Source organism: Pongo abelii, chromosome 13, assembly GCF_028885655.2.
Source record: "Pongo abelii isolate AG06213 chromosome 13, NHGRI_mPonAbe1-v2.0_pri, whole genome shotgun sequence".
Taxonomy (NCBI): domain Eukaryota; kingdom Metazoa; phylum Chordata; class Mammalia; order Primates; family Hominidae; genus Pongo; species Pongo abelii.
In genome coordinates this window covers 98,421,433-98,556,839 of record NC_071998.2, presented here as the reverse complement: position 1 = coordinate 98,556,839, position 135,407 = coordinate 98,421,433, and the positions used below count along the sequence as shown (strand labels likewise).

Sequence of the window (135,407 nt, the reverse complement as noted above, 5' to 3'; positions counted from 1 at the left end):
TCACAGGCGGCGCGCTTTTCTTTTTAATTTATTTTTGTAGAGAGAGGGTCTCCCTTTATTGCCCAGGTTGGTCTCAAATTCCTGGCCTCAACCAAGCCTCCCACTTCAGTTTCTGAAAGTGCTAGAATTACAGGAGTGAGCCACGACTCTCAGGGTCCTTTTTCCTGAAACACATAGTAGGTCCTCAGTGCAAGTCTCGCCCACCCACAGCAGCTAGCCCATCTAGGGTGCCTTTTGCAGCCCTGTCTGTGACCAGGAAGCCTGGGCTGTGGGAGGTTTTAACTGTTGGGATTCTTCTTCCTTCTCTCCCCTTGACACCCCTTCCACAAATGCCTGGGATCCTTTCTGGAAATTGGTGATGTTAGAAATAATAACACACAGTCCTGAGACATAGTACAATGGAATGCACAGTCAGAGGACCTGACTGTCAAGGGCAGCCCTGCTAGTTAGTTTCTGGCTATCTTTCTCCTGCAACCTCTCTGAACTCCAGTACCCTTACCTTTCTTTTCTTTTCTTTTCCTTTTTTTTTTTTTTGAGACAGAGTCTCACTCTGTCACCCAGGCTGGAGGGCAGTGGCATGATCCTGGCTCACTGCAACCTCTGCCTCCTAGGTTCAAGTGACTCTCCTGCCTCAGCCTTCTGAGTAGCTGGGACTACAGGCGCCCACCACCATGCCTGGCTAATTTTTGTATTTTTAGTTGAGAAGAGGTTTCACCATGTTGGCCAGGCTGGTCTCAAACTCCTGACCTCAGGTGATCCGCCTGCTTCAGCCTGCTAAAGTGCTGGGATTACAGGCGTGAGCCACTGCACCCAGCCCGGTAACCTTATCTTTCTTTTTCTTTTTCTTTTCTTTCTTTTTTTTTTTTTTTTTTTTGGAGACGGAGTCTCACTCTGTCGCCCAGGCTGGAGTGCAGTGCAGTGGTGTGATCTTGGCTCACTGCAACCTCCCGCTCCCGGGTCACTAGGATTACAGGCACCCACCACTATGCTAAACTAATTTTTTTGAATTCGTGGTAGAGACGGGGTTTCACCATGTTGGCCAGGCTGGTCTCGAACTCCTGACCTCAGGTGATCCGCCTGCCTTGGCCTCCCAAAGTGCTGGGATTACAGGTGTGAGCCACTGCTCCCAGCCGTAATACAATATTTTATGCCAGCAATCCAAATTTTGGGACTGTGTGATAAGGCACCAGCAACTTTGAGGTCCCATCCCGGTAACTTCTCAAGCTCTCCAATATGATGAACTTTAAGTGGGAAAAAAAAATACAGAAAACCAGTGTTCAATATTTACATGGCCTCACCAGTCACAGTGCACTTCTGTGTACATTATATCCATTTAATTGTCCGTTAGCCCATTTTCCAGATGAACCTCAAAGAAGTAGAGCAGCTTTGGACACAGTGCTCATCTCTACAACATAGAGTCTTCTCTCAATTCAGCCTTATCTCTATGCTGTTGGACAAAGATGCTGGGTTGGGTGCAGTGGCTCATGCCTGTAATCCCAGCATTTTGAGAGGCTGAAGCAAAAGAATCACTTGAGCCCAGGAGTTCATGACCAGTCTGGGCAAAATAGCAAGACCCCATCTCTATTTATTTATTTTTTAATTTTAATTTTTTTTTTTTTTTGATACAGAGTCTCACTCTCTCGCCCAGGCTGGAGTGCAGTGGCACGATCTCGGCTCACTGCCACCTCCACTTCCCGGGTTCAAGCGATTCTTCCGCCTCTGCCTCCTGAGTAGCTGGGACTACAGGCACATGATGCCACCACACCCAGCTAATTTTTACATTTTTAGTAGAGACAGGGTTTCATCACATTGGCCAGGATGGTCTTGATCTCCTGAACTCATGATCTACCCATCTTGGCCTCCCAAAGTGCTGGGATTATAGGCAAGAGCCACCAAGCTCGGCCTATTTATTTAAAAATAAAATTAAAAAAAGATGCTGCTTTCCTAGGTTTGACAAAGTGGGACTTTTCACCGGCCATCTGAGCAAGCGTTCTTTGAGACTCTTTGGAAATGATAGGACACAAACTTTATTAATACAGAACATTGAACAAATTAGAGAGCGTTTACATATTATGACAAGGCATGCAGCAGGCTGTTACTTTACCAAAACTATTCATTATGGGGCCGTTTGTTTAAAGGTTGCCCTGGTGGCTTGGAGACAGTGCCTTTTGCTCTCTGACTCACAGGAAGCAAAAATAAGTTACTATCAGGTGATGAGCATACTTAGAAGCCAAACTAAAAATGAGAGGGTTTATCATCCTCTGGTGTAAAGCAGTCGGCTCCACTTTCAAACTGGTAAATGCCAGGCAGTTGAAAATGTAATATTTTATTTGTGTGATACATGTTGTGTGTGTGTGTGTGTGTGTGTGTCTATTTTTTGTTTGTTTTTAAGATGGAGTCTCATTCTGTTGCCCAGGCTGGAGTGTAGTGGCATGATCTCGGCTCACTGTAACCTCTGCCTCCCGGGTTCAAACAATTCTCTGCCTCAGCCTCCTGAGTAGCAGGGATTATAGGTGTCCACCACCACACCTGGCTAACTTTTGTTTTTTTTTTTAGTAGAGACCGGGTTTCACCATCTTGGCCAGGCTGGTCTTGAACTCCTGACCTCATGATCCACCTGCCTTGGCCGCCCAAAGTGCTGGGATTACAGGCGTGAGCCACAGTGCCCAGCCTGCGCGTGTTTTTTAAAAAGCTCTTTACTAAGAATTTGCTAACTACAGTATGCTAATTTCTGTGTTTGGAAACACGCAAAGGGATATGATATAATCTCTGTCACCAAAAGGTCTGCAATCTGATAGGAGAGACACCTATATAAATGTGTCTAGTAGTCGCCTCATTTGTAAAGTGGGAACAACCATAGGACCCCTTTGTGGGGAGCTTCTGAGGACAAGCCATGAAAAGCATGGGTGAGAAACAGTTGTTTGGAAGCCTGAGCCAAAATAGGCTCTTACATAGGTAGGGCTTGCATTAGCCCCTTTTTCACATGAAGAAACTGAGGCTCTGAGAGGGGAAGAGATTTGCTGATTCACAGCACAGCCAGCATTCAAATTTAGATCTGATCCTTCTCTTCCCAGCACATTACATTCAAAGTTTATGTTGACCAGGCTGGTCTTGAACTCCTGAGCTCAAGTGATCCTCCCACCTCCCAAAGTGCTGAGATTACAGGCATGAGCCACCTCGCACAGCCCAATAAACAGTTTTGTTTTTTGTTTTTTGCTTTATTAGCTTTATTGAGATATGTGTACATTTAGATTGTATATTTAATGTATACAACTTGATGAGTTTAGATATACCCATGATTTCATTACCACAATCAAAATAATAAACATATCCATCTCTCAAAAAGTTTTCTTGTATCCCTTGCTGTGTGTGTAGTTTGTGGACTTAACATGAAATCTTAACATGAGATCTTAACAAATTTTTAAGTGCACAATGCCATATTGTTAACTGCAGGCGCTATGTTATACAACAGTTCTCTAGAACTTACTCATCTTGCGTAACAAAAATTTTATACCCATTAAGCAACAATTCCCCAATTCTTTCTTCCCCCAACCCCTTACAACCACCATTTTACTCTATGCTTTTATGAGTTTTACTATTTTAGATACCTCATATAATTGAGATCATGTAAAATGTGCCTTTCTGTGGCTGGTTTATTTCACTTGCATAAGTGAAATTAGCTCTTTATCAGACAAATAGTTTTCTTTTCTTTTCTTTTTCCTTGTGCCTCAGCATTTCTACTTTCTTATGATTTCTGTCTTTTGGTTGATTTTTTTCATTTTAGTTATGTATTGCTTTCATGGTATTATTTAGTGTTCTATCTATGTTCTCTTGCAGCTCGCTGAGCTGCTTTAAGATGATTATTTTGAGCCAGACGTGGTGGCTTACACCTGTAATCCCAGCACTTCTGGAGGCCAAGGCAGGTGGATCACTTGAGGTCAGGAGTTCGAGACCAGCCTGGCCAACATGGTGAAACTTTGTCTCTACTAAAAATACAAAAATTAGCTGGACGTGGTGGCACATGCCTGTAATCCCAGCTACTCGGGAAGCTGAAGCAGGAGAATTGCTTGAACCCAGGAGGCAGAGGTTGCAGTGAGCTGAGATCCTGTCACTGCACTCCAGCCTGGGTGACAAAGCCAGACTCCGTATCAAAAACAAAAAAAATTATTTTGAATATTTGTCAGACAATACACAGATCTCCATTTCTTTAGGGTTGGTTGCTGGAGATTTATATCATTCCTTTGGTGATGTCATATTTCCCTGATTCTTTGTGTTCCTTGTAGTTTTGCATTCCTGTCTGCACATTTGAAGAAGTAACCACCTCTTTCAGTCTCTGTACATTAGGCAGGGATAGACCTTCACCAATCAATCCAGTTAGAGATTCTGGGAATCTCTCAGATCTTTTCTGTGTGTGTGTGCCTACTTTACTCCTCTCTCTCTGTCTCCTGCTGGAGAAGTCTCAGGATTGTGTGCCTTCTCCTGATCCTGCAGTGCTCTGCCAGGTGCTGAGAGCTGTCCAATTTTTTTCCCTGGGGTTATGCACACAGATGCTGGTTGTTGGGTGCAAGCTCTCCTCCTGAAAGAGAAGTCTCAGGACTGTGTGCTTTCTCCCAGTCCCACAGAGCTGAGCTGGCTGCTGAGATCCACTCTGGCTGTAGATATCTGTGCTGGCTGCTAATATTCATATCAGCTGCTGAGACCCACAGGCCAGTTGCTGAGATTTGTGAGCTGGCTGTTGAGATTTACATGTAGGCTTCTGAGAGTCCCACCCCTTTTCTTTGTTCTTAGCTGCCCAAGACATTCTAACTATGTTGATTCCCTCAGACTCTGGGTGAGATAAGACAGAACTGGGTCTTCAGCTCTATGGGGCATTGACCCAGAGACTCTACTCTGCCAATTAGCAAGTAGTGCTTAAACCAGCAAGGTGGCTTTGAAGTTTGTTTAGATAACAGAGCTATTATGACTTTATTTACAACATGCATCCTGAAGTCTGTAAATATGTGATGTCATAACTTATCACATATCATCTGCTTGCTTTGGTGACAGAATAAGAAAATGGCAGACTTGGGTCAAATCTCTGCTCAGTCACAGATTTGTTGAACTCACTGAACCTTTTTTTTTTGTTGTTAGATGAAGTCTTACTCTTGCCCAGGTTGGAGTGCAATGGCACAATCTCAGCTTACTGCAGCCTCTACCTCCCAGGTTCAAGCAATTCTCCCAACTCAGTCTCCCGAGTAGCTGGGATTACAGGTGCACGCCACCACGTCTGGCTAATTTTTTTTAGTAGAGACAGGGTTTCATCATGTTGGCCAGGCTGCTCTCAAACTCCTGGCCTCAGGTGATCTGCCCTCCTCAGCTTCCCAAAGTGCTGTGATTACAGGCATAAGCCACTGTGCCCAGCTTGAACCACTTTGAACCTTATGTTTACCCTTTTTTAAATGGGCAGTTGGAAGGACACAAGGAAGCAACCAATGGGAAGTGTCTCTGCACACTTACATGTTGTGAATATGAGTTTTGATATACATTTGAGAAGCCCTACTTGACCCTTTCCAGCTCTTCCCAAACACTGGCCTCCAAAGATCCATGGTGCTTAGTCCCCTCTTCATGGTGCTGTGGTTAAATAAATTTGAAACTGGAAGCCTAGACTCAAGTGGAGGTAAAGCCAAGGTTAAGGGTGAGACTTTGGTTTAGGTTATGTAGCCTAGCAAGCCTGAGTTTCATCATCTGTAAAATGAAGACAATAGGGCTTGTTGAAGGTGAGATCGTTAATAAGAATTAAATGGGATACTGCTTATAAGTGTTAAAACAGTGTCTGCCTCATAGCAAGCATTTCATAAACACTAGCTATTTTTATCATTATTATTAACTAGGTCACATTTCCAGGGTATTGGGAGAAGAAGTACAAGCCAAGGTACGGTTCCTAAATAATGCTGATAACGCCATCTCTAAGAAGAGATTGTTGGAGTGAAGTTCCTAGGGCCTCTGATGCTTGATGATTTCGAGCTTTAGCTCATCTACTCACTGGCCCATAGTCTTAGATTCTAAGGCAAGTCCCTTCCTCTGTTTACAGCTTAACTCCCCCATTCCTTCACTAGTCATTTAAAAGAATTGATCTAGGTCTTTAAGAGCACTAAGCATGCTCTTTGCTATAACTTGGGGGACCTCAAAAAATTTGTCATTATACTTCTATTCTATTTCAATTCCTTGCCCTGAAAGTAGAAGAGAATCCATATTAATTTCACTCCCCATGGCTGCAAGTTGAAAGTTGCAAGGGACCACATCTGGCACGTTAAGATGAGTTCCAGACAGTCAAAACTTAATATGAATTGACTGACAAATTTGGAATATGGATGGTACATAAGACAAAAGTCCCATATCAATGTAAATGTATGAAATGGTAAGTGAAGTTGAATGAAGTTTGATATTCCTATCTTTTGCAAATGCACACTGAAGTATTTAGGGGTGAAAGGCCATGATGCCTGTAACTTACCCTCAAACAGAGTACAATCTTAGGAATAAGTGAATCTGGGTAAAGGATATATGTGGTGACTTATACTATTTATGCTTTTGCAAGTTAAAAATTGTTTCCAAATAAAAATTTAAAAATAAAAACCTAGGAGCAGTGTGAAGAAGAAGAGGCGAGAACAACCCCTGGACCGACCAAAGCCCTAAGCCCTTGCATCCCGCGTCCAGCACCCACATCCTGCTGCCATCGTCACCACCATGCCCAAGAGAAAGGGTGAAGGGGATGCTAAAGGAGATAAAGCCAAGGTTAAGGACGAACCGAAGAGAAAATCCACGAGGTTGTCTGCTAAACCTGCTCCTCCAAAGCCAGAGCCCAAGCTTAAAAAGGCCACTGCAAAGAAGGGAGAGAAGGTGCCCAAAGGATAAAGGGAAAAGCTGATGCTGGCAAGGAGGGGAATAAGCCTGCAGAAAATGGAGTTGCCAAATCAGACCAGACACAGAAAACTGAAGGTGCTGGAGACGCCAAGTGTAGTGTCTGCATTTGTGATAACTTGTGTACTTCTGCTGACTGTACAGTTTGAAATACTATTTTTTTTTCTTGAGATGGAGTCTTGCTCTGTCGCCCAGGCTGCAGTGCAATGGCACGATCTTGGCTCACTGCAACCTCCACCTCCTGGGTTCAAGCCATTCTCCTGCCTCAGCCTCCCGAGTAGCTGGGACTACAGGTGCCCACCACCATGCCTGGCTAATTTTTTTGTATTTTTAGTAGAGACGGGGTTTCACCATATTAGCCAGGATGGTCTTGATCTCCTGACCTCATGATTCACCCGCCTCAGCCTCCCAAAGTGCTGGGATTACAGGCGTGAGCCACCACACCTGGCCCTTTGAAATACTATTTTTATCAAGTTTTATAAAAATGCAGAATTTTGTTTTCCTTTTTTTTCCTTCTTTTTTGAGACAGAGACTCACTCTGTCGCCTGGCTGGAGTGCAGTGGCATGATCTCGGCTCACTGCAGCCTCCGCCTCCCAGGTTCAAGCGATTCTCCTGCCTCAGCCTCGCAAGTGGCTGGGATTACAGGTGCCCGCCACTACGTTCAGCTAATTTTTTGTATTTTTAGTAGGGGTGGGGTTTCACCATGTTGACCAGGCTGGTCTCAAACCCCTGACCTTGTGGTTCACCCGCCTTGGCCTCCCAAAGTGCTGGGATTACAGGCGTGAGCCACTGCTCCCAGCCAACCTTACTTTTTTTTTTTTTTTTTTTTTTTGAGACAGAGTCTCGCTCTGTCACCCAGGTTGGAGTGCAATGGTGCAATCTCGGCTCACTGCAACCTCCGCCTCCGCTTCCCGGGTTCAAGTGATTCTCCTGCCTCGGCCTCCCGAATAGTTGGGATTATAGGTGCCCACTACCTCACCCAGCTAAGTTTTTTGTATTTTCAATAGAGACGGGGGTTTCACCAGGTTACCCAGGCTGGTCTTGAACTCCTGACCTCAGGTGATCCACCCGCCTCAGCCTCCCAAAGTGCTGAGATTACAGGCGTGAGCCACCACACCCGGCCTTTTTTTTTTTTAAGCTATGCTGTGAGCACATGGAACACTTCATTGTTATTTTTGGGGGACGGGGCATATGTCACTAATAGAATGTCTCTGAAGCTGGATTGATGTGGGGAAAACACGTTTCCCTTCTAGTTTTGAGAGACTTCCTCTTGGCTCCCAGGAGGAGGGACTCCCTGACTTGGACACACTTGGCCACCTTGGCACAAAGCCTTGTGGTATGAAAAAACAAATTCGTTTTTATGTCCTCTTCTTCCTATCCATCTTTCAGCATAGACTTAACTCCCTTAAGCCCAGACATCTGTTGGGACCTGACCCCCAGTCATTGGTTGCCAGTGTGTCAGGCAATCTGGACTTTCCAGTGATGCCGTTGAGATGGCAACCCTCAAAAGAGCCGTGGTTCCATCTCTAGATTGTGGATCTTCAGATAAATTCTGCCATTTTCATTTCACTTCCTGAAAGTCAGGGTTGGCTTGTGAAAAGTTGTTAAACAACATGCTAAATGTGAAATGTCAATCCTCATTCTAAACTTTCCCTGTTCAGAGCATCAGATGAAGACTTTATTGGGCTTTATAGTGGCTTCCTGATTTTTGGTAGTCCATTGAAGAAAGGAGTTTGAAGGTTGTTGTATACTGTTAACGATTGTCCACCCATGTCCTGTCTGAAATACCATGATTGTTTATAGAAAGCATCTGTAATAAAGCTGGATACAGTCTGAAAGCATAACAAAACAAAACAAAAAACAAACAAAAACCTAGTAAGGGACAAGGAAGTCATGACTTTCTTGTTAATCCTTCCTCAACTAACATGAGCACTATAAAGCAAATAGATGAGGTTCTGGAGCAAAAGTTCCCAAGCAAATACTTCACTATAAAACACTAAGTTCCGAGGAGCATGCAAATCCTATTCAGGCCGCCAATCACTTGACAGGCTTTTATGCCATATCTTTCATTTCAGCCATGAATAGTTACTAGATAAGGTTTAATTAACCTCTAGGGGCTCACACATTAAATAGCTTGCTCAAGGTTGCCCAGCCAGTATACGTCAGAGCCAGGCTTTGAGTCTAGAGACACCTGTCTTCAAACCCTGTGCTCTTTTCTCCCCTACCTGCAACCCTGTGCCAACATGGGCCCTGCCCTGGGGGAATTTACAGTTTACAGGGGACAGTACATACCTATATAAAAAGAGACGCCAGCACTTGCGTGTAATCATGTATGGGGATGTAGAAGCAGCTGTAAAAATAATGGCATCATTACAGAAGATTAAAACGAAATCAATTTCAGCCACAGTACAGGCTTTGTGTGCTTTCAGCATGGACTCCACAGACTGTATCTGCAGTTAAAAGGAAACCCCCAGGTGTTTTTATTAACAATGTGTTTCAAAATCATATAAACATAAGGAAAGAAATATGCTGGCATTTATTACCACATTTACCTTTTTATATCGTTTCTTTCTTTCTTCCCCTTTTTTTTTTTGAGACAGAGTCTCGCTCTGTCGCCAGGTAGGAGTGCAGTGGCACGATCTCGGCTCACCGCAACCTCTGCCTCCCGGGTTCAAGCGATTCTCTTGCCTCAGCCTCCCGAGTAGCTGGGACTACAGATGCGCACCACCACACCCGGCTAATTTTTGTATTTTTAGCAGAGACGGGGTTTCACCATGTTGGCCAGAATGGTCTCGATCTCTTGACCTCATGATCTGCCCGCCTCAGCCTCCCAAAGTGCTGGGATGATAGGCGTGAGCCACTACGCCTGGGTGATTTTACATCTTTTCTCCCCAAATATTGTTATATTGCCACATCTTATATGGTTTTGTCTCCTCCTAGGTTTCCTGCAACCTCACTGGGCATTTTCGGAATGATCTGTACAAGTGTTGACTGAATGATTGATTCCAAGTTCCCCCTTCCTAGGATTTCAGACCTCCTGTTGACAAGTGATGAATGGGCCATCTTAATCTTGATTGGATCAGAAAGGACCATACAACTGAGGTAAGAGGGGAGCTGGTTTCTTGAGTGTGACAGAGACAACACCCTGTCCATTCAGGTCCCCTCACCAAAAGCTTTTTTTTTTTTTTTTTTGAGATGGAGTTTCACTCTGTTGCCCAGGATGGAGTGCGGTGGCACCATCTCTGCTCACGGCAACCTCCACCTCCCAGGTTCAAGCAATTCTCTTGCCTCAGCCTCCCGAGTAGCTGGGACTACAGGCATGCTCCACCATGCCCAGCTGATTTTTGTATTTTTTAGTAGACATGGGATTTCACCATGTTGGCCAGGCTGCTCTCAAACTCCTGGCCTCAAGTGGTCACCTGCCTCAGCCTCCCAAAGTGCTGGGATTTTAGGTGTGAGCCACAATGCCCAGCCACCAGAGTTTTTATTTTTTATTTATGTATTTTTTTGAGATGGAGTTTTGCTCTTGTTGCCCAGGCTAGAGCGCAGTGGTGCAATCTTCACTCACGGCAATCTCCATCTCCCAGATTCAAGCGATTCTCCTGCCTCAGCCTCCCAAGTAACTGGGATTACAGGTTTGTGCCACCACATCTGGCTAATTTTGTATTTTTTGTAGAGACGGGGTTTTACCATGTTGCCCAGGCTGGTCTCGAACTCCTGAGCTCAGGTGATCTGCCTGCCTTGGCCTCCTCTCATTGTATTTTGTGTACACAATACTCCCTACAAGGTCTGGAACTGCCCATGACTTCCTCAGATGAGCAGCCTGAACCAAGAACAATTGTCTTTCTGAAACAGCCTTCACGTGGTGGTGACTGCAGCTCAGAGCAGCAATCTCCTTCCCATTCCTCATTGTTTCCCAACCAGTGAAAACTGATAACATAACATTGCCCAATTATATGCCCATAATGTGTTTATATCGTGTGCTCATATGTGCACTTGTATAAAGCCAGGTGTTCATGGGGCCAGACATGCATTATATGCCCATATTGGTGTTTATATATGTACAATTGTATAATATGTAGATTATAGGCACATAGATATTATGAAAGAATGGCACGAACACAAGTAGAAACTGAAGTTTAAATGCTTTTCTCCAGCCCTACAGTAGGTCAGGCAAACCTCTTGAGGGACCACTGCTCCAAACTAGTGATGTACAGTGTGGCAGGCAGGATCACCAGCACTCAGATTGCCTGAAGGCAATATTAAAAATGCACATTCATAACTACCTCCCTCATCCCATCAGAACCTCTGCAGAGAGCCAGAAATCAGTATTTAAAAGATGCCCCCAGGTGATTCATAAACTTAGACATTTTAGTAGGTTTTCAAGACCTTAGGTCTAAACCTGGCATATATATCCCTGGCCACTTAACTTCTCTGAGCCTCAATGTGTTCATTTGTAAATGAAGATAACAAGACCCATTCTCAAGGGAGATTTATGTAAAGGTGCCTGTCATGCACTGTTTTTCAAACGTTAGAAAAATGTGGCCTATAGTAAGAAATACATTTTATATCACCACTAGTATAAACATATATCTGTCCATGTATATATAACTGCAATAAATCCTAGAAAGAAATACTCTCAAGCCATGGCTCCTGCCTGTAATCCCAGCACTTTTGGGAGGCTGAGGCGGGCGCATCACGAGGTCAGGAGTTTGAGACCAGCCTGGTCAGCATGGTGAAACCCTGTATCTACTAAAAATACAAAAATTAGCTGGACGTGGTGGCACATGCCTGTAATCCCAGCTACTCGGGAAGCTGAGACAGGAGAATTGCTTGAACCTGGGAGGCGAAGGTTGCAGTGAGCTGAGATCATGCCACTGCACTCCAGCCTGGGCGACAGAGTGAGACTCCGTATCAGAAACAAACAAACAAACAAACAAACAAACAAACCCAGAAACAATACTCTCACCCTTTCTATTGGCAGTGCCCCCTGAGAATTTCTGATTTATTCTATTCTGATTCATTTAAGGAAAAAACACTGCTAGGGATCCTGGGTGACTTTTCTGAGTAACAGCTGGCCTTTATAAAGTTCTTGTGCATACGTGACTTCACTGTAGTTTGGATCTTCACAATAACCCAGTGAGGTGAGAGGTAAAAACTGGAAGTTCAGAGGGGAAAGAGGGATCTATGGATCTGAGAGTGGGATCTATTTTGTTTTTTTGAGACGCAGTCTCACTGTTGCCCAGGCTGGCGTGCAGTGGTGAGATGACTCACTGCCACCTCTGCCTCCTGGGTTCAAGCAATTCTCCTGCCTCAGCCTCCTGAGCAGCTGTGATTACAGGCATGCACCACTATGCCCAGCTAATATTTATATTTTTAATAGAGTTGTTGTTTCATCATGCTGGCCAGGCTGATCTCGAACTCCTCACCTCTAGTGATCCATCTGCCTTGACCTACCAAAGTGCTGGTATTACAGGCATGAGACACTGTGCCCAGCTGGGACTGAGGTCTTAACCTGGGCCTATATTGCTCTATGCTGTCCCCCAGTGTCACCCCAGCCATGCCTCCCAAACTGGTCCTACAGGGCTTCTTGAAGACTGAGTGAGACTGGGGCCATTTTCATTTTTGAGGGCCCTGTTTTGTTTTTTTTTTAATGGAGGTAGTGCCAAAAGGGGGAGAACTATTATAATATATTTCACAAATTAATGTCCTGAACATACAAACACATCAACTGCAATGACTACACATGTACTCTCATTTGGAGATGATGTCAGAAGCCTAGGTTTAAGACCATTCGTGATGTGGGACCCTGTCTCAATAAGCCTCGTGTGTCCCTCTCCCTTGATTGTTGAGGGGTCCTCATGGCCAAACTTGTTTCACATAAATTTAGCTGAATGGAGGTTGTAGGTGAACATGCTGGAGTGGGTTCCCTGGAGGGTGAGGATGGAAGCCAGCCATCTATGATCCATGGTAGAAGAGAAGATAAAGAAGGAGAGTGAATGAGTATAAAAATGCTTTCCCAAAGCATGGCTCTGAAAGGCAGGTGGAACCAGGGTTAGTAAATAGCATGGGTTGCTTAAAGGAGTACTGAGATAAGACAAGATTGAGCATGTAGGAAATGATAAGATGATCTATCTAATAGACAAAGCTGAATTTAAAGACACAGAAGAAATTAAAGTGTGGAAAGATGGGAAAACATGAAGACACAGACTATGAGATATCAGTGTCTTATATAAAAAGGCACTTTCTTTTTCTCCAGAATCAAATGTAATAGGTGAACTGTATCACTGAGCCACCAAATGAGGGAAAATGTCTCCTTATAAGATTTTCATAAGGTCAATCTGCAGAGGACTTTAAGAAAAATATAAAATATATGGATCATGTCCTCCGGGTTTATCTATGTTGTTGCAAATGGCAGGCTCTCCTTTTAAAAGGCTGAGTAGTATTCCATTGTGTGTATATGTGTGTATAGATGTGTGTGTGTGTGTGTGTGTGTGTATATATAAAACAATTTCTTTTTCTTTTTTTTTTTCTGAGATGGAGTTTCACCCAGGCTGGAGTGCAATGGTGTCATCTTGGCTCACTGCAACTTCTGCCTCCCCGGTTCAAGCAATTCTACTGCCTCAGCCTCCCAAGTAACGGGGATTATAGGCATGTGCCACACCCACCACGCCCCCCACACCCTGGCTAATTTTTGTATTTTTAGTAGAGATGGGATTTCACCATGTTGGTCAGGCTGGTCTCAAACTCCTGACCTCAGATGATCCACCCACCTCAGCCTCCCAAAGTGCTAGGATTACAGGTGTGAGCCACCACCATCGCTCCCAGCAGATCACAATTTCTTTATTCATTCATCCATCACTGGACACATAGGTTGTTTCTATATCTTGGCTATTGTGAATAATGTTGCAATGAACATGGGAGTACAGATATCTCTATGAGGTGCTGATTTCATTCCCTTTGGTATATATCCAACAGAGGGATTGCTACACAGGTAAACCTGGAGGACATTACGCTAAGTGAAACAAGACAGGCTGCATAACAAAAGACTGCATGATCTCATGTATAAGTAAATCTTTTAAAAAGTCAAATACATGCAAGCTGGGCGTGGTGGTGCATGCCTATAATCCCAGCTACTCGGGAGGCTGAGGCAGCAGAATTGCTTGAACCTGGGAGGCAGAGGTTGCAGTGAGCCGAGATCACACCACTGCACTCCAGCCTGGGCAATAAGAGGGAAACTCCATCAAAAAAAAAAAAAAAAAAAAAAAAGTCAAATGCAGGCCAGGCTAGGTGGCTCACGCCCGTAATCCCAGCACTTTGGGAGGCCGAGGCGGGTGGATCACTTGAGGTCAGGAGTTCCAGACCAGCCTGGCCAATATGGTGAAAACCCATCTCTACTAAAAACACAAACATTAGCCAGGCGTGATGGTGCATGCCTGTGACAGAGTGAGACTCCATCTCAAAAAAAAAAAAAAGAGTCAAATACATAAAAACAGAGTAGAACATGGTGGTTACCAGGAGCAGGGAGGGGAAGAAAAGGGGAGAAGTGGGTCAAATGGTATGAACTTGCAGTTATGTACTAAGTATAGAGTACTAATACACTTCATGAGAACTATAGTTAATAATATCGTATTGTAGGCCAAGCGTGGTGGCTCATTCTTGTAATCTCAGTACTTTGGGAGGCTGAGGTGGGTGGATCACTTGAGGTCAGGAGTTCGAGACGAGCCTGGCCAACATGGCGAAATCCTATCTCTACTAAAAATACTACAAATTAGTTGGGCGTGGTGGCATGTGCCTGTAATTCCAGTTACTCAAGAGGCTAAGACAGAATTGCTCGAACCTGGGAGGTGGAGGTTGCAGTGAGCCGAGATTGCACCACTGCACTCCAGCCTGGGCAACAGCGCAAGACTCCGTCTCAAAATAAATAAATAAATAAATAAAACTGTATTATATATTGAAAATTTGCTAAAAAGTAAATTTTAGGTGCTCCTACCACACGCACATGCACGCAACACACCTACACACACACACTCACAAAGATAACTATGAAAGATGATAGATAGTGCTCGGCGAGGTGGCTCACACCTGTAATCCCAGCACTCTGGGAGGCCGAGGTGGGAGATCACAAAGTCAAGAGATCGAGATCATCCTGGCCAACGTGGTGAAACCCCATCTCTACTAAAAATATAAAAATCAGCTGGGCGTGGGGGCACACACCTGTAGTCCCATCTACTGGGAGGCTGAGGCAGGAGAATCGCTTGAATCTAGGAGGCGGAGGTTGCAGTGAGCCAGGATCACCCCACTGCACTCCAGCCTGGTGACAGAGCAAGACTCCATCTCAAAAAAAAAAAAAAAAAAAAGAAAGATGATGGATAGGATATTTTCTTGACAGTAGTAATTAGTTCACATTTATATGTGTATCATATATATGATATATCATATATATCATCATATTATACACTTTATTTATATCTTTTTACATTTTTTTGAGACGGGTCTCGCTCTGTCACCCAGGCTGGAGTGCAGTGGTGCAATCTCAGCTCATTGCAGGTTCCACCTCCTTGGCTCAAGAGATTCTCATGCTTCAGCCTCACGAGTAGCTGGGATTACAGGTGCCCGCCACCATGCCTGGCTAATTTTTGTATTTTTAGTAGAGATGGGGTTTCGCCATGTGGGCCAGGCTGGTCTCGAACTCCTGGCCTCAGGTGATCCACCTGCCTGAGCCTCCCAAAGTGCTAGAATTACAGGTGTGATCCACCATGCCCAGCCTACGTAATATACTTTAAATATATAGTTTTAATAATAAAATCAATAGATTAAGTAGACTTAAGAGACATATCAAATCTTTTAAAAAAGAAAAATTATTATTATGTTTAGAGATGCCTAACTGGATGATGAATGCAAGAAAGTGAGTGTTGTAGAAGTGAGAACCTAGCTGGGCATGGTGGCATGTGTCTGCGGTCACAGCTACATGGGAGGCTGAGACAGGAGGACTGCTTGAGCCCAGGAAGTTGAGGCTGCAGTGAATCGTGATTGTACCACCACACTCCAGCCTGGCTTAGAGGGTGAGACCCTGTCTCAAAACATAAAATAAAATGACAAAATAAATAAAAGTGAGAACCACAGTTACTTTTTGAGGAGGATTGGAGGCATGATTGGGATGGGATTGGTAGATGGTTACTGGGATGACTAGCAAATTCCCTCCCTCCCTCCCTTCCTTCCCTCCCTCCCTTCCTTTCTAAATTAGAGATGGGTCTAGCTACCTTGCCCAGGCTGGTCTCAAACACGAGGCCTCAGGCGATCCTTCTGCCTCAACCTTTCAAAGTACTGGGATTACAGGCATTAGCCACTGCGCCTGGCCAAAGTTCTATTTCTTGATTGGAGTGGTGATTAAAAAGAGATGTACCTCATAATAATTCACTAAGCTAGATTTGTGTGGTTTTGTTTCTCAGCTTTAGATGAGACTAAAAATATCAAAATTAGCACCCTGCAATTTTATGTGCATATGGCTTGAAGCTCTGACACCAACACAACAGGTAAGGAGCCAATGACTATGGTACTTCAAACCCTAGCACATTTGCAGCTGTCTTTCCTCCTCACAATACCATCAGGGAGGAGAATCTGTAGCCTGACATAAGAGAAATAACAAAGGACTTGGAATCAGGTAGTCCTGGACTAAAGTCAGCTGTCTACACTTTTGACTGGTTGCCTTCTGTTTAATAGCTGTGCAATGTTGTGCAAGTTGGCCAATCCCACAGAGCTTCAATTTCCTCATGTATCAAATAGGGATAATGAATTGTGTGGATTAGATAAGTGTGTGCGATGTACACAGTAGATGCTCAAGTGATGCTATTGCCATAATTGTTTTTATGAGTCAAAGAACAGGTTGACCAGGTTCTAGGACCTGGAAACTGTGTGTGAATCTGCTGCCATGTGGGCTCATTGTCCTGATTATTCCCATAGTTGCTCTAAACTCCAAACAAGGGTCTGTTCTCCTGCTGCTGGCTGCCTTCCCACGAAAGACAGGCCCAAGCAGGGAAGCAATGGGTCATGCTTTTGAGTGCTGGAAGCATGTGACCCTCTTTGAGATGTCTTTCCTTGCACATCAAATGATACAGTCAATAGTCAATGAATGTTAGGGAATCAATGAGTCACACTTTCAGTGATAAAGACAGTGATAAAAACTTCTTCATTGACTATTCCTTTCCCATCTGGGGTTCTGAAATTGGGTGGCACTGGTTCATCTGCTGGAAGCCTTCTGCTCTCTTAGGTCCAGCTTCAGCCAACACGGCCGACACCACCAGCACTCACTCTACTTCTCTAAAGACAAGTCTGGGTGTCATCCTCCTCCTCCTCCAGGGGCATTTGGCAATGTCTGGAGACATTTTTGGTTGTCATAGCTTGGAGGATGCTACTGGCATGTAATAGGTAGAGATTAGGGATGCTGCTAAACACGCTACATCACACAAGACAGCTCCCCACAGCAAGGAATTATCTGGCCTCAAATGTCAATAGGGCCAAGGTTGAGAAATCCTGATCTAGAGGGAAGTGGGCAAAGAGACTTGGAGCCCACAACCTCCAGGTCCCAACCAGGTGCCTTGGTATGCGTCCAGTTCACAGACAGCATACTTGAGGCCACAGGAGGTCATATGACTTGCCCACAGTCATGTAGGTGTCAGGGTGATGGTTTTCTGACTCAAAGCCTCGTTCTAGATTAGAAATCTGCCTCCTCAAGACTTCCTGATAATTGAGGTCTAGACCTTCAAAGTACAGCCTGAGCCACAGGAAAGAAGTCCTGGCTTTCTCTGGCCTTGTGACCTGCTCATAGTACAGCCTTTCAGTGGCTGTCTCTCCATAACTCTGAGATGATCCAGCCTGAGTCAGGCATGCAATCCCTTCCAAGTTCAGGTCCTGTTCAGTCCCCTGTCCTCACATCCCAGTTCCCTTTTGCTCTTTTTTTTTTTTTTTTTCTTTTTTTTTGAGACGGAGTCTTGCTCTGTCGCCCAGGCTGGAGTGCAGAGGCACAATTTTGGCTCACTGCAACCTCCGCCTCCTAAGTTCAAGTGATTCTCCTGCCTCAGCCTCCCTAGTAGCTGGGATTACAGGCGCCCGCCACCATGCCCAGCTAATTTTTTTTTTTTGTATTTTCAGTAGAGACAGGGTTTCGCCATGTTGGCCAAGCTGGTCTCAAACTCCTGACCCCAGGTGATCTGCCCGCCTCGGCCTCCCAAACTGCTGGGATTACAGGCGTGAGCCACCACTCCTGCCCACCCTCTTTCCCTTTCCCGCCACTTTCTCAACGGCCCCATCACCCCCACACTCTTACTCATCGCTGTGCCTTTGTGTACAGATTCCCAAATGTGGTACCCATTCTACCTGGATATACCAGAGGATTTTGTGGGAATAAAAGGATGACTGTTTTTTCACTTGAATAATTAGTTATCTATCTATTTATTTATTTATTTATTTATTTTTGAGATGGCGTTTCGCTCTTGTCGCCCAGGCTGGAGTGCAATGGTGCAATCTCGGCTCACTGCAAACTCCGCCTCCCGGGTTCGAGCTATTCTCCTGCCTCAGCCTCCTAAGTAGCTGGGATTTCAGGCGCCCGCCACCACGCTTGGCTAATTTTGTATTTTTAGTAGAGATGGGCTTTCTCCATGTTGGTCAGGCTGGTCTCAAACTACTGACCTCAGGTGATCCTCCTGCCTCGGCCTCCCAAAGTGCTAGGATTACAGGAGTGAGCCACCGTGCCCAGCTAGGTATTTATTTTAATGTATATTAGAAAAAAGCAGCAAGCAAACCCATGATGTGCTATGTGGTTTTTTTGTTGTTTGTTTTTGTTTTTTTCTTTTGAGACAATGTTTTGCTCTTGTCGCCCAGGCTGGAATACAGTGGCGTGATCTCGGCTCACAGCAACCTCCGCCTCCTGGGTTCAAGCAATTCTCCTGCCTCAGACTCCTGAGGATTGCAGATGCCCGCCACCACACCTGGCTTTAGTAGAGACGGGGTTTCACCATGTTGGTTAGGCTGGTCTTGAACTCCCAACCTCAGGTGATCCATCACCTCGGCCTCCCAAAGTGTTAGGATTACAGGAGTGAGCCACCATGCCCGGCCTACTATGTCTTTTTTATTTAATTATATTTAAATTTTAAATATAGTCCAATACTAATATTACATAAATATTGTACAGGTGGCAATCTTATGGAGTAAAAATCATGAAGGTGGATGCGTAGACATGAAGTCTATCTTCACTTAAGCTCTTTCTCTAGGTTAATGTCCTTCTCCCTGCCTGACCTCTGTGTGTCCTCACTCACTGTACCCCATGCCTGGCTAATGGCCACTCATCCTTGAAGACTCAGCTCAGGCTTTCATTCCTCTAGAAGCTTCTGTCACCAATACCCAGCACTCCTACCCCAGACTGGGTCAGGTGTCTCCTCTGCGAATCGTTGGAGGAAGGACACATAGCTAAGTTAATTCAGAAGTAAGGCTGCCTACCATAAAGCCAAATTGAGTGGAGGCTCTGAAGAGCTACAGTTGTTGAACTTGCAAGACATGGAGCACTGCTTTCTTTCTTTTTCTTTTTTTTTTTTTTTCAGATGGAGTCTAGCTCTGTCGTCTGGGCTGGAGTGCAGTGGCGCGATCTCAGCTTACTGCAACCTCTGCCTCCTGGGTTCAAGTGATTCTCCTGCCTCAGCCTCCTGAGTAGCTGGGATTACAGGCACCCGCCACTACACCTGGCTAATTTATTGTATTTTTAGTAGAGACAGGGTTTCACCATGTTGACCGGGCTAGTTTTGAACTCCTGACCTCGTGATTCACCCACCTCAGCCTCCCAAAGTGCTGGGATTACAGGCATGAGCCACCGTGCCCGGCCAGAGCACTGCTTTTCTACTGTGAAGTTTTAGTTTCCCATTGTGTTCAGCCTGAGAAACAAGCTTCTGACCCCAGTCTTAGTAACAAGCCAGGGCGTAAGAGCAATGCAACTTCATCCCTGGACAGAAACCAAGCACCATGTAGCCTCCTATACCAACCCGTCACTATGTGCCAGGAAGTCTCTGACTCTGGGACTGTAAGACCTGGAGCTGTTTGAGTTTGGCCAAAATAGTTTCCCTCCCTGAGCTTCGGTTTCCATACTTGTAAAATGAAAGGAATGTGCCCTACTCACCTCCTAAGGTGGCCGTGAGTTTTGAGGTGAGTGAATGGACGTGGAAGCACTTTGGAAATCACGAAGCACTTTTGAGTGAATGGAAGGGGTTGTTGTTTTTAAGCACTTAAATCAGAACAGCCTGATACTGTGGGGTTTTCAGTGCGATGCTGTGTAACCAGAATAACCAGAGTGCGTGTTTGTGCATCTTTACCCACATGCATATACACACCCTGACTACAGAATGTGGCTTTAGGCCTCTTTGAGATGCTGCAAGGTACAGCACACACAGGCAGCTCATGGAGGATATTAGGGCTTTGGGGTTTCGAAGGGCAAAGCCTGAGAGGAGATGTATGATCAAAATCGAGAAACAATTTCTTCCCTTCAGAGATTCAACAGCTCCTGCTTGAGCAGCACCTATGTGCCAGGCTCTGGCAACATTGGAGATTAAGGATGTGTCTCTGTCCTCAACAAAGATGGATTCCAGCAGGGAGAACCTACATGTGAATAAGTCACTCCATGCAAGGTGTAGCTGGGATTACAGGTGTGTGCCAGCACTGAGCAAAACACGGTGCTGCAGAAACCCTAAGATTTAACCCCAAGTTCTGGAGAAGAGCTCACTGCAAGACAGATGAGAAAGAGGTTGTTTTAAGATGAAAAAAATGAATGATAACTTGATTCATCATCTTATACATGATTCACAAGAAAAATATAACGTCTTTATTTTTCAGAGGGTTTTTTAAAATTAAGAGATGGGATCTTGCTACATTGCCCAGGCTGTAGTGCTGTGGCTATTCACAGGCATGGTCATAGCTCACTACAGCCTTGAACTCCTGGGCTCAAGCCATCCTCTTACCTCAGCCTCCCATGTAGCAGGAACTACAGGTGCCTGTCACCACATCTAGCTTTCCAGTGGGTTTTGAAATGACCTAAGTGTTTGAGGAGAGGAATAGGCTGGCACTGAGAGGCATGACTAAATTGTAAGCCCTCCTTGAGGACTGCAACTATGTCTTATATTCCCAGTATAAGGCCCAGTGTGAAGCAGCACACTTTGCATAGTGGTCAAAGCTGCTGATAAATATAAGGTCAATATCAGGACACTCTGACAGCACCACACAGCCAACAAACACTGACTTGCCAAGTCCTGTGCAGGGCACTGGGGTTGGGAGGGGATGGGAGGATGCACACTGCTAGAAATCAAGAAGTCACACTGCAAACAGTTGCTTGATAGCGGGTTGGTGGAGGTGTAACTGTGATGGTGCCTCCACCTGGGCAGAGAGCAAGAGGGGGCCCTGCACAGAAGACAGCATCTGCCAGTGATGAAACCAGCTCCACCCCTGCCAAACATGGCCTCCTCTACAGCACATCCCTGTGGCCACCATCCGAGGCCCAGAGGAGCCAGGAGCTGATTCCATGGCTTCGCTCTACTTGGTATTTCTGGGTTCCTACATTTCACACCCTGTCCCAACACTTTGAGCTCCTCTAGAGCAAGGACGAATTCTTTATCTCCAAATCTCTGGAACAGAGAGGAACTGAGAATGGGTGCTGAATGAAAGATTGAAACAGTATTACATATCTAATAGAATTGCTCCAGTGACCTTGTTGTATTCTCAAGAGTTACAAGGGGGCCGAGCACGGTGGTTCATGCCTGTAATCCCAGCACTTGGGAGGCTGAGGAGGGCAGATCACTTGAGGTCAGGAGTTCAAGACCACTCTGACCAATATGATGAAACCTCGTCTCTACTAAAAATACAAACATTAGCTGGGCATGGTAGCACACACCTGTAATCCCAGCTACTGGGGAGGCTGAGGCAGGAGAATTGCTTGAATCCAGGGAGTGGAGGATGCAGTGAAACGAGATCGTGCCACTGCACTCCAGCCTGGGCAACAGAGTGAGACTCCGTCTCAAAAAAAATAAAGTTACAAGGGGCTGTAATCTAGATCTCACTCACTTAATCTATTTGAGCATTTCTACTAGACTCCTCTACATTAAAAAAAAAATTTTTGGCTGGGCATGGTGTAATCCAAGCACTTCGGGAGGATGAGGTGGGAGGATCACTTGAGGCTAGGAGTTCGAGACCAACCTAGGTAACATGGCAAGACACTGTCTCTATTTAAAATTTTAAAAAATAAAAAATAAAATTAAAATAAATAAATTAATATTAGGCAATATATATATAATGCATACAAAAGTTACATGTACTACATATGTAAGTTAAGTATATATGTTTTTAGACAAAAATTATACAAATTATATCATATATTTTTATATAATAAAAAATGAATACATACAAACCACCACCCAAGTTAAGGATTAGAACATTCCTAGTGCTATTGCATCCACTGCGGTGAGTCCTTCCTAGCTCATCCCTAGAAGACCACCCCAGACTACCCGCCATGGCCACTATCCTGTGTTTGCATTCCCTTTATTTTATAATGGGTTTACTCCAAATGTATTTGTAAGAAAACAATCTATTATTTTATTTATTATTTTGCTTTTTTTTTTTTTGGAGACAGAGTCTCGCTCTGTCGTCCAGGCTGGAATGCAGTGGCGTGGTCTTGGCTCACTGCAACCTCCACCTCCCAGGTTCAAGGGATTCTCCTGCCTCAGCCTCCTGGGTAGTTGGGACTACAGGCATGGGCCACTATGCCCGGATAATTTTTGTATTTTTAGTAGAGATGGGGTTTTGTCATGTTGGCTAGGCTGGTCTTGAATTCCCCACCTCAGGTGATCTGCCTGCCTTGGCCTCCAAAAGTGCTGGGATTACAGGTGTGAGCCACTGTGCCCGGCCTTTTTTGCTTGTTTTGAGCTTTATAAAAAGGCATTATATTCTAATGTTTTAAAGTTTTATTGAGGTATAATCGATATATCAAAAATTGCACATATTTAATGTGTACATCTGTGTGAGTTTGGACATATGCATATACCCGTGATACCATCACCACAACTAAGGTTCTGAACATATCCAACACTTCCAAATACTTCCTTGTATTCTTTTTTTCCTTTTTGTGTGTAGTAAGAACACTTAAACATGAAATCTCTCCTCCTAACATAAAGTGCACAACACCATATTGTTAACTTTTCGTGCTGTGTTGTACGACAGATCTCTAGAACTTATTCATCTGGCATAACCAAAACTTTATACCCATTGAGCAAAAATTCTCTATTTCCCCTTACCCTAGCCCCTGGCAACCACTGTTCTATTCTCTGCTTCTATGAGTTTGACTATTTTAGATGCCTCATATAAGTGAGACTATGCAGTATTTTTTTCTCCCTCCCTTCCTTCCTTTCTTTCTTTCTTGACAAGGTTTCACTCCCATCACCCAGGGTGGAGTGCAATGGCGCAATCTTCACTCACTGTAGCCTCTGCCTCCCAGGCTTAAGCAATTTTCCTGCCTCAGCCTCCCGAGTGGCTGGGACAGTATTTGTCTTTCTATAGCTGGCTTATTTCACTTAGCATAAAGTCCTCCAACATAATGTCATCTACTTTGTCACAAATCATAGAATTTCCTTCTCTTTAAGGCTGAATAATACTTCACTGTGTGCAGCTTGTTTTCTTTACTTATTATTTCCATATTATTGAATGTGGCTTTAATTCATTCATGTTCACTTCTGTGTAGTATTCCATTGTGTGAATAGACAAAAAAAATCTTTTTTTTTTTTTTTTTTTTCCCTGAGATGGATTCTCCCTCTATCGCTCAGGCTGGAGTGCAATGGCGCAATCTCAGCTCACTGCAACTTCTGCCTCCTGGGTTCAAGTGATTCTCCTGCCTCAGCCTCTCAAGTAGCTGGGAATACAGGCACCCACCATCATGCTTGGCTAATTTTTGTATTTTTGTGGAGAGCAGTTTCTCCATGTTAGCCAGGCTGATCTTGAACTCCTAACTTCAGGTGATCCACCCACCTCAGCCTCCCAAAGTGTTGGGATTACAGGCGTGAGCCACCGCACCCAGCCAAAAAAATCTTATTTATTTGTTGGTAGACATTAGGCTTATTTGTAGTTTTTTTTTAACCATTATTTACAATTCTGCTATGAACATTCTTATGTATATCTCCTGGTGCACAGGAGCAGGGCTTTATCTAGGGTATAGATCTCAAGAAGTTTATTGCTGGGTGGTAAGATCTGTGAATGTTCAGATGGTGATGTATATTCTTGGCCTGGCATTCAGAGGTGTCTGTGACCTGGCCTAGGATACGGTCCTGCCTGGCTCCCACATCCCCAGCCAAGCCCACTCCCCTGTGTGCCATTTCCGGAACTCTGATTCACCCTGCACTTTCATGTCTCTAGGACTTTAACCATGCTCTAGTCTCCTGCCTGGACTGCCTTCCTGCCCCTCTTCCCTCTCCTTTCCTCTTTTAAAGTCTGGCTCAAAACCCCTCCTCCCTGCCTGATAGTCTCTTCTGTGCCTTTGCACAATTTGTTTGTGTTTGGGGAGGAAAGATCCAATGCTAAGCCCCGGCTTTATTATCTCCTGGCATTGTGACTCTAGAGAGCTTTGTTTAATGTCTCTGAACCTCAGGTCCACATGCCACATGTAGAAGGGAAATGCTACAACTTATTATACTGAGGCTGGGCTTATTTTTTTTTTTTTTTTTTTTTTACAAGCATCCCTCAATTAATAAAATGAGGTGTCACACTGTGGTTAAGATCATATGCTTTGGGATTAGATCATCCTGGGCTTGAGAATTAAATGAGACAATGTATATAAATGATTTAGCACGACGCCTAGCCCACAGAAAATTTCCAGTAATTTCTGGCTGTTATTCATACTCATACCCTTCTACAGGAGTCACTATTTTTTTTTTTTTTTTTTTTTTTTTGAGATGGAGTCTTGCTCTGATGCCTAGGGTAGAGTGCAATGGCGTGATCTCGGCTTACTGCAAACTCCACCTGCCGGGTTCAAGCGATTCTCCTGACTCAGCCTCCAGAGTAGCTGGGATTACAGGCCCCCGCCACCGTGCCCGGCTAATTTTTGTATTTTTTAGTAGAGATGGGGTTTCACCGTCTTGGCCAGGCTGGTCTTGAACTCCTGACCTCATGATCCACCCGCCTCGGCCTCCCAAAGTGCTGGGATTACAGGCGTGAGCCACCCAGCCCAGCCAGGAGTCACTATTTTTATCCCAAATTTACTGACAAGAAAACTGAGGCACAGAGCAATTGTATAGCCTGTCCATCTGTCCACGGCATATAAAAGCTAGGATATGAACCTGGGTTCCTTGACAAGCCCAAGCCCCTAACTACTTCTCATAATCACAGTTTGAAGATAAAAGGCCAAAAGGAAAGTATGAAAGGAAGTATCTTCTCCTTTTCTGTCTTCCGGATATTTGGCCAAACCACTGTGACCTGTGCCTAGGTCTATATTTTATCTCATTGCAAATAAAAACTCCCAGATAGAAAAGCCTGGCCATGTATGCATGTGGCATCTAGTGCTTTCTTGGTATAGTGGGGGACAAAGGATGTATTTAAACGACCAAAATGGCTCACTTAGGGGAAATCTTCTAAGAGCCGTTGCCTTTCTCTGTCCCTCTCTCTCTGTGTTTTTTTTTTTTTTTTGAGACAGAGTCTTGCTCTGTTGCCCAGGCTGGAGTGCAGTGGCACAATCTCTGCTCACTGCAACTTTGTCTCCCAGGTTTAAGTGGTTCTCCTGCCTCAGCCTCCCAAGTAGCCAGGATTATAGGCATGTGCCACTACGCCCAGCTAATTTTTGTGTTTTTAGTAGAGACGGGGTTTTGCCATGTTGCCCAGGCTGGTCTCGAACTCCTGACCTCAGATGATCTGCCTGCCTCAGCCTCCTGAAGTGCTGGGATTACACAAAGTGCTGGGCCATTGTACCTGGCCTCTGACCCCTCTCTTGTCTAAAATATAAGCTTATAAAGTAGTAAACCAATACTAAACATGTTTTCTGATCACTATCAGCTGTCTGGTGAATCATGCAGCTCCTTGAAATGAAGTATAAACACGGAATATCTTGACAGTGAAAAGATTAGGTTAGTTTCGGTTTTCAAGCGGTAAACTGGCAAACACAGGCCTTTGGACCACTTAGGTCTTTTGAAGAATAAACACCCTGCCCTATGCCTCTTTGGCCTTTTCATCCAGGTACCCCCAAGCACTTTTCAACAGGATTTGGCATTCATCCCTGGGTGTTTCAACCCATGGACAGGTGCTGGGTAGAGGGGTGAAGGGGTGCTGGGAATCCTGCCTCGGGCTGTTTGTCTCTGGAGTAAACAGCATTCCTTTGGGAGGAGGGTAGAGTGAGGGAGAAATTGGCATGCAGATGGAGAAGGGCTGGGAAGGGAAACAGAGTTGTCCTGAGTGTTCCCAAAGGTCAGAACAACGATGCAAACTTGGGTTCCATATCAAGAGGTCCTTTCTGCATAAGTACCATGCCCTAAACAAGCGCCACTGGAGCTCCTCAAGAGGAAGTTTCTAACAAGTCAGCACTGCTTGGTGGCAGAGGGAGCTCCCTATTTCTAGAGAAATGTGAGCAGTCACTTTATGAGGGTGACACAGTGAGCTGTCCGGCAGCCTGGAGGCAACATCAGGGACTCCTTGGCCTACACAGAGGCTCTGACCGTATCACTCCCTTAAACCAGAGTCCCTTGACCTAAAGCCCAGGGCTCTCCACCCCAAACCAAACTGCCTCCTGGTTCCCGACTTCCAAGTTTGTCACTCTCCAAGAGTCAAGAATTTTATTGTTTTTAAAACATTTTTTATTTGTGGTAAAATATATGTAACATAAAAATTTATCATTTAATCATTTTTTGTTTTAATTTGTTTTTCTTTTCTTTTCTTTTCTTTTCGTGGTTTTTTTTTCTTTTTTTTTCAGCCAGCGTCTCATTGTATCACCCAGGCTGGAGTGCAGTGGCACCAACACAGCTCACTGCATTCTTGACCCCCTGGGCTCAAGTGATCCTCCCACCGCAGCCTCCCAAGTCACTTTAGCTTTTTTTTTTTTTTTTTTTTTTTGACAGAATCTCACTCTGTTGCCCAGGCTGGAGTGTAGTGGCACGATCTTGGCTCACTGCAACTTCTGCCTCCCGGGCTCAAGTGATTCTTGTGCCTCAGCCTCCTGAGTAGAAGGGACTACAGTCATGTGTCACGACGCCTGGTTAATTTTTTTGTATTTTTGGTAGAGACTGGGGTTTCGCTGTGTTGGCCAGGCTGGTCTTGAACTCCAGACCTCAGGTGATCTGCCCACCTTCGCCTCCCAAAGTGCTGGGTTTACAGGCGAGAGCCACTGCACCCAGCTGCTTTAGTCATTTTTATTTTTGTTTTTTGAGACAGTCTCTATAGCCCAGGCTGGAGTACAGTCGTGCAATCTTGGCTCACTGCAACCTCTGCCTTCCGGGTTCAAGTGATATTCATGCCTCAGTCTCCCAAGTAACTGGGATTACAGGTGTGTGCCACCATACCCAGCTAATTGTTGTATTTTTAGTAGAAATAGGGTTTCGCCATGTTTGCCAGGCTGGTCTCAAACTCCTGACTGCAGGTAATCCACCCATGTCGGCCTCCCAAAGTGCTCAGATTACAGATGTGAGATACCACACTTGACCTTTTAGTCATTTTTAATGTACAGTTTGGTGACATTAAATACATTCACATCGTTGTGCAACTGACACCACCATGAATCTCCATTTTTTCATCTTCTCCAACTGAAACTGTTCCTATTAAACAATATGTTCCCTTTACCTTCTCCCACTAACCCCTTGCAAGTACAATTCTATTTTCTGCCTCTATAAACTTGACTCCTCATATAAGTGGAATAACAAAATCTTTGTCTTTTGTGGCTGGCTTATTTTGCTTAGCATAATGTCTTCAAGGTTAATCAATGTTGTAGCGTGTATCAGATTTCCTTCCTTTTCAAAGTTGAGTTATATTCCATTATGTATAGACCATATTTTATTGCTCCATCCATGGGTTGATGGACACATGAGTTGCTTCCACCTTTTGGCTACTGTGAATAATGCTGTACAAACACAGATGTATAAATACCTGTTTGTGACTCTGCTTTCAATTCTTTTGTGTGTACACCCAGAAGTGGAATTGCTGGATCATATGTTCATTCTATTTTTTTTGAGATGGAGTGTTGTTTTTGTTGCCCAGGCTGGAGTGCAATGGCATGATCTCAGCTACAGGCATGACCACCATACCCGGCTAATTTTGTATTTTTAGTAGAGACGAGGTTTCACTTTGCTGGTCAGGCTGGTCTCAAACTCCTGACCTCAGGTGATCCAGTGGCCTCAGCCTCCCAAAGTGCTGGGATTACAGGTGTGAGCCACAGCGCCAGGCCCACCCATGATCATTCTATTTTTAATTTTTTGAGGAACTTCTATACTATGTTCTATCATGGCTGCACCATTTTACATCCACCAACAGTACACAAGAGTTCCAAATTCCCCACATCCTCTCAACAGTTAATATTATTATTATTTTTTTAAGACAGAGTCTCACGCTGTCGCCCGGGCTAGAGTGCAGTGGTGCCATCTTGGCTCACTACAATCTCCACCTCCCAGGTTCAGGCGATTCTCCTGCCTCAGCCTCCAAAGTAGCTGGGATTACAGGTGCCCACCACCACGCCCAGCTAATTTTTTGTATTTTCAGTAGAGACAGATTTTCACTATGTTGGCCAGGCTGGTCTTGAACGCCTGACCTCCTGATCCATCTGCCTGGGCCTCCCAAAGTGCTGGGATTACAGGCGTGAGCCACTGCGCCCGGCCTAACAGTTGATCTTTTCTGTTGTTGTTTTTATTGATATCACTATCCTAAGGGATGCAAGGTGATATCTCTTCGTGGTTGTGAAGCTACTAAGACTTAGTCACCTTTTGTTCTGGTCCTCCAAAAAGCAGATGCTAAGATGGGTTTAAACACACAGGGATTTCATTAGGACAAATGCCTGTGATAGAAAACCAGGAGGGACTAGTCGGAGGCTGAGGGAGCTCCAGGCGGGGGAGAGGGAAATAAGTTTTCTGTAGAGTTGTCTCAAGAGGCAGACCACAGGTGGATGCAATTCTGTCCCAAAGTGAAGGCAATAAGGGAGGAAGCGTGGGTAGAGGCATCCTAGACTGCCATTCAGTCTAAAGAAAGTTCAGCAGGTGTGTTGGGGAGTCCCTGAACCAGTGGCACCTATCACAGGAATCCAGCATCTCCAGGAACAGGGCTGCTGTGGGTTGCCTGCCGCACTCAGTCAAACCAAGAAGCAGCCTGTGGGAAGTGTGGCTGGTACAAAAACAGTGATAGATTTCATGGCAGCCTCTGGGTCGGGTATGGTTAATCACTCTCCTTGTAGTTGCACTTATCATGGCTGCACACCTGTGTCACATGGGGGGACTATTTAAGGTGTTGTGGGCTTATTTTCTTTTTTGGTAATCTGTATATATTCAAAGCTAGTTAGCAGACATCTGAAACATACTAAGTGCTCAACAATTATTTGTAAACAAAAGATTGCACTCCTGGCTTCAATGTGTCTCCTAAATGTTTTCACCCACTTAAAGAGTGGTAACCTTTTTATCTCTAAAAACACATGTATGATACTGTGTTTATTTGTTTGTTTTTTGAGACAGAGTCTTGCTTTGTCAATCAGGCTGGAGGGCAGTGCATGGCTCACTGCAGCCTCAACATTCCAGACTCAAGCAATCCTCCTACTTCAGCCTCCTGAGTAGCTGGGACTACAGACATGCACAACCACACATGGTTAATTTTTTTAATTTTTGTAGAGATGAGATCTCACTACGTTGCCCAGGCTAGTCTTGAACTCCTGGGCTCAAGCGATTCTCTCGCATGAGCCTCCCAAAGTGCCTGTGAACCACTGTGCCTGGCCATATGATACTTTTGTTTTCCCCCAAAAGCATATGCTACCATATACTCTAAGGTGTTTTCCTTTCTGTGTGATTGCTGAAGAAGACAGCTGTTTAACAATGGAACACTTTCTATCTAACTAGCTGTCCTCCTTAGTCAGAAATGTGGAGGATTTTAGTTTTCTTTTTGCATAATCATCAGAAAATCCTCACCCAATATTGTTTGACTTGGGATTCAAATCCAAGACTATTGGAATCCTCCAGCTTGAACAGTCTGTCTCTCTCCTTGCAACCCACCTCCAGAAGCTGGTATTTGTATCTAAGGAGAGGATGTATATGAAGAGTCTTGCTCGTGGCAAACTCCTACAAAGGATTTTGTTACTGTGAAGAAGAGGGTAGTCTTATGTTGATGTTGAACCTAGATGCTGAACCTGAACATTCAGAATTTTCTTGAGCCCCAAGGTAGTACTGCACATCTCACAGAAAAGTTGATGAGGAAAGGTGTTCTGTTTTGTGTTCTTCCCCCACTAATTCATATGTCAAAGGAAGTCTCTTGCCCTCCCAAAAGCACCCCACTCCTCTCTAAGGAGAATCGCCCAGTCCTTTCCTGAGTCCACACAGGGGAGGTGATAGCATTGCTTTCATGGAAATTACGAAGTGCAGGCTGGGTGCGGTGGCTCGCGCCTGTAATCCCAGGACTTTGGGAGGCTGAGGCAGGTGGATCACCTGAGGTCGGGAGTTTGAGATCAGCCTGACCAACATGGTGAAACCCCCGTCTCTACTAAAAATGCAAAAATTAGCCAGGCGTGGTGGACAGGTGCCTATAATCCCAGTTGCTCAGGAGGCTGAGGCAGGAGAATCACTTGAACCCAGGAGGTGGAGGTTCCAGTGAGCCGAGATTGCGCCACTGCACTCCAACCTGGGCGACAAGAGCGAGATTCCATCTCAAAACAAAACAAAAAAAATTACAAAGTGCAAATTTTTTTAAATCTTCACCTTAATACTTTTTTATTTTGTTTTATTTTGAATGATCAGCCTTTGTGACCCCCCTTTTTTGTCCCCCAACTTGAGATGTATGAAAGCCTTCTGTCTCCCTGGGAGTGGCTGGAGGCAGCCAGGGCTTGCCTGTGCACTGACTTGGACCAGTTGAATAAAAGTGCACACTTTAAAAAAAATCATATGTCAAATTCACATGTCACTAATTCATATGTCCAACTCCTAACTCCAGTACCTGAGAATGTGACCTTCTTTGGCAACAGCATTGTTGCAGGCATAATTTGTTAACTGAAATGAGGTGATACTGGAGTAGGGTGGCCCCTAATCCAGTATGACTGGTGTTCTTATAAAAGGGAGATTTGGGGCCGGGCGCAGTGGCTCAAGCCTGTAATCCCAGCACTTTGGGAGGCCGAGGTGGGCGGATCACGAGGTCAGGAGATCGAGACCATCCTGGCTAACATGGTGAAACCCCGTCTCTACTAAAAATACCAAAAAAAAAAAAAAATTAGCCGGGCATGGTGGCGGACGCCTATAGTCCCAGCTACTCGGGAGGCTGAGGCAGGAGAATGGCGTGAACTCAGGAGATGGAGCTTGCAGTAAGCTGAGATCGGGCCACTGCACTCCAGCCTGGGTGACAGAGTGAGACTCCATCTAAAAAAAAATTAAATAAATAAATAAATAAAATAAAAGGGAGATTTGGACACAGGCATGCACACAGGGAGAATGCCATGTGAAGATGAAATTGTGATGATGCTTCTACAAGTCAAGAAACAGCAAAGGTTACCACACAACTGCCAGGAGCAAGGGGAGGGGCATGGAACAGATTCTTCTTTACAGCCCTCTGAAGAAACCAACCCTGTCAACACCTTGATCTTGTACTTCTAGTCTCCAGAGTTGCCAGACAATAAATTTCTGTTGTTTAAGGCACTCAGGTAGCAGTACAGTCATGCATCCCTTAAGAGTGGGGATATTTTCTTTCTTTCTTTCTCTCTTTCTTCTTTCTTTCCTTCCTTCCTTTTTTTTTTTTCCGACAGAGTTTTGCTCTCATTGCCCAGGCTGGAGTGCAATGGCGAGATGTTGGCTCACTGCAACCTCAGACTCCTGGGTTCAAGTGATTCTCCTTCCTCAACCTCCCAAGTAGCTAGGATTACAGGCATGCACCACCACACTCTGCTAATTTTGTATTTTTAGTAGAGATGTGGTTTCACCATGTTGGTCAGGCTGGTCTCAAACTCCTGACCTCAGGCGATCCATCCACCTCGGCCTCCCAAAGTGCTGGGATTACAGGCATGAGCCACGGTGCCTGGCCAAGAGTGGGGATATTTTCTGAGAAATGCATCGTTAGGCAATCCTGTCATTCACGCATCATAGAGCGCACTTACACAAACCTAGGTGATAGAGCCTACTATACACCTAGGCTATATGGCATAGCCTGTTGCTCCTAGGCTACAAACCTGGACAGCATGTTACCATACTGAATTATGTGCGCAAGTGTAACACAATGGTAAGTATTTGTGTATTTAAACCTATCTAAACATACAAAAGGGACAGTCAAAACACAGTATTATAAACTTACAGGCATTGTATATGGGGATCATCGTTGAGCAAAACCTTATTATGTGGCACATGACTATCTTTTGTCACAGCAGCCTGAGAAAACTCATATAGAAGGAGAGGAAGAAACCAGATTAACATGATAAGCACATGGGATATTTGCTTTTTAAGGGGGTCTATCCCACTATATGATTGCATTGCAGAAAATGATGTTACTAGGAAAAAAATAGTTGCTTATGGGGAGATTATTCTATGTGGCAATACACAAATGTTTTCAAACAGCTGGTACCTTGTAAAAGGAGGCTCCTGTAAACAGGATATTCCTGTTGGCATGGGACTGCATATTTGTTTTTTAAAAAAAAAAAGTGCCCTGTTTCTGCAACAGTCAACCCATAGAAACGAGGAAATATAACTCGAGAAATTAGAAACCACATGCATCATAGAAAATCCCCTGAACATGAAGTGTAGACAAGGCCAGCCGAAGAGTGACAAAAAATGTCTGGCAAACATAGAAGCTTGCCCTTTGAAATGTTTGACATTTTCCTGGAAAAGTCACAGTCAGGTACATTTAAAAGGAAAAAGCACAGAACATCAACGCTGGAAAGGGGCTTAATCTAATCCATCTAATGAATTTAACTGGTTGAGAAAACTGAGGCCCAGAGAGGGGAAGGGATTTGTCCAAGGTCATACAGCAGTAAATGGCTGCTGGGAGTCCTGAACCCAGCTTTTCTTTCTTTTTCTTTCTTTTTTTTTTTTTTTTTTTTGAGACGGAGTCTTGCTCTGTTGCCGAGGCTGGAGTGCAGTGGCGCTATCTCGGCTCACTGCAAGCTCTGCCTCCCAGGTTCATGCCATTCTCCTGCCTCAGCCTCCCGTGTAGCTGGGACTACAGGTGCTCGCCACCACACCCGGCTAATTTTTTTTTTTTTTTGTATTTTTAGTAGAGATGGGGTTTCACCGTGTTAGCCAGGATGGTGTCGATCTCCTGACCTCGTGATCCGCTCGCCTCAGCCTCCCAAAGTGCTGGGATTACAGGCATGAGCTACCGCACCTGGCCTCTTTTTTTTTTTTTTTTTGAGACAGAGTCTCGCTCTGTCACCAGACTGGAGTGCAGTGGCGCAATCTTGACTCACTGCAACCTCTGCCTCCCAGGTACAAGCGATTCTCCTGCCTCAGCCTGCCGAGTAGCTGGGACTACAGGCGCACGCCACCACACCCAGCTAAGTTTTGTATTTTTAGTAGAAATGGGGTTTCACCATGTTGGTGATGGTCTCGATCTCTTGACCTCATGATCTGCCTACCTTGGCCTCCCAGTGCCGGGATTACAGGCCTGCGCCACTGCACCTGGCCGAACTCAGCTTTTCTTACTCCAAGTCAATGAGTCCTTCCTGCCCTGCCATCCTTTCCTCTTTCATTATTTCACATCTCTCCCTTTGGCTGGTTCCTGAGTTGAGTCCATGAAAAAAAACCCTCTACCTGACAAGTTAGTTCTCACCACTATTCCTGTTGTCCCCGGGATTTTTGCAGGGCTGGCTTTATGCTGTCTTCAACTGGCCTGCGAGTGTCTGAGAATTATTCAGCTTTATGTCAGGGAAGCCGATGGTCAGGATGACATTCTTCTTTACTGCCTGATGTATCATGGGAAAAACTGAATGCGTGGGAAAGTCCTCCCTTTCTGGCTCTCTCTGTCCCCGTGAATATTTCCAAAGAGACTCTTTCACCTTCAGTGACAAGATGGAGAAGAGGGGATTGGGAGGCAACTATCTAGCAGTATCCAGCACACATAACACAGACACTGCATACTCACACCCACCTAGACGTGCACACATGACACACACATACCCAGAACACACACCCACCCAACACACACACTGAGCACTCACAACACGTATGCCTATAGCACACGTACCCTGAAAGCACCTGAAAGAATGGGGCAGGCTCCTAAAGAATCTAGACTGTGGGGAAATGCGGAGTGCTGGAGAGAGAATGGGTTTCACCCGGGTTTGAATCTGGCTGCATCCTAACCTTGGTCTGGTTCCTGAACTTCTCTGAGCTTTGATGTGAACACCTGATTCCAAGGCTGTGAGGAGTATGTGAAGAGGTGAAGCATATAAAGTATTTGCTCCTGGGCTCACTACTTACTGCCCACTCAGTGGTGGTCCAGGTTGCCCTTTTACAGGAACTGCTGCTTATCTGAGTTTCTGATTTCTCCCTACTCCTGGGACTCTGGGTAGCATAAGATCAAGGCTAGTGGGATCTGACAGGCTAGTGGTGACAGCCTCCTAGCTAGTCTTTCGGCCTCCATTTTCTCCTCCCCACCCCACCTGTCCTCCAAAGTGATCTTGCAGAACTGCCAGTCTGTTTGTATTCTTCCCTCCACAAGAACCTCCTTTAGACGTCCTCCACTTCCAGGATCCAGTCCAAACTCCTGGGCTTGGCACATGAGTCCTCCATCATCTGGCACCTGGCAGCCCACATGCTGGAGCCTCACGGATTTGCTCATCACCCTCTGAACACCTGTTGCCTTCTCATTCCTCTGTGTCTTTGCACATCCTTTCCCCAACTTCGTGGTAGGTCCTTTCTCCTCCTCTTGATCCAGCTCAGTGGTTCTCATAGTGCAGCCCCTAGGCCAGAGAAGCAGCATCACCAGGGAGCTTGTTAGAAATGCCAATGTGGGCTGGGCGCAGTGGCTCCCGCCTGTAATCCCAGCACTATGGGAGGCTGAGACAGGCAGATCACCTGAGATCAGGAGTTTGAGACCAGCCTGGCCAACATGGTGAAACCCCATCTCCACAAAAATTAGTCTGGGTGGTGGTGGGGACCTGTAATCCCAGCCACTCAGGAAGCTGAGGCAGGAGAATCACTTGAACCTGGGAGGTGGAGGTTGCAGTGAGCCAAGGTCGCACCACTGCACTCCAGCCTGGGCGACGGAGTGAGACTCCGTCTCAAAAAAAAAAAGAAAGAAAAGAAATGCCAGTGTTGGGCCCCATCTTAAACCTACTGAATCAGAAACGCTGGGCATGGGGACCAGCCACCTGTGTTCGAACAAGCTCTCCAGGTGCTGCTGATGAGAATCACTGACTAGTGAAAGCACTCTCAACCATGCTCGGGGGTTGTTTTTTTTTACATTCTTCCCAACTCCTTGTTCCCTTTGCAGAGGTAGTTCTTCTTTCCCCAAAGCCCCTCAAAGTGTTCATAGAATTTCAAACACCCCTCATTGCACTTAGTGAGTTCTGTGCTTGTTAATGTTGTCTCTATACATTTATATTCCCACCATTAACCCAGGGAGCTTGTCACACCTGTGTCTGCTCTGATGCCCAGCATAGGACCTAAAACATGTGACAAAAGTGCCCATGAATATTAGTGTTCTGAAGATTGGCAGACCTTTGATTTGCCTATGCTTACAAAGCTCATCAAACTCTATAACCCTGGGTCAAGTTCAGTAAAGTGGGCAGACAAGGCCTCTGAGAGAGTTTATTTGTAAACTCTGCCTCTCTACCTTCCCCCCTTTCAGTCCATATCCCCCAAACCCCAAGTGCTGGAAAGTCCTTAAAATCTCATTTTTATTCAAGTGCTTTTGCAGTCTATTCCCTAATAGATCTGTGCCAGTTTTTAAAATTTTACTTTTTTTTTCTTTTTTTAAAGATGGAGTCTCACTCTGTCACCCAGGCTGGAGTGCAGTGGCGCAATCTCGGCTCACTGCCACCTCCGTCTCCCAGGTTCAAGTGATTCTCCTGCCTCAGCCTCCCAAATAGCTGGGATTACAGGCACCCGCCACCACGCCCAGCTAATTTTTTGTATATTTAGTAGAGACGAGGTTTCACTATGTTGGCCTGGCTGGTCTCAAACTCCTGACCTCGTGATCCACCCACCTTGGCCTCCCAAAGTGCTGGGATTACAGGTGTGAGCCACTGCACCCAGCCTAATTTTTGTATTTTTAGTAGAGGCGGGGTTTCACCAGTTTTTAATTGTAGTAAAATAAACGTAAAATTTACCATCATAAGTATTTTTAAGTTTCAGTAGTTTTAAGTATATTCATTCTGTGCCAGTTTTAATAGGGAAAAAGATAAAGACTTAAATTACTTGAAAACAAGTAAAACGCAATCCAAGAATATTCACCACATCTATACTGAGACTTGGAACTGCCCAAGAGGTATGCATGCTCATCTTTGAGAATAATAATAGTCACAGCTAACGTTTATTGAAAGCTCACTATATTCCAGGCACTATGCTCAATTATTTCAAACACATTTTATTTAATATTGATGTCAGCTCTAGGAGGCAAATATGATTACTAGCTCCATATTGTAGAAGGCAAAACGAACATATAGAGAAACAGAGTAGCTTGCTAATCCACAGCTGTGGATCTCTGGATTTAGATCTCAGAGCCACCGTGCTGAGGCATCTTGCCCTGCCCAGAGCCCCAGTCCCAGCACGCTGGAGATAACTACATGTGTTGAGGGCAGGGCAGTCCCTTTCGCCTTCTGGATCCATTCTTAGGTAGGTTACCTTTGCTTCTGTGAGCTATAAATGACCTATGCAACTTTCTCTCCAGCCAGGCCATTGCATTGTGATCCAGGCTCAGTCTTTGTTCTGCTTCGTGGTATCACAGTCCCTTATTTGAAACTGAACCAGGACTGGAGTCTTCAACTTTGACATCAAATTTGATACCTCAGTGGCCCAGTACTTGTTGCTTTCCTTACTGAGCCTCAGCTTTCTCATTTGTAAAGTGGGAATAATAGGCCAGGTGTGGTGGCACACACCCGTAATCCTGGCACTTTGGGAGGCCCAGGCAGGCTAATCACTTGAGCTCAGGACTCAAGACTGGCCTGGGCAACATGGCAAACACCATCTCTACAAAAAATACAAAAATTAGCTGCGCATGGTGGAGCATGCCTGTAGTCCCAGCTACTTGGGAGGCTGAGGTGGGAGAATCACCTGAGCCCAGGAGGTCAAGGCTGCAATGAACTATGATTGTGCCACTACACTCCAGCCTGGGTGACAGAGTGAGACCCTGTCTCAAAAAAAAAAAAAAAAAAAAAAAAAAAGTGGGAATAATACAAGCCCACAATCCCTGACTTAAAACTCTCTAGGCCAGGCCAGGCGCAGTGGGTCACGCCTGTAATCCCAGCACTTTGGGAAGCCAAAGTGGGCGGATCATGAGGTCAAGAGATTGAGACCATCCCGGCCAACATGGTGAAATCCCATCTCTACTAAAAATACAAAAACTAGCTGGGCATGGTGGCGCACGTCTATAGTCCCAGCTACTCGGGAGGCTGAAACAGGAGAATCACTTGAATCCAGGAGGTGGAGGTTGTAGTGAGCCAAGATCATGCCACTGCACTCTAGCCTGGCAACAAAGCCAGACTCCGTCTCAACAAAACAAAACAAAACAAAACAAAACAACAAACAAAAAACCTCTTCAGGCCAGATATGTCTCAATTCAGAATGTTTTGGATTTTAGAAAGGCAGCAAGTACATGTATATATATTACATAACACCCAACTGGAGTCTAGGGCAGCCCCCAAATATCAAACACATTACTGTTTTTCACAGCAAAAGTATTAATATTCACACTGAGTGGGATACTCGTGTTATTATAAATTAGGTTTCACCACCAAATAAGTTACAAAAGTGTTTCCACTTTTTCAGAGCTTTCAGAAACTTGGAATTGCAGAGATTATGGATTTGGACCTGCCCTCAGAGGGTTACTAGGAGGACTAAATACCTTCAAAGTACATGCAAGTACTTTTTAGTAGAGGCTATGGTCCATTGGAGGTACAGAAGGCCCTTAGTAAGAGGTCACACTCTTCTCTTCTTCCTTCCATTTCCAAATCTTACACTTTTCTCAGGCCCCTTCCACACTGTCTTCTTTGTTTATTTATTTATTTTCTTTGAGACAGCGTGTCACTCTGTTGTCCAGGCTGGAGTGCAGTGGTGTGATCATGACTCACTGCAGCCTTGACCTCCTTGGGCTCAGGTGATCCTCCCACCTCAGCCTCCCCAGTAGCTGGGACTACAGGTGTGCACCACCACACCCAGATAATTTTTGTATTTTTAGTAGAGACGGAGTTTTGTCATGCTGGGCAGGCTGGTCTCAAACTCCTGGCTTCAGGTGATCTGCCCACCTCGGCCTCCCAAAGTGCTGGGATTACAGGCATGAGCAACCATGTCCTGCCCAGACTGTTTTCTTTTTCTTTGACTTTCCTGTTTATGACCCACCTCGTCAATGTGCTCTTCCCAAACCAAGACTTGCTTTCTTTTTTTCCTTTTTTTTTTTTCCTTTTGAGATGGAGTCTCACTTTGTCGCCCAGGCTGGAGTGCAGTGGCACGATCTTGGCTCCCAAGTTCAAGCTGTTCTCTTGCTTCAGCCTCTGGAGCAGCTGGGATTACAGGTGCGCACCACCTTGCCTGGCTAGTTTTTGTATTTTTAATAGAGACGGGGTTCCACCGTGTTGACCAGGCTGGTCTCGAACTCCTAACCTCAAATGATCCCCCTGCCTCGGCCTCCCAAAGCGCTGAGATTACAGGCACGAGCAACCGCGACTGGCCAAGGCTTGCTTTCTTCATATCCTCCTAATTGGACTCTGTCCAGGGCATACCTAGTCATTTGGTTTCGTCTTGCAGCTTTGGAAATGCAGCTTGTACATTCCTTGGTGAGCTGGCTGTGCCATATCATTAGGGCTTTTGAGGTAAGCTACTCCTCAAGCTGGATGCTTTCTTGCAAAAGCGTTGTCAAACACAATCCAGGGATAGTTTTCCTACACAATCCAGGGATAGTTTTCCTAGAAAGATGAGTATGACCCCCTTCCAGTGATAGTTTTCCTAGAAAGATGAGTATGACCCCCCTCCCTACCAGAAAGCCCACCCCAAACAGCCTTCTCTTGCTAACAAGTGGCTGAGGGAGGGTGAACTAACAGGTGAGGAACCACCTGGGCCAATCTCTTACTCCTCTAGCAATCGGCCAACTCTAGGTCCCTCCAGGGTCCTCCAGTAGTCAAGCGTTGTCACACTGTTTTGGGGATGCCATTGGAAAGCACAGAAATATGGAGAGGGCAGAGGCGAGGCGTCCATTGTTGTTGCCTTTATGACGGTATTGCGCCATGGAATGAGAAAGTCCCTTCCCTGATCTAAGCCATTATTATGTGGGTCCTATTCTGGCCACAGACACCACGTGAGTAGTCAGGCCTCAGCTGTTATTTCAGCCTCAGGGGTGAAAACATCCGAACAGTGGAATCTTTTTTTGTTCCTGGCTCCAGTCTCGGAACGCACAGACTTTGGATTCACCGTAGTCTCCACCTATCCCCATATCAAGCAGATGGGCCTCCCGAGGCTCAGCTACCCGCTCTTTCCTTTGTCTCTGGCCTGCTCTGGGGGCACTTTCCCACAAGGCCTGGGACCCTGGAGAACCTAAGTCACGGCTCGAGGGAGAGTTTACTGGGTTCAGGGTGAGGCTGGTGGAAGGAACATCGTGGTGGTACGCCTGGGGTCTCCACGGGGAAGAGGACAAGGGGCACTTCCAGGAGCTTCAGCGGCAGCCAGAGCTGCAAGCCTCATCTGCGTGCGCCCCTCGTGGCGCTCGCGGGAACTGCGGGCCGACGTCCCCGGTTTCTCTCGTTGATTTCGCCGGCTCTGATGAGGCCGGAGCGGGCCTCTTCAGAGGAATGTAGACAGTTTGCACCCGAAAACCAAAACCGTGTCCAAGGGGCGGGGCCGGCCTGCTGGCATCTAGAATGGGGCCTGGCAGAGTGGGCCAGGGAGGTGGCTCCAGGCCCAGGGCCAGCCACGCTGCTTTCCCACGTGCGCAGGCGTTGGCTTCCTCTGAACCAGACTCTGGGGGGAGGGAAGAAGCCTCCGCCGGGAAGGAGAGCTGGGGGGTTTCCCTTCTGTGTGCAGCGACCTGCGCCAGGAGGCAGCGTCGCCAAAGAGCACAAGGAGAGCTTTCGCCTCTGAGATTCCAAGAACTAGCTGGGATGTTCTGAATCATTAGAATCCATTAGTTCTGACCCCTGATTTAAAACCCTCCCAAGGCTCCTAGGACCACCCACACTGGCCTGCCCAATACTAGCCACTAGGTACCTGCATGTAGCCATTGAGCACTTGAAATGTGCTGCTACCCACACCAGACTTTGAAGATTTAGTAGGAAAAAAAAAGGTAAATGTCATTAATTTTTTTTTTGTCTCTTGGCTTAATAAAACATATTAAAATTAGGCCCGGTGTGGTGACTCACACTTGTAATCCCAGCACTTTGGGAGGCTGAGGGGGGTGGATCACCTGAGGTCAGGAGTTCGAGGCCAGTCTGGCCAAAATGGTGAAACCCCGTCTCTACTAAAAAGGCAAAAATGAGCTGGGTGTGGTGGCGCATGCCTGTAATCCCAGCTACTCAGGAGGCTGAGGCAGGAGAATCACTTGAACCTGGGAGGCGGAGGTTGCAGTGAGCCCAGATCATGCCACTGTACTCCAGCCTGGGTGACAGAGCAAGACTCTGTCTCAATAAAACAAAAAATAATAATAATAAAATAAAAAATTAAACATATTAAAATTAATTTTACCAGTTTCTTTTTGTTTTTAAAATGTGCTGCTAGAAAATTTAAAATGATGCTCATGACTCACACTGTATTTGTTGGCAGAGCTATTCCAGACGTTCTCCAATGGGCCAGGCTTCATTCCTGCCTCAGGGCCTTTGCATTTGTTTTTCTCTCTGCGCGCAATGCTTTTCTTTCAGCATGACTTTCTTTTTTCTTTCTTTCCTTTTTTGTGAGACATGGTCTCACTCTGCTGCCCAAGCTGGAAGTGCAGTGGTGCAACCATGGCTCACTGCAGCCTCGAACCCCCAGGCTCAGGTGATCCTCCCACCTCAGCCTCCTGGGTAGCTGCGACTACGGGTACCTGCCACCACGCCCAGCTATTTTTTTGTATTTTTTTGTAGGGACAGGATATTGCCATGTTGCCCAGGCTGGTCTCAAACTCCTGAGCTCAAGTGAGCCACCTGCTTCGTTCTCCCAAAGTGTTAGGGTTGTAGGCATGAGCCACTGCGCCCAACCAACTTCCTTCTTTCGTATCATGCAGATCTCAACTCAAATTTCTCATACCTGGCTACTAACTAAACAGTCCCACTCCATCCCTGTTTTGTCATATTATCCAGTTTTATTGCCCTAATAGCACTTAACACTCTATATTTCTTGTCTCTCCCCGTCCCCACCCAGCCCCACTTTCGTCATCCTTAGAATGTAAGCTCCTTGAGAGCCCAGGCTTTGAACATCCTGTTCACTGTGGGCTCCCCAGTGCCCATAGTAAATATTTGTTGAATGAATGTTGAAAGTCTCCTCCAAGGGGTTGACTCCTTCAAGTACCTTTGTGACAAAGCCAAAATTCTAATCTGTGTGCTTTAAGTACACGTTCTCATGGATCCTCTGTGGTGCCTTTTCGGCTTACTAGTCCTGGCAATGGAAAAGAAAACGTGGCATACGCCTGACTGCAACAGTCTTTTGTTGGTTTGCTACTGAGCTTCAAGATTAAGGGTTTGGGCTTTGGATACAAGAGGACTCGTCTTGGTCCTGCCAGTCAGTTCTGTGAACCTGTATAGGTGGCTGTCCCTCTCAAATCCTCGCATTTGGGCAGGAGATGCTCCCTAAGCATTGATCACCTGCCCAAATGTGAGGATTTGAGTTTAGGATTTAGGTCTCTGCTAAGAGCAATTCATCCTATTTTGCACTCCAAAGCCACTTAGCTGGCATGGCAATGTCTCCATTAATCAAGTAGCTAGAGTGCTTGGGGCCAGAAGTGTCCTGGTTAATCTAACTTCCTGGCTACGGATCAATTAACTACGACATCCTTGTTAAAAATATGAAGAGTATATGAATTCATTTTCCAGCTCTAGAAGGCCACTTCATTGAACAAAATTCATGTTCTTAGAAAGTATTATAAGATGGCATTGTTATTTCCCTCCCAAAATTAAAACTGAGCACACAGGGGCTGAGTCAGAGGGACCCTTTGGGGTTTTCCAGCTGTTAAGCACAGCTGTGTAACTTTAGGCAAGGCATGGCTTTAACCCTCCAGTGTATCCATTGTCTTATGTAGGACATGGGGGAGATATTACTCTGCTTCCAGAGAAGTTGCTAGGATGAAAGGACATAACAAATATAAGGTGCTTACCATAGTGCCCTGCATGTAACAAGTGCTCAATATTTATTATTATTGTTTGCAATGTCTCTGACCACTGTGATATGACCACCCACCTAATTAAAGCAGGGCAAGTGCTGGGACAGAGCTGTCCTCTGGTTCTGGCCTGCCTCTAACACCCTCTGGGGTCCTGGGCAAGCTCCATCACTTTCTGGCCTCAGTTTTCTCTTGGGCAATATGGGGTAATCTGCTGATCTCTGATTTTCACGCAGGTGCTGAAAGTCACTGGGTTCTGGGTGCCCTGAGATCTTTTCCTCTGTTGAGCTTGACCCTGAAGGGCCAGGTCCCTTCTGTCCTGGCGAGGCTGGCCCCTTCCAGGGACCTCCCTAGGTGCTGGCTTCCAGCCCAGCCAAACTTGTCAACCAGTATGCCGGTGCAGAAGCTGCACATACTAGCCCTTGTCTAGGAAAAGCTGTCCTGCGACGCCCTCTGGAGGAAGCAGGGCTTCCTTTCCATCGCCATCACGTGCTCAGCCTGGGCCCCAAGGATTGACCCAGGCCAGAGCTGGAGAAGCAGAAAAAAAGCATCAAGCCTGCAAACGCATGCTTACTTGCAGCAGAAATAGACTAACTGCATGGGCATTTCCCTGGGATCCCTGTCTCCAGGCTTCTCTCACCCATGCCTTTCTAGGCAGCCCACATCAGCCCTTGCTTAAAACTCTCCAAGGTTTCTCATGCCAAGCTCCCTGCAGGACATCCCTGGCCCTCTGGGATGGCAGCTCACGGGCCTCTCCAGTCTCATTTCCCACTGCGACCCATTCTCCAGCACTGATTCATCAATTAGCCCATCACAGGTGTAGCTACAAGATTAGTTTTGAGACTCTCATTCTATATATTTATGTACATCCTCCAAAACTGATAAAACAAGAAGGCTGTCAAGTTGTAATTGATAAATATGTAATTAAATGTCTACAAAATGTAACATGTCAATTGTCTTTACAACTGGCCTCAACCTTAGGTAGCCATATATAGCTCATATTTCCTATGTGATGTGGGTGAATTTTAATAAGCATGGTATAGTGTGGGGGTGGGGCCTTGGAAAACAACAGTGCCTGGGGCCTCTAAGGTCTAAAGTCGTCCCTGCCCTTCACAACCTCTGCTTTAGCGATCCTGAAACACTGGCTGTTCCTCCCACAGACTCTGCTTTCCCTAGATTCCAGGCCTTTGCACCTGCAGTTCGCCTGTTCTGAATGTCCTCTCTTTCCTCCTCTCCCTGCACTCCCTCCCCCTTGCCTGGCTGAGTCCTGTGACAGACATTTCAGGAGCCACTTTGGAAGCTTTTTCTTTTCTTCTTCTTTTTTTTTTTTTTTTATTTGAGACGGAGTTTCACTCTTGATATCCAGGCTAGAGTCCGGTGGCACAATCTCAGCTCACTGCAACCTCCACCTCCCGGATTCAAGCGATTCTCCTGCCTCAGCCTCCCGAGGAGCTGGGATTACAGGCATGCACCACCACACCCGACTAATTTTGTATTTTGAATAGAAATGGGGTTTCTCCATGTTGGTCAGTCTGGTCTCAAACTCCCGACCTCAGGTGATCCGCCTGCCTCTCAGTCTCCCGAAGTGCTGGGATTACAGGCGTGAGCCACCACACCTGGCCTTTGGAAGCTTTTTCTAATGTCCAGTGGGACTGCTGCTGTAAGCTCCCTTTCACGCATGTCTGCAAGGAGAATGCAGCAGGAAAGCCTAGTACCAGCATATTTTATCTCCTTGCTTGTTTTTGCACTGGCCATGACCACACTGAGGATCAAGACTGGGTCTGATTCAGCCCTGTATCCTCAGCACTTGGCTCAGTGCCTGGGCCATAGTATCCTCACATTTAATGGCTGGTGGATGGCCAAGGAAATGAGTGATGGATGGATGGGTGGGTGGCTGGAAAGTCTCAGCATTAGGGTGTTGGAAAAAAAATTCACCAGAGCACTTTAGTGGTGTGGCTGGTCAGGGCACTGATGTGGCAACGCTGGAAAAGACGACCTACTGCCCTTTCATTGAGCCCCCTCCTGCCTGCATGCTGCGTGTCTACACTGGACCAAAGGCACCAAAGAATCAGCCTCTGGGTAGGATGACATCCCAAGGTTGCAACTGGCAAACCCTAGAATGTGGCTAACTCTAGATATAGGACAATAATCGCAAGTGAAAACACAATAACAAATACATGGCAAGAGCAAGAAAATAAAAGAGAGAAGAAACCTTTAGACTAAAAAAGACTAAAGAGACATAGCAACCAAACCCCATACGTGGATTTTGCTTACAACCAACCATTTTTTTAAAATTATAATAAAATCAGAAAAATCTAAACAGTGGATGGTATTATACTAATAAATTATTTTAATTTTGTAGATGCACGTACGGCATTGTATGTTTTCAATTTTTATCTTTCAGAGCTACCTACTGAAATATTTACAAGTGAAATGATGTGGGATGTGGGATTTGATTCAAAATGATCCTTTATGTATGAAGAGTGGGGCATGGAGAACGCATGAAGATACAGATAAAATAAACGTGTCTATGGGTTAATACATGCTGTAGCTGGGTACATGGTGGTTTATTATGCTATTCTTTCTAGTTTTGTGTGCATCTGAAATTTTTCGTAATAAATTCTTTTTAGAAAACTCATGAACCGTTCTGATTTCTGGAGATGCCTTGGTGCGAATGACCATATAATCCTTCTTTGAAGGTGAGGGCTGGAGAAGAAGTCCTGTTGAGGGAGATGGGGAGAGGAGCGGAGGGAGGAGGAGCACCGAAGCACCGAGTTAGCTGCCTCACTGCTTAGCTCCAGGTGGGCCACCATTTTTGATCTCCTACAACATGCCAGCCACAGCCCTGAGCACTCTCCACTCCATCATCTCAATTCATCCTGTGGGGAAGGTGTTATCATCTTCACAGAGGAGAAAGCTGAGGGTCAGGGAGGTCCCATTGCTTGTCCCAAATCACAGAGCTCAAAAGTGTCCAAGTTCTGCTGGTGGGGGAAGGGCAGTGAAGCAGGGGGACAACAACACAACCAAAAAGTGCAACAGGAAAATGAAGGAGAAAACCAGGAAAATAAAGACACGGGTTCCATGAACAGTGAAACCAACCCGGAAAGCAGTAGAGGCCATCCCAGCAGACAATTGAGCAATAGACCTGAAGAAGTGAGAGTGGATTGGAGCAGGAGAATGAAACATCCTGAAAGAGAGGTCGCTGGAACTCTTGAAGCAACACCAGATTGTATACAGCAGTTAGCAAACTTTGATGTTGTAGGTTTTTTGTTTGTTTGTTTTGTTTTGTTTTTGTTTTTGTTTTTGAGACGGAGTCTCTCTCTGTTGCCCAGGCTGGAGTGCAGTGGTTCGATCTCAGCTCACTGCAACCTCTGCCTCCCAGATTCAAGCAATCCTCCTCCCTCAGCCTTTCAAGAAGCTGGGATCACAGGCACCCACCACCACACCAGGCTAATTTTTGTATTTTTGTAGAGACGGGGTTTAGCCATGTTGGTCAGGCTGATCTCAGACTCCTGACCTCAAGTGATCTCCCTGCCTCAGCCTCCCAAATTGCTGGGATTACAGAGGTGAGCCACCATGCTCAGCCTGGGGAAACTGTTTGAACACATGAATCAATGAATCAATAAAGGCTAATTTTAGTAGTATATTAAACATTCTTAAAACTCAATGAAATATAGACCAATAGTTCAATGGAAAATTGGGCAAAGAACATGGACAAACAAAAGAAAAGGACAACGTCTTAAAAATATATGAAAAGATGCTTATTCTTACACATAAGAGAAATGCTAATTAAACTACAGTGAGACACTATGAGATGTGGAAGAACTAAAATGCTGAATAATATCCCTGTTGGCAATGGTGTGGGGCCAAAGGCATCCCTATAAACTGTTGTAGGGATTGTAAATTAGGACAACCTCCATGGAAGACCATCTGCTGTAATTGAAAATGCATACAAGACTGGACATGGTGGCTCATTCCTGTAATCCCAACACTTTGGGAGGCCAAGGTGGGAGGATCACTTGGGTTCAGGAGTTTCAGACCAGACTGGTCAACATAAGGAGACCCTATTTAAAAAAAAGACAAAACCAAAAAAAAAACTTATTATACCTTGACTATGGAGGGGGTCTAGAGAAAAAAAAAATGCATACACACTTTCATGTAAAAGTTCCACTCATAGGAATTTACCCCACATGACTCAAATATGTATTATCTATCATCTATCTAATTATTATATAATGTAAATGCTGCTTGTTAATTTTTAAAAGTTTTTTTTTTTTTTTTGAGATAAGGTCTCACTCTGTCACCCAGGCTGGAGTGCAGTGGCTCAATCACAGTTCACTGCAGCCTTGAACACCTGGGCACAAGTGATCCTCCCAAAGTGCTGGAATTACAGGCATGAGCCATTGTGCACAGCCTGTGAATAATGTTGCTATAAACATTTTTTAAGCCTTAAAGTATCTCTAAGCTTTAGTTATTGATTGAGATTAATTCAGATGTGATAAAATTCACCCCTTTAAAGTACACAATCCAGTGGGTTTTAGTGGATCTATAGACGGGGTAACCATCACTGTTAGCTAATTTCAGGACATTTTCATAACCCCAAAAAGAAACCCTGTGCCCATTAGTAGTCACACCCCATAGCCCCTTTCCCCAGCTGCTGGCAGCTACTAATCTGCTTTCTGTCTTTATGGACTTACCTATTCTGGGCATTTCATATAAATGAAATAATACAACATGTAGCCTTTGTGTCTGGATTGTTTCACTTAACATAATGCTTTCAAGGTTCTTATGTCGTAGCATGCATCAGTACCTCATTCCATTTTAATGCTGAATAATATTCCATTGTATGGACATGCCACATTTTCTTTATCCATTCATCAGTTGGTAGACCTTTGGGTTATTTTCACTTTTTGGCTATTACGAATAATGTTGATATAAACATTTTATTAACATGTTCTTTCAATTTTCTTGAATATACACCTAGGAATAGAATTTGTGGGTCATATGGTAACTCTACATCTAACCTTTTATTTTATTTTATTTTATTTTATTTTATTTTATTTTATTTTGAGATGGAGTTTCGCTCTTGTTGGCCAGGCTGGAATGCAATGGCGCAATCTTGGCTCACTGCAACCTCCACCTCCCGGGTTCAAACGATTCTCCTGTCTCAGCCTCCCGAGTAGCTGAGATTACAGGCACATGCCACCACGACCAGCTAATTTTTGTATTTTTAGTAGAGACGGGGTTTTCTCATATTGATCAGGCTGGTCTTGAACTCCTGACCTCAGGTGATCCTCCCACCTTGGCCTCCCAAAGTGCTGGGATTGTAGGCGTGAGCCACCGCGCCTGGCCTCTTTTTTGTTTTTGTCTTTTTTTTTTGAGACAAGAGTTTCCCTCTTGTTGCCCAGGCAAGAGTGCAATGTCACAATCTCCACTCACAGCAACCTTCACCTCCCGGGTTCAAGCAATTCTCCTGCCTCAGCCTCCTGAGTAGCTAGGATTACAGGCGCCTGACACCACACCCAGCTAATTTTTGTATTTTTAGTAGAGATGGGGTTTCACCATGTTGGCCAGGCTGGTCTCGAACTCCTGACCTCAGATGATCCGCCTGCCTTAGCCTCCCAAAGTGCTGAGATTACAGGTGTGAGCTACCATGCCCAGCCTCTAGATCTAACCTTTTGAGAAACTGCAAAATTGTTTTATTCCTACCAGCAATCTATGAGGGTTTCAATTTTTCCTCATCCTCTCCAACACTTATTATTGTCCATGTTTTTTATTATAGCCATCTTAGTGGGTGTGATGTGGTATTTTATTGCGATTTTGATTTGCATTTCCCTAATGACTAATGATATTGAGCTTCTTTTTAATATGATCAATGCCCATTTGTATATTTGCTTGGGAAAATGTCTATTCAAATCCTTTGCCCATTTAATAATTACGTTGTCTTTTTGACTGTTAAGTTTTAAGAGTTCTTTATATATTCTAGCACTAGAATCTTATCATATAAGATCGTATATGATAGACAAATATTTTCTTCCATTCTGTGTGCCGTCTTTTACTTTCTTGATAATGTTTTTTGAACCACGAAAGTTTTTAATTTGACGAGGTCCAACTTACCTACTTTTTTATTGGTTACTTATGTTCTTATTTTTAAAATTATTTTATATTTTAAAATATTTTTAAAATTATTTTATAATTTTAAAATATTTTTAAAATTATTTTATAATTTTAAAATATTTTTAAAATTATTTTATAATTTTAAAATATTTTTAAATTTTTTTAAAAATATCATATTTTTAAATTTTTTTAAAAATATCATATTTTTAAAATTATTACTTAATCCAAGTTCACAAAGATTTATGCCTATGTTTTCTTCTAAGCATTTAAGTTTTAGCTCTTATATTTAGATCTTTGGTCAATTTTGAGTTAATTTTATACATGTGTTGTGAAGTAGAGGTCCAAATTCATTCTTTTTTTTTTTTTTTTCTGATACAGAGTTTCACTCTTGTTGCCCAGGCTGGTACAGTGGCATGATCTCGGCTCACTGCAACATCCGACTCCCGGGTTCAAGCAATTCTCCTGCCTCAGCTTCCTGAGTAGCTGAGATTACAGGCACCTGCCACGAAACCCAGCTAATTTTTGTATTTTTAGTAGAGACGGGGTTTCACCATGTTGGCCAGGCTGGTCTCGAACTCCTGACCTCAGGTGGTCCTCCCACTTCGGCCTCCCAAATTGTTGGGGTTACAGGCGTGAGCCACCGTTCCCGGCCCCAAATTCATTCTTTTGCTGTTTATTTTAACTTTTAGAATCAACCTGTATACAAAATATGGAAGACTTAATTATAATAGCTTCACTCAGAGATAAAGTGCTCAACCTAAAAATACAGAAGTAAAAGTGCCTCAGTAGCAGTGAGTGCACCTACTGGGCAGATCCTGATTGCTAATACCATTCTTCAGTACGAGCAGTCAGGGCTGCTTGGAGAAATGTTTGATTCTAGGACTGGGGTCAGAATATATAAGATGAGCCTGGAGCATCTTGTAGTGCCAGAAAGTAAGGAAGTGCTCAAATTTGTGCAACAACTTTGTTGGGGATATGTCAAAGGGATACAGGAAGAGTCCATTGAAAGAGGTAACAGTAACCATAGCTGGAACAATGTGAGCAACAAAATACATAGCATTTTATTATAACCCAAAGTGTAAAATAAATGTCTCTGAGTCCATACTGATATAAATAAATTACTGAATAAATAAATGAATGGGGGAGAAAAGATAAATATCCTATGCTAAAGAATTCTGGCCAGGCGCAGTGGCTCATGCCTGTAATCCCAGCACTTTGGGAGGCTGAGGCAGGTGGATCACCTGAGGTCGGGAGTTCGAGACCAGCCTGACCAACATGGAGGAATCCTATCTCTACTAAAAATATAAAATTAGCCGGGCATGGTGGCACATGCCTGTAATCCCAGCTACTCGGGAGGCTGAGGCAGGAAAATCACTTGAACCCAGGAGGCAGAGGTTGCGGTGAGCCGAGATCATGCCATTGCACACTAGCCTGGCAAAGAGTGAAACTCTGTCTCAAAAAAAAAAAAAAAAAAAAAGAGAGAATTCCAAATAAATTATGCAGATATTCCACCCTAAAAAACAGACAGCATAATTACCCCACTCCTTAAGCATGGGTTGTGCATAGTAACTTCCTTTTAAGGAATACAATACTGAAAGAAAGGAAAATACATGTGTATACACACATTTACAAAACAATTTTAATGTCAGAGCAGGGAATTCAAGTTAAATCTTTTTATAGTGCCAAAAATATAGACTTTGGAAGCTAGATAGATCAGGGCTCTAATTTTCACTCTTTGTTAACCAGAATTCTAGGCAGATTATTTAATATCTACATACTTCATTTAATCCCCACTGTAAGCTCTCCTGTACTATAAGCTCCTTTTGTGTGTTTGGTTCACTGATGCATCATCAGTACCTAGAACAGTGTCTGAGAGAAAGTGCCTTATGAATATGTGTTAAAAGAACCATTCTCCGAACCTGAGTCTGAGTTTCCTCATCTGTCAGGTGGGTATAAAAATAATACCTTCCTTGCATGGTTGTTAGCAAGACTCAATGAAATCCTATGTGCAAAAGCACCTCCTGAACTCCACAGTTTTATGTATCTTTAAACTTTAAGAGGAGCTGAAGAGGATAAGGATTCAGCTAGGTAGGTGCTTTTTTTTTTTTTTTTTTTTTTTTGACAGAGTCTCCCTGTTGTCACCCAGGCTGGAGTACAATGGTGCGATCCCGGCTCACTGCAACCTCCGCCTCCCAAGTTCCAGCAATTCTCCTGCCTCAGCCTCCTGAGTAGCTGGGATTACAGGCGCATGCCACCACAGCCGGCTAATTTTTGTATTTTTAGTAGAGACGGGGTTTCACAATGTTGGCCAGGCTGGTCTTGAACTCCTGACCTCAGGTGATCCACCTGCCTCGGCCTCCCAAAGTGCTGGGATTACAGGCATGAGCCACCGCCCCCGGCCTCTAAGCCTCACTTTCTTACCCAATCTATAGAGATAGTCCATAGTCATGCCTGCCTCCCAGAGTTGGGATAAGAATCTCTTAATGAGAGCTTTTGTAAATATACACCACCCCCCTCCACTGCTTCAATACTCACACCCTACCCTCTTGGCCATGCAGCAGTCTCATGCAGTGATCCACCTGCCTCGACTTCCCAAAGTGTTGGGATTACAGGTGTGAGCCACCGTGTCTGGCTGGTAGGTGGATTCTTATGCCTTCTGAAGTTACATTCATTTGGCAACTCCTTAGGATATGGTTTTTCTCTCTAAATATTTTTGGACAGAACCAATTTACTTACCTATTATATTGGTTTTCCATTGCAGCATAACAAATTACCACAAATGAAGCAGCTTAAAACAACGTCCTTACTATTTTCTGAATTGGAAGTCCAAGATCAGGAATCCAGGTGTGATTTAACTGAGTTCCCTTCTCAGGATCCCAGAGGGCTAAAATCAAGGTGCTGTCTGAGTTGCATTATTTTCAGGCTAGACTAGGAGAGGAACTGCTTCTAAATTTCCTCAGGTTTTTGAAAGAATTCACTTCTTTGTAGCTGTAGAATTTATGGCAGCTTGCTTCTTTAAAGTCAGCAGCAGAAGAAAGGGGGGGTGTGGAGAGAGACAGAGAGAGAGAGAAAGGACCCTTACTGTCTGCTGCTTGGAATCTCTGACTTTCGGGAATGCCTGAGCTCTTTATAAAGGACTCCTCTGATTGGGTCAGGCCCACCCAGGATAATCTGCCTTTTGATTAATTCAAAGTCAACTGATTAGGGCCTTAATAACATCTGCAAACTCCTGTTACTTTTGCTATACAATATAATGTTATATTATATTATATTACAGTAGTGATATCCCATAACCTCTGCCATATTCTATGTTGGAAGCAGGTCACAGGTCGCACCCATACCCAAAGGCATAACACCAGAGGGAAGAGATCATGGGGACCATTTTTGAATTGTAGCTGCACCTATTGTATCAATAATTATTCTAGCTTCAGTTTGAATTGCTATACTTGCTAATTTACCATGTAATGTGTCAGTGAGAGCCAATAATGTGCTTGAGACCCTCAATTTTTAGATTCCATAGGACAAGTACTAAATGCCTTGGACCTGGGTACAGGAAACATGGTTCTGGTTCTGGCTGCACTGCTAATTCATTGCAGCAATTTAGATAAATTTCTTCTTTTCTCTATGCCTCACTTTCTTTGTTTTTTTTTTTTTTTTGATGGAGTCTCGCTCTGTTGCCCAGGCTAGAGTGCAATGCAGTGATCTTGGCTCACTGCAAACTTCGCCTTCTGGGTTCAAGTGATTCTCCTGCCTCAGCCTCCTGAGTCCTGAGTAGCTGGGACTAGAGGCACACACCACTGTGCTGGGCTATTTTTGTAATCTTTTAGTAGAGATGGGGTTTCACCATGGTGACCAGGCTGGTCTTGAACTCCTGACCTCAGATGATCCACCTGCTTCGGCCTCCCAAAGTGCTGGGATTACAGGCATGAGCCACCACGCCCGGCCTCTAAGCCTCACTTTCTTACCCAATCTATAGAGACAATCCATAGTCATGCCTGCCTCCCAGAGCTGGGATAAGAATCTCTTAGTGAGAGCTTTTGTAAATATACACCACCCCCCTCCACTGCTTCAATACTCACACCCTACTCTCTTGGCCATGCAGCAATCTCATGCAGTGATCCACCTGCCTCAGCCTCCCAAAGTGCTGGGATTACAGGCATGAGCCACCACGCCCAGCCTCTAAGCCTCACTTTCTTACCCAATCTATAGAGATAGTCTATAGTCATGCCTGCCTCCCAGAGTTGGGATAAGAATCTCTTAATGAGAGCTTTTGTAAATATACACCACCCCCCTCCATTGCTTCAATACTCACACCCTACCCTCTTGGCCATGCAGCAATCTCATCTCACATTCCCCATCTTCCGCAGACATACAACAGGGTTCTACAATAATACCCCATCCCTCAAAGCCCTCCAGGACCTCAGCTTTCTCATTTTTTCCACCCAACTGGCCTTCCATCCCTGTGCAGTGAGCATGCCAGCCGTAGGCAATTCCACCTTTGCATTAACACAGGCACATGGATTTCATATGTGGCTGCCTCCTAAGGAAGGCACACCCATTAGGATGGCTGTTATTAAAAACAACAACAGCACAAAAACAACAAAATAACACATGTTGGCAAGGATGTGGTGAAATTTGAACTCTAGTGCATTGCTGGTAGAAATGTGAAAGGGTGAGTCTACTGGGAAAAATAGTCTGGCAGTTCCTTGAAAAATTTTTCCCTCCTAAGGAAGGGAAAAAAGTAAAGAAGGAAAGCATAACCTTCTAAGGGAAGCTGAGCACAATGCACACTGTGTGTCGTTGAAGATAAATTTCTACCCTCCGACGACCACCAAAGCAAGAATAAAGAGCCAAGCTCAACCCATCCAAAGGTGTCATTAGCTTTGACTCCCTCTGGATTATGACGGCCTTTCACGTGGAATGGCATATAACCAGCTCTAATACCTTATCTAAGACTTTGTTCCCACAATCCCATCCATTCACAGTAGGCTGAGGCCTGAGCAGCAGCAGAGACCTTTGAGGTGACTATGGCTTTCTGAGTTTCATCCTTTTATAAAAAATTGTGCTTCCATATACATAACATCAAATTTACCGTTTTAACCATTTTAAGTGTACAATTCAGTGGTACGAAGTACATTCACACTGTTGTGCAACCATCACCATTATCTATTTCCAGAACTTTTCCATCTTCCCCAACTGAAACGCTGTACCCATTAAGCAGTAACTCTGAATAATTCCCCACTCCTCCATCTGGCCTGAAGACCCCATTCTAATTTCTGTCTTAATGAATTTGGCTATTGTTGGTACCTCACGTAAGTGGAATCACACACAGTGTTTGCCCTTTTGTGACTGGCTTATTTCACTTAGCAAAATATCTTCAAGTTTCATCCCTGTCATAGCATGAATAAAAATTGTCTTCCTCTTAAGGCTGAGTAATATTCTATTATGTGTACATACCACATTTTCTTGACCTGTTCACCGGTTGAGGTACATTTGTGTTGCTTCCACCTTTCAGCCCTTGTTTGGAATGTTGGCGTACAAATATCTGTTTGAGTCTCTGCTTTCAAATCTTCTGGCCAGGTACAGTGGCTCACACCTGTAAACCCAGCACTTCAGGAGGCTGAGGCGGATGGATCACTTGAGGTCAGTTTGAGACCAGCCTGGCTAATATAGTGAAACTCTGTCTCTACTAAAAATACAAAAATTAGCCAGTTGTGGTGGCATGTGCCTGTAATCCCAGCTACTACTCGGGAAGCTGAGGAAGGAGAATTGCTTGAACCCAGGAGGCAGAGACTGCAGTGAGCTCGCACCACTGCACTCCAGCCTAGGCAACAGAGTGAGACTTCGTATCAAAAACAAAACAAAACAAAACAAAAACAAAATCTTTTGGAGATATACCTGGAAGTAGAATTACTAGATCATAGGGGAATTCTGAAGTTAATTTTTATTTTTTTTTCTTTTTTTGAGATGGAGTCTGGCTCTGTCGACCAGGCTGGAGTGCAGTGGTGCAATCTCAGCTTACTGCAACCTCCGCCTCCCGGGTTCAAGTGATTCTCCTGCCTCAGCCTCCCGAGTAGCCGGGACTAGAGACACGCACCACCATGCCCAGCTAATTTTTGTATTTTTAGTAAAGACGGGGTTTCACCATGTTGGCCAGAATGGTCTCAACCTCTTGACCTCATGATCCGCCCGCCTCGGACTCCCAAAGTGCTGGGATTATAGGCATGAGCCACCGTGTCCGGCCTGAAGTTAATTTTTCAAGGAACTGCCAGACTATTTTTCCCAGCAGACTCACCCTTTCACATTTCTACCAGCAATGCACTAGAGTTCAAATTTCACCACATCCTTGCCAACATGTGTTATTTTGTTGTTTTTGTGCTGTTGTTGTTTTTAATAACAGCCATACTAATGGGTGTGAAGAGGAATCTCATTGTGGTTTTCTTTACATTTGTATCACTCCTCTTGGCCCAATCAAAATTCAGGGCCAGGTACAGTGGCTCACACTTGTAACCCCAGCACTTCCGGAGACCAAGGTGGGATAATCGCTTGAGTCCAGGAATTTGAAACCAGCCTGGGCAACATAGCAAGATCTTATCTCCAAAAAAAAAAAAAAAAAAAAAAAAGAAGAAGAAGAAGAAAAATGAAATTAAAAAACTTTAGATCCTTCTGCTGTGGCGGAGCTCCTTCTCTGGGGGAAGCTTACCTCCTGGGCTTGTCCGGGTCCTATTAGTGCCTTTACACATCAGGTTATGTCTCATCAGAAGGTCTGTGATTTTGTGAGTAGTCCTCTCCTCCTCTGCTCAGAGACCAAATCCCAGTCTTGTCTCAGATGTCTCAGATAGGAGGCTCCTGTGAGACGTGGAAATACCCCAGCCAGCCTCTCCCCGGACTGCCTCACACAGAGCCAGGTGTCTGTCTGGAGGTGAGGGGGTGCTGGTAGAGGCCAGTTTCAGTGCTCAGCCTCTGAAGGAATGTGAGGGCCTGCAGGCATCACGTCCCCACAGCGCAATGCCCTCTGCTTGCTGTTTTCAACTGGGCTGTCATTATGTCATTTGGAGCCGAGATGGAACACTTGGATGAATTTCCCTCATCCTCTGAGCCCACAAGAATTTATATTGGTCAGAAGTGATGCATTATGGAACCCTGTTTGGGGACACAAAGGCTTCCAGGGTATATTTTTGGTAAATTTGATATATCCTTGATATGTAGTTGCTTAGAAACAGTAATTTGTATAAGGTATACAGTGACTGTATTTTCCATACCTAAAGTCAGAAGCCTACGTCTGGCAAGAATGAGTATAGTTATGAGGACACAGAACATTTGAAATTGGAACTATCCCCAAAAAAGCCTGGAGTTACAGACTCTGTAGAAATGCATGACATGTTAACTAAGCTCACAAACAGAATGTGATTCTGGGTGATTTATTTCTCCATATTCAGTCTTGGTGTTAGAAATGAGCTTCTGCGCACAGCAGGAATTGTCTTTTTAATTTGATTTCTACAACCCAAACAAGACATAAATACATTCTCACTAAAAAAATCAAAACAATGCTAATAAAGCCAAAGTCTTTCTTGACTATTATCCCCAATTCCAGTCCCATTTTATTTTATTTATTTTTTTGAGACAGAGTTTCGCTCTTGTTGCCCATGCTGGAGTGCAATAGCACGATCTCAGCTCACTGCAACCTCTGCCTTCCAGGCTGAAGCGATTCTTGTGCCTCAGCCTCCCAAGTAGCTGGGACTACAGGTGTGTGCCATCACATCCGGCTAAGGTTTTGTATTTTTGGTAGAGATGGGGTTTCACCATGTTGGCCAGGCTGGTCTTGAACTCCTGACCTCAGGTGATTGCCCACCTCTGCCTCCCAAAGTGCTGGGATTACTGGCATGAGTCACTGCACCTGACCTCCAGTCCCATTTTAAAAGTAACTACTGCTATAAATTTAGTGTGTTGTCTTCTCAGGCTTTTTCTACCTATTTACATACGTATACCTATATGTAAACATATTATTTGTTTTTTACATATAAATTATATATTTATATTATATTGCAACTTACTATTTTTGCTTAATATAGAGATTTTTTAAAGTCTGAACATATAGTCTATTACAATTATTACTATCTTATTATTATTGCTATATTAATTATCAATATACTACTTTAATATACTATATCATTTTATGTCTATATTATTTTATTTATTATTTTATAGTATTCCGTGACATGGAGATACTTCAACTGACTTAGCCACTTCCCAGTAGATAGGCATTTAAATTATTCTCAGCTAATCTTTATTATTAGCAATACTGTGATAAAATATTTACTTATGTTACTTAAGAACACATGAAAGTGTTTCTTTAGGATGAATATTCAAAGGTGGTATCCAAAAAGGATTTTGCAGAAAGTCAAGTTACTTTTGAGGATGTGGATTACCGTGGTCCTGACTAAAAGTGAACTGTTTACCTACAAGGAGGACTCCGCTGAATGGAGTTCAGGTTGCAAACTCTAATGCCTATAGGAACCAAGTATTAAACATAAATGGTGGGCCAGTGGGTGTAAGACAGCTAGGTGAATGGCCGACACCTGTGCCCCTGTGTCTGGGGCAGCTTCTACTCAGCTCCAGCCAAATCCTAGCATATGGGAAAGAAGACTTGGTAATGGTATTGACAAATTTTCTATAATTACCTGGATTTTTTTTTTTTTTTTTTTTGAGACAGGGTTTCGCTCTTGTTGCCCAGGCTGGGGTGCAATGGCGCAATCTCAGCTCACTGTAACCTCTGCCTCCAAGCAATTCTCCTGCCTCAGTCTCCCGAGTAGCTGAGATTACAAGCACCCACCACAAAGCCCGGCTAATTTTTGTATTTTTAGTAGAGACGGGGTTTCACCATGTTGGTCAGGCTGGTCTCAAATCCCTGACCTCAGGCAATCCACCCACCTCGGCCTCCCAAAGTGTTGGGATGACAGGCGTGAGCCACCACACCCGGCCTACCTGGATTTTTTAAAATGTGAAAGCTTCTGGTTAATTCAATTTTTTAAAAAAACACAGTGAGGTCAAAAAAACACATCCACAATCCAGATTTGGTCTGTGGGTTGATAGCCAGCATCTGACCTACAGGGAGTGGGTGCTGTGGGAAATGGCCACTCCAGACGTAATTCTGACCAATGCAGACCAATCATCTGGTAAAATGGAAGAGGCAGTAACCTTGGCAGAGAGTGACTGTGTCATCCAGAGAACCAGGGAGAGGCTGCACATGGCTCAAATTCAAGGAGTCAGTGCTCAAGCAGTCATAAAAGGGCTATAGTCTGGTTCCTGGGAGGAAGCCCTGGGAGACAGATTTCAGCTCAGTCCAGAAAATAACCTGGTAACAGGCAGAGCTGCCCAGAGCTTGAAGGGGCTGCCTTAGGCCGAGTGAGTATCCTTTCCTGAGAGTGTGCAGAGGCTGACTTTCCATCTGGAAGAGATATTGAAGCCGAGGTACTGGCCTCAGAAGGGGGCTGGACCAGAGAACAATTAAGTTCTGTTTAGTCTTGAGATCACAATTTAGATTTAACTTGAACTGTTAATTAATGAGAACTTACTGGGTGCAAGAGAAAAGGGACAAAGGGCTTACATTTGTAGACTACGTGCTGAGAGTCACATAGGCTGTGGTGGGCACCTTCACCCACATCATCAGATCCAGCCCTCACTACGATCTCACAAGGCAGGCACATCACACATTTAGCTGATGCAGAAAATGAGACTTAGAGAAGCAAACTGACTTAACTTGCCCAAGGTTTCACAGCCAAAAAGTGAAGATTCTTGAACATTGATCCCTCTGGCCCAAAATCCAGTGCTCTTCCCACTATGGTTCTTTATATTTTGGAAGTCTCTATTTTACTTTTACCTTGTATAAAAGAGTTTAAAATGAACATAACCACCCCATCTAGGTGCATGGTGTCCTATTGCTTATTAAGCTCTTCTATGTTCATGTTCTCATTAGTTTCCTGGGAACTCTGTTGGAAGTCTGAGAATCACCTACCCTCCACTCTGTTATCCGGAGTTTTATTTATTTATTTTTTTAGACGGAGTCTTTTTTTTTCTTCCTTTTTTTGAGACAGAGTCTCGCTCTTTCACCCAGGCTGGAGTGCAGTGGCACGATCTCGGCTCACTGCAAGCTCCGCTTCCCGGGTTCATGCCATTCTCCTGCCTCAGCCTCCCGAGTAGCTGGGACTACAGGGGCCCGCCACCGTGCCCAGCTAATTTTTTTTCTATTTTTAGTAGAGATGTGATTTCACAGTGTTAGCCAGGATGGTCTCGATCTCCTGACCTTGTGATCCGCCTGCCTCGGCCTCCCAAAGTGCTGGGATTACAGGCGTGAACCACCGCGCCTGGCCTAGACGGAGTCTTATTCTGTCACCCAGCCTGGAGTGTGGTGGCCCAATCTCAGCTCACTGCAACTTCTGCCTCCCAAATTCAAGCGATTCTCCTGCCTTAGCCTTCCAAGTAGCTGGGATTACAGGTGTGCACCACCACTCCCAGCTAATTTTTGTATTTTTAGTAGAGACGGCGTTTCATCATGTTGGTCAGGCTAGTCTCAAACTCCTGACCTCAAGTGATCTGCCCACCTCAGCCTCCCAAAGTGCTGGGATTACAGGCATGAGCCACCACACCCAGCTTATCCCAAAACATTTACTCCTCACTGTCAGTCAGCAAAACCAAGGGAACTTCTATATTGGTGCCATTTCTACATCTGGGCAAGAGCAAAGGTCTTCTCACATCACCTTTTAGATACCCTGGCAGTATAAGTGTGACAATTACAATGTTAGTTTCTCGCTTTCAGGGAAATCCCTGCTTTAATTCTGAGAATACTCTATTTCTGCAGATAGAGGAATTCAATCTTTTAGAGAGTTATTTGGTTGCAGTTAACAGAAACTCAATCACATGGGTTTAACAACCAAGGGGTTTCATTTCATTACATGTCAGAAGTCTGGAAGCAGCAACCAGGGATGGAGCAGTGACTGTGAAACCAATAAGAACTCAAGCTTAGCCAGGCATGGTGGCTCACACCTATAATTCCAACACTTTGAGAGGCCAAGGTGGGCAGATTGCTTAAGCCCGGGAGTTCAAGACTAGCCTGGGCAATATGGTGAGACCTCATCTCTACAAAAAATAAAAAAATTAGCCAGGCTTGGTGGCGTGCGCCTGCGATCCCAGCTCCTTGGGAGGCTGAGGTGGGAGGATTGCTAGAGCGTGGGAGGCGGAGGTGGCAGTGAGCCGAGATTGTGCCACTGCACTCCAGCCTGGGCGACATAGTGAGACCCTGTCTCAAAACAAAAACAAAAAAACCCTCAAGCTTCTGCCATCTTCCTTCTCTGCCATACTTAGCATGTGACCCTCTTTCTCAGGCTCAATGGACAGCTGTAGTGCCTCCAGGCATTCATCCTCATTCCAGGCATGAAGCCGAGGAAGGACAAAAGGTAAAAATCATAAGGCAATTGAGCCTGTTACTTTTATCAGAAAAACAAACAATAGATTTCCTGGAAGCCCCACCTACTGTCCTCATAGGCCACCCCTAGCATATGGGTACCTGGGAAACCTACTTTCTCTTAGCTGGGCAAATTGCTGCCCTCAATACTTAGGGTTCTGTTAGTAAGGAAACAAGATTGTAGGCTACATGGATATTGGGCAAACTCCTAATATCTGTCATATTGAACATGTCCTTTTTCTAGATGACAGCATCTTTTTTAGAAAATACTTTTTGAACTTTAGTAATAGCTCAGGGTCATATCAACTTGAAAACTGAGGCAGGCTGGGTGCAGTGGCTCATGCCTGTAATCCCAGCACTTTAGGACGCCAAGATGGAATCATTGCTTGAGGCCAGGAGTTCAAGACCAACCGGGGCAACATAATAAGACCCCGTCTCTATAAAAAACTAGCCAGGCACGGTGATGCACACCTCTAGTCCTACCCCTTTGGGAGGCTGAGGCAGAAGGATTGCTTCAGACCAGGCAATGGAGGCTGCAATGAGCCACAGTCGTGCTTTTGCAGTCCAGCCTGGGCAACAGAGCAAGACCTTGTCAAGACCCTGTCTGTAAAAAATGAAAAAAGAAAAAGAAAGTGAGGCAATCCATGACCTCATCTTGCCAAAAGCTTCTGACCGTAGAGTCCTTGGAATACGGGTGATTGGGGCTTTCAGAGTTGGCCACACTGGTCCATTGCTACATAAGTAAGGAGCTGAGGCTCCAAGAAGCTGTGGGGCTTTCCAGAGACAGTGATGGATGGTATTCCAACCCAGGACTCCTCATCAAGTCCAGTGACCTTTCACCCAGAGCCGTTCTCCTCTCTGAAACAAATCACCTGTGTTTTCTTACTTCTTTATTTTCCATAAATAATCGTTATCGTAAATAAGACACAGATACAGGAAGCCACAGAACTCAAATGGTGGCTTAATGAATTATAATGAGGTGAACTCCACCTAGAGACAAGAAAAGGACTTTATCAAAATCTCCTTCCACTCCCCATTAAAAAAAAATCCTGAGCATTGTTTATGTCACTTCCACATATTTTTTTGTAGTGTTATCATTCATGTATACATTCCAAGATTTGGTTTAGTCTAGCCCATTTAAAAAAGGTGGTGTGTCTTCTAAATGTTTTTAATCTATGCAAACCTCCTCCATCTCCTTCATTTTGTGACAACTCACCAGTTGATGGACCCAGGCTGTTTGACTTGTGGAGGGTCCACAGCCTGGATTTTGCTGATTGTGTAATTTTGGTATAGTTCTTCATGTTCCTCTGTCCTTTGTATTTCCTGGCAATTGACAGCTGGATCTAGACACAGGCTCAGCTTTAATCCCTCTGGCAGGACTATAGGTGGTATTTGCCAAGACTATAAGAGGCACATCACATCTGGTGTTTCTGTTTTTGTGACCTTAGCAGCCATTGATATCTAAGTTTCCTTATAAGGGGAATGCAGAATCTGTAGAGATTAAAAGTGCTTCCTACTTATGTCTCCTGTCTCTCCTTCCTCAAGGAGTATTGGGCCCCTAACCTTCAAAGTTTGGGGATGTGTCTGTGCAAAAGGGTGGGCAGCTGTTTCTCCTCTAGAGATTTCTGAGGCCCCTGCACTCATGAAGTGGGCTTAGGAGGGATGCCCATCTCTTGGTCCTACTCACATCTTAGAGGGGTGAAGTAGGGTTCCGCTGACTCCAGTCATTACTCAGGCGGGAGCACTGCTTACCTCAGGGTCAGGGGTCATGCAAGCTAGACTGTGGGACACACACTAGAAATAGGACAGGCTGTAAACTGTCGGTGGGATCAAAGATAGATGCAGCTGTTCAGTGGGAGTGCCCTGGTACACGCGAGTCTTCTGACACAAAGCTTTGATTGAAAAAACCATGCCCACTACCTACACCAAAATGATTCCACCAGCAAAGTCCTCTGATAATGGGTTAAATCAGATGAAGACCAAGGGCTTACAGCTCCCCTTGTCCTGACAGCACCCAGTCATGACTGAGCCCTGCAACCTGGGTCAGGATATAATAGTGACAATGGCAATGGGAGCCAGAAAAGAAAGAGAGAGAGAGAGAGAGAGAAAATACAGCTTCCGGGGCACAGAATCAGATGGGAGAGCAGGGAAATCATTTGGAGAGACAGAACATGCAAAGAGTGAGCCACATTTAAGCTGTGAACAGTGCTTGAGTTGGTGTTCTTGAATTTGATAGGTTTTTTTTACCCACCTTCCCGGCTATGGCAGAGGTAGCAGCTTCCCTGGAAGCCCAGTTCTGTGTGTTGTTCTGGGAACCATTTCCAGAGACTCAGCCCAGAGCTGCCTTTCAACCCTAACAATTATTTTTTAAGCATGTAATTCTCCATATCATATTGCCTTTTTACTTAAAATAGCTAGGGTGCTTCTTTCTACAACTGAACTTTATGGATACAACTGGATTAGACAAAAACTGATGGACAGGACTGAGTTTATAAACTAGGACGACATACTAAGCTTAGAAAGGCCTCTCTTCAACTCCCCTTCTCTTCCTACAAAGGCTAAAATTAAAACTTCTTTGGAGGGCTCATGGCTGCCACAGGATCATGCAGCCTACTGGTGGCAAATAAACTTGCCACAGGGTTCAGGCCAAAGCTGGTGCAAAGGAATAGGCTTCCAGGTGGCAGAGAAAGGTACCAGAAGGTACAGGCAGGCTGGAGTCAGTTAATAGGAGCAGCCTCTGGGGGAAAGTAAGACTACCTGTAATCTTCCCACTACTTATTAGGAGTGTAAGTTTGTCAAATAATTTGTAGAAGAATCCAAGCTAGAGTGTAGTGTCATGATCATAGCTCCCTTGAACTCCTGGGCTCAGGTGATCTTCCTGCCTCAGCCTCCCAAGTAGCTGGGACCACAGGTGCATGCCATCACGCCTGGCTAATATTTTATGGAGATGAGGTCTCACCATGTTGCCTAGGCTGATCTTGAACTCCTGGCCTCAAGTGAGCCTCCTGCCTCAGTCTCCCAAAGTGCTGTGATTACAAGTGTGAGCTACCATGCCTGGCCCAGACATTCCACTTTGAATTGAGCATATATGGCGAATCATAATCTGTTCGTCCAAGCACCTGGAACAGAAATGTCAAATCTGTTTTGTGCTTGTTATTATTTTCCATCCTGTACTAATGATAAGACATTACTAACTAATCATGCACTCTTTTCCCCTGAGGCTAGATGTGGTTTTATCTATCTCTACACAACACTTTCAAGCAGCCACTTCTAATAGACTACATTGGGAGACAAGGCAGAAACTACTTAGCCATGTGTGCCTGATATGCATTGGATCTGTGTCCCCACCAAATTTCACGTCAAATTGTAATCACCAGTGTTAGAGGTGGGGCCTGGTGGGAAGTGACTGGATCATGGGGGTGGAGTTCTCATGAATGGGTTAGCACCATCCCCTGGGTGCTGTTTTCCTGATAGTGAGTGAGTGAGTTATTCTGAGATCTGGTTGGTTGTTTTTTTTGTTTTTGTTTTTGTTTTTGAGATAGAGTCTCACTCTGGGTAGAGTGTGATGGCACGATCTTGGCTCACTGCAACCTCCACCTCCCAGGTTCAAGCAATTCTCCTGCCTCAGCCTCCCAAGTAGCTGTGATTACAGGCAGCTGCCATCATGCCCAGCTAATTTTTGTATTTTTGCAGAGATGGGGTTTCACCATCTTGGCCAGGCTGGTCTCAAACTCCTTATCTCAGGTGATCTGCACACTTCGGCCTCCCAAAGTGCTGGGATTAAGGCGTGAGCCACCACGCCCAGTCCAGTGTTTGTTTAAAAGTGTGTAGCATCTACCCTTTTCCTCTCTTCCTTCTGCTCCCGCCATGTTATGATATGCCTGCTCCTGCCTTGCCTTCCACGTGATTGTAAGTTTCCTGAGGCCTCCCCAGAAGCCGAGCAGATGCCAGCATCATGCTTCTTGTACTGCCTACAGAACTGTGAGCCAATTATACCTCTTTTCATTATAAATTACCCAGTCTCAGGTATTTCTTTACAGCAGTGTGAGAAAGAACTAATACAGTGCTCTAGAACAAAGACGAATGAGAAAGTGCCATAAACTTTTTAAAAGTCTATTTTTTTCAACTTTTTTTTTTAATGGAATGCCTGTTATGTGTAAGTCTGTATGCTATACACTCTAAAGGAATACAAAGATTATTTCAGTATGGATTTAGTCTCAGAGACTTATAGAATCCTAGAGGATTCTCTAGGGAAGTAGAATCACGTACGTGATTGTATTACAAGATTTGAAGGGATAACACGGAGACATGTACCTAACATGTCACGAGAGATGAATGTTTCTTGCTGGGAGCTGGTAGGGCAGGACCTTGCAGAATAGTTGAGCTTTAAACATGTGACAACCTGAGGACAGAGGAGTAGTAGAAGGAATTCTAATGGGGAGGAATGGCCTGAGCAAATGCAGAGGTCAAAACAAAGGTCAGGGTGCGCAGAGAGGAGAGAAGGTGGTACACTCTAGCTGGATGGACAAGAGAATGTGATGGAGAGTAGCAGGAGCTGAGGTGTGGAAGGCAAGATGGCATTAGATTGTCAAGGTCCCTGAATGCCTGGCTTTGGGGTTAGAGCCTTACTCACTCAGCAGAGAAAAGCCAAGGAGGGGATTTGGAGTGGGAGAATCATAGGTCAGAGGTGCACTCAGCAACATGGATTTTGTTGTTGGGTGAAAAATACATTATAGGCTGGGCGCGTTGGCTCATGCCTGTAATTCCAGCGCTTTGGGAGCCCGAGGTGGGTGGGAGCCTGTGGTCAGGAGTTTTGAGACCAGTCTGACCAACATGGAGAAACCCTGTCTCTACTAAAAATACAAAATTAGCTGGGCGTGGTGGTACATGCCTGTAATCCCAGCTACTTGGGAGGCTGAGGCAGGAGAATCACTTGAACCGGGAGGCGGAGGTTGTGGTGAGCTGAGATCATACCATTGCACTCCAGCCTGGACAACAAGAGCAAAACTCCATCTCAAAAAAAAAAAAAAATAGGAAAGAAAGAAAGATGCATTATAGAGAGAGGCCAGAAGAAGAGGAGGCGAGGCCACTGAGGAGGCTGCTGCAATGGCCTGGTGTGTCAGCCAAGGCCCAGCTAGGAGACAGAAAGCGTATATGTCATTTGAAATTTTAATTTAAAGATCTTTTTAAAAATAATGATAAATTATACATAACATGAAAACAATGATTTTAACCATTTCTTAACACTTTTTTTTCTTAATAGACAGGGTCTCATTTTATTGCCAGGCTGGTCTTGAACTCGGGCTTCAAGCAATTCAATTCCCTCTCCTACCCTCCCAAAGATTTGAGATTATAGGTGTGAGCCACAGCACAGGCTCCATCTTAAACATTTTTAAGTGTACAGTTTAGTGGCATTAAGTACATTCACATTCTTATGCTACCATCACCACCATCCAGCTCTAGAACTTTTTTATCTCTAGAACTGAAACTCTGTTCCCATTAAACACAAACTGCCCACGGCCATCCCTTCCCAAACCCTGGTAATCACTGTTCTACTTTCTTTCTTTCCTTCTTTCTTTCATTTTTTTCTTTTTTTTTTTCTTTTTCTTTTTCTTTTCTTTTTTTTTTTTTTTTTTACTGTCTCTTTTTGTTTTGTTTTGTTTAATTATACTTTAAGTTCTGGGATTTTTTTTTTTTTTTCAAGACAGAGTCTTGCTCTGTCACCCAGGCTGTAGTGCAGCGGCACGATCTTGGCTCACTGCAACCTCCACCTCTCAGGCTCAAGCACTCCTCCTGCCTCAGCATGCCAAGTAGCTGAGACTACAGGCATGCAATGCCATACCTGGCTAATTTTTTTGTATTTTTTGTAGAGATGGGTTTTGCCAGGTTGCCCAGGCTGGTCAAACTCCTGGGCTCAGGTGATCTGCCCGCCTCAGCCTCCCAAAGTGCTGGGATTACAGGTGTAAGCCACTGTGCCTAGCCACTATTCTACTTTCTATCTCTATAAATTTGATTATTCTAGGCAACTCCTATAATGATAAAGGACTTGTAACTAGTAAAATGTGGTTAATTATTCGAAGGTATAAAAGAGAACTCTAAAGGATACAGAGTAGCAAGTGCAGAGAGTAGCAACTCCCTCTAAAACTGAAAGAGAGTGAACAAGGAAAAAATCAAGAACTTAGAAGGTCCCCTATTCGCCTCCCATCTCTCTCCTTCCAAGGCTGAGATTCAAATCTCTTTAGGCCAGGCACAGTGGCTCACGCCTGTAATCCTAGCACTTTGGAAGGCTGGGGCAGGCAGATCACTTGAGGTCAGGAGTTTGAGACCAGCCTGGCCAACATGGTGAAACCCCATCTCTAGTAAAAATACAAAAATTAGCTGGGCGTGGTGGCACATGCTTGTAATCCCAGCTACCCAGGAGGCTGAGGCAAGAAAATCACTTGAACCGGGGAGGCGGAGGTTACAGTGAGCCGGGATGGCAAACACTGAACTCCAGTCTGTGCAACAGTGCAAGACTCCATCTCAAAAAAAAAAAAAAAAAATCTCTTTAGAGAGCAACTGGCTGCCTCAGGATTATGCAAACTGCAGGTGGCAAAGAAACTTGCCACAGGGTACAGGCCAAAGCTAATGCAGAGGAATAGGCTTCCAAGTGGCAGAAGAAGGCACCAGAAGGTACAGGCAGGCTGGATTCAGTTAATAGGAGCAGCCTCTGGGGAAAGAGAAATTGTTGAAGGTCACATGTTAGAGCCAGCTCGAGAGAGCTGTAGGTGGTATTGGGCTGCGTGGTGATGGACTGGATGGCTCCTCTGCCAAAAAGCATCACTCCGGAGGCAGGAAGGGAATTCCTACCTTCTTACTCTGGCCTGGCAGTGTCCCCCCATGCTCTCTATTGACAAAGCCTAATGCCAAACCCATTGCAAGGGAGAAATACCTATAGGGTCTAGTCCCAGTATCAGAAAGCAGGGCAAAGAAGGGTGGATTTGGCACTGAGAGACATACATTGGTAACCGGTACAGTGGGTAACTGGTAACTGGGGCTGAGCTGCATGGGTGATGCTGGAGATATACAGGAAGAACTAACCCCAGAGCCATAGGGAGGGGGACTGGACAGCATTTCTGATGCCACTCTGTTTTTGTTCTGTTTGTTTATTTTTTGAGACAGGAGTGCAGTGGTGTGATCTTGGCTCACTGCAACCTCTGCCTCCCGGGTTCAAGTGGTTCTCCTGCCTCAGCCTCCCGAGCAGCTGGGACCACAGGCACACACCACCATGCCCGGCTAATTTTTTTACATTTTTAATGGAGATGGGGTTTTGCCATGTTGGCCAGGCTGGTCTCGAACTCCTGACCTCAGGTGATCTGCCCACCTTGACCTCCCAAAGTGCTGGGATTACAGGCATGGGCCACCATGCCCAGCCACCATCCTATTTTTGTATAGTCAATATGACACTTTTCCAGCCCCTAAATCATTTACCTCCATAGAAGCACCCCTCTAGAGGCTCCCTGTAAGCAGGTGCCATGCCAATATCTAGGTAAAGGAAATGCCCACACAGAGAGAGCAAAGCAAACAAAGTGCAGAATACCTGCTATGAGCCGGGAAGCCCGGGCACGTTCAGAAACATTCCCACCTCGAATCCAATCAGATCAAGAAGTAGGAGCTATGATGCCCATGTTACAGAAGGAGAAAGTGAGGCTTAATTAGATGAAGCAACTTGCCCAAGAGTCACAGAGTCATATGGCTAGCCAGATAAAGGGCAAAGCAGGGATATACAGAGGCCAGCCTCTGGCTAACCAGCTAGAGTGGGAGTTGGCAAAGTTTTCTGTAATGGCCAAATAGTCAATATTTTAGGTTTTGTGATTCATGCGATCTCTTTGTCAACTACTTAACTTTGTCGTTGTAGCACAAAAGCAGCCACAAACAACATGTAAATGAATAGGCAGGGCTGCGTTCCAGTAAAACTTCATTTATGGATAGCTATATTTAAATTTCATCTAATTTTCATGAGTCACGAAATGTTCTTCTGTTGATTTTTTTTTCCAACCATGCAGAAATCATTTTTAGCTTGCAGGCCACACAAAAACAGGCCAGAATTGGTCCATGAAACTGTGGTTTGCCGACTGCTAATCTGCACTCATGCTACTCAGAGTGTGGTCTTTGCACTGAAAGTGCAAGAGTGGTAGCTCTGAGCAAATGCAGAATTTCAGGTCCCACCTCCAGCCTGCTGAGTCTTCATTTTAATAAGATGCACCTTACAGCTTGAGGCACAGGACCTGATCTGTGATTCTTTGTTAAAACACATATTCCTAGCCTATCCATAGAGATCCTAACAAACACCCAGGAGGAGCTGACGCTGCCAGTCTGAGGCCTAGATTTGAGGTAGCAAGGCTCTAAAAAACTGCTCTCAAACTTGGCTGAATACTGGCATCGCCTCATCAGCTCTGACGTACACAAATCCCTGAGTCACACCCACAGATATTCTGATATCATTGGTCTGGGGTAAAGCCTGAGCGCTGGCATTTCTAAAACCTCCCCAAGCCCAGGCATAGTGGCTCATGTCTGTATTCTCAACGTTTTGGGAGGCCAAGTTGGGAGGATTGCTTGAGGCCAGAAGTCGAGACCAGCCTGGGCAACATAGTGAGACACTGACTCTGAGAAATAAAAAATAAAAAATTGGCCAGATGTGGGGGTGTATTCCTGTAGTCCTAGCTACTCAGGACACCAAGTGGGGAGGATTGCTTGAGCCCAGGAGTTCGAGGTTACAGTGAGGTATGATAATGCCACTGCACTCCAGCCTGGGAGATAGAGCTAGATCCTGTGAAAAACAAACAAACAAACAATCTAAGGTAACTAAAGCCTCCTCAGGTAGTTCTAATGTGCAGATAGGTAGTAGAGAGCAGAGCTTATAGGAAGGTGACCTGAGAGCTGAATACAATCAGCACAGCTATTTAGGTTGGCCCATCAGGTGTTTTAAATGTCTTCAACTGACAACTTTTTTTTTTTTTTTTTGAGATGGAGTCTTGCTCTGTTGCCCAGGCTGGAGCACAGTGGTGCCATCTCGGCTCGCTGCAACCTCTGCCTCCCAGGTTCAAGCGATTCTCCTGCCTTAGCCTCCTGAGTAGCTGGGATTACAGTCATGTGCCACCACGGCTGGCTAATTTTTGTATTTTTTAGTAGAGATGGGGGTTTCGCCATGTTGGTCAGGCTGGTCTCGAACTCCTGACCTCACGTGATCCACCTGCCTTGGGCTCCCAAAGTGCTGGGATTACAGGCGTGCGCCGCCGTGCCCAGCTGACAACATTTAAAAATGGAAATTTCAAGCCAGGTGCAGTGGCTCACACCTGTAATCCCAGCACTTTGGGAGGCCGAGGCAGGCGGATCACCTGAGGCCAGGAGTTTGAGACCAGCATGACCAACATGGTGAAACCCTGTCTCTACTAAAAATACAAAAATTTGCTGGGTGTGGTGGTGTGCGCCTGTAATGCCAGCTACTTGGGAGGCTTAGGCATGAGAATTGCTTGAACCCAGGAGGCAGAGGTTGCAGTGAGCCAAGATCATGCCATTGCACTCTAGCGTGGGTGACAAGAGTGAAACTGTCAAAAAAAAAAAAAAAAAAGAAATTTCATAGACATGTAAATACAAAAATCCTAGATTTCCAGCTTCTCCTGAAAAATCAGAAAATCTGGCACACTCAGCCCTGGTTCCTTCATGGTCACAACAGACTGGTGTCCAGTAGCTGCTGCCTTCAGAAGCCCAGCACACCTCACTCCCCACTGGCGTGTCAGCTTTACTGTCTCATCTCTGTGGACACACAGGCTTGCCAACCTGGATTGGACTCTAGAAGCACCCACTGGATCTTTTCCCTTGGATTTTGTTTTACTTTTCTTTCTTTCTTTTCTTTTCTTTCTTTTTCTTTCTTTCTTTCTTTCTTTCTTTCTTTCTTTCTTTCTTTCTTTCTTTCTTTCTTTCTTTCTTTCTTTCTCTCTTTCTTTCTCTCTTTCTTTCTTTCTCTCTTTCTCTCTCTCTTTCTCTCTTTCTTTCTTTCTTTCTTTTTTTTTTTTTTTGAGACAGAGTTTCGCCCTGCCACCCAGGCTGAAGTGCGGTGGCACGATCTCGGCTCGTTGCAACCTCTGCCTCCCAGGTCCAAGTGATTCTCCTGCCTCAGCATCCTGAGTAGTTGGGATTACAGGTGCCTGCCATCATGCCGGGCTAATTTTTGTATTTTTAGTAGAGACGGGGTTTCACCACGTTGGCCAGGCTGGTCTCGAACTCCTCACCTCAGTTGATCTGCCTGCCTCGGCCTCCTAAAGTGCTGGGATTACAGGCGTGAGCCACTGCATCTGGCCGGATTTTGTTTTTCTTTGGCTGTGCTGCTTGGCTGGGAGAGAAAAACATTTCTTTCCAAAATCTGGTTTTACATTTTAAAATTGCAAAACAGCCAATATGTTGTAAATCTGGGTATCATGCCCATGCATCTTAGTCTAGTGAAGATTACAGCCTGCATGCATAATATTGTTTTACAGGGGTTTTTGGATGGCCCAAGACAAATTAGGATTCCTTGTTAGCAAACCATATGAACCACTTGATGAGTCCATCGCCTGGTCAGTTTTGACATTTCAAACCAATGCATCAATCTCACGATTCACTTCCAGGCATCCGTTGTTTGCATTTGCACACATAATAATAATGCCACATGTATTCAGAGTTCTTCACAGTTTACAAAGCACTTTCCCAGACATTCCTTCATAAGATCTTCACAGTAAACTGAACAAAGGCGTATGTATTACCTCCAGTAATTGACAGAAAAATGAGGCTCAAAGAGGGCCAGTGACTTTCTCAAGTTGACCTAGCCTGTTATTCAGAACTCTTTGCAGTTCTACTATTTTCTTTCTTTTTTCTTTCTTTCTTTTCTTTCTTTTTTTTTTTTTTTTTTTGAGACAGAGTTTCACTCTTGTTGCCCAGGCTGGAGTGCAATGGCACGATCTCAGCCCACTGCAACCTCCGCCTCCCGGGTTCAAGCAATTATCCTGCCTCAGCCTCCCAAGTGGCTGGGATTACAGGCACCTGCCACCACACCTGGTTAATTTCTTGTATTTTTAGTAGAGACGGAGTTTCACCATATTGGCCAGGCTGGTCTCGAACTCTCGACCTCAGGTGATCTGCCCACCTTGGCCTCCCAAAGTGCTGGGATTACAGGTGTGAGCCACCGTGCCTGGCCATTCTACTATTTTCTAACCCTGTGCTTTCTACTCCCCCATCCTGCCTCTAATGAATGCTCCTCGAAGAAAATGCTCCTCTGAGAAATCCCACGAGAACTGTGACCCCTCACAGCATGACATCAATCTGGAAAACATAAGGCTTTGGAAATGCTCATGCCTGCACATCTGCTTCCTGACCTCATACTCTTCAGATTAGATAGCTCTTGGAAGAGGCTTGATGTATCAGAAAAACAAAAGTTAGTAAAGGATGCTTGGTACAGTAGAGAGATCATGGACTGTGGAATCACACAGACCTGGTTTCCAAGAGTCCCCAAGCCTCACCCCCACCAGCTCAGCCAAGGGGAAAACCAGATGCACCCAATTGGCTGAGCAGGAATCACAGCCAGGAGAAGGAGAAGCAGAACCCGTAGGGTCGGCGGGGCAGAGACATTAAAAAATCAAAAACAAAAACATGAGGATTGTGAGGTAGAAAGAAAAAGGGGCAACCGAAGAGAGGAAGACAATTTCAACGTCTAGCTTAGGTGGGCTCAGAATGAGCAGGGGGCTACTCAATGAAAAGTAAAGAACTGTTTCATACCACCGTTGAGACTTAGTGTAGATGCACAATCGTTTACTAGGGGCCTCTGTAGCATCAGGCTGTCCCTTGCCACCCTCCCTTTCACTAGGAGGATAAAGTGTTATACTTGCTTAGGCAAACTCACTCCCTGGCTGGAAGGATGTACAACCAAGCGGAATTGGGAAAACGTACCTTGGAGTTTGCATCGAGGAACATATTTACTAATTATGCATCTGGCCTTAAGGGAGGTCAAAAGGGTAAGCAGAGCTCTCTCTCTCTCTCTCCTTTTTTTTCAAGACTGAGTCTTGCTCTGTCACCCAGGCTGGAGTGCAGTGGCACCATCTTGGCTCACTGCAACCTCCACCTCCCGGGTTCAAGCGATTCTCATGCCTCAGCCTCCCAAGTAGCTGAGATTACAGGCACCTGCCACCACACCCAGCTAATTTTTGTATTTTTAGTAGAGACGGGTTTCGCCTTGTTGGCCAGGCTGGTCTCGAACTCCTGACCTCAAGTGATCCACCCACCTTGGCCTCCCAAAGTGCTGGGAGTACAGGCATGAGCCACCGTAACCGGCCAAGCAAAGCTCTCTTTCCCATTGATTCTGTCCTTGTTCTTGACTCTTTACTGCTCACCTGAACCACTGCATTAGCCTCCTAAAGGCCTCCCTGCCTCTAAGTCTCAATCCAACCACTTTCTCCTCCATGCTGTAGTTACGCACAGTGGCCTTATCTTTGTGTGCACATTGGAATCACCTGGGAAGTTAAAGTAATAGATGAGAAAGGCTGTGACCTGGCTGGGAACAGTTTGATAAAGCTGGTTATGAGGTTTAGACCTTATCCTGCAAGTAGCTTTAGAAAGATTATTTTAGCACAGTAGCCCTCAACCTTGACTACATTCAAATCATCCAAGGAATATTTAATTATCATATTGGGCCACACCCTAGACCAATTATATTAGAATCTCTGGGATAGAACCCAGGCATCCATGGGCTGACACTTTTCAGGTGATTCCAGTGTCCAGGATGCAGTCCACTGCTCTTAGCTCCAGCGTGGAGGATAGATTGGAAGGAGAGACTCTAAAGAAGTCTCTTTCAACAAGGTAAGAGGCTCGTGTAGGGTCCAGGTGAGAGATGCTAAGGAAGGAACTGGGGCAAAATTGGTGGAAATAGGAAGAGAGAGAGGGATATGAGCTGGTTAAGGAACGAGAACCTACAGGATTAATTAACTGATGTCTGGGGCAGGTGGGACAAGAGAGGCATCAAAGATGATTTCCAAGGTTTTGCTTATTCAACCAGTTGAGTGGTGGTGTCACTGCCAAGATGGGGAGACAGGGAGAGAAGCAATAGCCTTGGGGTGGGCATGGGGAGGGGACATTGAATGGGACAGGACGGCAAGACACTCAGGAGGAGATGTTGGGAGTGTGTCTGAAGCTCAGAGGCAACATCCAAGGGAAAGAATATACGGTTTTGTTCTGGACCAGGAGAATAGGCTTGAGAATGCTCAGCATCAAGGCGGTGGTTGTTGAGATGTGGGTGTTGATGAGATGACCAGGGGAGAAGATGAGGACAAAGTCAAAAACAGCAACTAGAAGACAAAACAGTTAATACCGGAGTAACATTAAACCAAAAAAAGTGACTGAGGAAAAGGCCAAGGATTCTTTTCCTTGACTCCTAGAGAACAAGACAGAGATGGGAGGAGTACAGTTCACAGAGATGAGAGGTAAACGGACTTGTCGCTTGGTTCATAGCTGACACTGCTCTTCTGCTTAACATACTGCTCAAATATTTTAAAGGTCTTGAACACAATCCCTGATCCCACCCTACCATATGCCTCATAGCCTGGGTTAGGGATGACATTTGAAGTAATAAAATAAATCCGAATGCCACATCCTATCCTTGTCCAATGAGCATTGAGAATCCCAGCTAATATCATAGACTTGAAACTGGGAAAGAGTTTGGCCTTATTTTACAGATTTGAAAAATGAGGTTCAGAGAATGCAAATGCCTTGTTAAGTTCTCCCAGAAAGTTGGTAGCAGGGTAAAGGAACTCGAATCCAGATTACCCAGGGACCAGTCCACAGCACCCTTCATTGCAATTTTGGACATTGCTTCTCATTGCGGCAGAGTCCAGCACAGTGCTCAGCAGCTATTCAGGTACTCAGTGCATTCAAAGGCAATTTATAAACGTCGTATCGAAGAGATAAATGTTGTCTCAAAAGCATCTGAGATCTGAGAAAGTGAGGATTATTATTAAAAGCAAGGCAAGAGAATGCCAAGGGTCATGAATTTGAAAGTGTTTATTTGGGCACAATATTTGCTGAGAGAAGAATGACACCTGCTCTAAAGAGTATTTCCTTGGCTAATTAATCTTGTCCACACCTGTCCAATCTAGCAACCACCGACAGACTCTGGCTAAGAAATGCCATGCAACTCTGGGGTCAGGAGACTTTGTCTATAGGAGAAAGAGCAGTGGAAAGGGAGCTGGGAAATCATGCCCAACTGTGTCATTCACCAGTTTCTTGAGCTAATCGTATCTCCTTCCTGAGTTGCCAGTAAAATAATGAGGTCAGACTTGATCATCTTTGAGATCCTTCAAAACCAGTGACCTAGCTGGGTCTGGTGGCTTATGCCTGTAATCGCAGCACTTTGGGAGGCGGAGGTGGGCAGATCACTTGAGGCCAGGAGTTCGAGATCAGCCTGGCCAACATGGTGAAACTCTGTCTCTACTAAAAATACAAAAAATTAGCCAGGCATGATGGTGCATCCTTGTAGTTCTAGCTACAGGAGGCTGAGGCAGAAGAATTGCTTGAACCCAGAAGGTGGAGGTTGCAGTGAGCCAAGATCGCAACAGCCTGGGCACTCTAGCCTGGGCCACAGAGCGAAACTCCATCTCAAAAACAACAACTACAACAAAAAAAACCCAGTGACTTGGTTTATCCTTTGCCTTTCCCCAGATCCTCATGAGATAGCTACCGTAAATTCTTTCCCAAACATGGAATAAGGACTCTTCCTTACCCAATGCCTGGCTCCCTCCTCCAGGTGGAATTAATTAGCTATCAAGGCTGGAGGTAGGGAGAAAAGAATTCCATTCTCATGTTATATTTGTTAAAAACACATTTCCGTATAAGCACATGCATCTGTCTTTGTGCTTGCTCTGAAAGTTTCTTCTGCTGACAGGTTTTTGGCGAGTTCGTAGAGCAAGAGGCCTCTTTTTCCAACACTCACCTTGCTCAGTAGTGAGAGCTTTGAGGTCCAGTCAGTTCAGTAAACTTCACGGTGTTAGGATGTGTGCTTCCCCCTTTTCAGCTTATAAGATGCTTTTCCATAAATGATGTCATTGGGTCCTCACTGTAGCCTTACGAGGCAGGTAGCATAGGTGTTGTCATTACCACTCTATCGGTTAGGAGAGGTTATGTGGCTTAGCCAAGATCACACAGTGGTCGCTGGTAGACCTGGGGCACCAATCCAGGTATCTGGATCCAACAGCCAACCCTGTTTCCATTACTCATTCTTTCATTCATCGACTTGACATGCATTTACTAAGCACTTCACACAAGGTCAATCTTGTGATGGGCTCTAAAATACAAAGATGAGCAAGACATGGTTCCTCCCTTGAGTAGCTCACAGACTGGTGAGTTGGGAGACAAATCTGCAAAGCATTAATGGAAACACAAGTGCTGTGCTTTGGGAAGAGAGAGGAGAAAGCAACTAAATCGGCCTGGGAGAGTGCAGGAAACCCTCTTAGAGAAACAAATGTTGGAGTAGGGATTTTCAGAGCAATAGAAAGGGAAAGAACCCTGCCAGGAAAAAGAACAGCATGGAAAAGGCACAGAATCATGGGCACTGGGAAGTCCAGTGGAAGACTAGGGTCATGCTGGGGAGTGGAGTGAGATGCAATGAAGGAGTTAGCAGGGACGTGGTAAGGAAAGTACAATTTCCGAGTGAAGTTGGGCTTGACCCAGCAAGTAACAGGCCACTGAGTAGTCAGTGTATGGATGTTCTAGATTTTCCTGTTTGGTTAATGGTGTATTGGCTGCTGCTTGATACACAGCCACCTACACAGTCCAATTGTTTCCCCCTCCCTGCACAGGCCTGACTTGACCTAGTTATTCCAGAGCATTGCTCAATCACCAAATAGCTTCCATAAGAGGCGAGAGAGAGAGAGAGAAGAAGGAGGAGAGGGGGAGGAAGAGGAGGAATGCTTGAGCAATCCAGGAGACCGAGCCAGGATCGGGCCTCTGAGAGGCCCATGTGGGTTTCACATTCTCAGGATAATATTTGCCATCCTCACTGGCAGAGGGAGAGTGGAGACTATGCACCGAGCACAGGTCTAGGCCTGAATGGGAATGAGTCAGTGGCCAAAGGGCAGGGTTGGGAGGGAGTGGGTGGCTGATGGTGGACACAGGTGGAGGAAGAACTTGGAGTGTGCCCCTCTCCTGGGATTTCCCTGCTCCTGAGGCTCCCTTCAGCCATCCAAACTCCTTGGGTTTCCTCTTGTACCCGCAATGCAAGGGTTGGAAAAGGGGGCCCAGTTAAGTATTGTGGGTGAAAACTATTTTAACTCCTTTCTTTTCCTGCCTTAGTTTACAGTTAGCAGCAATAGCTTCCACCCATAAATACAATGTACACTGCCTGATATTTGCACAGCCCTTTAAAGTTTTTAAGTTTATACTTTATTATCCAAATTAGGGCCAAATTGCTAAACAGGACACTAGGACATCAGATATGCACTGGGACTATTCTGGTCATACCATGATATATGGCCACCATAGTTACTTAGAAATCCAGGGCTTCATGATACTCTCACAAGATCCTGGGAGTGGACCTCACCATCTCCATTTTATAGTTGAGGAGACACATGTGTTTCCTCTTAGCTGCCAGGGGGATGGAAGAGGAAGGTGGTCCAGCAGACACTGGGTGAAATCAGCTGCTCTCTTGCGCAGCTTTTCAGAAAACAGCTGGGACTGTGCTGTTAGAGGCAAGGTGCACAGGGGAGCTGGGAAGGGAGCCACCATATGTGGGTGCGGGGATAAGGCAGGCCTTGCCTTCATAAAATGTTCAGTGCTTGTACATCCATTGCCTCATTTAATTCGTTTTTTGTTTTGTTTTGGTTTTGTTTGTTTGTTTGTTTTTTGCCCAGGCTGGAGTGCAGTGCATGATCTTGGCTCACTGCAACCTCTGCCTCCCAGGTTCAAGAGATTCTCCTGTCTCAGCCTCCCTAGTAGCTGGAACTACAGGCATGTGCCACCATGCCTGGCTAGTTTTTGCATCTTTAGTAGAAACGGGGTTTTGCCATGTTGGCCAGGCTGGTCTCAAACTCCTGGCCTCAAGTGATCCACCTGCCTTGGCTTTCCAAAGTGCTGGGATGACAGGCATGAGCCACTGTGCCCAACCTAATTCTGACATTTAGCTCTGAAAGGAGATAATATTTTATAGATGAGGAAAACGAAGTTCAGAGAAGTTGAGTCACTTTCTTAAGGCCATAGAGGTAATAAGTAAGGAGTTGAGATTTAAATCTGGCACTGTACCTCTTCTATCACACTATCCTGCCACATTGGCACAACCCTGTATGAGGGTCCTCAAGGAGGCCCATGTCTGAGTGGTGGTAGCTCTTCTCCAACCTTCTTCTCTACCCTCTTTAATAACCAACTATAACTCTACCCCTCAGGCACTTATCTAAATATTCTTTGAGTCTAGCCGGAGTTTTACCCAAGATGAAATATGTACATGGAAAGAACCAAGAAATAAGCCAATTCTAAACCAATTTCTCCTCTCTGGCAGAGAGGCTGCCCTAACTGATATGCTCTGCAGAAAACTGAGTGAGAAGAAAAATAAGAGCCAGGCATGGTGGCTCATGCCTGTAATCCCAGCACTTTGGGAGGCCGAGGTGGGTGGATCAATTGAGCCCAGGACTTTGAGAACAGCTTGGGCTGGCAAAACCCCAGGAGTTGGAAGTGTGAGGGACTGAGGAAGGAGGATCGCTTGAGCCCCGGAGGTTGAGGCTGCAGTGAGCTGTGATTATCACTGCACTCCAGCCTGGATGACAGAGTAAGACCCTGTCTCAAAAAAATAATAATAGGAAGGAAGGAAGGAAGGAAGGAAGGAAGGAAGGAAGGAAGGAAGGGAGGGAGGGAGGGAGGGAGGGAGGGAGGGAGGAAAGAAGGAAGGGAGGGAGGGAGGGAGGAAAGGAGGGAGGGAGGGAACTCAGTTACAGAGGTTGTCTCCAGTTGGTTTACTGTGGCTCCACCAATGTAAAGGGCATGGCCCCCTGGCTACCGTCCTCACCCCTAGGAGACTATGGTTTCCCCCTTATCCTGTCCTGATCCCAGTTAACTCCAAGAAGTCTTCTGCCAGCCCCTGTTCTGCCTCTCTTCCCGGGTGACTAGGCAAGGTGCCCAGCAGCCATCACCCACCCCTGCACATGAACTGCAGCTTGCACACAGGGTGATGGGAGGTCGGAGTGTGTATTCTCCTCAAGCTACTTTCATAACATGGGTCTGCCCGGAGAGTTACCTCATCCCAGATTGCTTGTCCAGGTGGCTGCAGGATCTTGCCAAGTTTTCTCTAGAACACTGTGAGCTCTATTAGGCTCTTATTTGTCTGAAAATTTCCTCTCCTCTCCAGTGAGTCTATTTCCTTGCTGCTCAAAGTGTGGACAACAGTTCAGTTGCATTGGTACCACCTGGGAGCTTGTTAGCAATACACAAACACAGATCTCACCCTGCACCTACTGAATCAGACTTTGCATTTACCCAGATCATATATGCAGAGTGAGGGTTGAAAAGAATTGCTGTAGATGCCCATGAAAGGTGAATTCCAAAACCCAATCATCTCCTAAAATAATATAATGAAGGATCAAAGATGATGGTCAAGTGCTATTTAAAACACCATGGAAGGCCCAGCGCAGTGGCTCATGCCTGTAATCCCAACACTTTGGGAGGCCAAGGTGGGCGGATCATATGAGGCCAGGAGTTTGAGACCAGCCTGGCCCACATGGTGAAACTCCGTCTCTACTAAAAATACAAAAATTAGCCAGGTGTGGTGGCACGTGCCTGTAGTTCCAGCTACTTGGGAGGCGGAGGCACGAGAATCCCTTGAACCCAGGAGGCAGAGGTTGCAGTGAGCTGGGATCGCGCCTCTGCACTCCAGCCTGGGTGATAGAGCAAGACTCTGTCTTAGAAAACAAAACAAAACAAAACAAAAACACCATGGGGCACTCCTGTACTCAGGCTATAAAAAGTTAATTCGGTGCCAGTTAGAGGGATAAGTAAAATAGTCCGAAGTCAAGAATATTATACTAAGTCTGTCTTGTAAATCAAGGCCAAATTATTGAAAGTGACTACATGGAGCTCTATGTTGTTATGTGTTCAGGTTAGAATTAGGGGTAGAGTCAGAGGTTCAGCAGGAAGAAGTTGTGATAGATTAGCATGTCTTCCCTGGTCCCAAGAAGGTGGAGTGGCTGCCAGTGTGCCCTTATTTGCCCTCCCTGTCCTAGGTGTTCTCTGCTTTCTTGGCACTCAGTTTCATTTCTATCTCTTAGCAGTTTCCCTACTCAGCCCTTGGCATTACCAGTAACTCCTATGACTAAGAACTGGATGACTGTGGACCTGACCATATGGGACAAGGACTAAACCCAACACTTGCTCACTGCCCTGTAGATAATGACCCCTTGTTTCTGCCTTCTTCCATTCCATAGTCACAGCAACAAGGAGGAAGACAGCACAAATATGGCCCTGAAAGGAGCTCCCCCTGCTGTATTTGATCCACTTTCCCCATGCAAGGGCTGTAGGAACCATGGTTTTCTTAGCATAGGGTCTAGGATGTCTCACAAGTCCTGGAAACTCATCCAAGTCACAGGGGCATTACTGTAAACACAAATTTTGCTCAGAACACAGTGCTTAATGTTTTAGGCACAGAGGCAGTCACCCTTAGCCTCAATTCATCCTGCTCAGCCCAGAGCTAATAGCAAGGATGCTTGAGGTCAGGCCTAAAAGCAAGAAGAGCTCAGTGTGGGACCTCAGCGTAGAAATCTGCCCTCATCTCCTTCTTGGACAGAGTCAGCAACTCCAGCTCTCAGATCTCTGGGTCAATAACCCTTTGCTTTGCTTTGACAACACACACTACTGCAGCTTCAAAAACAGAACCCAAGCACACAAGGACCTCTTCCCTGGGGCTATCCCAAGGTCCCTGACTTTCCAACGCTGCCTAAAAAATGGAAACCAATGAGTGCCTATTAAGTGCTTGCAATTTCATAAACTTTACCTTCCTTAAACTTTACAATTCAATAATGTAAATGTCATTATCGAAAGCTATGGACAGGTTAAGTAGCACATCTAAGCTCTCACAGCTAGTAAGTGGTAGAACTAAAATTCAAACCCAGTCCCACTGGGCTTCAAATGGCAGTGTCTTTAACATTCACACTGTCTGTAATAAAACCCAGTGATCCCTCTGTTGCCAGATCCAATGGCCTTTTCTTAGTTCTTTTATTTATTTATTTTTTTGAGACAGAGTCTCGCTCTGTTGCCCAGGCTGGAGTGCAGTGGTGTGATCTTGGCTCACTGCAACCTCCGTCTCCTGGGTTCAAGTAATTCTCCTGCCTCAGCCTCCTGAGTAGCTGGGATTACAGGCGCATGTCACCATGCGTGGCTAGTTTTTGTATTTTTAGTAGAGACGGGGTATCACTATGTTGGTCAGGCTGGTCTCGAACTCTTGACCTCATGATCCACCCACCTCAGCCTCCCAAAGTGCTGGATTACAGGCATGAGCCAAAGTGCCCGGCTCACCTTTTCTTAGTTGTTATCACACTCGACGTTTTAGTGACATTCCACAAAGCCTACCTGTGTGCCCCTCTTCTCGAAACATTTTCTTCTCCTGGCTTTTATGAAATCTCACTTGTTGATGTTCCTCCTACTTCACTGGCTGTTCCTTCTCAGCCTCCTTTTTGTTATTCTTTATTTTCTGCTTAACCTCTCAACTTTAGAAGACCTAGGATGCAATCCTGAGCTCTTCTCTTCTACATCTACAATCCACCTGGGTGAGCCCATCAATCTCCTGGTTTGAATACCATCCATGTATGGAGATTTTCAAATTTGCTGTTCTTGCTTTGAGCTCTCTCTGCAAATCCGGGCTCTTATAATCAACTCTTTGTTTGACATTTTTACTTGTAAAAAAATTAATAAGATTATTAATCCACTCCCCTCCCCCCAAGTTTGCTTCTACTCCAATTTTCTCCACCAAAGTAAACAGCACCTGGTTACCCTCAAGCCAAAAATCTAGAATTATCCTTGATTTCTCTGTTTTACTAGGCACCATGACCAATCCTTCAGCAAGTATTGTAACTTCTGCCTCCAAAAGATATCCCGACACCCACTTGTCTACTTCTTCATTGCCAAGACCCTAATCGAATCCCTGGTCATCACTGCCTGGATCACTGCAGTGTTCTTATAACTGCTGTTTCTGTTTCCAATATCTCTGCAATCCATTTGCCATATGGCAGCTAGAAGGATCTTTCTAAAAACATGAATCTGATTAAATTGCTTTCTTAAATTCTTCCAATGTCTTTCACTCCACTTGGAATAAATCTAAACTTCTTACCCTCTTCCACGAAGCCTCCCATGATCCAACCTCGTCTCATTCTGTTCTCACCCTTGGCCACCACCCTCCAGCCACACTTTAGCCTTTCTTCCTGCCTCATCCCTACCAAGCGAGTTTCTGCCCGAGAGTCCTTGAGCATGCTGTTAATGCTTCAGAATATTCTTCTCCTGGTTTTCCTAGGTCAGGGCTTTCTTGTCATCAACTAAAGTGCTACCTTCTCAGAGAAGCCTTCCTTGACCACCAATCTAAAGTACCATACAGCCAGCAATTATCATAGCTCATGTTTTAATCCTCTGCATAGCTCTTATTACTATGTGATCATTTTTTGTTTACATTTGGGGGAGTTATTGCCTAATTTCTTCATTAGCAATCAGGATTCACTGTCTTTCTGCCGTTGTATAGCTCATGCATAGAATGGTGTCTAGCACGTACGAAGCTCTCCACATACACCTAGTAAACAAATGGATGAATGAATGAAGGAGACAAAGCCACCAGTGTGCCTTTGGAGGGAAGAAAGCATGGCCAGATAGCCCCTTTAAAGGTACGGCATTGGTCTGAAGGTTCTTGTTAACCTCCTTCACACCTTCAAGGGCAAAGTCCACAGAGTTTATTTCCTTTTCTTTCTTCTCTTCCTTTCTTGTTCATTATAGAATGCTATAAAAGCATTAAAAAGCTACACATGACTGGGCACAATGGCTCACGCCTGTAATCCCAGCACTTTGGGAGGCTGAGGCTGGAGGATCGCTTGAGCCCAGGAGTTCAAGACCAGCATGGCAGCATAGGGAGACTCTGTGTCTACAAAAAAATTAAATATTAGCCAGGCATGGTGGCACATGCCTGTAGTCCCAGTTATTCAAGAGGCTGAGGCAGGAGGATCACTTGAGCCCAGGAGGTTGAGGCTGCAGGGAGCTGGCGTTACACCACTGTATTGCAGCCTGGGCAACAGAGTGAGACCTGGTCTCAAATAAGTAAATAAAGCTACACATAATCCCATCACTGCAACAAATTCTTTTCGCATAAGCATATTTTCTTCAAATCTTTTTCCATAAGCAGACATAGTTTTTACAAAATTGCAATCATAAAATACACAGTATTTAGTAGACTTCTTTTGAATTTGTTACTGTATCATAAACATTTTCCAAGTTACTCCAGATCTGCATATTTTCTATAACGATAATAGCTGGCGTATGTTGAGTATCTACAATGTGCCAGCTACTACTCAAACATTATTATGGATTGTCTCCTACTATCCCCACAATAACCTTATAAGATAGCTACTATTATTAGTATTTCCATTCTGCAGATGAGGCCACTGAAGCATTAATAATTTTTGTAAGGTAGCACAGCCTGGAAGCGGCATTCTCATTCCAGATCCCAGACTCTCCTTGCAATGTTTTACTGTGCCAGGTGAAAGTTACTTTATCATTCTCTGGCTTTGGATCTTCAGTTCTTTATCTGTAAAAAGGGGATAATAATAATATTTACCTCATAAGGTTGTTGTTTTTAGGATGAAGTGAAAAAATGTGTAAAGTATATAACGGATAATTCATAGACTGCAAGCAGCCATTAAATGAATTGAAAGACACTCCATTTTACCTGTAATCAGCAAAGTGAACATTGAAACAGCAATAAAAGATCAGTGACAAATGTTGGCAAAGATTTGGAGAAGAAGGCGTATTCACACACTGTTGTTGGGAGAAGAAATTGGTGATTTTTTTTTTTTTTTTTTTTTTTTGAGATGGAATCTCTTTCTAGCTCAGGCTGGAGGGCAGTGGCACGATCTCAGCTTACTGCAACCTCCGCCTGACAGGTTCAAGTGATTCTCCTGCCTCAGCCTCCCAAGTAGCTGGGATTACAGGTGTGCACCACCATGCCCGGCTAATTTTTGTATTTTTGGTAGAGACAGAGTTTCACCATGTTGGCCAGGCTGGTCTTGAACTCCTGACCTCAGGTGATCCACCCACCTCAGCCTCCCAAAGTGCTGGGATTACAGATGTGAGCCACTGCACCCGGCCTGGTGATGATTTTTTGACTTGGAACCTGGCAGTTGCACAAACAAGCATAACCTATGATCTGGAAATTCTTTTTGACCTCTCTCCTGACAAAACAAATATCCAGGGGCATAATGTGTATTAACAAAGATACTCAGAATAGGACTGTTGCTAATATTTGCTGTATATCATCAAAATATCGATAATGGAATGGTTAAATAAACTCTGATATATCTGCACCATGTAACCCTGTACGACTAGTAAAAAAGAATTGTGTAGACCTACATAAGCTATAATGAAAATAGAAGTCATTAAGTTAAAAAGTAAGATTTGGAACATTATGTGCATTGTGATCCCATTACATTTTTTAAGGAGTTATATGTGAGATATAAATGCATACATTTGAATTTAAATGTTAAGGAAGAGGACTGGGAGAATGCATGCAATGGTTGAGGAGAGAGGAAGGAATGAAGATGTGACTATAAATGGGGAATTTGTTTCTTCTATTTTATATAATTCTAATTGTTTCATTGAGAATATATTGGCATGCCCATAATCCCAGCACTTCGGGAAGTTGAGGTGGGAGGATTGCTTGAGCTCAGGAGTTTGAGACCAGCCTGGGCAATACAGTGAGACCCCATCTTAAAAAAAGAAAAATCAAGAGTTGCCAGGTGCAGTGGGTCACGCCTGTAATCCCAGCACTTTGGGAGGCCGAGGCAGGTGGATCACCTGAGGTCAGGAGTTCAAGACCAGCCTGGCCAACATGGTGAAACCTCATCTCTACTAAAAATGCAAAAATTAGCTAAGCATGGTGGTGCGCACCTATAATTCCAGCTATTCGGGAAGCTGACTCAGGAGAATTGCTTGAACCCAGGAGGCAGAGGTTGCAGTGAGCCGGGATTGCAACACTGCACTCCAGCCTGGGTGACAGAGCAAGACTCCATCTCAAAACAACAACAACAGAAAAGAAATTCAAGAGAATGTATTGGAAATGGATATTCATGCAAGGATTCCTCTGTCTTTGACTACATCAAGGACCAGCTTACTGCATTATCTTTGTACTTCACTTGCAGAAGATTTTGAATTTGGATTTTTCTTTTTTTCTTTTAGAGACAGGGTCTCCCTCTGTCACCCAGGCTGGAGTGAAGTGGCACAATTACAGCTCATTGCAGCCTTGAATTCCTGGGTTCAAGGGATCCTTCTGCCTTGGCCTCTCAAGGAGCTAGGACTACAGGCACACACCACCATGCCCAGGTCATTTTTAATGTTACTTTTTTTTTTTTTTTTTTTTTTTTTTTTTTTAGAGACGAGGGTTTCGCTATGTTGCCTAGGCTGGTCTCAAACTTCTGGCCTCGAGTGATTCTCTCACCTCGGCCTCCCAAAGTGCTGGAATTATAGGTATAAGCCATTATGCCTGGCCTGAATTTGAATTTTAAATTGAAGAATGGGTGGGAGAAATGGAGTATGAAACTCTGCAGGGCCCCCTTCCCTCCTGCTTGATCCAGGTCTTTCTCTGTCCACTCCTTTATTTTGAAGGGTAGCGGGGCATGCTAGGATCTTGCTGGATGGACTGGAGATGGAACACTCTGGCACTTAGTAACTAACAATAAATGGCTGTTGAGTGAATGACACAGAGCAGTGAGAGAAATGGGAGGAATTATTTCAAAACAACCAAGAAGTACACGGATCTCCTCTGGCCATTGCAACCATACAAGGCTATCTCATGGGAATTAACATGAAGGCATTACCTTGGTTACCAGGGTGTAGCTGGGCCATTTCATTCTATGTCATAATGGGTTGGCAGGTAGGTGGGGGAAAACATTATCCCCTGTGATCCTAAGGGGAGTATCAGGAAAGTCAGGTGGAAGGTCTCTCATCTTTGAGGGGATGTTGGCTTCTTTGTGGGGCTTTCTGCCTGGTGGTGCACAAGTGGGGAGGGGACAGATCATGGGTTGGTCCCCATGGGAAAGCCAAGGGTAACCCCAAGCATGTTGAGACTCACAGGCTGCTAAGGGGGCTGTTTCCGGCATCAGTTTTACCAAGTGGCTCTCTCAAGACAATTTGTTTGTTTGTTTGTTTGTTTGTTTGAGACAGAGTCTCCCTCTGTCACCTAGGCTGGAGTACAGTGGTGTGATCCCGGCTCACTGCAACCTCTGCCTTCCAGTTTTAAGCAATTCTCCTTCCCCAGCCTTCTGAGTAGCTGGGTTTACACGTGTGTGCCACCATGCCTGGCTAATTTTTGTACTTTTAAGAGAAACAGTGTTTCATCGTGTTGGCCAGGCTGGTCTCAAACTCCTGACCTCGAGTGATCTGCCTACCTCGGCCTCCCAAAGTGCTGGGATTACAGGTGTGAGCCACTGCACCCGGCCTACAATTTGTTTTGTTACTAACTTTAGTAACAGAACATCAATCCAAAGCAAGAGTGGTGATTTAAGCCAACTCATTTGGATTCTTGAAAGCCTCCCATAGGATCAGCTACATCATTTGTAGGTCTCAGTGCAAAATAGAATGGTGAAGCCCCTTGTTCAAACATAATTATTGGCCAGGCACAGTGGCTCACGCCCTGTGGCTCATCCCACACTTTGGGAGGCTGAGGTGGGAGGATCCCTTGGGCCCATGATTTGAGACCAGCCTAGGCAACAGAATAAAACCGCATCTCTACAAAAAAAATTTTAAAAACTTAGCCAGGTGTGGTGGGGTGGGCCTGTAGTCCCAGCTACTCCGGAGGCTGAGGTAGGAGGATTGCTTGAGCCTAGGTGGTCAAGGCTACAGTGAGCAGTGAGTACACCACTGCACTCCAGCCTGGTTGACAGAATGAGATCTTGTCTTCAAAAAAAAAAAAAAAAAAAAGAATTATTAAACATTTTAAAGACAGCAAATTAGAGGATTAAACCAAGTGTAGGGGACTCCTAAGCACAGAAAATCTTTCACTGTGCTTAGAAGGTAATTCCTTCTGAATTACCTAAGGGCAACCCCCCTCAGCACTGCAAACATTAACTTTCTGCCAAAGGTAACAGTCTAGTCTCATAGGTTGACTGCCCAGGTCTCAGGCTTGTGAAGCCAGCCCTGCCATACACATTAACACATATTCATTCCCCATCTTTCTCTGACTCTTCAATCTCTCATTGTCTGATTCCTCCCACATCCTCTCTTCAAGTCACCCCTCAATCCAGTGTCCCCACCTCCCCTCTTGGGAAATCCCATGGCCCTCATGTGATGAAAGGGTCCTAACTCTCCATTCTTGCATCTTTCAAACTCTGGTACCTCAAGCTTTACCAGTTGTTAGTGGAAATGTTCCTCCACCCGTTGTCAGAATCAGTCCTGTGAATTGGTGTGAGGAGGGGTCAGGGAGGCCTGGGGTGCTCCAACTGAAGTTTGATCTCCCCAGCAGAGAAGCTTTCACTGATTCCTTCTGAATTACCTGAGGGCAACCCCCTTCACCTCTGCAAACATGAACTATTTCCAAAGGAAATAGTGTGGTTTCGTAGGTTGGATATATATTTCTTTGATTAAGAAAATATTGGGCGGGTGTGGTGGCTCATGCCTGTAATCCTAGTACTTTGGGAGGCCGAGGCGGGCGGATCATGAAGTCAGGAGATCGAGACCATCCTGGCCAACATGGTGAAACCCCGTCTCTACTAAAATACAAAAAATTAGCCGGGCGTGGTGGTGTGTGCCTGTAGTCCCATATACCTGGGAAGCTGAGGCAGGGGAATCACTGCACCTGGGAGGCAAAGGTTGCAGTGAGCTGAGATCACGCCACTGCACTCCAGCCTGGTGACAGAGCAAGACTCCATCTGAAAAAAAAAAAAAAAAGAAAGAAAAAGAAAATATTGACTCTTTTCTTTTTTGAGACAGAGTCTGTTTCTTGTTACCTAGGCTGGAGTGCAGTGGCTCCATCTCGGCTCACTGTAACCTCTACCTCCCAGGTTCAAGCTGTTCCCCTGCTCAGCCTCCTGAGTAGCTGGGATTAACAGCCGCCTCAGCCTCTCGTGTAGCTGAAATTACAGGTGCATGCCACCATGCCCGGATAACTTTTTGTATTTTTAGTAGAGAAGGGGTTTCACCGTGTTGGCCAGGCTGGTCTAGAAATCCTGACCTCAGGTGATCCACCTGCCTTGGCCTCCCAAAGTGCTGGGACTACAGGCAGTGAGCCACTGTGCCTGGCCAAGAAAATATTGACTCTTTTCCTTGCAATACAATAGTCCTGGCATTACTGTGCTCAAAAACCCTACTTTTTGGCCTACTTATAAAGAGCCACACATAGCTCAGTTTTTTTGTTTTTGTTTTTTTGTTTTTGACTCAGCCATCTGGAACTATTCTAAACAGTTCCTCTTGGATTGCCTTATTTTTTCTTTGACAGAAGGGGAAATTTGAGTTTCTGTCCCAATACATTTCAACAGGTCAAAGAGCAAAGATGGCAAAACTGCTTCTTAGGGGCTAACTCTGGGTGGTTAGAAATGGACTCATAATACTTGACAGGTTCCTTATGATTTTTAAAAAATATTTTATTTTTATTTTGAATTTAATTTCATTTTTATTGATGAATTATTTTTATAAATAAATTGCAGAGTATAATTATAAATAATAAATAAATTATAGATTATAGTTTGCTATAAATATAATTTATAAACAAATTATATGTTAAACATAAATTTATAGACAAAATATACATTATATTTATGTGGTACAAACTGGTGCTATGACTTTGAATGTAATGGTTAAATCAAGCTAATTAACATATTTATCACCTCAAACATTTAATATTTTTTGATAAGAACATTTGAAATGTACTCTCTTAGAGAAATTTAAACATGTAGTACACAATTATTAACCATATTTATCATGCTATGTAATTGATCTCAGCAAAAGAATAAAGAAAGAAAAGTTCAGACTTATTCCTCCTCTCTGAGGCTTTATACACTTTGACCATCATCTCCCTGTTTTCTTCCCGCCCTCCAGCCTCTAGTAACCACCTTTCTACTCTCTGCTTCCTTGAGTTCAATTGTTTGAGATTCCACATATAATTGAGAAGATGTGGTATTTGTCTTTCTGTGTCTGGCTTATTTCACTTAACACAGTGTTCTCCAATTCCATCTGTGTTTTCACAAATGACAGAATCTCTTCCTATTTATTTATTTATTGATTTATTTGAGATGGAGTCTTGCTGTGTCACCCAGGCTGGAGTGCAGTGGTGTGATCTCAGCTAACTGCAACCTCCTCCTCCCAGGATCAAGCGATTATCCTGCCTCAGCCTCCTGAGTAGCTGGGATTACAGGCATGTGCCACCATGCCTGGCTAATTTTTGTATTTTTAGTAGAGACGGGCTTTCACTATGTTGGTCAGGCTGGTCTCAAACTCCTGACCTGCCTCAGCCTCCCAAAGTGCTGGGATTACAGGTGTGAGCCACTGCACCTGGCCATCTCTTCCTTTTTAAAGGCTGAATAGTATTCCATGGTGTATATATACCATGTTTTCTTTATCCATTCATCCCTTGATGGGCTCTTAGGTTGATTACATAACTTGGCTATTGTGAATAGTGTTGCAATGAACATGGGAATGCACATATCTCTTTGACATTACTGACTTCAAATCTTTTGGGTAAATACCCAGAAGAGGGATTGCTGGGTCATATGGTAACTGTATTTTTAGTTTTGAGGAACCTCCGTACTGCTTCCCATAGTGATTATTTATGGTTTGATTAATCCTGATCTGGGGATCCTATGTTACCACGCTTTTCCTTCTGCCACACCGAATTGCTCCTTTTTTGAGGAGCAGGGAGTAATATTAGCAGGCGCTAACCTCATGTTGAAGAGTCAGTGGCCCCACAATGTTGTTCCACAATCCTCTTATCCAGCTTTAGCATCTTTCCTGCACCAGTTTTTCAAAGATGCCTTGCCTCCTAAAACACCCCAAGCATTTCCCAAAGTCTTTCAAACTACCTCACCTCCTACTGCACCATGTGAATGCCCACCTTCTGTCCACCTCAAAATATCTCTGTATTTTCACTTCTTTTCTCCCTCTCTACTGGTGCTCTGAGTCTCTTCCATCCCCTTTAAAACTCAGCTCCATTGATTTTCCTTTTTCTGTCTTTTACTCCAATCCATCATCCTGTTTCTCTCCTTTCTGCAGGTAAGCACTTCAAATGTCTTCCATTTTGAAATAGCTCTCCCTTCTCCATGCCTTGCCCTTAACTTGTCATTGCATCTCTTCTCCACACTTTGCAGCCAAATGAATTGAACACATATCCCTCACGCTTTGTCTCCACTTCCTCGCCTCCTACACATCCTCAGCCCACAGCAATCTGGCTTCCTCCTGACCTTCCCACTGAAACTGCTTTGACAAAGCCTTCTTTAGCCAAACCCAGTGAGTGCTTTTCAGCCCTTATCTTACTTGACCTGTCTTTGACAGCGTCATGTCAATCACCCCATTCTTCATGAAACTCACTTCCCTAGGTTTCCACACGTTTCTCTCCAGGTTCTCCTCCTACATTCTTGGCAACTTACTCTTTTTTCCTTTTTCTTTTCTTTTTGGTTCACGTTCTCTCATGAAACTTATGCTTTTTTGCGGTTATACTTAGATATGAAACTTTTCCTACACTTGCATCCTCAATCATGATGAGTGCACAAACACCAATACTTAGAGGCAGAGTACATGAGACGTGACGTCCCAGTGCGTTTGCCTACCGGAATTATACAGAATTCCACTGTAATTGACGAGCAAGAGCTCAGCAAACCCAGACAGAGGTGTCCAGAAAGCTAAAGACTGTGTGTATGAGTGCCAGGGAAAATTTTGCAGGGTCTCTCTTCAAACTATCTCCCAAAGTGCCCAGAATCCATCTTTCTGGAGATGTCAATAAAATAGACACATGGCCCCAACACTCATATGGCATCTGGCTCTATAATATTAAATAAATCAAAACAATTCCAACCTTACAACTCTGAGCACCAGAGGTGGGGAATGATTGATTCACGGTCTCTCCCACCATGCTTTATGTCGCTGCCCCCTTGCCTCCAAGAACATTGCTCTAGCAGTTCTTCTCTCTCCCACCTACATGATCGGTTTTTTGCTCTCTACTAGATCATTCCAATAAGCAAAGAAATAGGCTGTTATTCTTCCTGTCTTTGAAAAAAAGAAAAACCCTCCTATCCCTCTTCCTTCTTGCTCCCTTTTATAGGCAAAGTTCCTTGAAAGACTTATCTATATGTGCCATCTCCAATTTCTCTCTCCCCATTTTCTCTTAAACCAACTCTAATTAGACTTTCTCTCCAATTCCCCCACCAAACCATCTTTATCACTAGCGACCTCCACATTGCAAAATTCAATGGTCAATTCTCAGTCCTCCTGTTACTTAACCTATCAGCAGCATTTGACGTCATTAATTATTTCCTCCTCTTGATATATTTCTTTACTTGGCTTTCTGGTCATCTTACTTTTTTGTTTTCCACCTTCTCACTGGTAGCTCCTTCTTAGTCTCTTTCTCTCTCTCTCTCTCTTTTTTTTTTTTTTTTTTTTGGGACAGGGTCTTGCTCTGTTGCCCAGGCTGGACTGAAGGAGCATGGTCACAGCTCACTGCAGCCTCAACCTCCAAGGCTCAAGTGATCCTCCCACCTCAGCCTCCCGAGTAGCAGTGACCACAGGCATGCCGCCATGCTTGGCTAATTTTTGTATTGTTTTGTAGAGATGGGGTTTTGCCATGTTGCCCAGGCTGGTCTAGAACTCCTGGGCTCAAGCCATCTGCTGCCTCGGTGCTCATCCCAAAGTGCTAGGATTACAGAAGTGAGAAGTGAGCCACTACACCCGGCCACCTACTTAGTCTCTTTTGGCCTCTGTTTCTCTCTGTTGGAGTGTTTTTAGAGGCTGGTACTTTTCTTCTACTTTTCTCTACCTACACTTGCTCCTTGGTGATCTTACTTTCAGTATCATCTCTAAGCTGATGATTCTCAGACATTTATCTTAAGCCCAGATACCTCCACCAGCCTTTTGACATCTGCCCTTGGATGTTCAATAGACATCTCAAATTCAGCATCTCCAGAATGAACTGCTCTGCTCCCAATCTGCTCTAGCCACAGATTTTCCCTTTTCAATTGATAGGGATCTTATCCTTCCATTTGCTCAAGCAAAATGCCTTAGATCAACCTTGATGTCTCTCTCCCTTTCTGTCAAACTTCATCTTCAATTCCACAGGAAGTGCTGCTGTCTCCACCTCCAGAATAAATCCAGAATCCAACCACTCCTTCCCTCTACTGCCGTTTCTGTGGTCCAGGCCTCCATCATTGCTCACTTGAATTGTTAAATTGCCTCTTACCCAGTCCCCCTGATTCTACCTTTGCCTTCCCCTGCCCAGGGTATTTTCAAAACTGACTCGGATGAATGCTTTTGAAGCATATGTCAGAGAAGGTCACTCTTGTCTTTAGAGTGCAGAGATGGCTCCATATTTCACTCGGAGTAAGACTGCGGCCTCTGTGATCTGTCTTTACCCAGATCTCCTTATCTCTCTGCCCTCATCGCCTACTGTTGCCCTCTCACTCATTCTTCTCCAGCCGCCTTGGCCTTCTTTCTATTTCTGATTCACCAGACATGCATGTGCCTTAGAGCCTTTGAATGTCACATTTATTTGCAAAGCTGGCCTCCTCACCTCCTGTCACCTTCTTAATGAGTCTCATCCTGTACACCTCATTTAAAATTACAGGCTGCCCCTCATGACTTTCTACCTTTTTGTCATGTTCTAGTTTATTATCTCACTTATTACATTCTAACATATAATACTACTTGTTTTAAAATTGTATTTATTTATTCTTTATTGTTTATTGATATCATTGGATTTAAATCTACCATCTTGCAATTTATGTCCCATCTGTTTTTTCTTTCCTCTTTTTTTTTTCTGCTTTTCTTTTGATTAACTGTGTGTTTTGTTTTTGTTTTTGTTTTGAGACCAGGTCTTGCTCTGTCGCCCAGGCTGGAGTGCACTGGCACCATCTCGGCTCACTGCTACCTCTACCTCCTGGGTTCAAGCGATTCTCCTGCCTCAGCCTCTTGAGTAGCTGGGACTAAAGGTGCGACACCACTCCTGGCTAAATTTTGTTGTTGTTGTTGTTTTGGTAGAGATGGGGTTTCACCATGTGGCCCAGGCTGGTCTTGAACTCTGACCTCAAGTGATCCACCCGCCTTGGCCTTCCAAAGTGCTGGGATTACTGACGTGAGCCACTGCGCCCGGCCAATTGCGTATTTTTTTATGATTTCATGTTGTCTCTTTTGTTAGTTAATTAGCTCTTATTCTTTGTTGTCTTACTGTAATGGTTGCTTTAGAGTTTACAGTATGCATCTTTAACACATCACAGTCTACCTTCAAGTAATATTATGCTATCTTACAACAGTAAAAGAACCTTACACCAACATACATCCATTTCTTTCCTCCCAGCCTTGTGTAATTGTTGTTATACGTTTTACTTCTACATATGTTATAAAACCTATAATCATTGTTAGTATTTTTGCTTTTAAAAGTCAATTATCTCTTAAAGAAACTTAAGTAATGATTTAAAAAAATCTTTTATATTTGCCCACATATATAACACTTCTAGTGTCAGTTTTTCCTTTGTGTGGATCTACATTTCCATCTGGTATTATTTTCCTTCTCCCTGAAGTACTTCTTTTAACATTTGTTGTACAGGTCTGATGGTGATGGATTTTTAGACCTACAGCTTTTGTATGTCTAAAATACTCTACCTTTCTTTTTGATAGATATTTTCACTTTTGAAAATTTAAAGATACTGTTTTTGATATAGGCATACCTTGATAATATTGCAGGTTTGATTCCAGATCACCACAGTAAAGTGAATATCACTATATAAAGTGAGTCAAACAAATGTGTTTTAATCTCCCAGTGCACATAAAAGTTATGTTTACATGATTTTGTAGTTTATTAAGTTTGTATTGTGTCTAAACAGTATAATATACTTTAATTTAAAAATATTTTATTGCTAAAACTACTAATAATGATCTGAGCTTTCAGGGAATCATAATCTCTTGATGTTGGTGGCTGCTGATTGATCAGGGTGGTGGTTGCTGAAAGTTGGGGTGACTGTGACAGCTTCTTAACATAAGACAACAGTGAAGTTTGCCTCAACTATTGACTCTTTCTTTTTCTTTTTTTTTTTTGAGCCCAGGCTGGAGTGCGCATTCTTGGCTCACTGCAACCTCCGCCTCCCAGGTTCAAGCAATTCTCCTGCCTCAGCCTCCTGAGTAGCTGGGATTACAGGTGTGCGCCACAATGCTCAGCTAATTTTTGTATTTTTAGTAGAGACGGGGTTTCGCCATGTTGGCCAGGCTGGTCTTGAACTCCTGACCTCAAGTGATCCGCCCACCTCGGCCTCCCAAAGTGCTGAGATTACAGGCATGAGCCACTATGCCCGGCCAACACTTTCATTCATGAAATATTTCTCTGTAGCATCCAGTGCTGTTTGATAGCATTTTACCCACAGGAGAACTTCTTTCAAAACTGGAAGTACTCTCAAACCCTGCTATTGCTTTATCAGGTAAGTATATATAGTATTCTAAATCCTTTGTTGTCATTTAAATAATGTTCACAGCATCCTCACCTGGAGTAGAATCCATCTCAAGGAGCCACTTACTCAATGCAGGGGTGCCACAGACCTTCAATTTGTTAAAAAATCAAAAACCAATATTTGCAAAATGCAGTAAGTGAAGCACAATATAATGAGGTATGCCTGTATTTTTAGGATAGTGCTCCACTGTCTTGTAGCTTGGGCAGTGTTTTTGGTGAGAAATCTGCTGTCATCTTCATCTTTGTAATGTCCTTTCTGTCTTGCTACTATTCAGACTTTTTTTTTTTTTTTTGGTGAGAGGATATATATGTATTTTAATCACTTATTTTTAAGCAATTTGGGGCCAGGTATAGTGGTTCATGCCTGTAATCCCAGCACTTTGGGAGTCTAAGGCCAGAGGATGGCTTGAGGCCAGGAGTTCAAGACCAGCTTAGGCAACATAGCAAGACTCTATCTCTACAATTTTTTTTTTAAATTAGCCAGGTGTGGTGGTGCAAGCCTGTAGTCCTAGCTACTCAGGAAGCTAAGACAGGAAGATCCTTTGAGCCCAGAAGTTCGAGGTAGCAGAAGCCATGATTGTGCCACTGTACTCCAGCCTGGGTGACAGAGTGAGGCCTTGTCTCTGGGCGGGGTAGAGGGGAGGCGTGGCGGGTGGTGGGGAGATTTAGATGTGCCTTGTTGTAATTTTCTGTTTTTAAAAAAAATTATTTTTGTAGAGACAGGGTCTCACTATGCTGTCCAGGCTGGTCTCGAACTACGGGCCTCAAACAATTCTTCCACCTCAGCCTCCCAGAGTGCTAGGATTATAGGTGTGAGCCACCACACCCAGCTTGCTGTAATATTTTTTTTTTTTTTGAGACAGGGTCTTGCTCTGTTGCCCAGGCTGGAGTGCAGTGGCTCAGTCATGACTCACTGCAGCCTCAGTCTCCCTGGCCCAAGCAATCCTCCTCACTCAGCCTCCTGAATAGCTGGGACTACAGGCACATGCCACCACACTTGGCTAGATTTTAATTTTTCGTAGACATGGGGTTTTGCCATGTTGCCCAGGCTGGTCTCGAACTCCTGAGCTCGAGTAATCTGCCTAATTCAGTCTCCCAAAACGCTTAGACTGCAGGTGTAAGCCACCATGCCCGGCCTTGTTGTAATTTTTATCATGATTTTTGTATTTGAGGTTCATTGAACTTTGGGGATTTATGAATATATCATGTTCATCAAATTTGGAAAATGTTTAGTCATTATTTTTTCAATTTGTTTTCTCCCCGCCGCAACACCTTTTGAGGACTCCAACAAGAACATTTGAAGTGGTCCCTCCGCTCACTGATGAACTCTTTCTTTATCTTTCTTTTTTCCTTCTGGGTTTCATTTTGGATAATTTCATTGCTATGTCTTCATTAATTTTTCACTAATCTTTTCACACTCTCACTTTTTTTTCTACCCTGTCTAATCTGCTGTTAGTCTCAACCAGTCCATTTTCATTTCAGTGACTGAGGTTTTCTGCTGTGAGTGATAGAAACAGGAACAATTCTGGCTCTGTGTAGGAAACACCTCTATAGAAAGTATTTCCCCTAATTCTTTTGAGGTTTCTGTTGAGTCATTTCTTCACATGCATGTGTTGATAAGTACTTATCTGAAGACTTAAGGGTTTCAGATTTCCAGGGTTTTATCTCTGATTAGCTCTCTCCCCTCTCACACTACCTTGTCAACTCTAGCCACCTCAGTCTTCCTGGAACACCAGTTCTATCTCCTCAATTTAGGGAGACCCCTAGATTCCATCTGAATTTCCTCTTCCTGTGCCACAGCCTGGAAACTCTCCTTAGGCAGCCAGCTGGAGTCATCATGAGGTTTGCCTCATTTGTGTCCCACCTTTCAGGTCCTTCATGGCCTGATGTCCAATGTCTTTGAAACAGTTGTTTTATAAAATTTATCCAAATTTTTTCATTGTTTCAAGCAAAAGAGTAGAACCAGTCTCTGTAGTCTCTGTTATTTCATCTTGGTCTGGGGCAGAGCTCTGGCGTATTATTGACTGTCTTTTCTCTCCAGAATGTAAGGGAGCGATTTTTGTCTATTTTGTTACCAGATATGTACCAAATGCCTGGCGTATAGCAGGCTCTCAATAAATACTTGTCACATGTTTAGTGACTATACTAAAGCACTTTGTAAATTAAATGTACCATATAGATTACTATATCTTAGACATATATATCTTAGACATATATCTAGCTAATTAGACCATAGGAGTGTATCTTTGTCAGAGCTTCAGTTCAGGGGCAAACATGAAACACATCGCTCGCCATTTCAAGCTCGTATGGGGACCCCTTGTAAGGGTACATCTCTGAAAATGCTGTCCCTGTTGGGCGTCAAGATTCTGTCTGTGAAGCTGATGCCTGGAGAGCCTCTGTGGGAAAACAAACAAACAAACAACAACAACCAGAAAAAAACAAACCTTTTGTTCCAACTCAGAGAACAGCTGCTTTTAGTGTCTTTTTTTTTTTTTTTTTTTTTGAGACAGAGTCTCGCTCTGTCACCCAGGTTGGAATGCGGTGGTACTATCTCTGCTCACTGCAACCTCCACCTCCTGGGTTCAAGAGATTCTCCTGCCTTAGCCTCCCAAGTAGCTAGGATTACAGGCACATGCCAACACACCTGGCTAATGTTTGTATTTTTAGTAGGGATAGGGTTTCACCATGTTGGCCAGACTTGTCTTGAACTCCTGAACTCAGGTGATCCGTCCCCCTCAGCCTCCCAAAGTGCTGGGATTACAGGCGTGAGCCACCGTGCCCAGCTTCTCTTGACATTTTTAAACTTCGTCCACCTCTCTTCTCCCACCTTTAGAATGTTCACCATTTTCTTTTCTTTTTGAGACAAAGTCTCACTCTGTCACCCAGGCTGAAGTGCAGTGGCACGATCATAGCTCACTGCAGCCTTGACCTCCTAGGCTTAAGTGACCCTCCTGCCTCAGCCTCCCAAGTAGCTGGGACTACAGCTGTGTGCCACTATGCCAGGCTAATTTTTTATTTTTTGAAGAGATGGGGTCTCACTATATTGTCCAGGCTGGTCTCAAACTCCTGGGCTCAAGCTATCCTCCCACCTTGGCCTCCCAAAGTGTTGGGATTACAGGTGTGAGCCACTGTGCCCAACCTCATCATTTTCATATTCTCTCTAATTATAAACTTGGTGACAGTGTAGGTGTATTGAGTAGGGACCTGTACAACAATTCAAACCTTCAAATTTTTTAGATCGCTTCCTCTCAGGTGAATTGTTATTACTAAAAATAGATTTGTCCCCTCTTTTCTGATACCCAGTGCCATGTCCTGTGGAGCAGTAATGGGAGGGAAAAAATCTCATTCCATCTCATAAAAATTAGGTAAAAGCCACAGTTCTCATCATAAGCCTTTATGTGTCTGAATGTATTGATTTTCTTATTATAAGAGTATAAACATGCAATTGTTTGAACAAATAACAAAAAAATGGAAATCGGGAAGCCTGTGGATGCTTGCTAATGGCCTAAAATCAGTCTCTGCATCACTTTATTCTAAATTTTGATTTTTGTTTGGTTGCACAGTACTGAGGAAATCTACATTTGTTTAAAGAAGTAGTTGCAATGACTGGTTTTTACATGAACTTGCCTTGCTGTGCTAGACACTTCTCAGTTAAGGGGAGACAACAGGAAAAGCTTTACCTTGGGCTTTCCCTGGCAGCATGAGGCCATGTCCCACTGGTCTGCAATGAGTTAAGATTTGGTAAGGAAAATACAATTTTTTTGTTTGTTTTTTTGAGATGGAGTCTCGCTCTGTCACCTAGGATGAAGTGCAGTGGCGCTATCTCGGCTCACTGCAGCCTCCACCTCCTGGGTTCCAGCAATTCTGCCTCAGCCTCCCAAGTAGCTGGGATTACAGGCACGTGCCACCACACCTGGCTAATTTTGTATTTTTAGTAGAGACGGAGTTTCACCATGTTGGCTAGGCTAGTCTCAAACTCCTGACCTCAGGTGATTCCACCCACCTTAGTCTCCCAAAGTGCTAGGATTACAGGCATGAGCCGCTGTGCCTGGCCACAATTTTTTAAAGTGTTAATTTTTTTAGAAAAGCAATATTAAAGGTTTAATTTTTAATCATTGAAGTCAATAATATTGAATCACTGAACTCCTTCTAGAAACTTAAGGATAGCTCAGTCTTATGCCTAACTTATCAAAGCCAGAGACGAAAGTCCAAATGCGGGTCTACATACTATATGTGTAGATGTTTTCATTATTATGAATCAAGCTAACAAACTGCTAAATAAAGTATCTTATTCTCCTACTTTGATGACTTGATTTTTGACAAAATCAAAAATATGTAAAAGCTATGTTTTTCATGGAAAGCCAGCAAAGTATCAAAGACAACTGCATTTAATTACTATTACATGTCTGGCTGTTCTGTTGATGAGCCAGCAATATTTAGAGGAGTCATAACGTAAAAACATATATGACCCCTAAATTATTCATTATTTAGTCTATAATTTGAAATCTTTATTTCAGAAAAATAACTCTGAAATATTATATTCTGCAGGTGCTGCAGTCAAATCCCAGAGATAGTGCAGGATCCAGGAAGAAAGTGCCAGAAGCCGGCATGCTGACATAGAGATGGAAGAAGAGGGAACTACTTGGCATGATCCCTGAAAGCAGAGTGGGGCCTTAGACTCATATAATCTGGTGACAGTGAGTATCAGGGGGTTTCCCCACACCAACCAATTCCCCAACTCTCCAGACACAAACTGGGTGCCTCACAATTCATTTGCAACACTAATTACCTAATGTAAGCACAGACTCCACATGTTAAGGGCGCAGCCCCACAAGATCACCCATGCTTCAGCCACCAACCACCAAGAGTGGATCTCCAGGTTACTCACACTTCCATCCAAATTGGCAACAAATCTGGGGTTCTCACAGCCCCCTCCTCAGGTTCAACAATATGATAGCTCACGGAACTCAGGGAAACACTAACTCACATTTACCAGTTTGTTACAAAGGACTTGATAGAATAAACACATGAACAGCCAGATGAAGATCTTGCATGTAGGGCAAGCTCCAGAGGGCGCGAGCACAGGAGCTTCTGTCCCCATGGACTTCGGTTGTGCCACCTTTCCAGCACATGACATGTTCACTGACCCAGAAGTTCTCCCATTCTGCCTTTTAGGGATTTTTATGGTTGCTTCATCACGTGGGCTTGACAGATTACTAACTCAGTCTCCAGCTCCTCTCGTCTCTCTGGAGCATGGGGAATGGGGCTGAAAGATCTAAGCTTCTAATCATGGTTTGGTCTTCCTGGCAATCAGCCCCCACCCTGACATTGTTCAGGGGCTTACCGAGAGCCACCTCAGATTAGGACAAAAGACGTTCTTATCACCTAGGAAATTCCAAGGGACTTAGGAACTCTGTGTCAGGAACTGGGGTCAAAGACAAAATATTAGAACAAAAAATGCTCCTAGCACCACTACCACTCAGGAAATGAGAAGAATGTTAGAAGCTCTGTGCCAGAAACCAGGGATAAATAAATATAAATATATCTATATATTTCTGTTGTCACAGTGGGTCAGCCTACTGTGACCTCATATGCACCCGCAGACTGATGATGTCCCACCTACAAACTTGACTCTCAGAGCATGTCAGCCTCAAGTCAGCTAGCCCAGCCTCCCTCCTCAGCCACTCTGCAGTAGTTCAGGGAGCAGGAACTCTGGTATCAGAGAGACTCAGGCCAAGACTCTGCCACTCACCCAGGCATGTCACCTCTCAGAGACTTCATTTCCTCCCTTCTAATAGGGGAAGAATGGTGCCTATTCATAGGGCTACTGTGAGGATACATCAGGCTGCATAAGTAAAGTACCCCCTTCTCTACAATGGTGGCGCAACCTGCTGACTAAAAATCAATTCGTTCATTCATTCAACTGGAATGTGAGTAAACAACAAAGACCTTGAGAAATGTCAACTGTCACAGTCCTTGATTTTCCTCACTCTCTATGGTGCTACAGTGGCAAAACAGTGGGTACCCCCACTGCCCATCATCCTGGAGCAAAAATGAGGGGGCCCTTGGAAACGGACCACACAGAGACTTCCTCTGGGGACCTGGCTGGTGCAGTGTGGTGAGACTAGGAGGTTAGTTCTCATGGTGGAGGTTGTCAAGCACTGATGATGAGTGGTACAGGGGGGTTTTGGCTAATCAATCACATGGTTTTGCTCCCCGAGATCTGAGCCACTTGACAAATAGACACAAGGTTAAAAAACACCAAGTTTTCAAGGTGAGCTGGACTGAAGAATGCAATGTGGACCTGCCTAACTCTTTCCCCCCACCCACCAAAGTACACCCTAACCCTGATCATGACCCTAATTGCAACCCTCACGCTAATCCCAGCCCACCCTGGCCTCCCATGCAGGGGCCGGCTGGGAGCCCCAAGAAGGAGCACACAGATCCTGATGCCGTCTGGAAGAATAAAGCGAGCCCACCGGGATGAACACCTGCATTCTTGCTTAAGTGACAACCTACCATGAGGACAAGTAAAGAGGAGGAGAGAGAGGCCGGGCACAGTGGCTCACTCCTGCCATCCCAGCACCTTGGGAGGCTGAGGCAGGTGGATCACCTGAGGTCAGGAGTTCGAGACCAGCCTGGCCAACATAATGAAACCCTGTCTCTACTAAAAATACAAAAAAAAAAAAAAAATTAGCCAGGTGTGGTTGCATGTGCCAGTAATCCCAGCTACTGGGAGGCTGACGCAGGAGAATCACTTGAGCCCGTGAGGCAGAGGTTGCAGTGAACTGAGATCATGCCACTGCACTCCAGCCTGGATGACAGAGTGAGACTCTCTCTCTCAAAAAAAAAAAATAATAATAATAATTAAAATTTTAAAAAATAGGAGGCGAGAGAAAGGACATTCTTTCCAGGGAGTAGAGTGGAGTCCCCTTCCCTCTGTGTCAGGAGAGAGACCACTGACATTTTCCCTGACAATGCTCCCAACCTCTTCTCCCCACATAACTGTGGCGTTGCCCCATTCAGTGGGATCACCAGCCTCTAAGGGTGTAAGTCTGAGGGTGATTAGAGATTCGCCATTGAGCAACAAAGACACCAGGGCTGACACTGGGCACTGAGCCCGGGTGCTCCTTCACCCAGGTGGTAGGAGTGGGCTGGCTCTAGGATCACTGTGCTCTGGACCCCAGTCCTTCTGAGACCGTGGGGTTGCCTGGTGGAAAGTAGCTCTGTGTGTATGTGTGCTCGCAAGCTGAAAGAGCCCTGTCCCTAAAGCACTGTACCCTGCTGTAGGGAAACCACTGGCAGCTGGTTTCTGCAGTGGGTTCCCTTTCTCACTCCCCCAGGGTGGCACTGTTGAGAGAAGAGCATCCTGTGCTGAGGAACAACCCAGGGGATGAGCATTAGTGGTGGCAATTGGCTGTAGCACCGGGCTCGAGTTTTACTGAGAGCTTCAAGTTGGCCCTAGGATTGAGCAAGGGAGAGTGACAGCAGGCAGGCCAGAGATGGTGGTGGCATGGCAGCCACCACTGGCAGCCAGCCTTCCCTGGAGTCAACAACTAGCTGAGGCGGCCAAGGTGGCCCTGCTCCCCAGCAGGTGGCTGCAGAACACCCCAGGGCCACGGCTGGGGTCAAAACTGCAGCTCTGGGATTACTGGATTTAGCAGAGTAAGAAGAACCAGGGAGGGGCAAAAGATGTCCCCTCTTTGTCAGCAGTCTTAGAATTATCCCACTCGAATTTTTTTTTTTTTTTTTTTTTTTTTTTTTTTTTTTTTTTGAGATGGAGTCTCGCTCTGTTCCCCAGGCTGGATGGAGTGCAATGGCATGATCTCAGCTCACTTCAACCTCTGCCTCTCGGATTCAAGTGATTCTCCTGCCTCAGCCTCTGGAGTAGCTGGGATTACAGGCATGCCACCACACCTGGCTGATTTTTATATTTTTAGTATAGGTGGTGTTTTACCATGTTGCCCAGGCTGGTCTCAAACTCCCGACCTCAGGTGATCCACATGTCTTGGCCTCCCAAAGTGCTAGGATTACAGGCATGAGCCACTGCGCCCAGCCCCATTTGAATTTTAAAAGACATCGTACTTCATTTGTAACTCCAGCTGATGACTGATAGAGTGACACCTATCAGTCATTTAGTTTGTTTTAATTATCATTCACCTTAGAAGTAGATTTTTCTGATTACATAAATAATACATGTTGAATTCTCATAATCAGAACTATTTATATAAATATCTGGACCAAAAAATAAATAAATAAAAGTCACCTAGAATCTCACCACCTTGAGAGAACTACTATGAATATTGCCTATCAGATTTCTTTTTCTTTTTTTTCTTTTTTTTTTTTTTTTGACAGAGTCTTGCTCTGTCGCCAGGCTGGAGTGCAGTGGCGCGATCTTGGCTCACCGCAACCTCCACCTCCTGGGTTCAAGTGATTCTCCTGCCTCAGCCTCCTGAGTAACTGGGATTACAGGTGGGCACCACCATGCCCAGCTAATTTTTGTATTTTTAGTAGAGATGGAGTTTCACCATGTTGGTCAGGATGGTCTTCTATCAGATTTCTTTGCACCTCTTCACACAGCCACGCACACCCATACACAGCATATGTAAATGATCATAAGTGAGAAGGTGCCCAACTTTTTAAATCATCAACACTATCCACTGCTATCCCCCGACACCAGCTCCCTATCTCATCCAGACCCCCCAGACAATCTTTGTTCACATTCTGAACATGTCCTTCCTTTTCTCCATACACATACGAACCCACAGTGTTTGTTGTCTGTAGCTGGATGCTATACTGGTCTTTGTTTTATAAAATGAGATCACCCATTTCCTTGCATCTTGCTTTTTTCCATCAGCAACAACTCCCAGAAATTCCTCCGGTTCACCTAGAAGGGCTCCATCTCTTCTTAAATGACTGCTTAATATTCCATGGTAGGTTATGCTAGGTTGAAAGCTCCCCGCCCCACTACCTCCAAGGCCTCTGATCCTTGCAGGGGCAGGAGGCCACCGAATATGCACTGAATATGACAGCATGGTAGGGTGCTAGACCAGGAACTTTGGAGGCAAAGACCAATTTCTTACTTACTGACTACTACTTACTTACTTACTTACTAACTGGTGAGAGTAAACTGGGAAGATTATGTGGAAATAACCTTTTAAATAATGGGCCGGGCGCAGCAGCTCACGCCTGTAATCCCAGCACTTTGGGAGGCCAAGGCAGGCGGATCACCTGAGGTCGGGAGTTCGAGACGAGCCTGGCCGACGTGTACTAAAAATACAAAAAGTTACCCGGGCGTGGTGGCACATGCCTGTAATCCCAGCTACTTGGGAGGTTGAAACAGGAGAATCACTTGAACCTGGGAGGCGGAGGTTGCACTAAGCCGAGATTGCACCACTGCACTCCAGCCTGGGCAACAGAGCAAAACTCCGTCTCAAAAAATAAATAAATAAATAAAATAATGATGATGTTGGTGATTTTGACCATGGTAATGATGATAATGACGACTGTTTGCATTATTAGTTCTGACCTTATTATTGCCTTTATTGGTTTTTTTCTAAGTTTTTTTCAATGAATAGTTCATTCTTGTGGTTCAAAATAGCAAAACATCTAAAAAGATACACACCATAAAGTCTCCCTCCCATTCCTGTCTCCCAGCCATCCGTCCCCCTCCCTGTAAAAGAATACTATCATTGGTTTCTTGTGTAGGAACTTTGTGAATTATAGGCAATTTTTGTTTTCTTTATTTCAGTGACTCTTCCTACCACAGTAAAGTAGGTAGAACATATAGCACCCCTGTATTACAAATAAGGAAGCCGAGACTCAGAAAGATGAAGAGATTAGCACAGCCTGGGCTGGACCCCCCAGTCTGCCAGATCGCAGGCCCACTCTGCCAGGCTTTCTGCTCACCGAATGAGCTCGCCATGTGGCTCAATGAAAGGCAGCCTATCATAAATGCCTCACTAGCGCAAGCGCTCACCTCTCCCACTGATTTATTCGTTCAGCAAGCCTGGATTTTTCTCCCTTGGCTCATTTTATTTTTTAAATCTTACCGTAGGACACACCTGATTCCCTCAGCAGCAGGATGTGACCAAGCCAAAGGCCATCCCACTTTTCAGTCCCCTCCCTGCCTGCATTCTTGCAGCATCTGGGAGCACTCCTGGAGCCTGTGCAGCTGGGCTTCTTTGTGTGGCTTCCCTCTGTCTGCCCAGTGTCTTGCCCCCAGGGCCTATAAGACAGAGGCCATCTGTTTCTGCATCTCTTTCTTTCTCTCTCTGTATTTTTTTTTTTTTTTTTTTTTTGAGACACTATCTCACTCTGTCACTCAGGCTGGAGAGCAGTGGTGCAATTATGGCTCACTGCAGACCTACTGGGCTCAAGCAATTCTCCCACCTCAGCCTCTCAAGTAGCTAAGGACAATGGGGGCTGCCTCCATGCCTGGCTATTTTATTTTATTTTTATTTATTTTTTTGAGACAGAGTCTCACTTTGTCACCCAGGCTGGAATGCAATGGCATGATCTCAGCTCACTGTAACCTTTGCCTCTTGGGTTCAAGCGATTCTAATGCCTCAGCCTCCTGCATAGCTGGGATTACAGGCACCCACCACCATGCCTGGCTAATTTTTATATTTGTAGTAGAGACAGGGTTTTAGCACTTTGGCCAGGCTGGTCTCAAACTCCTGACCTCAAGTGATCCGCCTGCCTCAGCCTCCCAAAATGCTGGGATTACAGGTGTGAGCCACTGTGCTCAGGCTATCTTTTTTATTTTGTAGAGATGGCGTCTCGCTATGTTAGCCCAGGCTGGTCTCAATCTCCTGGGGTCAAGTGATCCTTCTGCCTTGGCTTCCCAAAGTGTTGGGATTACAGTCGCGAGCCATTGTGCTCATCCTGGCCTGCATCTCTTTTGCCACCTCTGCCAGGAAGCATTTCCTGATGTCCCTCATTAAGAATCTTCCAGTGCTCAATTGAGAAAGATCACCTGGGCTTTCATGCCTTCATCATCCGATGAAGATACAGAGGTTAAAGTCATGGACTTGAGGATCAGCAGGCTGGCTTCAAGGCCTGGCTTTGGTACTTGCCAGCTTTATAATTTTGGGCATGTTCTCAACCTCTCTAAAGTATGGCTAGCTACAGAGTGGAGCTGATGATGAGATTTGACTCATAAAGTCCCTGTGAGATCACAACATCCAGTGAGAAAATGAGACCATGAGCACTGCGCACTCAACAAGGGCTAGGTTGAAAGTGAGCAGTAAAAGCTACCTATTATGAATTTTTAAGGTATTTTACTGTGTACTGGCTGGGCGTGGTGGCTCACACCTGTAATCCTAGCACTTTGGGAGGCCAAGGCAGGCGGATCATGAGGTCAGGAGTTCGAGACCAGCCTGGACAACACAGTGAAACCCCGTCTCTACTAAAAATACAAAAATTAGCTGGGCATGGTGGCGGGTGCCTGTATCCCAGTTACTCAGGAGACTGAGGCAGGAGAATCACTTGAACCCTGGAGGCGGAGGTTGCAGTGAGCTGAGATTGTGCCTCTGTACTCCAGCCTGGGCCACAGAGCTAGACCACATTCCAAAAAAAAAAAAAAATTTTTATTTTACTGTGTATTTTAAAAACTTATTAGATCCAGTTCTCTTCCCTTGCCTCTGACAGTAGGAGGCCTACAATTTCAGATCTTTGAGTTTGGGGCACTGCTTTGCACAGAATGGTTGACATATTAGCTGAGCTTGAAGGATGACAAGTGAGACAAATAAGGTGGAGGCGGCCAAGAGCAGCAGGAGTAAAGAACTGCAGGTGTGAGTACCTGGGGTTTTCCAAAGGATGACTGGTCCCTTGTAGTTAGACCTACCAGGTGGCCTGAGGGGGCGTGGGGAGAGATAAGCTTAGAGAGGTAAAGAGGTAGGACTAGACCATTACCGAGGGTTAAATTGATAACAAGGTTGGCTTGTGGCTTGGAGCGGGGGAGGGGGAGGGAAGGAGAGGGCTCCCTGATGGAGCTCAAACTAGGCCGAGGCTATTTTAGGTCGAACAGAAAGAATACAGGATCTCCTCAGTGCCACCAGCTACCTCACAACTGATTAGCAGCAAGAATAGCATTTTCCTTGTTGGATGAACTCATCTGTTTCTCTTCCCAATTGCAAGTTTTTCTTATGGTTAATTCTGGCTCCCCTAGATTGACAGTCTACCCTTCCCACTGCTGGGATAATTTTAGATAAAGATGATCTCTTACGGATTTGAAAGTAGAAATGCGTGGCCAGTCGCAGGGGCTCACGCCTGCAGTCCCAGCACTTTGGGAGGCCAAGGCGGGCGGATCACTTGAGGCCAGGTGTTTGAGACAAGCCTGGCCAACATGGTGAAACCCCATCTCTACTAAAAATACAAAAATTAGCCGGGCGTGGTAGTGCGTGCCTGTAGTCCCAGCTACTCGGGAGGCTGAGGCATGAGAATCACTTGAACCTGGGAGGTGGAGGTTGCAGTGAACCAAGATCTCACCACTGCACTCCAGCCTGGGTGATGAAGTGAGACTCTATCACAAAAAAGGAATAAAAGAAAGTAGAAATGCTTAAGAAGACTCAATTGTAAAACCAGAAAAGTTTTGATTATTGGGATAAAGATCGGACTAAAATAAGAAAAAAACAAGAGAACAAACAAAAAGCTTCCTTTTAGCTTGTCTGCAGCATAGCAAAACAAATTTATAAGTTTCTTATGGACACTGTGGGGAAGAAAACATTTCTAAAGTTTACATTGAACAAGACATGGTACATACAAAATAACATGGTACCCATAATTTCTAATTTTACACATGTAACAGTCACCAGCACTTGCTTCGCTCAGTATGCCATCTTTATTATCTCATTTTCATGGAAATAAAAATATTTCTAAGCATAACCTAGTTTCTCCAAGCCTTGCCAACCTGTCGTTAGTCTTGGGGTTACACTGAACAGTATTAATTTATCAGTCTATGCCTGTGATAGGCAGAATCATGGCCGCCCAAAGATGTTCATGTCTTAGTCCCTGGAACCTGTGAATCTGTTAGAATCCATGGCAAATGGAAATTAAGGTGGCAGATGGAATTAAGGTTGCTAATCAGCAACCTTAAAATGAGATTGTTCTGGATTATCTAGGTAGGCCCATTGTAATCCATCACAAGGGTACTTGTAAGAGAGAGACAGGAGTGTCAGAGTTGAAGAAGGAGATGTGATGATGGAAACGGAGACCTGAGTGCCGCAGCCACAAGCCAAGGAATGTGGGTGATCTCTAGAAGCTGGAGAAGGCAAGGAAACGAATTCTCCCCTAATGTCTCCAGAAGGAAACACAGTCCTGCTGGCACCTTGACTTTAGCCCAGGGAGAACCATGTGGGACTTCTGACCTCCGGAACTGTAAGATAACATATTTGCATTGGTTTAGGTCACAGAGCTGGTGGTCATTTATTGCCCCAGAAATGAGAAAGGAATGTAATGCCTTACTTGCTGCCCTGGGAGCTGGTCCCTTTCCACCCACCTTCAAGTCTCACTGTTGATTCTGCACAGACGCCCCCGGGGCTGACTCATGAGGACTCACAGATCCCTCTCCCATGTTCTCCCACTTAAGTTCCTTAGGTGGTGTCTGGTGCCCATGTGGTTGCTTTGCCACTGCTGTCAGTATCCCCTGAGAGCACCCACGTCTATCCCACGGGACCATCTTGCAGGACACACAGAGCATCTGATGCTTGAGTTTCCAAAGCAGCACTCTGTCCCTGCCATCTTCATCTCTTCGAACTCACCATTGTCCATGCAGGGGTAGGGAAGGCTCCCCACTTTGTGTCATTCTCAGTTATCTGGGCCTTAAAGGAGTGCTGCTGCTTGTGTCCCTGTACAGGATCTTCAGCTCCTGCCTGCGGGGTACAGTCTCTGGGGAAGGACTGGGATCTGTGCTGTGGCCCCCACCCCAGCCATCCCTCCCCTTCCCCGCTTCTTCCAGGCTCTACCTGCAAATTGCCCTGCTCCTTCAGCCAAATATCCTGTAAATGAGGTCCACGGACACATCCACTCATTCACCAGATATGCCCAGATACATTTTGTCCCCAAGAAGGCCACAGGGACATTCTTCCATTAGCACAAAGGAGCTTCAGAGTTTTACTTTCCCACACCCTGCCTGCTTCCTAACCTGCTTCTGGAAGCTTGAGTTCCCCTGAAGTAGGCCCGATCACTGCAGGGGGTTTTAGGGCCTTGACTTGCCCATAGGGAAGAGCCACTAAAATGTTGTTCTCCCAGGGAAAACAAATCATCTCATCATCCCAATGTCTCTGTCCCTGCACAGTACCAACCCTTCAGCAGCAGCAGCATAGTGATCAGAGAGAAGTCATCACCATGGCCAGGTCGGTGACCTCAAAGACTTGTTTGCCAAGGCAGGCCCCTTTGGAGTGAGATGAGGATGTAGCAGGAACTGAATACCACTCCCCAAAGCTGTTCAACCTCTCATCACTGATAGAGATCAGTAGCAGGCAAGGGTGACCCCAGGGCCACCTGTGCCAGCCCTGGGGCTGACCCAGCTTCTCTGGCAGGCCCAGGTGGCTGCCTTAGGCTGACAGAGCAGTCAGGGGGAAGGGGAGGGGTCTTCTGCAAGCTGGGCCAGGGCCCACCAATCAGACCGTGTCTCTGCATCTCTGCAGCTGAGTCTCTTGTTTGAGCTCATTTGCATAATTTGGTTCAATATTTACTGAGCCAACCTCATTTTCTGGGCTGTCTCCATGGCCGACAGCTGGGAAGGCTGCAATCACAGCATTATCCACGCAGGGTTGCCACTGGGAGCCCACACCGAGACGCAGCTTCCAAACAAACCCAGCCCTGCGGAGCCCCTCCTTGGGCCGCCCCAGATCTCTGCAGCTGGAAGTCAGCCTGGGCCACAACTGTGAGCCAGGCTATACCCAGACACAGCCACAACAACAACAATGGCAACAGCGACAATCATGGTTGCTCGTCATTAAGTGAACAATAGCTGCCTTTTGTTGGGCGCTTGTGTGCAGGCACCGGGCTGAGTATTCTACGTGGAATTTCTCACCTCATCCTCACAGCAGTCTGGGAGGAGGTGAATCAGGTACGATTGTTTACTTTAATTTAACTGTTTTAGACAAAATAGCCCAGGCAGAGCATTACCTTCAGGCACAGCTAGATTCAGGATGTGAATGACACCATCAAAACTCAATTTTTCTGCAGCTAACTGCTGACTTCCCAAGTTCTGAGCATATCTCCTGACTGCAGCAACTCCAGCCTTATACTCAGGCTGTTCTAGGGGGCAGGAAGTCTGAGGCCATTCACCAGCGTCCTGAGATTCACCCGGATTGAATGGGCTTGAGTCATGGAATCATGCCCAGGTCCACAACGGTTGGCTTAGCCGATGGTTATGTGCCTCCCTCCTATTCCTACATTAAACACCACGAGAAGGGGAAGAGTGAGTGGATCCTCAAATACAAGTCAGGAATTGCTCTCGGATGAAATGGAAGCAAATAAATGTGCCTTACAGGTAGGGACTTTTATTAACTCCATTATTCTGATGAGAAAACAGACCTGGAGCAAGAGGCTCTGAGTTCACCCAGACACAAAGCGCTGGAGTTGATACTCAAACCCAGATCTCTGTGACTACCCATATCTATCCACTTAGGCTTAACCCCTCCCCACAAAAAACACAGGAAGGAAGGCAATCTTGGTTCCCCCAGTTGGTGGAGCAGGGACAGTTGCACAGGGTCCTGTGCTGGATGGACTCTGCTGTTGCTGCCGTGAAATTCATAATTTTGGAACAAATGGCCTTGCACTTTCATTTTGCACTAGGTTTCCCCAACTTTTTTTTTTGAGACAGAATCTCACTCTGTTGCCAAGGCTGGAGTGCAGTGGTGCGATCTCGGCTCACTGCAATCTCCACCTCCCGGGTTTAAGCATTCTCCTGCCTCAGCCTCTCGGGGAGCTGGGACTACAAGCTCCGCCACCACAACCAGCTAATATTTGTATTTCTGGTAGAGATAGGGATTCACCATGTTGGCCAGGCTGGTCTCAAACTCCTGACCTCAGGTGATCTTCCCACCTCGGCCTCCCAAAGTGCTGGGATTACAGGTGTGAGCCACCGCACCCAGCCTACTGGGTCCTTTTTAAATGTAATTTATGGCCAGGTGTAGCGGCTAATGCCTATAATCCCAGCCCTTTGGGAGGCTGAGGCGAGAAGATCGCTTGAGCTCAGGAGATCAAGACCAGCCTGAACAATATAGCAAGACCTTGTCTCTACAAATTATTTCAAAAATAAATAAATAATATAATTTATATAACTGCTCCCAATTGGGGGTTTAGGCAGAATTCTGCTGCTCCTAAGTAGACCCAGTCCCTGGGGTGCTGGAATTCTAGGATTCCTTGTAGATTCCAGGTCATGGCCTTTCTTCTCCTTTCCCTGCCCTCATGTTGAGCTGGACCCATACCTTGTTTTCTCTGCTGAACTTTTCAGCTCCTTAGTAGAGATCCTGGTTCTGAGCCAGGACCTTTTAATAGCCCTCCAAGGTCCAATTTCTGCCCCTTCCTCTGAGGTTGGATTCTCCTCCCAGTGACTTGAGTCTGCTTGGAATGAGCAGAGCCAACCCTTAGGGCAATCTCCATCTTCCCCAGATTCCTCCTGGCTAGCGCTGCTGGCCACTATCCTGTGCACTCAAAACAATGATGACTCAGAGTTCCACTGGCTACCTCTGTTTGCCATCACCTCTATCCCAAGGATTTCTGGAAGTCTCCAAAGGAGTTCCTCTCACATGCAACATACAACCTCAGTCACAGTCACTGCGTGACAGTCGCCACACACCACCTCTCCCCAGGGGTAGGGAGCCTTCCAAGGGAGTCTTTGCTCTGCTGAGGCCAATGCTCCCCTCCCAAGAATATTGATACCTTGGCCAAGAGCACTGCCTTGCACAGTTTTCCAGATGCCCTTGAGGGGCCAGGCTCTGTCCTGAAACAGAAGTAAGAGCCCCTCTCCAGTGATGGCAGGAGGTCCCCAGGCAGCTGTTTAGAGCTGAGAATCCCAGAAAATCTTTCCTAAACACACTTCCTTCCTCTTCCATGTTCTTCCAAGAGCAACTCTTGAACATCCATCGACATCAAGGAACATGCAGAGCACTGCCCAAAGATCTGATTTAGAAAGTGATATTCCTTCTGGTTCCATTTCTTATTTATTTAACAAATACATAATGATGGTCTCTCTGTTCCAGGCAAGGGCCTAGATACTAATGTGCAAAAGAACCAGTCTCAGAAAGATGTTAATAACTGTCCTAATTACCTTGGGCTGCCGTAACAAAATACCATAGACTGTAATTCTTAAACAACAGACATTTACTTCTCAAAGTACTTCAGGCCCCAAGTTCAACATCAAGGTGCTGGCTGATTGGGTTCCTGGTGAGGGCTCTCTCTGGCTTGCAGATGGCGGGTCACCTTCTTTCTGAGTCCTCACATGGGAGAGACAGAGAGGGAGAGAGAGAGAGAGAGAGACAGAGAGAGAGAGAAAAAGAAAGCAAGAGTGAGCGCTCTTCCTCTTCTTTTTTTTTTTTTTTTTTTTTGAGATGGAGTTTCATTCTTGTTGCCCAGGCTGGAGTGCAATGGCGCAGTCTTGGCTCACTGCAATCTCTGCCTCCTAGGCTCAAGGGATTCTCCTGCCTCAGCCCCTCGAGTAGCTGGGATTACAGGCATGTGCCACCACGCCTGGCTAATTTTGTATTTTTAGTAGAGATGGGGTTTCACCATGTTGGTCAGGCTAGCCTCGAACTCCTAAGCTCAGGTGATCCACCTGCCTCAGCCTCCAAAAGTGCTGGGATTACAGGCATGAATCACTGCACCTGGCCTCTTCCTCTTCTTACAAAGATACTAATCCCATCATGGAGGCTTCACCCTCATGACTTTATCTAAACCTAATTACCTCCCAAATGCCCACCTCCAAATACCATCGCACTGGGGCTTAGGGCTTCAGCATACAAATCTGGGGAGGATGCACACATTCAGTCCATATCAATAACTTGGCCCTTAAGGAAAGAGTCTGGAGTCACACCACCTGGATTCAAATGACAGTTTGATGTTCATTAGCTATTATATGAAGTTGAACAACTGTGCCTCAGTTTCATCCTATGTAAAATGAAGGTGGAGGCTGGAGACCCAGGGAAGAGTTGCGGTGTGAGTCTGAAAGCTGTCTGCCACAGAATTCCTTCTTGCTCAGGGAAGGTCAATCTTTGTTCTGTTCAGGCCTTCAACTGGTTGGATGAGGCCCACCCATATTATGGACAGTCATCTGCTTTACTCAATATTTTATTTATTTTTCCTTCCTTAATTTTATTTTTTGAGCTATAGTCTCACTTCATTGTCTGGGCTGGAGTGCAGTGGCACGAGTACAGCTCACTGTAGTCTTGAAACTCCTGGGCTCAAGTGATCCTCCTGCCTCAGCCTCCCGAGTAGCTGGGACTACAGGCCAGCATCACCACGCCCAGCAAATTTAAAAAAAAATTTTGTAGACACAAGGACTCACTGTATTGCCCAGGCTGGTCTTGAGGTCCTCTGGGCTCAAACAATCCTCCCACCTCAGCCTCTCACAAAGTGCTGTGATTGCAGGCATGAGCCACTACACTTGGCCTGCTTTACTCAAAGTATGTCTTTTAAAACGTTATTCTCATCCAAAAAGCACCTTCACAGAAACATCCAGAATAGTGTTTGACCAAATACCTGGGCACCATGGCTCAGCCAAGTTGACACATAGGATTAACTATCATGATGGTAATGAAAATACATGCCTTAAACGCTTCTCCTGGGGGTTAAATGAGTGAATATATTAATAATCCAGATTTTAGAGCATTGTCTGGTAGACTGGGTTACAGGCAGGTTCTCGTGGGCAACAAATTGAGAAGCTACAGGGAGAACGCCTGTTCTTAACAGGAAGCTGGGATAATGTTAGCTGGGGGGTTACCAGTAGCCAGGAGCTTCCTTTGAGGAGAAATCCAGGCTGAGGCATTGGAAACAACAGTGAGAAGAGGAAGGACCTCTGGAGGCACTGGGGTTCCCAGCCTGGCAGTCCTGAATCTCCTGCTCTCCCCATTGATCACATAAGTCAATAAGCTCCTCTTTTGTCCAAGCAGGTCCCCGTTGGGGAGCTTGAGTCTCTACATCCAAGAAGGCAGTCTCATCCAGCCTTTCTTCACCAACTTTGGGCTCTCTTTGACTTTGACAAGTGGCTCATTCCTTTGGTTTCTCTGGGAAGGAAAAGGAGCTGCTCATTCATTTAACACATTTGTTGGGTGCCTACTCCATGCATGGTGCCACTCTGACCAAAGGATCATTCACTGAATGTACTGACTCGTTGCTTGGTGTCTCACAGGATACAGCAGTCAGGAAAACACATTCCCTTTTCTTGGAGTTTGGGTGAGTTATTCACCAGTCGTGGTAGGCAGCACCTGAGTTTACCTGATACAATTATTTCAACCCAAGGGCGGCACCACTACCCCACCAGTGAGGTTGCATTTTCCCAATGCCATCCTAAGAGTGGAAGTCACTCTCTAGTTTGGGACCTCTGTTTCCCATTTCTGAAAGGCAAAGTTGGACTAAATGACATCTAAGGGCCTTGCAGCCCTAAGATTCTGTTTTCCAGCCTTGGTGGTGGCAAACTATCTATCTGCTGACCATAGACAGAAGTTAAGAAAATGCTTTGGAGTAGAGAAAGAAGTCTACCACCTCTCCTGGAAAACTTGGGTGGTGGGACTCCAGCATGGGGATGAAGAATGCTTAATCTAGGATTCAGACTTGGAGGAAAAGGGAAGTGTCTCTAATTTGACCCTTCTAGGATCTATTTACCAGAGAGACTCAGGAGCCTCCTGGGAAGGTGAAAGATCTCTACAATGAGAATTACAAAATACTGCTCAAAGAAATCAGAGATGACATAAACAAATGGAAAAACATTCCGTGCTCACAGATAGGAAGAAATCAATATCATTAAAATGGCCTTACTGCCCAAAACTATTTACAGATTCAATGCTATTCCTGTCAGATTACCAATGATATTCTTCACATATTTTAAAATTTATATGGAACCAAAAAGAGCTTGAATAGCCAAGGTTATACTAAGCAAAAGGAACAAAGCTGGAGGCATCACATTACCTGACTTCAAACTATACTACAGGGCTACAATAACCAAAACAACATGGCACTGGCACAAACCAGACACATATAAAAATGGAACAGAATACTGAACCCAGAAATGAGACTGCACACTTACAACTATATGAACTTCGACAAACCTGAAGAAGACAAACAATGGGGAAAGGATTTCCTATTCAATCAATGGTGGTGGGATAACTGGCTACCCATATGCAGAAAATTTAAACTGGACCCCTTCCTTACGCTATATACAAAAAAACAGCTCAAGATGGATGAAAGACTTAAATGCAAAACTGAAAACTGTAAAAACCCCGGAAGACAACCTAGGCAAGACCATCCTGGACATAAAAACAAGCAAAGATTTCATAATGAAGACACCAAAGGCAATCCCAACAAAAGCAAAAATTGACAAATGGGATCTAATCAAACTTAAGAGCTTCTTCATAGCAAAAGAAACTATTAAGAGTAAACAGACCACCTACAGAATGGGAGAAAATGTTTGTAAACTATGCATCTGACAAAGGTCTAATATCCAGCATCTATAAGGAGCTTAAACAAATTTACAAAACAACCCCATTAAAAAGTGGGCAAAGGACATAAACAGACACTTCTCAAAAGAAGACATACATGCAGTAAACAAGCATATGAAAAAAAGCTCACCATCACTGATTATTAGAGAAATGCAAATCAAAACCACAATAAGTTACCATATCATACCAGTCAGAATGGCTATTATTAAAAAGTCAAAAAATAACAGATGCTGGCAAGGTTGTGGAGAAAAAGGAACACTTACACACTTCTGGTGAGAGTGTAAATTAGTTCAACCATTGTGGGAAGCAGTGTGGCAATTCCTCAAAGAACTAAAAATAGAACTACCATTTGATCTGATCCAGCAACCCCACTACTAGGCATATACCCAAAGGACTATAAATTGTTCTACCATAGAGACGCATGCACATGTATGTTTATTGCAGCACTATTCACAGTAGCAAAGACATGCAATCAACCTAAATGCCCATCAATGATAGACTGGATAAAGAAAATATAATACACATAGACCATGAAATATTATGCAGCCATAAAAAAGAAAGAGATCACATCTTTTACGGGAACACGGGTGGAACTAGGGGCCATTATCCTAAGCAAACTAATGCAGGAACAGAAAACCAAATACTGCATGTTCTTGCTTATAAGTAAGTGAGAGCTAAATGATGAAAACTTGTGAATGCAAAGAAGGGAACAAAAGACACTGGGGTCTGCTTGAGGGTGGAGGGTGGAAGGAGGGAGAGGAACAGAAAAAGTAACTATCGGGTACGAGGCTTACTACCTGGGTGATGAAATAATCTGTGCAACAAATCCTCGTGACATGATTTTACTTATATAGTAAACCTGCACATGTACCCCTGAACGTAAAACACAAGTTTAAAAAATGCTCTATTGTTTAAGTCACCCACTTTGTGGTCCTCTGTTATGGCAGTCCTAGGAAACAAATACGTCTAGGTCCTTGGAAGAAGCACATGCAGTGAAAAAGTCCAAAACAGAAGGAGCTACTTTTCTACAATTTCCGCAGGCCCTTGGGAGCTCAAGACATCAGCTGCTCAGATGACGGCTCCAATTATTTGAGAGTGCCCTCCATACTGATATCCCTGCCTTGACAATGGTAGTCATGTCCTGGGAAGACCCGGATGGGCACCAGCACCTCCAGCCCAGCTGCAGCTGCTCAGCTGATTTTTGTTGTGCTGTCAACAAATGGAGACAGTGTGCTGGAGAGCCAACAGTGGGTGTTTTTCTTCCTGATTAGTGAAGGGAAAAGCTGAGGCACTGTCATCAAGAGAAACTTGCCCAGTAAGTCAGGCCAGTGCTCCTGGCTCCCCTGAATCAGGGAAGACCTGCCTCCGTCCTGCTGACTCACACCTTCCCCTTCAGACAAGCCCATCCTCCCTCTGTGAGCACATACCCCACAGTCTTGCCTCCGCTTCTCTGCTAACTGTGGGGCTTCTGTCTTAACTCTCATGTGCACTTATTTCACTCAAACTCTTCCTCAAGGCTCATCAGCATTTCATAAAGTTTCCTACCTGTTCCTGCTGTGCTGGAGCCCAAGCCTCTCCCCACCACCCCTTGTTAGAAGTAATAGTCCCTCTCGCCGGGCGCAGTGGCTCACGCCTATATTCCCAGCACTTTGGGAGGCCGAGGCAGGTGGATCACTTGAGGTTCAGGAGTTCTAGACCAGCCTGGCCAACATGATAAAACCCTGTCTCTACTAAAAATACAAAAATTAACCGGGCATGGTGGCGCATGCCTGTAGTCTCAGCTACTTGGGAGGCTGAGGCAGGAGAATTGCTTGAGCCCAGGAGGTGGAGGTTGATCTCAGTGAGCTGAGATCGTGCCGCTGCACTCCATGCTGAGCGACAGAGGGAGACTCCATCTCAAAAAAAAGAAGTAGTAGCAGCCCCTCCGTCTGAACTCTGTCACCCGTTCTTCCTTGGCAGTGTTCCCCTGAACCTTCTATGGTGTTAGATATTCCTGCTATAGTATGAAGTCACTTTGGTATTAGAGTTACTTAGGAATAATCTCACCTCCTTTTCATTTCTGCCTCTTGAACGCACAAGCTCAGTGCCCCTGTGTTCACTGCTCTTCCTATTTCCAACACTCTTTCTACAGATTGTCACAGGGCTCCCACCTTCTCATCCTCCAGATTTTAACTCAAAAGTCACTTTTCAGAGAAGACTCCTCTATCCTGGTCATCCTAACTAAGGATGCCCCCCATTGACCCCATTTTGTGATCTTCAAAGTACTTGTCATTGTCTGAGATTATCTTATTCATTTGTAGTCTCAGTCAGGGTCTAGCAGGAAAATAAAGCCCACTTCAGGTAATTCAACAGGAAGGACTTAATATAGGCAATTAGTAGCAAGGTGCTAGAAGAGCAAACTGAAAAGGTGCACCCCAACTGAAGGAAAGCATCCTACCCTGAGAATTGGAGGAACAAAAGAGGAGGCAAGGAAATGACACTATCCAGGAAAGCTGGAATCACTGGGTCTGATGAAGGAAGCTGGACCATGAGGTGGAGCTGTCCAGCAGAAGCTAGAGCAAGGGAGGAGATGCGGCCCCTGCCTCAGACATCACCTAAAGCAAAGAAGGGTGGTGGGCAGGTGGAGGGTGGGGGGAGGGGGGAATACTCTGACTTCTCCCTTCCTTTTACTCTTTCTAGTACATCCATTGGACAAACTTAGAGCCAGTTGGCAAGGGAGCCTAGTGTGCAAGGGAGGCCACCTCTGTGATACCAACCAGAAAAAGGGAAGGCTAGGGAAAGATCTGAAAACAGACGGGCAAATGACTGGCACACTCATTCCCATGTTCAGTGTGTCTCCCACCAGAATGCAGGTTCATCTAGGGCAGGGTCTATTGTGTTTACTCCTCAGCACCTAGAAATGTCTGCACGTGGGAGGCTTTCAAGAAATGTTGACTGATTGAGGCTGATTCCTGCTTCTTGAGGAATGGAATATATTCGAACCTTAGTTTAGACAGTCATTAAGTGTGGTTAAAAAATAGCCACCCCACAGTTTGCTTGTGATTAGTAAATGAGAAAATACGAGTACACATGCCTAAAATGATGGGCAGCACTTAATAAAGGTTCCATAAAGGATTGTAGACTTTATGAGCTCATCCATTTTTCAGTTGTACTTGGCCATGGTAATGAAACCTACACAGACAATAATTTTCTATGGACTACTTGTGTCTCCTAACACTATAAAGTACAGTCATGTGCCACATAATGATGTTTCGATTAATGACAGACCATGTGTACAATGGTCCCATAAGATTATAACGGAGTTGAGAAATTCCTATCACCTAGTGATGTCGTAGCTGTCATAATATTGTAGTGCAATGCATGATGTTTTCTTTGTTTAACTATATTTAGATATACAAATGCCATTGTATTACAGTTGCCTATAGTACAGTAACATGCTGTACACGTCTACAGCCCAGGAACCACAGGCTATACCATTTAGCATAGGTGTGTAGTAAGCTATACCACCTAGGTTTGTCTAAGTACCTTCTACGGTGTTCAACATTGCCTAATGATGCATTTCACAGAATGTATTCCCATTGTTAAGCCACGCATCACTGTGGTTTTAAAAAAAAATTCGTGCTAACGTTTTTTTAGCAAGCTTTGCCATTTACAATGTACCTTTAAGATAATAATCTCATTTGATTCTCTCTAAACATCCACCTGAGCTGGGTAATAATAACTATTAATTACTGAGAGCTTATCCATGCTGCATATTGTACTGTTCTAAATGTTTTTGCACCTATTCATTACCTTCATCTTCACCAGAACTCTATAAAGTAGATGTTGCAGATGAGGAAACTGAGGCACAGAGAGACCCATGGGCTTAGGACCCAGAGCAGACACAATGGGCATGTTTGAGTTCTGCAAGGTAGCTCAGTGATATGGGGGCGAGAGCAGGGATTCACCTTCTTAACTCCTCTTTGACTCAAGCCGAACCGGCTCGCCAGTGAGCACAGGTGATGGGCAGGTGAGAGAAGCTACATGCTGGCTAGCAGCTCCTGGAGAGGAGGGTCGACCTGAAGCAGCCATAGGTACCTTCATACAGCACCCATCTCCATGCACACAGCAGAGGCCCAGGAAATGCTTGCTGGGCCAAGTAAACACCAGCACGTTGCTAAGTTGGGCCTGCTGGGAGTTTTTTCCCACATGCCAGCATAAAGGAAACATTCACAGATTAAACAGTGACCTAGTCAGCCAGCAGGGCACATTCTGGGGCTGCCCACGTACACCTGAGGCAACGAGCAGACACCTGAATGGTTTATGGCTACAAAGCCTTTGTGGGAACAGCAGTAATGCAGACAGGTCAAAAGTTTACACCTGAGAGTCCACATCTCTGGGATACTAAATAAAAGGTAACATCTTGGGTTTGATTTTGGAACAGTAAAAGGACATGAGTGGAAACCCAAATAAAGTCTGCAGTCTAGCTAACAGTAATGTACTAGTGTGATGAATGGACCATGGTTGTGTACTGTTAATATGAGGGGAAATTGGGTGAGGGGTACAAAGGAACTCTACATTATCTTTGCAACTTTTTCTGAAAATGGAAAATTATTCCAGAAAGGTTTTATTCCAATAATTTAAAAATTCTCTGAAATGGAAATTCATCACACACTCTGTGAGTCATTCGCACTCTCTTCATGTGCATTACTTAGCTTCTTCATCTGGAGCCACAAATATGGCGGTAGTAATGGCCCCTGCCTTGGAGTTTGAACAGCATTTAGCCTTGTCCAGTACAGCAAATGCTCAATAGATGTTCGCCATTGTTATTATTCACACAGTCTTCAAACTGCTGTCAGAGGTGGTGATAGACATGGAGACCACCATTCAGTCCCCTCTTCATGGAAGGACTTGTGGCCCAGTTGCAGAGAGAAGTCCTGCCTGAACTCTTGTGCTTCCTGGGGGAGCCATACCTGCTGACCAAGTGGTGGGGGCTGGCGGGTTGAGTATGAAGGTCCAGCCACTTCTGCCAGGTGTAGGACAGCTCTGCCAGGCAATGCTTGCTCCAGGTCTCCCTATGGCCTGGTGGAGGCTTTGTCAAGTCCTCGTGGCAGTTGGCTTTTTCCTCTACCCAATCCCTTCACAGGTGCTGATCTGTAATAAACATCCCATCTGAGTGTTTTCTTTCCAAGAACCTTATCCTCAGCAGTTGTTGCTGGGAATAGTCCAAGAAAGCTGGTGACTAGATGGAGCTTGGGAGCTGTTTTACTCACCTCTCAGCTGGCAAGGAGGACCCCAGCCCCATGGCAGGTGGAATACAGGAAAGCCTGGGCACACAGTGGCTTCCCACCATGGTGAACTGGCTAGTGTACCTGTGGCTGGAGTGTGCTGGCAGTCAGTTAATGTATCAGGCACTTGAACTTGGGGGTTGGGAGTTGGGATAGTAGCTATGAAGGTAACAGCACTGGATGGCCATTGCTAAACACCATTGATGTCCCTACAGAAAGAAAGTGAATAGCAAAAGCTAGTAACAAGTAATGGAAAGGCAGAAATGGAAGCTAGAGGGCTTCTTTAATTGCAGGCAAAGAAACTTTCATCTTCTACAGAAGGAAGTGGGGAAAGAGCCTAACTAGAAGCCGAAGACTTAATACAGTGGTTAACAACAAAGACAGGTGAGCAAGCATCATATAGAGGCCCCTCTCTGCATGGCAGCATGTGTTCCCCCAGGGCCCTCCTCCATCTCACCTCCCAACTTTGAGATTTCCTTTAAGAAATTCTTACCTACTCTGAGGTTCAGTAATCTTTTTTTTTTTTTTTTTTTTTTTTTTTTTTTGAGATGGAGTCTCGCTCTGTCAGCCCAGGCTGGAGTGCAGTGCCACGATCTTGGCTCACTGCGAGCTCTGCCTCCCGGGTTCACGCCATTCTCCTGCCTCAGCCTCCCGAGTAGCTGGGACTACAGGTGCCTGCCACCACGCCCAGCTAATTTTTTTGTATATTTAGTAGAGACAGAGTTTCACCATGTTTGCCAGGATGGTCTCGATCGCCTGACCTCGTGATCCGCCTGCCTCGGCCTCCCAAAGTGCTGGGATTACAGGCGTAAGCCACCATGCCCAGCCAATAATCTTCCTTTTTTTCCTTTTCTTTTCTTTTTCTTTCTCTCTTTCTTTGTCCTTCTTCTTCTTTTCTTCTTCCTCTCTCTCTCACTTTCTTTCTTTCTTTCCAGACACAGGGTCTTTTCCTTCCTTCCTTCCTCCCCCCCCTCCCTCCCTCCCTTCCTTCCTTCATTCCTTCCTTCCTTCTTTCCTTCCTTGCCTGCTTGCTTGCTTGCTTGCCTGCTTGCTTGAGACAGGGTCTTATTCTGTCACCCAGGCTGGAGTGCAGTAGCACGATCTCGGCTCACTGCAACCCCTCTGCCTCCCATGTTCAAGAGATTCTCCTGCCTCAGCCTCCCTAGTAGCTGGGATTACAGGCACTCACCACTGCACCTGACTAATTTTTGCATCTTTAGTAGAGACGGGGTTTCACCATGTTGGCCAGGCTGGTCTCGAACTCGTGACCCCAGGTGATCCACTCGCCTCGGCCTCCCAAAGTGCTGGGATTACAGGCTTGAGCCACTGCACCAGCCTATAATTTTCATCGTCTATTTATGAATTCTTATAGGCTTACCTTTTACATTCAGATCTTCAGTCAACCAAAGATAACTAAACACACACATACACACACTCAGACACGCAAGACTTTTTTTTTTCAGATAGGAGCCAGTTTCCCAACTCTATCTATTAAACATTCCACCCTCTGCCCATTAATTCTTCTTCTTCTTCCTCTTTTTTTTTTTTTTTTTTTTGGTGACGGAGTCTGTGGCCTAGGCTGGAGTACAGTGACACCATCTTGGCTCACTGCAATCTCCACCTCCTGGGTTCAAGTGATTCTCCTGCCTCAGCCTCCTGAGTAGCTGGGATTACAGGCATGTGCCACCATGCCCAGCTAATTTTTGTATTTTCAGTAGAGATGGGGTTTCACCATGTTGGCCAGGCTGGTCTCAAACCCCTGACCTCAAGTGATCCACCCGCCTCAGCCTCCTGAAGTGCTGGGATTACAGGCATGAGCCACCGCGCCCGGCTTGCCCACTGATTCTTGATAGCATGTCTATCACCTATCAAGTTCTAGGATAAACATAGATCTGTTTTAGGATTTTCTATTTTGTGCCATTTGTTTGCTTTGTCATGTGCTGCTTTTTTGGCTCTGGCTTTGTAATATGTTTTAATAACTGGTAAGAAGGTAGGTGTAAGTAATAATTATCATCACAGATGAACATACTCAGGCTGGGAAAACTTGAGGAAGTTGTCTAAGATCACATAGCTAAGTGGGCCAAAGGAGGATTTGAACTCAGATTTGAGTTATTTCAAAGACTGAGAGCTCTTTCCCCACCACCAGGCTATCTTCGGAGCTGGCTTTCTTTCCCATTAAGGAAAAAAGAAGGAGATGGTGTTTTGATTGCCTTGGCTTCATGCTCCCAACCTCAAAAGAGGTCAAGTTCCTTCCCAGAAGAAACTGATATTTCCTTTTGGAACCCATGAAGCCACATTGTTGGCTTCCCTAGGGAGCACCCAGCAGGGTAGAGAGAACCAGTCCTGAGCTCAGGACTCAGAGACTAACAGCCCCCACTTCAGTGAGCTTCCTGCTTCCTGTACTATGGTTGCAGGGAAGGGCTGGGAAGCCTCATAATTATCTTTATCCTTTGAAAATAGATCTAAACACATCTGCCCTCTGCTAAAAACAAACATATAACACTACCCCACTCCAAGAAAAAACAAAACCTGCAATGGCTCTCCGAGGAAGCAATTGGCTGCAGACTTTGGCTTGTTTTGGTTTCTTTTTAGCTAATATACCTCTTTTTTCTAGAATAGATTCACATGCAGAAGCCCCAAATGTAAAACATTAAAATGTAGCTTTAGAGACAAGTGGCCTGGAACCACTCCTGTTGAGCCTCCTCCTTGTGCCTGGCATGCAGTGGGTATTATGTGAAATATTTGTTGGCTTAATAAAGAAGGCTTTGGAGACTGTCTATGGAACCCAGTTAATTATCAGCTGACCCTGAGTTCAAGGCTGAGCCTCCAATATGGCATTTAAGCCCCTTGTAAATTTGGCTCTGTCCTAACTTAATCTCCCACCCTCTAGACCAGTGTCTGAGCCACACCAATAATCTCCTCATTCCCCACTTTGCTTGGTTCTTTTCTGCATCTGTGCCTTTGTGAAAGCTGTTTCCTCAGCCTGGGGTGCCTTTCCTCTCACTTCTCTTGTTGTGTGAACTCTTACAAAACCTTTGCAGCCCAGCTCACATATCCCCTGCTCCATGAAGCTTTCCTTGATTTCTTGTCAATTACCTTGTTGGTCCCATCTTTATGATGATCATGAATCTGCTATAGTACTTCTCATGGCATTGGAAAGCTTTATCTGTCACAGAACTCCTTGGGACAGGGTTTGGAGCTCTTAGTCCATGTTCTCACTCTAGTACTCGGTCTGGCAGTTAGTGCTGAACAAATATTACATGAATGAATGAATAAGTGAATCAATAGCACAAATTCAACAATTGAATATGGAGACAATAGTCAACCCAATGGATGTCTGTTATTTGAGTAGTCAGCCCAGGACAGAGCTCCTGGATGGAGCAGCAATGGCAGATACCTGGAAATGTTTGTCATGCCCAAAGAAGGTGGCTGTACCTGTACCAAAGTCTGGGAGGGCCAGGAATCTATGGGGCTGGGATTCTGCCATCTCCAGCTGGCTGAGAAGTAGCAGCCAAACAGGAGCTAGTTCTTGCAAAAGTGGGGGCTGTCTCAGGACTCCTCTTTTCCAACAATATCCATACCTTCCTCACTCCTCAGTCCCAGACTCAGGCCCTGGAGGTCTTGGAAGAGCCCCTCCCACATTCTAACCTCTGAATTTCCTCAGGAATCTTATAGTTGGCTGTTCTGTGGGCCCCTTCCCAGATGGTGATCCTTTTGGAGGACTGGGGTCCTGCCTTATTCATTGTTCTCTCTGCTGGCCCAAGGGGGTATCAAATGTTGGTCTTTGCCTTAAGGGTTCAGTGAATATTAAGTACTTGGAAAATCTTTGGTAAGACAGAAAAGTCATTAAATTCCATGAACAAACTATAGCCAAGCCTAGGGTGGGAACAGAAGCCACGAGGAGCTCCACTGTAAGGGAAAACATGGTAAATGAGCAATGACAACATGGTGGGCTTCATACATGGACATACTTGCATTAAGCAGTGACTAGTGTGCCAGGTACCAGTTGCTGTCATACCTGGTAAAGTCTTGCTCATCAGATTATTGAAGGATGATTATAAACATCTCCATTTTCTAGATGAGAAAACTGGACTTACAGACATACAATGACAATATAAGAGCCATGGCCAGAACCCATATCACTCTGCTGCAGAAACTTTGAAAATATATGACATGAATTCATTGGTTAAGAAAAAAAAAAAAAGCCGGGCACGGTGGCTCACGCATGTAATCCCAGCACTTTGGGATGCCGAGGTGGGAGGATCACTTGAGGTCGAGAGTTTGAGACCAGCCTGACCAACATGGAGAAACCGCATCTCTACTAAAAATACAAAACTAGCAGGGCGTGGTGGTGCATGCCTGTAATCCCAACTACTCAGGAAGGCAGAGGCAGGAGAATCGCTTGAACCTGGGAGGCGGAGGCTGCGGTGAGCCGAGATCACACCATTGCACTCCAGCCTGGGCAACAAAAGCAAAACTCCGTCTCCAAAAAAAAAGAAAAGAAAAACAATGTTTTGAAAATAAAAGCCGTTCACTTATAAATTTTTTCCATTGCGGTAGGGAAGCATCAGGCAAGGCTGTATGGAGGTGATTATTAATCTGAGGCTTGAAACTGCTTGTCACTGATTCATTTATTCAACCAAAATGTATTGAGCACCTACTAGGTGCCAGGTAGTAAGGACATCCGGAAGAAAAACATACAGGCCTGCCCTCCAGGAGTTCGCACTGTCATGATGGCAAAAAAAAGAAAAAAATCAGACAGAGGCAATGCTTTGCGTCGAGGGCAAGTATTGACAGCAGAGTCCATGGGAGACTCCTGGTCCAGTGGGGGCGTGAGGGATGTCACGGGAGACTCCCGGTCCAGTGTCAGGTGGTGAAGGTGTTCCTGAGAGTCCCATGGTCCAGTGAGAGGGTCATGGGAGGCCCCTGACCCAGTGGCACCCAGTGGCAAAGCCTGGGGAAGAAGGAATATCTGGGATGAAGAATAAGGGCTGAGTCTAGAAGGCTGAATGGGAATAGAAGGGGAAGAAGTATCCAGAGAGACCCTAGAGGGATATATGCAAAGGTCTGGAGGCCAGCCCTGTTTCCCTGGGCCCTGAAACAGGCTAATAGCTATTTGTACGTGTGTGAGTTCCAAGCTAACTGAGAAATCTATGAGGGCTAAGCCAGCTCTTCTGGGGTTATCGCAAATCCATCATTGCTGAAAGTTGCATTGTGTAGCTTGAGATTACGAGCTTTGTAAGGTCCCATAGAAACGGATACAGGAGGCCGAGAGGCATTCCAGGCCACAAGAAAGAATGGCCTTTTGGAAAGATTCTTGGTTCACTTTTTCCCCAGACACCTCCCCTGCCCCAGGCTGCAGGGACCTCTGGCTTAAGAATGGCCATTGCTCCAGCTGGAAGATAGCACCTAGAGTGGCTCAGGGCTAGACAGAGGAGACGGGGAGCTTCAGGTGGTATCACAGGCCAGATAGGGGATCCTGCCATGACCTATGGATGCCTCACAGAGCACTTGTCTTTGTTTGGATGGCTTTTGAAGGTGATTATTATTTTGAAGGATTGATTATTCTAAAGAGGCAGACTTCCCTATCCCTATTCCGCTGCATTTACGGCAAAATAAACTTGAAAAGGAAAAAACCCACTCATCTGACTCCAGATCCTATCAGTTTTCCCTGTGCCTCTTCCTCCAGCCATGGCTTAGAAGGGTAAAAGTTCAAGCTATCTCAGATACCTGAAGAAAAGCCCACTGTCCCCTCAACCCTAATATTTGTATAGACAAAAAAAAAAAAAAAAAAAAAAATTTGGTCTAAATGGGCTCAGAGGAGGCCTGGAGCCAAGTGAGTTCCCAGCCTCCCTCGGCTATGTTCTAGTTATGAGAATTTGGGCACACAGCTCACCCTCTCTAAACCTCAGTTTCCTCCTCTGCATGACATTGTGTGTGTGTGTGTGTGCGTGTGTGTGTGTGAGAGACGGAGTTTCGCTCTTGTTGCCCAGGCTGGAGTGCAATGGCGTGATCTCGGCTCACCGCAACCTCCGCCTCCAGGGTTCAAGTGATTCTCCTGCCTCAGTCTCCCGAGTAGCTGGGATTACAGGCATGAGACACCATACCCAGCTAATTTTGTATTTTTAGTAGAGACGGGTTTTCTCCATGTTGGTCAGGCTGGTCTCAAACTCCTGACCTCAGGTGATCCGCCCGCCTCGGTCTGTCAAAGTGCTGGGATTACAGGCATGAGCCACCGCGCCCGGCCCGACACTTCTTAGAATGGCATGAGTCAATGCAGATAGAGCTCTCGGTACCTGAAGTTATAGTGGTTTAGTTCTCTTCCTCCTTCCCCTGTAGTTTGGGCAATAGAGGCAAGTATGAGCTGGGTCTCTAGACCAGCGTCTTCCCTTCCTCCAGCGACCCGATTTCCCACAGCTTTTCAGTGACCCACGGATGCTGGGTCTTTCCCACTTTGTGCTCCTCCCCTGAAACTACACAGCTCTCCCTCACCACAAGGGGGCGTGCCGGCGCATGGCAGGCAGCACTTGCCCTCCAGGTGTTCAGCCTGTTGCATGTCAGGTCCTGGCTTTTTCCATCACTCACTTGGACTTTTTGTTTTACTTCCTCCCTACAATGTGAGACAGACTCTTCCTCCTCTCCCACCCTCTATCCTTCAAAGACTTCAAGCAAACTTCCTTTTAGTTCCCTTGTCAGCTATAGGTGCTGAACTCCCACTACTGCCAATAAGGCCAGTTTTGCTTTTGGTTTTGAGACCGATGTCCATGAAACAAATGTGCAAATCAATAGCTATAGTCAGATATGCACCGTTTGTGTACCACATATTCAGGGAGTGGAACAAGGGAACAATCCTCTGCTGGCTCTGGGCAGGAAAGCCGTCACAGAGCCTGTAACATTGTTCGGTTTCAAGCGATTCTCCTGCCTCAGCCTCCCGAGTAGCTGGGACAACAGGCGCCACCACCATGCCCAGCTAATAGTAGAGACGGGGTTTCACCATGTTGGCCAGGCTGGTCTCGAATTCCTGACCTCGTGATCCACCCGTCTCAGCCTCCCAAAGTGCTGGGATTACAGGCGTGAGCCACCGCGCCTGGCCACGTTGAAGTGGGTTTTAAACCTTGGCCTATTGAGGAGAGAGGAATAGGGGAGAGTTTCTAGGCAGAGCACACCAGAGTGTAAATGCATAGAGGGGTGGAAAAGGCCAGGGTAACGAAGCCCTGTTGAATGTGGTGGGGAGGGAGGGAGACCAGGCTGAAGGTGTAAATTGGAGCAATTTTATAAGGAATGCTGAAAGCCAAGCAGGGAGTTTAGAGTTTGTTTTCCTGAAAGCAGGAATGGAGAGCAGAATGGCGGAGAAGCATCACACAGCACCAGGTATCTGAGCTTCCAACCGTGTCTCCAGCAGACAAGAGGGGACACTTCACCAGTGCCCCAGTGGCCTTCCCAGGTACTCTTTTCTGAGTCATCTAACACATCTAACAGAGAACCGTCGCCTAACATGGCAGTTCTCAAGTTTTTTGGTCTTATGCCCTTTTCCCTCTTAAAAATTATTGAGAAACCCAGAAGATTTTTTGTTTTTTTGAGATAGAGTCTCGCTCTGTTGCCCAGGGTGGAGTACAGTGGCACGATCTCGGTTAACTGCAACCTCTGCCTCCTGGGTTCAAGTGATTCTCCTGCCTCCGCCTCCCGAGTAGCTGGGATTACAGGCATGTGCCACCATGCCTGGCTAATTTTGTATTTTTAGTAGAGATGGGGTTTCTCCATGTTGGTCAGGCTGGTCTTGAACTTCTGACCTTAGGTGATCCGCCAGCCTCGGCTTCCCAAAGTGCTGGGATTACAGGCATGAGCCACCTTGCCTGGCCTAGTATTTTTATGAAAATAATTTTGACGCTTGTAATCCCAGCAGTTTTGGGAGGCCAAGGCAGGCAGATCGCTTGAGGTCAGGAGTTCAAGACCAGCCTGATCAACATGGTGGAACCCCATCTCTACTAAAAAAAAAAAAAAAAAAAAAAAAAAAAAAAAAAATTTAGCCAGATGTGGTGGCAGGCATCTGTAATTGCAGCTACTTGGGCTATTGAGGCAGGAAAATCACTTGAACCCGGGAGGCAGAGGTTGCCATGAGCCGAGATCATGTCACTGCACTCTAGCCTGGGTGACAGAGCAAGACTCTGACTCAAAAAAAAAAAGAAGTTTTGATTTCATAGAACCACCCTCTGAAAATAGTCCTCATACTGCATGTTAAGAACTGCTGGTCTATTAATAACCAGGCAAATCACCAGAGGAACAAAACAGCAGAGAGAGAAAGAAATCACAGGCGGGATAGAGACTGGCTCAGGGAATGTGAAGGGGCAGGGGCTACAGGGAAGCAGTGCCACTTAGGGTGACTTTGGAACCAATCAACTTAGGTTTGCCACCTGGCTCTGCCACTTGGTAGCTGTGTAGCTCTACCCTGACTGACCTCAGTTATCCCATTTGTAAAACGGCAAAAGTGCCTCATACAAGCACTTAGCACAGGGTGAGACACTGGACTTGTATAGCTCCATTTTCTTGGTCCAGGATATAACTTTATGAAAACAGCACTATTTGTTTAGTAGGCTGTTTCTGCTTCTATAACATGTGTCAGACATGACCCCCAAAGGCACAGACACCTTGAAAAGTCTGGTGTATTATTAGCACAGTCACTTAGTCTAAGGGCACAGTGTGATGTGGCTGCCAAACCAGCAAGACTAAATTTAGGCTGTATTAATAGAGGTATTATGCACAGAACAAGGGAGGTGAGGGCTCCCCTGTACTGCCTATTGCTCAGCCCCTCCTTAAGTATTGGGTTCATTTGAATGAAAGACTCAATACACTCATTCCAACTGAGGGACTTTTTTCAGCTGAAGGCTTGGCCAGAAGATGGGACATGGTCGGAGAGAACACAACCACTCTTCTCAAAGACCTAAAGGATTGACACAGGAAAGAGGGGTTACATTGGCTCAGGGTGACCCCCAGAAGTGAACTAGAACCTGAGGATAGCCTCGTTAGAGAGGAAGATCAGAGATCCTAACACAGCGACCGTTCAACCACTGGAGTGTCTGAAATCCAAGAGGTCTGAGCTGGAGGGAGTGTGTGCAGTTATTGGAAGTGTGTATGTGGAGGCTGGAAGTCACGCGTGCGGGAGGCACTGCACTTGATCGTGGGGGTCACCCTCAAGCCCTTCCCAATCTTGAGTTCCTGTGCCTCTGGAAGAGCAGCAAGACTGTCAGAGGAAATCAAAAGAAAACACTGAGAAGAGACAGTTCCTCGAGATGGGAAGGAGCAGCAGTGGGCATTCTGTTGGGCAGGTTTGCTTGGTTCTTTGCCAAATTTGACCTGGAGATTGGAAGTAGCTGCCAATCCTGTGGCCTAGAAACAGACAGGAGAAAACAAGGCATTGCTCAGAAACAGCTCATAAAAATAAAAACTTTCTGTTCCCCAAATGCCAAATGCTTGGGCGGTGCTGCCCAGCTGAGTGGGAAGCACCCTGGCCGCTTGGGAACGCCGATCACAGTGAAGCAGGGAAGGCAATGGCACCCTGAGATCAAAGAGGCTCACCCCATGCTCCTGGAAATAACTCGGCAACACGCTCGCTGTGGGAGAAAGGCAAAGAGAACTTCTCTTCCCAGACGGTCTTTGACTTCAGGGTAGGCAGTTGGCACCCACATCAAAAAACAAACCTGGCCTTTGTAAAGATGTTCTCAATCCACTCTCTCCCTTATCTCCACCAGCAACCTGGGGCAGGCATCCGCAGCTCTATTTTGCAAATGAGAAAACAAGAGCAGAGGTAGACTGATTTGGCTGAGGTCACCCAGCTGATGTGGCTGTGAAGATAACAATCGGGGCCCGACGGACTCCAAGTTCAAACCCAGGCCCTCAGACCTGGCCTCAGCACAGGCTTTCTGGGAGTGCAGCTGTCAGTGTGCTCTCCAACTAAGTCTCAGATGCACGCCCATCTGGAACTTGTCAGTAGAACCCTGCAGTCTCCACCACCAGCCAGCTCACTGCATTATGTGTCAAGTCTTTCAGAACCTGGTGGAAAGGTCCTTGGAGCTGAGGAAGGAAAAACAGAGCTGCCTTTGAGGCCCTGTTCATTGACTATCTTAGGCCACTTTCAGAACCAAAGGGTTCCGGAAAAGGTAAAGAGGAGCTTAGGGCCACAAGAAAGATGACAAAAGGCATCTCAACTATTGTTCATTGTCTGTTTATCCATCTAATGATGCCTCAGCATCTCCTTTGGTCTTTGGTCCAGCCCTTCACCAGGTTCTGGGGATAGAGATGAAAGGCACAGCCCTGAATCTGGGAGAGCTCACCAGTTTTCTCTAATTCAGTTCCTTCAGTGATACACCAAATGCAGACAATCCCAGTTTAGGGTTTTCACTTTTATGGCCGATACTTAGAAGCAGCTGAGGGAACCCAGAGGAGTTCCTGGCCCAAATTAGAGGGGAAAAGGGGGTCATGGGAAGGCTTCCTGGAAGAGGGGCCATATTTTGTAAATAAAAAAAATTAGCAACATAAAGGAGGTGGGAAAAATTCCAAACCACATGGCGATTGCTCCTTGTTCACGGGATGCATGAATCAGAGCAGCAACATGTGCCAGGACAGAGAGGAGGGCACAATGCCAGGGTGGGGGGTGCACTACCAGCCTAGCCTGTGGGGCTGCTTTTTCCTCTAACCCCCAACCTGTCTCTCACCACAAGAAGCACCTGAAACACACTGGTCCTAAACTCCACGTAGGAGGTAACCTTCCGGTGGAACAGCAACTAGAGCAGAACAAATAAGGCCCTTCCTTTCCCATGCAGCTGTGCTTTCCTAGAAGCTCCATCATAGGAGTGCTACACTAGGAAATCTAAACAAATTTCACTTCCATTTCCAAGTCTACTTCAAATACGAATGCCTCGGCCGTGCAGGAAAGTGGCCGAGCCCAGTGGCAGCTCAGCACAAGAAAGGGAGCAGAGTGCTGCAGGGCGCTGGTTACCTTCGGGGAAGGTGAAATTATATTGAGGATAATGGGAGCCAAGTTTCTCACTGCCCTGGAAGGAGTTAGAAATATGGGAAGGGAGAAGATAGAATGAACCTTAGGGCATTTTTATTCTTTTTTTTTTTTTTTTTTGAAACAGGGTCTCCCTCTGTCACCCAGGCTGGAGTATAGTGCCGTGATCTCGGCTCACTGGAGCCTCAACCTCCTGGGTTCAAGCGATCCTCCCACCTCAGCCCCCTCCAAGTAGTTGGGACCACAGGCATGCGCCACCATACCTGGCTGATTTTTGTATTTTTCGTAGAGACAGGGTTTTACCATGTTGCCCAGGCTGGCCTTGAACTCCTGGACTCCAGCGATCCGCCCACCTTGGCTTCCCAAAGTGCTGGGATTACAGGCTTCAGCCACCATGCCCAGCCTGAACCTTATGGCATTGGATCAGAATTAATGGTACCAGAGTGAACTCCCTTTTCAGTATCTATGTATCAAATGTAAATATAAGTATTTACTGTGTGTCCACTTAGACGGCTTGGGAGCAGTGAGACTCTAATAGCAGTGAGCATGCCTAGAGCAAGGGTTTGCTTTCTAAATACAACCTACATTAAGGGGAGCTAGAGCTCCTTGGTAAACGGCTGATGCCAGGACTAGGGCACAGGAAGTGCAAGAGCCTGGAATACATTACTGTGCCAGAAAGTAGGGAAGTACTCAGACGGTAACGGCACGTCGAAACACAGAAGCCAGCTTTAACAAAACACAATCAGCCAGGCGCGGTGGCTCACGCCTGTAATCCCAGCACTTTGGGAGGCTGAGGCAGGCGGATCATTTGAGCTCAGGAGTTTGAGACCAGCCTGGCCAATATGGTGAAACCCTGTCTCTACTAAAAAAAAAGAAAACACACAATCACAGAACCCGGGACAATTCCAACATCAAAGTAATGATAGTAAGGGATTATATACCATCGAATAAAATAGGAATCAAAGTCCATACAGACACAAATAATAAATGAGGGGAAAAAGAGTAAGAATACAGGACAATGTTAACTAATAAAGTAGAAAGAATTTGAAAATCACCACTTGGAAACCATTACAGTAGGCAAGAAACAACAATACTAAAACGAATGGGCCAAACTTTGATGAGAAATAGGATATTTACAAAGGCTCAAAATATCTCCCTATAAAATATTTATCCAATACAAAGGGACAAAGAGTAACTTTCCAGGGAAGACTGGCAGACACCACCTGCCTCAGGGTCCAAGTGAACACCACCAATGATGGGACAAATTGACACCCTGTGTCACCTTATGGGGTGCAGCTGGAGGGGCACAACGGCACTTCTGTTTCCTCCAAACACGCATACCAAGGGTAATAATGAGGAAACACCAAACATACACTGAGGGACATTTTATAAGACAACTGTCCTAGAGTCTTCAAAAAATGTTAAGGTCATAAAGATCAAGGAGGGAGAGGGACTGAGAAAGTGAACTGGAGTTTCAATAAATGCAGTTAAATGCAGCGTGTTAACCTGGATCGGGCCCTTTTGCTTGGAGGACAATGTTGGTGCAAGTGTAAAATTTTATAAGGTTCTCTAAGGTGGTGGTGGGGTATGTGGGAGCTCTGGTGCTGTTCCTGCAACTTCTTCTGCAAGTGTGAAATTGTGTAAGTATGAAAAAACTGCCAATGATCTTTGCAAAAATGCAAATATGGTATAAAAATTATAAAACCATCTTGAATTACAACAGTTAAAGATATGACTGAAAATATTTTACAATTAAGAACAAACTGGTTAAAAAAGTTTAACTTTGCAATTTCCTTAGAATCAAAGACAATATAAAAATTAGTTAAAATGCTGTTAAGCAGAAGCAGACCTAATTGACAGCTCCCTATACAAAAAATAACAGCAACAAAAAAACACCTACAATGAACTAAAATGTTAAGCTGCGAAAATCACTCCAGGGTCCATAAAATCATTCAATAAACAAAAAACTGAACCCCCAAGCTGTTCTAAGACATAGTCCCACCACCAAATATTCTCAACAAAATTTCAATGAATTTTGAAGCAATATTATTGTGCTCAAATCTGCTATTTTGTGCAAACAAAACCCATATGGCTTGTACAATTGTGCAGCCAAACAAAAGCAGTTTTGAAAGAATTTTGGACTTACAAAGGTGGAAGCCGTCAACCCATATCAAACATCCCAAGAGCCGGAGGTGGCAACCCAATTGGCAGTTCCAGCCCTGGTCAGCATACTGAAGTGTGGAGGGCCATTTACAGCGGAGAAGCCTGTGATGGCGGTGTGTCAACCTGACTGGGTAAAGGGATGCCCAGATAGCTGGTAAAATGGTATTTCTGGTGTGTAGGTGAGGGTGTTTCCAGAAGAGTTTAGCATTTCAATCAGTAGACCAGAGTTCATCTACTGGATGATGCCCACCCTCACCAATGCAGGTGGGTGTCATCCATTCTGTTGAAGGCCCAAACAAAAAGGCAGAGGAAGAGCCAATTTGCTCTTGAGCTGGAACGTCCACTTTCTCCTGTTCTGGGTACCATGGGCCTTACACCAGTGCACCTGACCCCACCCTTGGCCTTCTCAGGCCTCTGATCTTGCACTGAACTACACCAGTTCCTTTCCTGGTTCTCCAGCTTGCAGACAGCATACTGTAGGACTGCTAGGTCTCCATAATCAGATGAGTCTATTTCCATAATAAATCTCCATTTGTTTTTTTTCTGGAGAATGCTGACTTATGCAAAGCTCATCTAGAAAGCTAATAGATATGTAGGACAGAGCTTCCGGATCTTTTCAACATGACAAACACGGTACTTGTATAACATGCTAGGAAAACAGATGAGGTTGCCCGGGGTTAGAGCCCAGGTTCCCCAACTGCCTTGAGGATGACCTCATGGGCTGAGGAAAATCACCATCTCTAAATATCTATACCTATTGCAAGCCGAGTTAGGAAGCTCTGGAATAGGAAGATGAGGAGTGCATAACTCAAAGGCAACAAGAATGGAAAATTAAGTATGACTAAGACATGAGGCAGAAGTCTGGGATGACTGTTTTCTAATTTGTGCTCATGGAAGACAAATTAGGTTAGATCTGTAAAGGATCCATTGTTATTAAAATGGCCACTGTCACAGTACATCAAGCTCAGTGGCAGAGACCATGTTGGTATCCACAGCACCATACCACACATGAAGCAAATTTGTCATCCATTTCTTTGGTCCTCCCAGCCTCCTCTCCACAGTGAAAACCCTACATGAGGGACCACTGCTTTCTAAATCTAATTTCATCACAGTGAAGGCTATTTACAACCAACCTGTAACTGTTTCTTGCAGTTCCCCAAATGTTACTGACAATGCAGTATCTTTTTCATGGCAAGTCCAAGCCTTCACTCAGACTCATCACTCTCCTTTCCATCCTCCCATCCACAAAGTACACAGTTCTGGAACCTATCCACCCACCCACCCACCAAAACATGTCCAATTGCTACAACTTCTCCCTCCAAGGTTCCACCCACTCTCTTCTTCCAGCTGCAGTTAAGATGCTTCCTCCAGTTGCCCCAACTCCAATCCCAGGGCTTAAGAATTTCCAGATGCTTTCATCGGGCTTTTCTTTTCTGGTTGACTTGTCACACTTTTGCCAGATGCTTTTGACAATGTGGTGGTGGACTTCATTATCCTACTGTAAGAATAAGAAACAGTGTAGCAACATCCAAGAGTAACTTAGACACCACTAGGCCAGCACATCAGGCTCACAATGTTCCTTTTCTTTGTGAGTGGATAATAGGGGTTACACCACTCCTCTGGAAAGATCTGTGACAGTCACATGGAAGCCAGACTACAGCTAAGACCTGAAGTCAAGAGTCCAAGAATGTCAGGAGAGGAATAAAAAGCATCATATAACTTAGGGTAGACTAGTCAGTTTTGAACAGGGGCACCAAACCTTCGCTGTAAGGGGCCAGACAGTGATTATTTAGGCTTTGCAGGCCAGTCTGCTGCAGCTATCCAACAGCAAACTTCTGTAGCATAGAAGTAGCTATAGACAATACGTAAACAAATGAGGATGGCTGTTTCAATAACACTTTTAAGGACACTGAAATGTAAATTGAAACTTTTGAGGTGATAAAAAACATACACAATTGAAACCATTTAAAAATGTAAAGATCACCCTTAGTTCATGGACCACATAACAGGTATATGCCAGATTTGGCTCATGAAGCTGTAGTTTGCCAACCCTTGGCTTAGTGGGAAAAAATGGGGAAAATGGACGGGGGAGGCCAACTGAACTTCATGGCTGGAGAATCCACCAGAACTGACTGGGTCAGGAACACTCATTCCCTCCAACTGCTTACTTTCGGTAGAACATTTTGTAGCAGGCTTTGGCTGGCTGCTTCAGACAAGAAGTATGGAACAATGGAGATTTTCTGCATTCCCTAAAAGACCTCACTA

At 45.1% G+C, this 135,407-nt stretch overlaps 1 long non-coding RNA gene across 2 annotated transcripts; it reads left to right on the top strand.

The window, feature by feature from the left end:
* Positions 1-32,240: 32,240 nt before the first annotated feature.
* Positions 32,241-100,731, top strand: LOC129047979 (uncharacterized). 2 transcript variants are annotated; one of them, XR_008509930.2, is made up of 6 exons: positions 32,241-32,338; positions 45,175-45,345; positions 92,414-92,530; positions 98,587-98,735; positions 99,837-100,169; positions 100,448-100,731. It is a non-coding gene; the product is annotated as an uncharacterized LOC129047979 (long non-coding RNA). The 2 variants fall into 2 exon arrangements; XR_008509929.2 differs by having other exon boundaries at positions 99,837-100,725.
* The last annotated feature ends 34,676 nt before the right edge of the window (positions 100,732-135,407 follow it).